A 144179-nucleotide genomic window follows, 5' to 3' on the forward strand; every position below is an offset into this window, starting at 1 on the left:
GCCATTTTTTTTGCATTATATATATATAATATTAAATAGTTGTTAGAATGTTCCCTTTGGCATTAGAAGCCCCCCTTCTCAGGCAAAACCAGGTGTGTGTTGAAACCCGATTTACAAGCAAAAGGATGTGTCTCGCCAGGAGATGGGCCTTATCTGAGGCAATATGAAGTCACCCAGGTGCTGATCATCGCGTGAACAACCCGAGATGGACATCAGGAACATCCCCCCCGGCCGATACATGTGAATACCGTGTTCCTGTAAATTTCATCAAGAGTTTCAATGACACAGGACTTCGAATTGTTCTGCCTTGTCGCCGAGAAGGAAATCTCATCAACTTATGGGACTTTGAATGAAACAAAGGACTGAATGCTGAAATCCTGGCTTCAGGCAAAATTTTCCCTATAAAAATCACTTGTACCAGGATGGTGGTGTGGGAGCATAGAGTGAAACCTCTGCTGAGGCTGACCTCTGTGTCTTGCACCCAGCGCCGATCCCGGGCTCGGCACTGTCCTTTTCCTTGTGGCTGGCTAAGTTAGATCTCTATTGCTAAAATAAATTCTTTTTATTTTTTTAATTTGGCTGGATCATTTTTCATTTATAACACTAGTTATATGAATACATTAATATTCCTGCTCTAAGACAATCATTGATCATCTCTGCTGAGCTCTATTGAATGGAATCCTTGACATTCAAAACAAGATGGGAAGTGTATGGGGTTTCCGAGCAGCGTAACTAGTGTGCATGATGGTCTCCATAGTTTCTTGAGCAAAACATAAGAAATCCAGTAACTTCTTGGTGAAGTTTCTATGGTTGCATATTTTAAACACAGCACTCCTAACATTGCTATACCTTATACTTTGCCATTTTCTGCTTGTATTCATAACTAACTCTTTTATATGATGAAATCAATTATATTATCAGAATATTTATAACAACAGTATATTTATAACAACTCCTTTTCTTTCCTGCAGCAGATGACCTGTGCATTTGTATGTTTGTGTGTACATATATCATTAACATACATAGATGAGCCTTTGTTTCAAGTGGATTGACATGCACAAAATCAGAAGGATGGTTTACACACCTTGCATAAAGGTGAATGACCTCACAAGGAAGTAATTCAATGAAGAAGTTCCTCACTAGTTATGGACAGCATGTATATGTAGACTGAAGCCATCAGAGGCTTTCAGTTAAAGGGTAACTACACCTGTCTGCAAATGTTGTATCTATTCATACTTGAAAAAGCTGAAATCTACTCTAAATGGAGTATTTTAGCTCTAGTTTTGGTTAATCTTAGCAGGTGGCCGTATGTGCGACACTAATTTAATCTCTTGGATGTCCGAGATACTTAATATTTGTAAATACCAGACAGCACAGAAAATACCTCAGGAAGGCAGGAAACCAGTACAGACCTCTGCTGGAAATTAATGGCAGCCTATGTTGGCTCTGCATGTTGGAATGCAAAAGCTAGGGAAGCATCTAAAGGATATCTGCCAGAAATTTACATTTTATGAATGTGCAGTAAGTCTTACACAGCTGACATTTCACACTCTTCAATAAAAAGGGAAAAGCTGCTGGGTTGATCTATTTGTTTTGCTCATCTGTTTTTCTGGCTGCTAAGACAACAGAAATGTTGGAAATAAGATGATGCAACTTCTCATTAAGTTGAATCTGTATAAACTCTGCTATGTACGATCCAACAGGCCAAAGTATTGGTAAGCACTGGCATTGTATCTCATTACAGCTGCATTATCTGCCACCACTGCCACTGTCTGGAAGGGCAGAAAATAACGAAGTGTCACCTCTGTGTCCTGAGGTAAAGGCAGCACATTGGTGTGCACTGGCAGCCAGGGACAAGTCATAAAAGCACACACAATGTCTGACTTTACACTGCTGCTGGCAAAAGATAACTGGAGATCTAGAACTGGCATCTATTTATTGTAGCTCTAAATACCAATGAGCTGCTTGTTAATTCCACTGTCAGGTATCCGTCCTGTGGTGCCGACCTTTGGGAGCGGTTTGCTGAATTTTATCAAATAAATAGTGGGCCAAGCTCATCTGCTGTTTATTGAAGAGGCTTACTGACAAGGACAGGCATGATGGCTGTTCTTCATTCAGCCAAAAAGAAAGGATAGCTCCAGCACAGGCTTGCTTAGGTCATGAAACTGCCATCCAAACCAGAAGCTATTTGTGAGGTTGAATGACACGAACAACTAGTTGCACTGCCAGCTGATTATCAGCACAGACAGGGGATTGCTCTGATTGCAGCTGGGCTTTGTTCAAAGAAGGAGCAGAAACACCAAGGAAAAACACACAGAAAGAGAAGGAAAACATAGATATCATCAGAGGTGTCTTTATAAATTTCTACTGAAGAAAAACTCAGAGAACTTTTTGGTAAAGTTATGGTAAAAAGGCATCTTGGTGTGAGATTCTCAGTGTATAACTTGTCCATTTGATCAGTCTTTTTTTATTTACAAATATATGCCTGTACCTATGACCTGTTTCTTCTCCTAAAATGTGCAATTTTATTCACATTGAGAAAAAAATAAAAACCAGAACAACAAACAACAAACAAAAAGCCAGATTAACAAAAAACCCTACAGTTGCTACCAGACAGTACATAAGTGTTTAGTGGATGATGAGTGCTACACAAGAAGAGAGAGATAGAAAAGACCCCATAGGAAAATTACCAAAAATCCCCACTCATGTTTACAGTAGTTGCTCTTACATTAATAAATCAGGAATACCCAATTGATAATTTCAGGTCCCTTGATCAAAGGTAGCTACAGCAACACACTGAGAAATCTTTGTTTAAGAAGGATGACTTAATTTTCATTACTCTATACCAAGACCACATGGAAGATATCTTTCAACCTTTTCCTTAATTAAGGTCCCACCAGAATTTGTTTTTCCACCGAGAACCATTTCCTTTTGTGCCTCTAAGGGTTTGCTAAAGCCTTTTTCCTATGTAATCCTTCAGCATCTTGGCTGCCTCATGAATACTGTTGGACAGGACCTGTGTAGTCAAAAGCTGTGGCTTAAACTGTGATTGTCTAAGGTATTTTTAAAAGCAAAAATACTTGATCATGGTATTCTAAGGAGTTTTCGATCTGGCAATTGAACAAGTAGATGAGTTTGCTATAACATAGGCTTTAAAATTTACAACTGCATCAGTATTTTACTTCTTCTAGTGTGTGCATGTGAGCTGAACCACTTGATATTTATGTGCTTTAAACTGCCAGTGCAGACAGTCTGGCTACTCCAGACTTACAGCTGGGAATAAAGTAGCTGCTATTGCTTAGTCTGATTTTCTGATAAGCTGCACAGAGTTATTAAGTGTGATTCTCAGCACTGTGGGCAACAGAATAAGCTGAATTTCATTCTGTGTTTAGAAACTTCATCCTTTTCCATTCTGTCCATTTTGTTGGTCTTTTCTTCAGCACTAGGACATTTTTGTCTTCATGACTTTGTGTTTTGCTGTCACTGAGCATAGCTGGCAAGGCCCTGCAACAAGCTGCAAAATCTTTCCTGAAATAGCAGAGGCCTCACAGCATTCTGGTGCAGAAAAAGTGATCCTATTTGATGCTACACTATGCCATGGCTCTGCTCTTATCACATCCCCCAGCATTATGGTATGTCATGCTCCTTATGTGACCTCAGGGGATCCTGACACATGACCTGACAGACTTCATGTCATGCACCAACCTCATGTAAGATGAGAAGTCTGATGTTGCTCCATCATAAAGAGATTATGTGCTTCTGCATTTATCTTAATCATGTTAGTGGGTTCAGCAGCTTGACTCCTTGCTTTTGAGAATGTGGTAGGAGATTGTTTACAAGGTGAAACAATAGTGGGAATAAAAGGTCAGACGTTGGAAAAGCTAGGAGGAGCAAACTGTCATGGTTCAAGGCACTGCTACTATGGACTGAAGTGTCTAACCTTTTCTTAAATTTTGGTCAGCGGTTGAACTTAGGTGAGATGGAAAACAAACATTTTGTCCCCCAATTTTAGGCTGCTTTAAGGCTAGCAGTGCTCTGGTACCATTTAAGGGATATTTTATTGCAATCCATAAAGTGATTGCAACTAGTGTGGCCATAGGTAAAGACCAACAATATTTTGAAGTATCAAAAGTGTCAAAATGGGGGCACCAATAAAATATTCAGTGTCTTATTTCTATGTCAAAGATATTGTGTGACTACAAATTAGATCTAAGATCACTAAATGTGGTAGAATCTGGTATAAAGTAGCAGATAGTTGGCATATCGCTACTTGAATGCAGAGCAGTGTGAGGGTCATCAACATTTTTTGGTTTTTATTCAAAAGCATATCTTTAATAACAAAAAATTCCTTTCACGTTACGGTAGTTCAATGTTAAATAGTATTAATTCAAGGATGGTAAATGCTTGCTTCTCCCCATTAGTCAGAAGGAGACCAGCAGCAAGTGGGGAGCTTTAGTTGTTAACCAATAACAGTAGCATGTTTGACTGCCCTCACCCTGAAATTGCTCTGTTTGTAATGGTTAACTGCTCTTTTGTAACTCACAGCAGGGGGGTAATTTTCCCATCAAAGGATGTAAGATAAAAGGAAAGAAAATTCCTTCCATCCCGCGTGTTGAAACCTATTTGAAAAGACAATCACTACTGTACGCTACATAAATTCAGGTAGGAAGGTCTAGTGCATTTTTAGACTTGAGGCTATCGGCGGGGAAAAAAGGTTGTTAAAGGAATTACATTTGAATTGAAGGCACTTTTATTTTACTTTCAGGTTTTACGGCTTCTTGTCCCCAGGGTGCGCCAGAATGCGGTGTGGGCGCTGCGCCGCCTCGGCGTTTCCCCGCTGCCACCGCCAGGGAAGCTCCGCCGCCGGCTCGTCCCTTGTGGGAACAGGCAGCGGTCGGGCAGGAGTAGGCAGCGCAGGGATTTCCCTGTCTCCCTCGTTCGGATCCCGTTCCCTCTACTCCCTCTGGGCACGCCGCCCCTCTCCCTCCTTCCCGCGGTGGCTCTGGGCCGGGCAAGCTCCTGGCAGGCTCCCGTCTGGCTGCACGGCGGGGAGGCCGAGTACACGCGGGGTAGTTCCCTGAGGAAAGCAGGGCGGTAGAGCTTCCCGTCAAGGCAGAGCCAGAGGGTAAACGCCCCCGAGGCTGCGGGTCCCCGGCAGTCCGTGTCCCTGCTGTGCCGGCCCGAGTGTCACGCCGCGTTTTTTCCGCCTGAGTTGGCGTTCCCCGCACCAAACTCGCCCGGTGCCGGAGCACCGCGCTGGTTGCCTGGGAGGAGCCGCTGTGTACAGGCTACTCAGGGCCGTGCCCACGCCCCAGCGAGCCGTGATCGCTCCCCGGGAGGTGTGCCCATGTGCCCAGCGTGGGCGGTGTCAGAGCCAGAGGGGTTCCCGGGCAGGAGGCTCTCCCGAGCAGCAGGTGCAGGCGGCGCGGCGGCTCGGGCTGCGCAGGGCACACGGAGCCACCAGCATGACCAGTCCTGGCACAAAGGCGTCGTGGCTCTCGCAGCCGAGCGTGAAGAGCGTGCTGGTGTATCGCAACGGGGACCCTTTCTTCCCGGGGCGCCGCATTGTCATCCACGAGAAGAAAGTGTCCAACTTTGATGTGTTCCTGAAAGAGGTGACGGGCGGGGTGCAGGCGCCCTTCGGAGCTGTGCGAAACATCTATACCCCCCGGGGTGGGCATCGTGTCCGACAGCTGGACGAGCTTCAGAGTGGGGAGCAGTACGTGGCTGGTGGCAGGGAGGCCTTCAAGAAACTCAAGTGAGTGGCTGAAATGTAAGATTTATACAGAAATTAATATCAGCGTTTGGGGTTTGGCACTGTGGCAGTGCTTCAGACGACCCCTCACCCTGTCCCTTTAATTAGTCATTGCGGAAAGAGAGCTTAGAAGCTGTGACCCAGGGCAAAAGGAAAAGAGCTTTAGAGGTGAGCCCCAGAAAGGGGATTATTCGTACCATGAGTCACACAGTGACAACTCCTTGACATGACAGTAGAAAAGGAGAAATAGCCCCTTAACCCGAAGGACGTGCGGGAATGGCATATTGTTGTGATGTCTGTGCTTAGCTGAAGGGCCAGTATTTGTGCTCAGGGGTAACACAATGAAAGCAGTAAAATGTGGAGTGTTGACAGTCCTGCCACGAAGTTGATGAACTTGGGAATTCAATTCCCAATGCTTCCTTTCTTGTTTATTTTTTAAAATTCTAAAGTATTCTACCCAGCTATCTGTTCTTCTATTCATCACTTCTATTCATTTTGGGTACATATATAGCCTTTTAATGTCCTTACTGTTATTTAAAAGATGACCATTTACATTCTTTTTCCTACCTCGTCACCAAGAATTAAGCTGCCAGTTTGTCTGTTTTCTAGTGAGTCACTGGGAGAATAGTGTTAAGAAGGTCTGGGCTTTTTAGGTGTTTTTCCAGAGTGGCTCTGCATGTGATCAGTAACTATTCTTAATTTTGTCAGTGAATTTCATGGTCTTATTTGACTATGTATTTTTTACTCTGTCTTTGTGGGCATTTTTCCTACAGTTGAATTTATGGAAATAAATCTCAAAATTAACAACCCCTTTCCAGAGATGTTTGAGAATTTCTATCATCAACTACCACCTTTACACTGTCTTTCTCATCTTGGTTCTGTAGAGTTGAGGACACTATATTTTCTAGGAGAGCTCATAAGTGTCTCATTATGTTTCAGGACAAAACTCTCTGTGTAATGAACAGGATCTCTATCATCACCCTTAGAATTTCTGTCACTAGCTGATTCTAAAGATTTATTGAAGCTTCTTGCACTTCAGTAGGAAAGCCAGAGAAAAAGATGTATGACAGGTTAAATATAAGCCTTTTTCCAACAGTACTTACTCTTCTATGTGTCAAATGTGGTGCTCAATTCTTAAGAGAGATCTACCATTTCTTTTTGATATTAAATCCTGTGATTCTGTGGATGGCTTAAAATTCTTAAGTTAACAGCACATCATGTTACACCTTCCTAGATGTGTTTTGTGTAGATAGGCTACAAGTAAGTGTTTGGCATTAGCATGCACTGTTTAGAGAATTGGGCACTCTGTATTTTTATTGTGTGGGGAAAAGCATTTCTTTTTGTCAGGTCACACTTTATGGTCAGAGTTTTATGGTGAGATTTTTTCAGACTTTTATGGTTGCAACATGCAACAAGGTACCTAGTTATTTAAGGCCAACAAAGATAATACTTAAAGAAAAGCTAACCTAAGGGACTGGGTAAAAACAGGCTGTTTTATATATCCCTTGATAATATGTCCTAGTCCTGTGCTGTAGAGTGGATAAATGGGATGACTTGAGATCCCTTCCATTTCTGTATTCAGAATTGGGGTTGTTCACTTACTAGTATTTGTTTACATAATGCTGGAAATGTTGGCAGTGCTTTTATGAGCATTAAAAAGAAGCTGAAGGATTTCATGTTGAAATGTTCTTAACTGGGTTGTAGACAGAATGGTAATTGGGGAGATATCTTAGAAAAGTCAGAGGAGAGGAAGGGTTAATTGGAAGGAACAGTTTTTTGGAAGGAAGTGAAGGGATGAAAGAAAAATGTATGTTTGTGTAATGTGTCACAGGTAAAGAGTTACAGTGTGACAGACCAAAGCATCTGCCTTAAGGGATCTGAATCTGGTCTGATGGCAGCAAGAAGTTTGATTTCTTTTTAAGGTTTTATTGATTTATTTTATTTTCCCCAGTGATTCTTATTGGACATATTAATTGCTCTGATAGACTGTGCAGGGCTGAACTTTGAAATGGAGGCTTCTGGCACTGATGTGTAGGAGCTATGGGAGTGTAATGGAGAAAGTATCCAAGGAGTAGCAGAAGTTGAAAGTGTCATTGTTCAGCTTCAAGCAGTGCATTTGTTTCTTCTCAGATGCCTTACACTGAGAAGTGAATCTCTTTCTTTCCTGTTCACGGTGAATTCAAAACTAAACTGCGCTCACCTTTAGCACATGAGCCAAACCCTGACTCTTAACATTTTGAGGTTGATAGTTCTGAGGGCATATATTCTAGATAAACTGCTGAATAATTAAATTTTTAAAAAATCAGCATTTAGAGATTCTGATTTTAGAAAAAAAAATAAAAATTTTCTTCAATGGAGGAATTTTTAGTCAATGTTGGCAGTTTTTTGTAACATATAACAAGTTTTCCAGCTTGTTTTGTCATTTAGAGGTGTCCTAAGTTAACACACCTTTTTTGGTGTAGATGTGGTAATGTCTGTTGGTATATTGGAGTTGTTGCAGTGGTGAGTGAGAATGCACGTGTAGGCTACACCCCAGTGGAATTCTTCCCCAGTGTGAAAAACAACTGTTCACTTTGAAATTTTAAAAGGTTTATTAAACCTTAACAAAAGGACTACATAAGGAGAAAACCACAGCACTGGGAACTGCCCTCATGGATACCACATGGCCAGTTCATCTTCAAGATGGATGCTCAGTCTTTTATACCCCTGGGGATTGCATCAGCCAACTCTGGCCCCTTCCAAAATCTGTCAGTCAGCTCTTCTTTGCCGTTTATTGGTGGAGATTGCTTTCTTGTAACTTGATTGGAGGTCAGGTGTTGCCATGCTGCACCCCCTTTGCAACAAGCTTTTCCATTCCCAGCTGCCCCATGGAAGTAGCACATGTACATGCCTTCTTTTTACCTGTCCTAGACAACTCAGGCTGTCTGATGGCAACAATACAGAGGGGGGGAAGGGAACTATGGGGAGAACAGAGGACATCTAAACTACAATAGCATAACTATACATCACTAAAGCTGTTCTTAATATTCCCACAATAGTCATCCCTTAATTGTGTTATAGGTAAAAATGATCAAGCCGAATTAATAATTAATAAAATAGATTTTTATTTTGCAACCGAGATTTGGTCTTAGCCACAATCGAAAGGACAGTGCCAAGTCCAGGATCGGCGCTGGGTGAACACTGATCTGACCTCTACAGCGGCTGTGTGTTACTTTTCCTGGCCCCGGTCGGCTCCCGAGCGCCTGGCTTGGGCACCTTGGCTTCTAGTTGGGGTTGGTGCTTGCTGCTACTTCCAGGCGCTTCTGCGGCTGTGCTCTGGGGTGGGCTGGCTGCGCATTGCCGTCGGCACAAGGGAAGAAACGAAAAGGCAGGGAATTTGTCCAAATCTGTCCGCGTGGCGGCTGGATGCTTTACTGGCTGCAAGAACCGCGATGGAGAAGCCACAGCCCGCTCCCAACCTCACTTGGACGAATCTGGCGCCGAGGCTGGGGGGGAGTGGGATGATATAGGGGTGGGTCAGGGAGAACAGGAACCATTCCCGCCCAATGAATACAGATGCTGTGGCGGTGATGTGTGCCACAGTGACCAATGGGAACACAATGGGGGCGGACATGGGGCGTTGGGGCCAGTGGGATCGTGGGAATAGGGTGATGAGCACGGAATTCTCAAGAGTTGGCAGGGAGTGATTACAAGAGTGACAGGGGGAAACTCCAATGGCAGGCAGCCTGGAGCTAGTTACTGCAGGGGGGGGAAAACCCAGGGGATGCATGAGGGTACACAGAACTGGCAAACTTAACAAAGATCAGAACCCCTAATCTGAACCCAAACACAGGATGCAACACTCTACTGCAATGGATCCCCTCTGTTCACGAATGCTGTCTCTGTCCAGTCAGTTTGTACAGTTTTTTCTGCCTGAGGCAGAGGTTCTCCTATTCTTCTCTTTGCTTCACATATTCATGGCGGTCTCCTTTTCTCTGTGCTGAGCTGGACAAAGCTGTTTCTGGGAAGCAATGAATGCTGATGTTGAGTTACGGGGAACCTGGTATTGGGATGCATGTTCCTGAGATGCTCCTGACAACTCTGCCTATCTTGATCGTAGATATCTCCTATGTATTCATCCCTGGGTGTCTCCTGGATGGTCCAGGAAGGGGCCCATTTTTCATTTGTAAATGAGGTCTTCCTGCTTGCTGCCATCTGTGGTTTCGTAACCTTTCCCCGGCTGGGGCTGATGGTTTAAAAGTTTAAGAATTTTTCGTACAAGCACCATTTATTACATATATATATTTTACATAAGCATGAATTATTCCATAACATGTGTTACAATTGTGAGAGCAAATCATCTCATTATCTATCTATAACACCAGCTCTCAGCTTCCTGAAAGAAGACTGTCTATGCTAAAGCTGGTTTCAATTTTTAGCTTTTTTCCAGCATGCTACTCCTTCATTCTCCTTCCTTTGCCCATTTACTTGTATTTGTGCTCATTCATCAGTGGTAGATTGTCCTCTTTCCAGCTGTGTCTTTCTAAACAATGCTGTAGTTTCATCACTGGCTTGGCTAGCCATGGGTTGGAAGCATTTCTGCTTTCTTAGTAAGTGAGAATAGTTTTGTAGAATTTTAGGTCGGATTTTTTTTGTTTTTTGAGTGTCGTCATCAAAAAAAAAAAGCTTTTGCTCTTATTTAGAACTTTTCAGATTTGCAGGTCCTTGAAATTTGATGACTGAATGCCCAGACTTCTGCACAGTGAGTTTAAGCCTTTGACTATGTATTTGTCACTTTTCTTAGTTCTTGGTGAAGTAATTCACAGGTGCTTGGAAAACAGGAACCACAGTCAGCAGATGTTGTTGGAACCATTTTGCCTGAGGTACTTATTTCTTTTCAGTCTTGCAGGCTGTAAGATTTCTTGTTTTTTATCTAAAGAGAACTTGTTCCTTTTTATACCAAGAGCTTGGAACAGTTGTTATTATTTGTTTTTAAACACAAGGCTTAAAAAAATATCCTGTGCTACACTTACCTTTTTCAAAGCATTGGCATGCACTTTCAAGCACGGCCTGGCAACTTTGCTATGTCTTACTTGAAATGAACAGGGCTAATGCCTTTTTTTAATGTTCAGCTCTTTATTAAAAAGATCAGCTGGGCAGGGGGCTCGACACAGAGCTCGCCCCCGTGGTTGTAGCTTTCCCAGGTGGCCGAAAGGAAGGAGGCATGCAGAGTCTGTCGCTGAAGTCCAGAGCAGCAGCTGTCCCTTCTTCTTTCCTTGCAACTGATGAGGAGGCGTGGTGTGCAGAATCTGTTGCTGAAGTCCAGAACAACAGCTGTCCCCGCTCCTCCGCGCTCTCTCTCTGCCTTTCTGTCTCCCTGCTTCTCACAGCCTAACCTAGTCTATTCTTTTTTAGGTGATGGTGATGGGTCAATCAAGGGATGTGTTTCCCTCTTCCTCAGCTAGGGCATTTGTCTAGACCCCTCTGCTGTGTTCAGTTTTTGATTTAGGGTTGTTTTTATCTCCTAAAAATACTCCAATGATCCTAAGGGTTTTTTATTTGCATGTTAGTCCCAGAATGGCAGCGTGGGGGGGTGGGAGGCCAGTTATCTCCAGGTAGTTTAGAGAAAACAAACAGAGCAATTAGCTAATTAACATTTCAATATCGGTACTTAGCTAGAGTTAGTAGGTTTTTTAGTGTTGCCATGGGAACTAAGAAGGCCCTGCCCACATCTCTGGGGAACACATCTCTGGGGAACACGTGGAAACTGTTCATTACATTACTATCCCCTCTCAAAGAAGCCTTGAAATCCCTGTGATCATTCTGTGGTACCTATAATTGCCATTCGTTCAAAGAAAGGATGATGCTTTTTCTTTCTTTTTTTTTTTTTTTTCCTCTTTACTGCTTTTGCACCTTCATTTAAGTCCCATGAATTCTTAACTTTGGCCAAGTAGGAAAGTTTTCTTCTGGCAAATGAATCTGATCCCAGTCATTAACTACAGAGCATGACATGACTGAAGGGCAGCAGATGTGTTGTGAGATCTGAGGTCTTTTGGTGAGCCTGTGCTGATGCTTGGCTTTAGGTATACCTGACTTCTCAAATAAGGTCTTCTAGTCTGAAACTCCTGGTAAAGCACCTTCCCACTGGAAGTGAGATCAGGGCACATCACAAGACTAACATTACCTTGTCCAAATAAATGTATTTTGTTTGCTTGTCCAGTTGAGGCATGTATTTTATCCATAAAATAATTATGAAGCTACTATTGGTTCATCAAGCCATGAGAAATGAGTGCTCAGATGTGTCCACATTCCATCGAAACCCAGGTGGTGTCGATCCTTTTAAACTTTAGCTAATGCCCTGAGTTAAACTCGGGTGTGCAGGCAAACCTTAAATTTACCAGAGACTTACTGGCAAGGTTATGACTTTGAAAACTCTGGTAAGGTGGTACTGTGCTGAGAATTATTGATCCACCTCATAGCTGTATATGAGGTTCTTTCTGATGAGGGGGTTATTGGTGGTCTGTTCTAATCAGCAGTGACTTGAAGGTAGATGGTTGGTTCTCCCCTGTCTTTTACATTAGCCCAGAGGGCTAGCCTGAAGATTTATATTAAGCATTAGTTAATATTAATAATTACTTACTTTTTCTGTTATTTTGAAGCATAAGAAGATTTAAATCTTCTTCATTTGTAAAGACAAAATTTAAATGTGTGAAAAAACATGTAGAATATTGGTATTGTGTAAGTCAGATGATCCTGTAAATAATCAAACCTGCTTTCTTTCCACAGCTATTTGGATATTGGAGAAACAAAGAAAAAACCTGCTGAAGTCAATAATGAGGTAGGATGGCTGAAATATTAAAGAAATTAACCTGCGGTTTATGTTAGTGACATGCCTACATTTAAGCCTGATTTTTTAATATACATTTATTTTATTTAATTTTATAATAATACAGTTATCTACCATTCTGTATATATTTCTTCAGTGATTATTACTCTGGTTGCTTTGAGCTGATATATTGACTGTCTTCTGCTCATCTTTCTAAATAGCCGTGTTATGTGTATCTTGGATAATTCGTTTGTATAAAAAGAAATATATATATATAATATGTTATGCTGGTGAGAAATACTCTTATAAAGATTTTAAGCATGCAAGCCAGAGTCGGGAGATTGCTTCACAGTGTGTCAAAACCATTGCAGACAAGAGGGAGGAGGACCTCATTTGCAAACGAATGAACGTAGCCGGCCGGAGATGGGTCGGTCCCCAAGGTGATCCGAAGAACTCCCAAGGGATGAATACGTGATAAATATCTAAGACTGAGATAGCCAGAGCCATCGGAGAGACACATCTCAATGCCATATGCCAGTAACTCAATCATGGACATACATCACTCCTGGACATGGTTTTGTTCAGCTCCTGGAGAAAAGAAACCACAGGAATATGTGGGACTCTGAAAGGAAGAAAAGGAACTCTGCCTCAGGCAGAATAAACTGTATAAAAACTGCTTGGATGGGACAGTCGGTTTGAACATAGGAGACCCTATGCTGTGTCTCACCCAGCGCCAATACCCAGGCTCGGCACTGACCTTTTGATTTGATTGTAGCTATCTCGGACCAAATGTCGGTCATGAAATAAAAATCTATTTTTTATTAATTATTAAATTCGGCTTGATTAATTTTTACCCATAAGAGCCACATCCAGTTAAAAACTCAGTTAGAAAAAAGATCTCCTGTTGTCTTCTTTGAATCTGGTAGTAAACCTAAGGGAGATTTTCAGAAAAAAATATTAGGAAAGAGACTTTTGGGAGTTTTGGACCAGCAAATTTTCTTCAAAACTTGGTATTTCCTCTGAAGAAGAGACATTTTTATTTGAAAAATGCCAGTGTAAACTTTTAACTAATTGTAGTCCTTAATTTGCCAAGCTCAGTTGTTTCTCTTCAACAGCACTTATGCTGTAGTTGGAGGAGATAACTACAAGCTTCAATAGGAGTTACAGCTTCTGCCTCACAAGAAGCATCAGCTCATTTGTTTGTCAATTTCTTTTGCCTTGTGCTCTCAGGCCATATTTTCATCAATTAAATGGTTTGTGTAGCAGATGTCTTCACACAGTAGGACACCTTGTACTAGAAGATCCTCAAAATTGCTCTAATGACCTTTTAGTGTGATATTCAGATACTTCTTATTCAGAAGCTATGTAATACAACAATTTTTTAACAGAGCATAACTTGTCATCTGTATCTTTTTGAATGAGCTCACTGAACAGGAAGATCAAATTCAAGTTGAAGATTTGATATGCTGCTGCTACAACTACTCTGTAAATTTACTCTTAGTTGGATACTTATCAGTACAACTACAGCCTTGCTTTTTAAAGGCTGGTCTTAAGGCTGATTATTTTGCTGCAAATCTTTAGAAGATTTTTGATATAACAGAAAGTCTGTGCAGTTGTAGAAGTAGTTATAGAAGTTGTGAGTTTTTTTACTTGGAGCTGCACGTTTGGTAAAAGAGGCTTTTATTGTTTTGTCTGGAATCAGTGCTCATTACATATTATTTTAACACTTTCAGCCATGTCTTGGGGCTTTGAAGTAATCCAGTATAAACCCTCCATTATTTCAGCTTTCTTCTTCATATTTGACTTACGTCTGCAATCTCCACTGTCTCCCTGTGGAGAGCCTAAATCCCTGTGCTGAATTTAACTTTAACATGGTTGATTTATTTGAGGAGAGGGGTCATAAAAGTTAGTTGAAACATATTGGTAATCTACAGATTTTTATCTGGGCTTATGAATAACACAATTGTCTTTATGCCCTAATAATTTAATCCTGGGAATGAACTTTCAGGAGACTAGTAACAGAATTTTAGTGCCTAAATTAGTTTTTGTTAAAATTATATGAAGCAGCAAGTCCCAAGTTACTTTTTTTTTTTTTTTTCAGCTGCTCAATGAGAAATCAAAACCCTAGATTTGTTGTAGGACCAAGAGAGGCAGCATTGTTCCTATAATGCTTAAGTACAAGGGTATCAATGCTGATTGTATCAAGCATGTGTAATTTGGCATTTTCTCCACTAAAACAATTACAAATATCTGATTCTGGTTAGTTTTCAGGGAGTCGAAACAAAAAAAAAAAACTTTATGCAGCAGCTGTACACTGTGTATTTGTATGCAGCTGTATGTTTTCTTTTGTGTTAGTTAAACTGCCAAATGCTTGACATCTGCTTTTGGGAGCACTTTAATGTTGTTCTTGCAAGGCAACATCTTAATTCCTTTAAATTTGCAAATAACTAGAAAATGTGTGTCAAACTAGAGTCAAGCAAGAAAATATATATGTTCAAGATATGGTGTAAATCCTCTGGCAGAGCTATCTTGCTGTAATAATACGTCTCAAAATTTTAACAGTTGTGTTACTCGTAGGCAAAATAGTAAAAATATTTCATCCTGACCCAAACTAAAGCTTTGTTACAAACTCTTTCTCAGGTTTGTTTCCATCCGTCACTTCTTTTGGCAACTGAACTTCTTGTTTTTCAAGAGAGATCCCTTTTGTACCAAAGCTGATGTGCAAGTCCAAATACATGTTAAATGATGTGCTTGAGGTAACAATTGATCTCTTGAGAAAATACAGACCAACAGAGTTACCAGTTGTTTATTATAAGCTTAATTGTTTTTAAAAGGTACTGAATGTTATTTTCCAATAATTTTCCAATTATAATGGGGGAAGTATGGACATTTATATTTCTCTAGGCACTGTTTGATCTAGATGGTCTCTCCCTCTGCACTCAAAAATATGAATTTTACTTGCCATTGGGGCTGGGCAAGCTGAAGAAGAATCAGCTGAGCTTTTGTATTTGCAAATTCTGTAGGCAGCTATTTATTTTAAATTCTCTTTGCTTCATAAAAATATGTTCAGCTGGAGCCTCCTTTCTTCTTGGACTTCTTATGACCAACTACTCTTTGAATACACTGTAGTAAATGAACTTTGCTGTGTGATATTGTAACAGCAAAGAATTACAGGTACGCAAGAAAAGCAGAAGTATTTTGATATTGAAGAATCAGTATCTCGCAAGTGAGAGAAAAAATGAAGGTTATACTGTATTGTCTGCATGAGACAGCATCTGTTATCAGAAGGCCATAGTAGGCCTGCAGTAGGCTACTCTACTGTTCATACATTTGCACTTGGTTGATCTTAGGTAGTAAGAACATTGCAATTTTTTGTCTGCACTTCGCTTTTTCTCCTGGACTTTTAGGACAAGGTGATTGTGTGGGCACCTCTCACACAGCCATGTCACATTTTCCCAGTGGTAAATCACTTTTTCACTGTTTTACATAAGTTTATTTTATTGTTCCAGAACTCCTCTTCGATTGCAGCTTCTTGTTTGATTATTTGGTTTAGGTATGGTCACATTTGTAGGAGTATTTGTTGAATGGAATACTCAATATTTTTGACTGATTCTTCGGAGGATTAGTAAAGATTCCTCAAAGCTATCCTACATGTATGACCTGCATATTTGTATCTGTATACACCTCCAGAACATCTCTCCCTAGTGGAAACACTTACTAATCACAAGGATTTGAGTCAATGTCTGAACATTTTTAAAATTTAAAACTTCTTTTTCTGATCCAGTGCCTATCAGTTCTCATGTTGGTCACATTCTGGATGACACAGACGTGGGATAGGACATGGAGTAAAGTGCTTTTGCATTCTAGGGAGCTTCACAGAACATGTTTGTGCCTGTGATGAAGTGTGACTGCAGAATGAAAATGTGACTGGCAGAATGTCCTACTGATGGTCTCCAGGTACAGCCCATCACTCTGCAGCTGCTGGGTTCTTGAGGACCAGACATAGTTGGTTGGCAAATCTCAGTGTAGGTCACTGTGCTCTTGGTGAGGTCCTGGGACAGGTCCTGGTCCCTGTTGTCCAGTGCTGACAGAAGAGTCAAGTACCATGACAGGGGAGTGTGAAGTAGAAAATACAATGTTTGAGACTTGGTAGATAAGAACTTAGCACTAAAATTTTCCCCAAAAGCATTTAAGATGATGCTATAAAATCATTTTGAAGACTTGCAAATCCTGCGTTTCTCTCTGTTCCTCCATATTTCAAAATTAAATTATTCTAGTATCATTTATGGCAATTGTTTTTCCTCATCATTTGTTGCTTGACAAAGTCACCACTCGTCTCTGAGCAGTAGTATGATTGCACTTATCTGTAAAAATTACATTTTGGAAGTCTGTGATGTTTTCTTGGTTTCACAAATTATTTTGGTATATTCATGCTGATACCTTGTATCTAACTTGATATGAGTCATTCTTTTTCAAGTACCTTCTCATGAAAATCACAGTAGTTATAATTATTTTTTAATTTCAAAACTGCTGTTTATCATGTTTGACAACATACATGTTTAATCATAAGGAAAATCTCGTAATTTTTCAATTATTGGGCTCTTGATTCACTTTAACATCTAACTGTCAGAAATGGTTCCCGGATATTTTCTCTGTACAGAAGATAGTTTTTTGTAAAAGAGACTGAATAGATATTAGAAATTATCCCAGGCTGTGCAAATTACAGCCTTTTGATGTCAAAACAATGTAACTACATAAGATATTCTTTCCAGCTTCTTTCCTAAGGATTAAAAAACTCAAACATTATTTGTGTTACCCAAAATTGCTAAACATAAAATACTGTATGGCCGGTAACAAGTCTTGTATAAAGGTCCACTCCATATTCCTTTGCCAGAATGCAAAACTAAACCCTCTTGCTACTCCATATCTGACCTGTTTGATTTCTTCTACTGCTGGTGTCACAGACTGGGTAAGAATTTTCTGATTTTCTCAGCTAAATTAATTAGTAATTCTGCTATAAGTGTATTTTAAGGAATAAGACTATTAAAATGTTTTAAAAATGTGATATATATCTTTAATCTCCTGAGCAACATCTTTAATAGTTAAATGTGATATGCCTTTGTTTGGTATTTAGTATCCTGGTAACATAATTAGCACAACAAGACATACAAAACAAATACTCTTCCTGAGTGTTCACAGCCTAATACCAGGAGGAATTAGAGAAGAACTGCCCAGACACCCAGTTAGAAAATAAGCTGTGCCCACTTTTTTCTTATTTGAACTATGGATGCATCAAACTTGTCTTTATATACTTCTGTATTACCTGAACTGTGCAGTTTCGAGTATCTTGACTAGCAGCTTGCTTACAAATGGATTTAGTGAATTTTTGAGCAGCAGAAAGACTTTGATTCATGCTACTGGAGAATTCCATGGTTTGTATTGAGTTTGATCTGAAACGTGAAAGCTCTTCTCTTCCTTGATTAACACCTGCCTTGTTCAGTTGAGTAGCTGGTCTTCCTGGCGTGTGAGGAGGTCAGGAGCGAGTGAAGAGGTGCCAATACGGAAGCTTTTAATGAGCTACTTGTTAGTCTCATTAATAATTTGTTGCTGTATATTAAACTGACTTACTTTAAACATTAACAACTCTTGCCTTCAATTAAAATGGTGAAGAAAATAAAATTATTTTTGGGGGATTGTTTTTTCTTCTTCAGCTGTTTGACTGTTCCTAGCTTCAGGTCCTTCTGATGAGCCATAAAGACCAGAGACTTCCTTGTGGTTTAGTTAGTCTCAGGAATTTGGGGTAAATACACAAAATGTGAGAGTCAAGATCAGTCAGAATCATCACTATCATGTCAGTGTCAGAAATTAATGTCAGAATCTATTTTGGTTGAATAAACTCTGTTACTGATTCCATCATTGTGTGTGTTGTAAGTAGTGTGGGTACAGCATCATGCAACTCAGAGAAGAAATGGGAGCTATTCTTGGGATCCAGAGCGAGCACAGATGTGATCTGTTTTAGAGCAATGTGTAGGCTGTGTGTCTGGGCAGATGAGGCCATTGTTTGACTTAGCTGAAGATTTGGCCACTAGTCCAATGTCCCAAACTCATGGCAGATCCAGACTGAAACATTTTTCTTTCCAGGGCTTAAATAGCTGAGGTGAGATGTACATAGAGCATAAAACTGTATTTCACTTACCGTGGCTGAAAAGGAGAGCAGTTTACCTTGGAGGTGAACAGGTTGGCTTTAAACACTCTGGGAATTTTGTAGGAGCTTTGCAGTCTAGAAGGCTCCCTTAGTCACTACATGACTGTCTGCTGTGGAATAGCTCATTTCCAGCTCATCCATGTTATATGTAGGCTAAGAAGTTTGTGTGCAGCTGTGGTCTTGTGGCCTATTGCTCAGTTAATAGCAGTTTGAGTGTTGCTTTATAGGAACAGAGTAAAAAGGCTTGTAGTCTCTGGCTCAAGGCTGATTTGTACTATCCAGAGCACCATCTGGCAGTGCAAAGTAGCCAGGGAAATGTGGATTATCCAGGTTAGTTACTGCATAGGATAACTGAAATGGTTTTGTACTAGGCAAACACCTCAGTGAGTGTGACTGAAGCTTTAGTCAATGTGTAAAAAATGTCCATTAAAAAAAAAAAAAGTCATGTTTCTATGAAATAGATAACATGTTTCCTGTGCTGTAATAGCTTTAGGAAACTTATTGTTCTAGTTTGGTTTTGATCACTGAACTTTGAACATTCCTTCCTTTCACATCACAGGGTGGTGATGGTGTGTATCAATGGGGTTTTGGTTCTTTTGACCCCAGTTCTACCCCAGGGAAATGTAAATATTTGTTCTTAATTTTCCTAGGCACATTGATTAAAAAACAGGCCATTGTAACAAACTGGCAAGGCCATGGCTCATTGCATGAGCTGATAAATTTGGAATGTGACATTGTGTTGAAATATTTCAAGCTTTGAAAGGTTAGTTATAAAGTGACGTAATGAGTGAGATGTTCATAGCACCCAGGACTACATTGGTAGCAATAAGAAAGGCCAGATTTTAAGCCTGTACAAATCAAAGCAGTACAGAGCATCTCGTTCAGACACATTACATTTTTTGACTTTTGCTTTGTTGCTGTCCAGTGTGGCTTTGTAAATACATGTTATCCTGCAAATCATGCAGCTGTTTAATTGCCTCCTTTGATGGGAGGACATTTCTGGTGAGGAAAGGAAATAAATCCATTGGTAATACCTTAGCTATGGGTAGCTGGTGTATGTATTCATGGCAGCACTGTAAAAGTGCTGCCAGACCTCTGTCTGGCATATTTAGCATATGTCTAATTATTTAATGAACAGTGAAAGGAAAAGAAAACCTAAGAATGGCACATTTCTATTTGAACCTATTCTCAAGTGCATAAAAATCACCTTTTTAGAAACTGAGTATGTAGACTGGCATGTTCAGAGGCCAGTGAAAATAGTGAATTTAGTTAAAATTAGTGAAATTAGTTAAAATACTAATTAATGAACTGTATGCTTTTCTTATATACAGGGATTTACTCTGTGAAGTGTCATATACTTCTTGCAAGTCCCAAGTAGACAAGAGGAGGTTGGGTAGTTTTCAGAGTCTGTCCCACTTTCCTGTCTATATTTTTCTAATAAGTGTTGAGAAATATAGTGCAGCATTCATAGAAGCAAAATGCGTGGGGATCAGCAAATATGTTCACACCAACCAAAACAAATAAACTTAATTTTTATACATCTCCATGTTAGAGATTATGTTTATTATCTTTTACTGGTTAGCATGTGTCTGAAGAAAGAAGTGAAAACTTAATTAATTTTTATCTGTATACTTCAAACCAATGTGTGCCTTGCTCAGAGTCCTTGCATGAATAGCCATTCTCAATGATGATTTCTGTTTAATGCCATCTGTGTGGCATTCTCTTCCCAAAGTAACATTTCTTGGAGTTAGAAAGATTGCATAAGCGAGCTCATTCATATTGTTCTAAAAAGGAGTGGCATGTTTTTAGTTATTTAATGAGTTTGACTCTGCATCTTTTGTCAATGTATATAAAAATGCCTATCAAAAAAGAAAAAGTCATATCTCTATGAAACAGATCTTTCCTGTGCTGTAACAGCTTTAGGAAACTTACTGTTGTAATGTATTTTCATGTAGTCAGCTGAATATAAATGTAACAGAATTTCTTTAATTATTGTATTAAAGTCTGTATATATTTATGCATACACACACATTGTATTCAACTATACATGTGGATATATGTATCAAAATGGAAATATGTATTCAAAATGGTTTTCTTACAAAAAATGATAGTATGCCTGAGGTAATGGTTTGGCTGCTGATCATTTAGCTTTGTTTTTGGGGTTTTTTTTCCACCAGTCAGCACTGGAAGATGTAAGTACCTAAAGTCGATTGAGCAATGTGTTGTATGTGTTTCTTAAGTATTATGTTTGTGGTTTTTAAATTTTGTAAATATTTAGAATATAGCTATGTTTAGCATGAAAGTGAAAAATATATAGGATGTTGTTTAAAACAAACAGCTGTGAGGACATGGATTTCATTACCTTGCTTCAGTTGGATGCTGATGTGCTGTGTGGTTGTATTTACAAAAGGCTGTTGGGGGACACTCAGAGCTAATCAACCCCAGTGTATTATGACCAAAGATGAAAGCTGGACTCCCAAGAGACTCTGTAAAAAGCGTTCTGAGATTCAAATGTTTACAGAGTTCTCGAACACTGCAGAGTGATTCCCATTCCCAGAACCTAACCTGTGCTGAGTTTAGCTGTTTTGTTTTTCCCAGACTTTGTAAGGTGCTTTGCAAAGTCATTTCATAGATGGTAACTCCTCTCTTATGTAAGGAAAATCCATACTGCTGTAAGACACTCCATGTGAAATACTTTTTATTTTATTTAAAGAATAGAAAAATAAAAATTATAGTGGTTTTGAGTGTTTGTGATCCCGTGGTGTATTTCCAACTGTGTAGCTCTTGTTGCCTTGCTAATTGTCATTGGATTGATTGCTTCCAGCTTACATAAAGTTTTCTCTGAGTTTCTCCTTCCTCCCCTGGACACTTTGTGCTGCTGCTGTGTGTTGTCGTGTAATACCTCAGATAAGCATCTCGTCACAAATTATAAATTGTTGGCAATGTTTGTCATTAGGAAATGGAAGCTGCCCTTAAATGGGTCTTTTCAAACAAACTGAAAATGTACAAAATTTAAAGATAAAATCATAATGGGGTCAGACCGCTGATTAATGTAAATCTGCTTGCAGTTGCTGATGTAAATGGAAAAGTGCTGATGTACATCATCAGAGAATGTGGCTAGTGAAATGAAAAGAAAATAAAGGGATTAGGGGGCTAGTGATGCTGGTCTCTTTATGTAAGCACAAAGTTTCACCCAAGACCACTTTGCTGTTAATATGTAACTCTGCAGTGCCAGAGGGGTCAGGCTATTCCAGACACTGCAACAATGTGGTGCCTCCTACAAACATAATAGGAGCAGAACTATGTATTCTTTAATTAACCCCTGGACCAGGTCTTCCACTGGGATGGTTTAGTGGAACTCCATATACCTCAAAAGGAAATAGACTGATTTACTGTAGATGAGCACTTGGTCTTTTATTAATGTGTACTTCTGAATTTTGGAGTTAGGTGCCTTGCTTTTCACAACCATAAATAGCTTAACATTGATCAGACAGAAGTTATTCTGAACTCTACAAACAGAACAGTCAGATTAATGAAAAGAAACATGTATAGTATGGAAGTGGTGGATTTTTTCTTACCTTTTTTTCCTTTTTTAATCACAGTGTAGTGTGATCTTTATAGAACATGCCTTCAGAGCATGCTTCCTTGCAATGATTTCTGTAGTTTAACTTTATCAAATCTATTATTGCACTAACATATTCTCTTCTTTTTTTTTTAATACAGAAGGTACATTGATTTAAACAGTATTAGATAAACAATGCAAGTTTATATTTTGTTCCAGTTTAGGCCATGCTTAGGTAGAACAGACAAATATTTAGTCTTGGCCCAAGCTGGCCCCAGGTTATAATCCCCTGCAGTTTGCTTGTTGAATAACAAACCTGAAATTGTAAGGTGCAGAAAGCTGCCAGAAATATTAGTGATCCTCAGAGAGCAACCCAAAAGACAAACTTCCAGGTTGATACTTCAGTATCTGTTAGGGTCAGTCTTTCAAATAATAAAGGGGTTCTTAACATCTATCAGGTTATTGTTTTCTCCAGGGTCTGGTGACTGGGCTACATGCAATCACTTGGTGGCCTTCTGAGGAGCCTACACCAAAATTAATGGTTTCATCAGCCTGCAGGAGCAACCAAGTAATAGGACACACCTAGGGCTATCCTAAAGGGGTCCTTTATGCTTAGTGAATGCTTTCTAGCTTTTCCAGTAAAGTGTGGTGCATTGGAACCTGAGTGTTACAGACTGCATCAGAGAACTTAATTTGATGGACTGTTTGGAGAGACTGTGGGAGAGCTTGAGCAGCATAAGTGAGCATCAGGAATGGATGTGGAATCAACTTTTAGAAAAAGTGATTTATAATTTTAGTCTTTATGTATTTGATACTTTATAGGGGACTATTCTGGCAACCTGCCAGCTTCAAAGAAAGGTGTAAGGGCATCCTAGGTTCAGTAACTCCCATTTTGTGTGCAACCTGTGTTTGGAGCCTAAACATTAGGACCTGATGCTATGGAAGTAAATCAGTATTGTATTAGCTTCCAGTAGCATAATCTTTAGAAAGTTATCTTTTTTTTTCCACCTGTATTTTGAAGCTCTTTATTTAGATTGCTTACATTGTGAAAATAACCCTTTAATGGCTGACAGCAGCAATAGTAATGTTGTCAGATGTTGCAGTTTAAGGTATATTTTCTTTTTTTCCCAGTAAATTTTCCTTTCAAATTTTGGGGACATAAATGACTAGTTATGCTCTGAAGAATATGCTTCAAATGTTTCTGCAAGAATGGCTGAGCTCCTAAGTTTTTTGGCAGTTCTCAAAAAATATCTTTGCCTTCCCTAATAAGCTGTATGATAACAACATTTTACTCTCTTTCCAAGCCTGTAGTAGTAGGTGTGAATCTTTCACCTGATTCAGATCACACTGGAATTGACAGCAAGACTGTGAACTGCAATTACCTTAGGCATTAGTGCATAGCTTATGTACAGTCTAGTACAAAATTTCTCTTTGTATGAGGCCAAAACAAACATGCATCTACAAAATAGATCTTAAGGAGTAAATGCAAATAGCTTGTGAATTGCTTGTGTAAAGGGAAGGTCCCCAGCCATGCCAGGAATCTGCTTCCTAGTCTGGTCTGCAAGCAATGCTGGCACAATGCAGTAGTAGCATCTTTCTTGCCGTCTCTCCTCTTGTATTTGTCTCTGGCCAAAATATCCCTTTGCACTGACCTTCAAATCACCATGCCCTTCTGGGGCTGATTGCTTCTGTTTAGTCTTTTTAGTCTATAGAGCTGTGCAAAGGTTGATTCTGCCTTTCTCCATCCATGACCACTGTGGGCTTTTATGTCCTCTGAGTCTCTCAAAAAACTAATGTTTGAGAGGGCTACACAGCTCACAAGGGCCTTTGAAAAACACAAAAAGTTGAAGTGAGTTGAATTCAGAATAAATGTACTTCTTTTTCAGCAGACATTCCAAACAGATTTTGTTCAACAGACTTACCTGTTATTGTATTTTACTTGAAATGATTATACATTAAGGAGTGCCATTATTGCTTTTGTTTTGTTGGTTCCTTTTCTCCTAAGTTTGTTATCTCGCCTCCAGAAATTATGTGCTTGGTGCAGAATTTGCTGTATGACATTCTTTGACCCATGTGAGAAGTCAGATTTGATTATTTTAATAATAATTTTTCATTCATTTGGAATATCTACTAGGTTGAGCACCTTTCTTTTCAGTGCATACACGAGAAAGTTCTAGAAAGCATTCTAGTCATTACTAAATGAGTTTGTGTGAAAATCCAAGCAAAGACTAAAAGCACTGGAATTCAGACTATTTCCCACAAATTAAACAAGAAGTACTGGTTAAGTTAGCACAGAGTGTGATAAAACTGCAAAATATCATGTCATTAGACTGCTTTACACAGTGACTGGAAAATTGTCAGTTTAAATAAACTTCGTACATCTATTTGAAAGCATGCCTCTCTGCACACCAGCTATTTAATCCTTTAAGCCTTTATAGTATTTTATTTTAGAAATGTAGCAAACTTGTTAATGCATGTACTATAACTTTTAAATGTTTGGGTTTAACACCTTATTTTGATTTGCTAATGATGAAGAATTAAAAAAAAATCTTTCTAATGATTTTGGAGTTTGGGTTTATCCCTTTTTTTTTAACTTTCTGTTCAGAACAACAACATTAATGTTGATCTCAGTACAGTGTCTATTCAAAAAAGAATAGGGAATAATTCTGGGATTTAAGTAGCCTGTGTATTATTCTGAAGGCTGAAAATCTGCAGTTCACCTCACTTTTGAGTAATTCCTCTAAAATGAGCAAAGTATTCAGGAACCTTTATAAATCACTGATGGATTTGGATTAAAGGCCTGTACAAGACCAAAAGTAGTTATTATAGCAGAGAGATCTAGCAATGTCATTTATTGTTAAAAAGGAAAGATAGTTAAATTGCCTGCACCATGCTTATAAGCAATAAAGACTAAGACAGCAAGAACAGCATTTGGGAGTATTTCTTTGGGTCTGTAGAACAACCAAAGATGTCCATACAATTCTGTCTCCTCAGTGCAAACCATGTATTGTGCTATGGTGCACTGTGGTGTGCTGTGCTGTGGTTGTTACTCAGCATACACATAAAACTACAGCAGTAATTATGTGGGCTATGTAGAAGGTGAAGCTGGAATGGAATAAAATGCATGCTTTACAGACATGCAGTCCCACTTGCTGATGGTGGTCAGGGTAAACTTTTTTTGACTATGAGGACTGTGTAACTTCTAATTCTTCTTTTGTTCTTGCAGGTCAAGCCAGTTACTCACAGCAGGATCACCGTTTCAGCACGGTTTCGAAAGCCTCTCCAGGAGCCCTACACTATTTTGTAAGCAGAATTTTCACTTAGTGGATTGCCCTTTCGGGGGGGTGGTGGTAGGGTGTTCACTTCAGGTGAGCTTTGTTTAAAATGCTCCTCCAAGTTATTTTACTTTGCTTTATTTCAGCCTGATTGCTAATGGAGACCTTATTAGCCCTGCAGTGCGCCTCCTCATTCCCAGGAAAACACTGAATCACTGGGATCATATTCTTGAAATGGTTACAGGAAAAGTTACCCTCAGAAGTGGAGCTGTTCACAGGTATAAAGAAGCCAAATATTTGCAAGATACATTTTATATGCCTAGATATGTTTCTAAAACTCCATAGATAGATATAATGGATCATTCCTATTTTATGGGAAGTTTCACTCTAAGAAAATTAAAATACATCAAAAGGCCATAAAGTGGAAATACGTTGACTCTAAGTAACCTTCATGTTTCATTTCTAACTGCTATTAACAAAAAAAAAAAAAAAAAAAAAACTGCCATTTGCTTAAACTGATATTTAAAAATTATTATTTATTAATTAATTATTTAATTAGAAGGCCTGTAATAATACAATAATAACACAATACATTTAGTACTAATAAATAAGTTACATGTCATAATGAAATAAATGAGCGTGGTAAAGTTGGTGAAGATGTTTGGAATTTGAGATACATGTGCTGTGTGTTACTCTTTAATTTTGATAGTTCTTCAAATTCATTGGGGCAAACAATTTCAAGGAGAATATTATGGGTTCTTTGGGGTTTGTATACCTGGGGCAAGACAAGGATGTGCTTCATATTCGGCCCTCAGCCTCTTAATAAAAGCCAAGTCCAAAGTTGTTATTGTTGTGGTTTGCCAGTTCCAGTATCTCAGCTAGTCTGAGTTGTTGAGGTATCCGAGGAATAGGAGGTCACCTCTTGAATGGGTCAGTTTCAGTCCCTTAAGGCTTCTACAATGTAAAATAAGTTACCTAAAATGGCATTTGTTAGTTACAAATTTTAGAGCAAAATGATAGATGTGATGTCCGTGAAAAACACTGCAGTGTAAGTGGGCTCTCAAGGTGTGCAAGCAAATTATTGACATTCCAGTGTTGCCCCATGCAGAGCACATTACAGAAATTTCTTCATCAGGTGGGAAAGGACCTTTTGTGGAAAATCATTCTTCACAGCCGATGCAATGTCTGAGGCTAAGCTTGCAAAATCTTTCTCAAAACAGAGAAGATAAGGTAGTCTTTTAGTTCTTCTGCTTGCTTTCCTGTTTGATAAGAGTGAGAGAAGATTAAGGTAATGCTGTTGAATATTAGCTCTCACCAAGTTTTTCCTCTCAGCCCTGCAGTTCTTTGCTCCTATTAGCTGGCTGCTTAGGCTTTCACTTGCAGTAAAGTAAACCTACATGTGTTGAAACTTTCTGGATCTGTTTCTCTGCTAGTGTAATTCAGAAGTGAACAAAACGAGGAAAGACTTTTACAACATACCAATTCTTTGTGCTCTCAGGTTGTTTAGCAATTTAAAAACCTTTCACATTTTATTCTCGTTAGTTGGTGTCACTCTGGTGAAACTGAATGTTGTACATGAAAGCATTCAATATATAACTAAGATTCCTTTGAGATGTTCCCTTCAGTGCTCATCTTTAATCCTTCAAAAATAAGATAATGTACATGACATTTTTAATTATTTAATATTTTCCCCTTGCTGGTTTTCTATTAACTCAGTTTTCATTTTCTTTTCTTTAAAATATTAGAAATACATATTAAATCCATTAGTAAAGTGATTGTAGTTCTCTAATAACTTACACATTACTTGCTGGGGTTTAATGAAACTATGTTAGCATTAGGGGAGATCTGGTAAGACCACTGATGCTGGGAAGATATAATTTCTCATTAAAGAAGGATAAGTGGACTTACAAGAACCTGCATTATGTACAGGGCAGCTTTTTCTTTTCCATGTTACTAAAAGACTTAAAAAGCTACCAAGTCTCACAGTTTCACATGGAGCTTTTTAAAAAAGAAATTATTCATCACCCTGATCAGAATAGAGATGCAAGCAGGAAATACGAGAGGGGAGATGATGGGAAAGCAGCTTTTCTGCTTGCCAGATTGTGGGAATCTAGGGACATTGTCCCAGAAGTTGTGTCTTTGCTGTCTCCCTTTTTCAGCGTGTATGCTTGCTTTCTTTTGGCTGTTACTTTTTAGCTCAGATTCAGGAGGGACAGTGGAAGTCCACTGACATCTCACAAAGCAAACTTAGGTCATCCTCAGAAGAAGTGACCACAAGAACATTTTTGTTACATAATACAAGCCAGAGAGAACTCACCTGGTCTGTGAATGGTTGTGGCAAAGTGGGTGGGTGAAAATTGTGGCTTCAAAATTCGGAAACTGTAAAAAAGTAGCTTCAGAAATTTGTGTCACAAAACTTGTGTGTGCTTAAGTCCATTTAGTTAGTTATTTGTTTGAAGATCCATTTTTAAAAAATGCATTTTTTATTTAATTTTCATCTTCAGAGACTGATTATGTTTGATTTCACTATTATGATTATTATTTTCAGGGTGAAAATTAAAATTAAAGATTGCCAGGTAATCTGTAACATTTTTTGAGTTATATCAAATAAACAACTTCTGCGCTTTAAATATAACACTAAAGCACAAGCAAAATGAAAGATCAGGAACAAAAGAAACTCCATTATTTTGTATGTACCCCTCTATATCTGCATCCCTTTAAAAATATATAAACAATTCTGAAGCTGTGGTATGCTGATTTGCTGTTTTTTCCCCCGAGTTCCCAAAGCAAAGTGCAATCTAGCAGAACACAGCAAGATTAATTCAGAAATAGGCTTCCTGCTGATATTCTGATAGCTTGTTTTATTTTCCTTGTTTGTGTGTAACTGATGTAGACTCTGTGGTAGTGAAACATAAATTGATCTTTGAATTGCTGGCATGCCTGTGGAATGTTTGCACTATGAAATAAATATAAGTAATACAAACGAGGAAGCAGCAATGTGATCTAGATTTAAAATAGCTGCAATTTCACCTTTCAAAATTTTCAGTCTTTGTACATCGAAGTGTGTTCCCACATGGCAGGAGACACACAGAAAATTGGGGGGCTTTCACGAGGGTAATACAAGAAAGACGTGGACATGCAGGAACAAGTGCAGCAAAGGGCCACAGAGAGGAAGGGCTTGAAGATACCTGCAGTGTGAGGAGAGCTGGGACTCCACAGCCTGAGGAGAAGGCTCAGAGGGATCTTTTAAATGTGTGTATATACCTGGTGGGTATGAGTGAAGAAGGCAGAGCCAAGCTCTTCTCAGTGGTGCACAGTGATAGGACAAGAAGCAATGGGCACAGAATGAAATACAGGAAACTTGACTTGAACAGAAGAAAAAAGAAATTTACAGTAATGGTCATCATATATTGGAACATGTTCCCTAGAGAGTCATTCAACATTCCTGCATTTAAGACTTTAATGAAAGTTGTTATTGTTGACTTTTAAATTAAATATAAATATTGTTGAGTTTTGAGCCATGCTTTGTAGGAAAGAGCTAAATTGTTATTGAATGTTCCTCCTTACTCACTGTTTTGGCTATGCTAAGATAAAATCACGAACTTGACAAGGAAGTAAATTCCCCCCCACCAGTCCCTGATGCATTTCTTTCTTCTCAAAAAGAGGTCATTATGGTTAAAATCCATCTGGTGTAATAGACACAGTGATTATTGGTATGTGCCCAAGATACATGGCTTCTTGTTTTAATGTAGTACTGTATTTCCTGTTAATCCCATCAGGTTCCAACATTCTGATCTACACAAAGTAACAATAAAAATGCAATATTGGCAAGGTCTGTGTTAGGTGGACAGGGCTTTCAAGCATGAATACCCTGTTCTTTCCAGGTTACTGCATAGTTCCCTGAGCACAGATAGAAGGTGGAACTTGGTAGGAGAGGGGGTCAGGAACTCATGGAATAGATTCCTTCCAAAGTAACACAGAAAAGGTATTGAAGACCTTAGAAATATAATTTATTTCTTTACAGAAATTATGGGAGTATTTAATCTATTATAGCACTTCATAATTAATTAGTTTTATATACACTTTGATTTTAGTTATTTTGCTGTTTTTCCTTGATGGTTTGTTTGTTCTGTTTTTTTTTTGTGTTTTGTTTTTTTTTTTCTTTAAAAATGTAGTTACTGATCATTGTATGGTTTCCGCTGTACTTTATTGGGTTTCATATCTGGAAATTCAACATATATTTAGTGAGTTTGGATTAACATAGCTTACAGTCCTCTTAATGCATTTTCATATTTTTCAGACTCTACACTGTAGATGGAAAGCTTGTTCAGAATGGGTCAGACTTGGAGAATGGGCAAATTTATGTTGCAGTGGGTAGAGAAAAGTTTAAGAAATTGCCATATGGTGATCTGCTGTCCAAATCTACAACAAGAAGGCCACAGGGGTAAGTTCTAAAGGTGTGTGATACCCTTCTGTGTGTTTGCGTGTGTCAATTTGTTTACAAAGTGCCACCAGTAAAGTACAAAATTATTATTCCAAGAATGATGCATGGGTTAGTATGGATGCAAAACTTCACTGTCAGCTTCTGAGAAAGCTGAGATAAAAATAACAAAAGCAGAAATGGAAATTCAGAAGACCAGTTCATCTCATAAGCATTCTTTTGATCATGTATCACAAAATTAGCATCTGAGAAAAATTAATCTAAGTCAAAGTAATCCTTATTATATATATATATATATATACACATATATATATATAGTAATATATTTTTTTCCTTGGGATACAAATGTGTACATCTGAATGAGATTGGGTGCAGCTACAGCAGTTTAGGTCTACTCTTGGTTAGTAATGTTTTATGAAAACATTACTTAAGATCCCTTAAGATCGCTTTATGTTTGGGTCTATTTTTTTGTAGGCTAGATCAATCACATAATAGAGTCCTAAACTTGGTGTCTGTAAGGAGAAATTTGTGCTTTTTGTACCTTTGGGAAACATGAAAATTTGTGACCATTTCATTGAAATAAAAGGAAAGAAACGGAAATTGTAAGGAACATTCACGTAGTAATTCACTGGATACTGCTCTAAAAGGTTTTGGTACATAAAGTATACATTGTGGGGTAATGCAGTTTTTGAATAAGTTAATGATTATGCATTTAAGCATAGTCTGGTAAACATAATGAGTGATGCTTAGTGAAAACATGTAGTGAAAAAAACAATTACCTCTGTTGCCACAGCCATCTTGGTGTTATCTGCCTTGATTATAGATACATAGTGTCTGTGCCTGTGACAGTGTACACAATTCTAATGTATGGCTTATTCCTGCAGTTCCAAAACCTCTGTACTACCTCCAATTGTGGGATCTCGAAAGTCTAAAGGCAACGTAAGTATCAAATTTCTAATTCAGCTAAATTCTGGCAGATGGAAAGTTTTAATTAAATCTGAAGAAAAAAAAAAATCCCACAGCCACGTGGTGACATGCTTATGAAAGCCTGATGAATCTGTAGCTATTTGCTATGTCAATTAGAAGAAATCTGAGAAAATGTTGTTGTGATAAGCTGCTTTGTTTTTGATAAAAGCTTCCATAGCAAAGATCAGCTGCTGGCTTGAGGTCTTTCCTAGAAACCTGATAATATATATATAATTTATTTATTCAAATTATATACCTAAAGGAAAAACACAGAACCTTTTACACAACATTTTGCAGAAAACTGTGTTTCTGAACACTGAGTCTGAAAAAGTCCCTAAACCAATTTGCAATCTGATATGTTTTATTCTAGGTAACCACTTCATACAGAGCTTGATCCTTCACTGCTTTGTGTCTTGTATAGCTATTTATATGTGTACAAAATGAGTCAGGGAACCATTAAGGTTGGAAAAGACCCCCCCAGGTCATTGAGTTCAATCTTTGACCTATCACCCTGTGTCAAGTAAACCATAGCACAAAGTGTCACATCCAGTTGTTTCTTAAACCCTTCCAGGAATGGTGACTCCACCGCTTCTCTGGGCAGCTTGTTCTGACGCTTAATCACTGTTTCAGTGAAGGAATTATTCCTCACGTCCAACGTGAACCACCCTGGTATAGCTTGAAGCCCTTTCTTCTTGTCCTGTTCCTTGTTGACTGGGAGAAGAGCCTAACCCCACCTTGCTACAAGAAGAGTCCTCTGTGGATTTAATTTTAGTACCAAAATAGAATATAAGTATCTGTTTTCACCGGTTCTCCATAAGTGCAGTTTACTGTACAAGTACAAGACAGCAGGGAATTAGGCTCACAGTCTGCCATTATAATTGTGATAGTTGATCATGTCCATTCACTGCTTACAAAACAAAACAAAAAAAGTCTCTGGAGCCACTAAAAAGAAGTAAGCAATAAAACATACAAGTTTCTGTTCACATTCCATTGAATATGTTACTGCCCTGTGAAGACTGTCATTCTCCTCCAGCTTCTCTTGACACTTAGAATAATGCCCAGGTCTCATTTACACAGACAGTGATTTATTAACAAGTCATGTTAATGTGTTATATCTTGTGGGTGTCCACACATATGGATGAGAGATAGCTGCATATAATATGCATGCATGCATGCATAGATTAATCTAGCCATTCTTTTCATTAAATGAAACTTTATTTTCTTATAATAAATATGTGATCTTTCTTCTGGAAGCTGTTGAGAATTTAATTAGTCAGGTCATACACTGGGATAGTGTACGTATATACCAGTCCTTAATGAAATTTTTAAAATAAACTTTTTAATTATCACTGATAATTACATCCTCTTCTTTTCAGGGAAATGATTGGCAATCTAAATCTACCAGTGACCGGGGAGAAAACAGTTCCTCACCTCAGCTGACCAAAAGGAAAGACAAAAAAAGCCAGAATCCAGAGAATTCTGTGTCCAGACGACACTTTTCAAACCACTCTACAAAAGTAAAACAGACAGTAAAAGCTTCCACAGGAGTCCTTCAGGATAATGGTCAGTACTGAGATAAACACTGTGGTAGCATAGTGGCTTTTGGTCTTCAGTTAGACCAGAGAAATAGTAGAATCACATGCTTGAATAATTATTGAACTGTCCATTTACTCTGGAAAACTGGAATTGCCAAAGTACTTTCTGCTTAGGAAATGCACCTGTGTGTAGCCACTACATTCCTGGCTTCATTTACAGAGCACAAGATGCAGTATATGATTTTTAGTATACCTTGGAAGTTAGCTTATATGGTTCTATCATTATGCTTTTGGTAAAGGAAAATGAAAAATACATTTTCACCATTTTCCTACTGTTCTGCCCAGCAATAAGGTGAAGAAAAGGAGCTGGTGTTGTCAAAGGACCCCTCTTTGTCCCTGAGAATCCCTGATTACCTGCCTGACTCTGTGTAACAAAACAGCTAGAGGCTGGGGGAGGAACACAGACAGAAGCTCCAGTTAGCTGGTAACTGCTGTGACTAATTCTACAGCAGAGCTGCTGGAGGCCCTTTCAGAATTTTATCTTCTCTGTGCTGTGACAGCAGTAGCAGCAGTTTGCAAATTTAGGCATAAACATCCTCTTTGAGAAACTGTTTTTCTTATCTTATAATGTGATATTCCCTTCTCCCCCCATTTCTTTAAAGATCTAGAATATATATATATATATATTTTAATATGTATGGCCATTTTTGATAGATAGAACATATATGGGGAAATACTTATGTCTCTGTATGTAATGCTGTTACTGCTCCACCACCTGCTGACAGAATTGGTTGGAAAGCCTCTAAGTTTATTGAAGAAGTGAAGAAGTTTATTGAAGTACATCTCACTTCAGCTTTTCCATGATTTGTGAGTCTTGTGTAACTAGGAGAAGATGTTCAAGGCAGCCGATTGTCTAATTTGAGCTCAAGTGTATTTTTGGAGAAGCTCTTGGTTATTTCTGTGATCCTCTATTTTACCTCCATATATAAAGACCTGTTAGTAAAAGTGGGAGTGGGCAGTTGTAGCCAGGTGTGGTTCAATCTCTTCTCCCAGGTAAGAAGTAATAGGACAAAAGAAAATGGCCTCAAGTTGCACCATGGGAGGCATAGATTGGATATTAGGAAAAATTTCTTCACAGAAAGGGTTATAAAACATTGAACCTGCTGTCTAGGGAGGTGCTGGAGTCACCATCTCTGGAAATATTAAAAAAAAGTATGGATATGTCCTTGAGGACAAGGTTTAATGGTGAACATGGTGGTGGTGGTGCTGGGTTGACGGTTAGACTTGATGATCATAACTAGTCTATTATTGTAACTCTTGAAAGTAAAGTCTTTTCACTCCTGACTCACTCACTCAGTGGAGTGTGGGAGCTCCACTGTAGTCAGAACTTCAGTAGCTTGTAATGAAGTAGTTAAAAGAAAAGGTACTATGATGACTCTGAAGGGTTACCTCCTGCAACACTGTTGTCTTCTGTGCATTCTGTTCCGGTCACACCTCAAGATGGAGTGACCTGAAGCACAGGCCAGGCAGGCTGTAGGAGCTGTGAGCCCTGCTGCCCTGTGAGTATCCTCTTGCCCAGCCAACCCTCATTGTCAAAGACTGCCCTTGACAGAAAGCCAGCATTGCAGAAGTACACATTATACCATGGTCCTTGTCATTTATCTATCTCATATAATACAGAGGATAACCTTTTATCCCATCTAGATGCATGAGGTGTAAAGTAGCTTTTCAGCAAACCATTAGCACATTCCACCATCCTGTTTGCTTGGGGATAATAAGATTAATAATTTCATAATAATATGAAAAATTCCTTTGATACTCTCCTTTCTGTCCCAGTGCTATACCGTCATGCTGGTCAAGAGTGATCCATTGTCACTTGGTTTGTAATCTGGAACAGGAAGACTGGAAAAGCAGTTATAGAGCCCTGAAATAGTAGCTTTGGCATTAGCATACGTGCTTTTAGTGACAGCTAACAGTCCAAATACCACTTTCATTTCTGTCAGTACATGCTTAAAACCATTACATGTTGAAGAAGTTTTCTCATTCTCTTCAGAAAACTTTTTGTGGGCCTGATATTCCCATCAGGCAATTGACAAAATTCTCCTTTAAAGATATTGTATCTTAAAGTATTTTCTTCATGCTCTGTGATTGCAAGGGTGTGTGAGGTCCATTGTCTTTCCCCAGGTAAACATAAACAGATTTTGGCAGTATAACATAAATTACTTTGTTCATTCGATTCTGGTGCATGGGCCCTATTTCTTTTAAAACTTATGTCTAATTTCTCAGCATCCTTTGGGGTGTTTAGTGAAATTTGAGCTCCTCTATCAATCACATATTTTAAAGGATGTTTTCTAGGTCCTACTGGTAAGTAATTATGGGGCTTGTCCTTATCAGTCCATTGGTAGGTCATAATGCACCAGGTTTCAAAGTTGTCCCAGCACTTAGTGAGGTTTTTTCTTTCATCTCTTTTCCTCTCCTCAAAGGGTTGCGGGTATGTTTTTTCTGTGAAAGCTTTTTTTTTCTTTCATGTTTCCCCTTTGCACTCTTTTCACGAAGTGTTCATTGGTTGTTGCCTGAGAGCTCCATGGGGAATATGTAAAGCTACCACCTTCCTCCACAGCTCATTTTACTTCAGGGGTGTTTTGATCCTTCTATCTCAGGCAGGGTATGGTTTAAAAATCCTCACCTGGCACTCAGGAAGTCTCTGCACTTCAGTTTTTGGGCCCCTCTCAAAGGCCCAAGTTTGTTCTTCAGGATGGGTTTCCCAGCCCATTTCCCTTGCATGGTTTATTGTGTCATGCAAGATTCTTGCCCAAGAGGATAGGTCATCTTGGGGATCTTGTAACACTTCATTATGCATTTACACCTCCTCTTTGTCTTGTCTTTGTCTTCTCTATTTTATCTTGTCACTTACTGAAAACATTTTCAATGTTATCAGGGCTTGTTTCAATAGAGGTCTTAACATATTAGGATCAACTTCTGCGGAGATTGGGATGTGTCTGTTTAAGTGTCCATACCGTGCCTTGTAACAGAGGTGAATATTTAATGAGATGACCACGTGGGTATGGAAGCTGGTCTTGCTCTTTCCATAACCTCTGTTCCTCCTGCCCAATGTGCAATCCTGCTGATTATTGAATGGGGTTGACTGATAGGCTCAGGTCCTATGTTTAATAAGACTTCTGGCTCCCAGTATCCGTCAGCTTCACTTCCATCCAGCAATATTCTACCTGCTCCTGAGAGACTTACTCTCAACAAATGCTCAGTCTCTGACTCCCCTGGTTTTCGTCCATATTTTTCCTGTATGTTTGCCACTTACAAGGGGTCCCAGGGAGTGGTTCTGACCATGTTTTTTTTCTGACCTCCTTCAGGTCCTTTGAACACTACAGTCTTAATTATGGGTACCATTTTTAATTCTAGAACTGCTTTTTTTTTTTTTAGAAGAGAACCTAGAAGTTCAATAATTTCATTGGAGTCCCATTCTCACTTATCAACATTTTCATCAGGGTTTTTCCAAATACCACCATTTCAATGCTCAGGTGATACTATTAATTTTTGAATTTTTCTAACAGGGATTGGTGAGTTTTAATGCCAGCTCTAATTTGTTTTTCCCCAAAGTTTTTTTATTTTCCTTTGGATTCTTTTAACTGTTGTTTTACCTTGTCATTTTGATATCAAAAAGACAATTTTTTCTTTCCTTTATTTACTATCTCAGATGCTTTGTTTATTTCACAATTTGTTCTCTTTATTGCCATGCAGCTTTTAAACATAATCTGCACAACTGTAGTGTGCTTAGTATTAAAATGATGGAAGTGTGCTGAGAACCTAACAGAGCAAAGAATATTGGGGTTTTTTTTTTACATTTTAAGCATTCATTACAAGTTAATGTGAATGCTATGCTACAACTGTAGGGTTTTTTTTTGTTTTATTTATAACAAAAAAAGTCCATTTAAAGATACTGGGCCTCTGGGTTTCAGAATACAAATAAGTGGGCATGGCTTCCTCTGGCAGTGAAACATGCTGTGTGCGTACTCATACTTATCCTGTGCTTGTATGGTTTGTTTACGTGTCTGCTGAGGACCTGTCATACTTCCCTTTGGGTTTGGAAGGAACTTATGCTGCTGGGACAGTATGTTGGGATCCAAAGGGTACATTCCCTTTCCTGGGGGCACTGCTTCACCTGTTGTTTTCAGTACTTCTTCATACACTGGAGACCTGCATTAACATACAATCCAGCTTGAAAGGGCAGAATACAGGCTGTTCAAGCTCTTCCCCTTCTCCTAATGGGTGTGCTTTTAGTGTTCTGAAAAGTCTCCCTGTCAGCAGAGAATCTCCTTTGCTCTGTCCTGGTTTCTCACCTTGTCTCTGGGTGAGACAGACCCTCACAGTGGTTGTGTGACTAGTGGGGCTGCTGATGAAAATACCTTAAAAGCAGGTAATCAGATTGGTTTATCCTCTCAGCTGACAGTGAAATTAGAAATCTAGTTTAGCCTGGGTGCTGAAGTATTGGATATATGAAGTAGGTATGTAATTGCTTCCTTGCTGCCTTGAATGATGACATTTTCAGGTTCATTTTAGAGTGAGGAGTCTTATTCTGAAATGGAGATTTACTCTTCATGGAAAACTAGAAGCCAGCTCCAGGAACACAGAGATAATGGTGACTCCCAAGTACTGTTTTGATCAGTACAGCTCCACTGTCTATTCTCAAGGCTCACTGCAGTTTCTAAATTGGCTTTGCAGTTTTATTCCAAAACAGTCCTTCAAATTCAAAGGCTTTGGATTGAGTAAGGGAAGCATTTATCATTATCTTAGGAATTTTATTTAATTTTAATTATAATTTTATTTTTTCCTGATGGACAGTGAAAAAGACTTTTGGCATTTTAGTTGGCTGCATTTGGCTGTTAACTGATTAATTAATTTTAATCTAAAACTAATAAACTGCAAAGTGAGTTTACACATGCATATTTTGGGGTGCATAGAAATAGATAAAAATAAAATGTTCATAGTAGCAAATGTACCATGTATTATCTGCTGTCCTTTCCCCTGTCAATTTAGCATTGTATGGAATCTTCTCTTGAGTGCTAGACTGTTTGAAAATGATTGTTTCCTGGGTCTTAACATCTGAAGAATTATGCACATAATGTATTTAAGTCTTAACCTAATCTTCCAACTGAGTTTAGTTGGGCTAATTGTGTATTTACTTTGAATTTATTTTTTTAATACACTGAGAATTTCACCAGCATGCCATTTATATTACAGCTGATTCATGTCATAATCCTCTTAAATCAAGGTGATTAAAGAATTTCCTAGGGTTGAAAGCTCTTTGTGCAAGATTTAAATTCACCACGTCTCAGGGCAAATCCAGAAGACTGTGAGCTGTTGCTTTGGTGTTTGTAACCTATAAGGCACACTATTAATGTTATGATCAGACTTCCACTGCACTCATAGAAACCTTAATAATATTGAATATATTGTATGCAACAGTAATTGCAATTGGAAATGGCAGGTTTAGAGCTTAGACTAGTGCATCTGGTTCAGCAGAATTTGGGTTTATGAAAGTGACACCAAAGGTACATTTAATTATCAGCAGCTTGGTTGAGGTTTAAAAAAGAAAAAAAGATGGCAAACCACCGTCAAGCAAAAAAAGCCCCAAGCTATTAATTTTTTGGTTTGTGCCACATCCTATAAAGAGTATGTGTAGGAAGTTGATCAGGAAAGTAGCAAATTCAGAAGTGTAGCAGAAAATGTTTGGAGGGGAGAACCCTCATCTAAAGCCTGTTCCATTCAAATACAGTAGTTTAATTGGGTCACATGGCTTGCAAAATAACTCCCTATATAAACTGTAAAAGAAGTTCTAGAATTAATAGACTGTGGAGTTTGAGTTCTTTCTGTGATTTGGAGAAGAAGTCATAGAGTGGAGATGGGTAGAGCCACTCCACAGTTTTTCAGATCTATTTTTAAGTATTATGAGGTCTTAGAAGTTAGCAGTCATCTCAATTTCCTAGATTTGTTATTGGCTAAAAAAAATGGAAGAAAAACGCCAACCCTTATTTATAAAGAAAGCTGCACAGAACCCCAGGTATTGCTGTCTTGGTCTGAATTGGTTTCAGTAAAATTATGAATTGCCAAAGAGTTGCCAACTAAACCTGGGCTGCTGAATATCCACTCTGCATTGTGAGCTAAAATTGTTGTCTATGTTTTTCTGCTGACAACTTTTAAGATTTTAAAATGTATCTGCCATTAAAACACAGACCATATCACTCTGGTATTGTCAAAGGAGGTGAAAAGACTTCTGAAGAAAGAGAGAGCTTCTCATTTGAAGAGATTTTACAAGACCTCCTGGCTTATTCCCTGCACAGTAGGAGAAATCCGTAGCAAGAAATGAGAACTCTTTTTGCTGTAGGTGTTGTTGTAGGTATTTTTACAGTGCTGGATCATGGTAGCCAGAGCGTTCTAATGCCAGTATGGAACTAAGATGATGATAAACTTTGCAGCCACTTTATTCAAACACATGAGTTTCTTTGGGTTTGCTTTTAGGGAAGTGAATACGTCACAAAATGTTAAATGGGAAAATACATCAGCAGGAAAGCATGCTGCATAATTCCTAGCAGGAGGGTGTACAAGTTTGGAATGATGGGACCAGGACAGACATTTCAGGGCTTTTTCACTTGTTTTGTGACAGTTTAACCCCTAGCACACAACTGTACTCAAGAGAAGGCCAAATTATGGAACAGGCATGGAATTTAAAAAGATGTGGCTGAAGGAGAACTGCTTTCTTAATTTAAAAATGCAAATGGCCTTAGTGATCTGTAATTTAAATCAATTAATAAATTAGATGCTTAGAACCACAGAGAGTGTGATGAAGGACCAAACCAGGGAGAGGGAAGAAAAACCGCCTTGTATTATGACACTCAGTCCTTTATTTTTGTAGCTGTTGATGTATAAAAATGACTGAGCTATTGCAGCTTTTCCTTTGCTCCTGCATTACTATATTTCCTATCAGTAAGGGAGAGTGCTGCATACAAGCACCTTTTGCAGTTTCTGTTGAGGTAATCAGATGTCAGCATTCTCTAATAGCATCAAATTATATTATGGATTTAAAATTTTTGAAAGGGAGGAAGCAATTGCTTAAAAGCTTGAAGCTGCAATGGTATCAAGGGAAGAAAAATATGTATTTTTTAGTATTTTCAACAGTTTCATATGTATATTGCTAGCAGGTTCCTTTCAATTCCATTGCATTTTGATGACAGGAGTCACAGGCATGAACACACATGCAAAACTATCAGTGTCTCTCTGTTGGAAATGGGCCTTGTTCAACAGTGATACTTTTAAATTAATTAAACCCCAAAACACACACAAAACAAGAAAATAAAATTATGACGTATGCAGGCATAAACAGATGTCCTCCTTTTTCTTCACAGCAAACTATTCAATTTTATGTGCCATTTTTTATTTTTTACATTTTGTTTTTAATTTTACTTACTGTTTTTATGATACAGCCTCTGTTGTAAGTCACATTAATTTTTTTTATAGTTATATTAACTTCCTTCCTTACTTATAGGGCTTGCAGATATGAAATGCCTCAGATTTCCACAAAATATTCAGGCCTGATTATTATTACAATGACTTTTAAAATTTCTATTACTAAACATTAATGAGTTTAAAATTTGAAATTCATTAATATCTCTATAATTTTGTAATTTTTGCTGCAATAAATGTTTCAGTTAATGATTTTTGGGAAAGGAGCTTATATAAAAGTTATTTGTTCCTGTGCTTAATTAGTACTTTAGTGCTTAAATTAGTACTATTAGTGCTTAAAAAGTACATATTTCTTATGAGATAATTAAATATATAACTTAATTGATATTTAATAAAGTCATATAACCTTGTTTATCAAAGTGTAGACAAAGAATTCCTGCTCAAATACTGAATGGCATCAAATAGAAAATGATCATTGCATTTTAGCCAGGACTTGCTTGGTTATACATGCACAAGTTTGTGGTTTCTGTCTCTACATACTGAACTGAATGCACAATACACTGAACCCTTCTGTGTTGAGACAACTACTAAAATGTGACCAGTGAAATGTTGTTAGTCAAAATCTTTTGGGCATTTATAAATTTGCTCTTGTGAGCAACTTATCTGTTCTGTACCTATCAGGAGATTAGGAAGTAAAAAAAAAAAAACCTAGAAAATAGCTAGAAATTTCTCCTGAATGGGCAGCAGAATCCCTTTCACACAAATGAATTCCCCAGGGCTGCAAAGCCAGCAAGAGCTGACATGGGTAAGGGCCAAGACAGAATAAGTAACTCTCAAAATGAAGCTCTTTGACTTTTAAGAGTCATTGTGCAAGTCATTAAGAAGTCCTAAAATTGTCTTAAATTGAATTAGTTTCATCTGTCCATTTGCAACAAAGTCACAGAGCTGAAAAGCTCTGCAGGAATACAGTACCACCTTCTATCTTTGGTGAAAGCAGCTGAATCCTGAGCTGCTTACTTTGAGATAGACCTAGGCCAAGTACAAAATCAGAAACCTCACCCCCTGTTTACCAGTCATTATCCTTTCCAAGATTCTCATCCAAACCTGACCACAGTGCCTTGCTCTCACCCATAGCCTAATTACCAAAAACTAAGTGTAGTTGTAACATCCTGCTCCTGTAATTTCACTGCCTTTTTCAGCTGAAAATTTCTTCTTACTATTTGTGTGCCTTCATTGCTCCTAACTGTAGAGGTTGGCCATAAAGTAGGTGCCAATGGTTCAACACCTGTATCATTTGGATTTACCTGGGGCAGGCTGAGTTGGTCCATGGCTTTTTTGAGGCAATAGTTACCTTTCCTTGGCAGGGCTGTTACCAGGCTCCAAATGTTCCCTTTCCTGGTAACCCTGACAAGACTTCAAGGAATTCAGAGCTTTAAGCCATCTAGATCCTCTTCTAGATCTCTAGGGATCTAGAGGATCTGAGGATCTTCTAGAGCCTCATCTCTCTTTGTGGGATTATGGAGCTGTAGAAGAGGCAGGAGAGAGCACAACTGTTGAAGAAACTCCATAGGAAAGCACTTACAGTTGCAGTTTTCATTCAACTCTTCAGCCTGAAACCAAAAAATCCTGTAAGAACTCTTTCCATTCACCAGAGTCTTGGTAAGTATTGTTTGTTGAAGAAATAAATATGAACAAAAAATCAGTAAAAATACTTGCCTGAAAACAAGGAGCATTTTTTTCATTGCTGTTTTCTTTTCTGCACTTCTGTGTGTGTGGTAACATGGGAATATAGACATTCAGTTGCTGGTAGGTAGTAGTCCAACAGCATTCCTCTTCACAGGCTTTTCTGAAGGAAGATTCTTCTGGGAAGCTTAAACAAGCTTGGGTGCCTGCTGACTTGTTTTTCCCCCCCGTCCTTCTTTCAAGCTTCTACTCTTCTACTCCCTAAAAGCCATTTTTCTGCCTTCCAGTCAATGCATTGGACCCCATTGCTTCCATTTTCTCACTAGTATTTCCTCATCTTTCTATTTGCTCTTATACAGTTCCTCATTCCACATATTTTTTCTAACATCACTGTGCCTTCATCATCTCCCTCAGTGTCTCTATTCTCCAGCCTCTGCATATTCTCTCTCTCTCCACCTGGCTGCTCCTTTTGAATGATCTGTTCTTTGCCCTTCTGCAGGTTCTTCTTCCCCCTTTTTACCTAAATTGCTGAACATGACCCTGCTTTAAGATAATCAGAAATAATGGGAGATGTTTCGGTTACCTAACTCTCTGTGTTTAGGGTATAAAAAATAGTCCTGATTTTTGTCTCAAGGTAGTCTATTGTCATGCAGTAAAAACTCCAGTATCTTATTTTTGTCTGGACACCATGAAAGAATATCCTCACAGAAGTTCACAAAACTTTCAATAATATTTTGCTTGGCCTCTTGACAGAAGCTGCACTTGCTGTGGCATGGAGAACTGAGAACCTAACTGAAATAAATCCTCTGTTTATACTTACCAGCAATGCTGTAGGGAGACCTACCTTGCTTTCTTATCCCCTTTCAGAACACTTCTGCCCCAGTGTTGCCATGGCCCTGTCTGTGGTCAGTTCTCAGGTAGTTTGAGGCAAAAGAAAATCAGAGCTGACTGATAAAAGAGGAGCGTGTTTAATCTACAATTTTGTATGAACTGTTTGGAGTAGTCATAAATGTTCCATTTAATGGAAGTGCTGGAATTTTTCTTTTCGGCAAGGTACACCACATATTTCTGCTTCAGCAGAGATTGCAATAGAAGCCAATAACAATGCAGGATGAAGACTTGCAAAAATGTTTTTCCATGTAATTTATGACATTTTCTAAAATGATTTCTTCATTTTTCTCCCTTTGAGACATGTGAAGAAACTGACTAATGATTCAGTCACGGAGATGTGAAATATTGCCTCAATAAGATTTTTTTCATATTTTTAATTCCTAAACCAAAAAAGCATTATCTATAAAATATGAGGCAAAGTTACCCAACTGAAAACATTTCCTTCGAAGTAATTCAGAGCACTGATAATTGTGATTAATGTGGCCTGCAAACTCCTATTGACAAGATCTTGACACAGAATCAAACAAGCAAGAAATGTGTTGGCTTTTCACTCAGCTTCCATCCTCCAGATATTTGTAACTTCACATGCAGAAAATTTAAATACTTCTGGCTGTAGAGTAGCAATGCTAATAATGTTAACATTTTAAGATATTTTCATAATGCTCTATTTATTCAAATTAATTTAATGTAAATTATTTTGCAATTTCTGTATTTCTTTTCATTTTTGTAACAAAAGACAGCAGTGTGTGTCCTAATGTAAGGCTAATTGCATTCCTTTCCATTTCCTTTGGAACTTTTTGTTCAAGTATTACAACTTCCCCATTTTTCAGTTAGTGTCATTTTTTCCTTCATCTCTTTTGGCACATTTCAGACCTAAGTGTTTTAGTTCATTCCCCATCTGTATATGTATTTTGGACATCTGTCTTCCATTCTCTTATGTTTGTGCAGAGGCAAATAATTAATTTCCTTTTTTTTTTTTGTAAATGTTCTATTTTCCTTAAATAATATTTTCAGTCTGTGGAAGAACAGGAGTGCTGTTTCTCTTGAGAATGCTTTATGTGCAAGACAATGAACAGTGGTATCCCGGAGAGATGCTGCAGTGTTGTGCAGAGTTCTTTTCAACTAATATCTTTTCATTTATGACCAGCTTTCTGAGCAAACACCTGCTAGAAAGTGCTTGGAGGAAATTCCATGGAGAGTTCAGATTTTGCTTATTGAAATCCTGCTGTTACTACCTTTTTGGGCACTCTCTTTTAAATGAGAAATATGATTCCTTACTGAAACTTACAGTCTTCTTTCCTCTCTCCTGCTCCCTTCTGGTTCCACGAATAAGTTTTTTTCAAAATACTGTATGTCTCTCACCTTGGGTTCTTCAGCATAGCCCTGAGCCTGATCTGCTCTTCTAAGAAGAGGTGCTTTAAAATAAAGAATCCTCAGCTCTTGAGTGGATTTGGCCTCTAGGGCTAACATGTGTTCATCTCCCTTGTACTCCTCCTTTTGCCCTGGAGTAAAAACCTGATGAAAATTGCCTCTGCACCAAAATCCTTTTTACCTCTAGAGGCCAGAGAGTCCCCATTTTGGTTGAAAGACTTGGGGACCTTGAAGGCAAAGGTGTTATTACAGAGTCTAAATGGAAGGATGGTGATATTAAATGCAGTTCTTTCAGACACTGAGTTGACTTTTTGTAGTTCAGTGAGCCAAGGAATCTAGGGCAAGGTTATTTTCTTACATATTTAAGGGAAGGCCTTAAAATAGGAGAGTCTTCATGGTGGCTTTTAGGGAACACACTATGTTTTCCTCTCAGAATATGGTGGAAATCTATAACTCAAGTGCCTGTGATGAGAGGCAACAATGATAATACCAGGTAAAAGAAACAGAACATTCTGTCTCTTACAGAGCTCAGAAAAATGGGAAATGTGAAGTGCATTGATTATTTGAAAAAGTACAAGTAGCATCTGTTCAGATGCATTTTTTTGTTATTCTCAGCCACTCCATGTTTTTATTGCAGATTTTGTCAAAAAACCCAAAAAAGTCTTGTGTCAAAGAGGATTTGTAAGATATATAGAGGTAGATTGTCCGCGATTTATCCTACTGCCATCAAGTATTGAATGTCTTCAGTTGGTTTCAATGGAACATCCATGCACATACATTGTATTTAATAAACCCCAAGAAAAAGGAAATGAAAGAAGAAAATTATTATTGTCATGTGAAGTACGAAAAGGAGGTCTTGAAAAATGTGTGAGTTATTTAGGATAAGAGTCCAAGCAATGATGCTAAGAGCCCTCTGGTGTTTCCAACAGGGATACTTTCAGAGGACGAGTAGTATGGATCTTTTGGTAGGGTGGGGAGGTTCCAGCAGGACTGATGCCTGGGTAATCAAGCTGCTCTGTCCATCAGGAAATCTCTCTCCGGGATACGGCACGCAGCAGTACCACTTTGTAATTTCATTGTGATGTGCCATAGAAACTCCCATTTCTGCCGCTTCATTTCAGACTGTGAGAATGGCCTTCATTTCTGGTCCTCTGGGCAGTGACTGTCAGGCCACTGTCCAAGGCCATCTGGCACCTCCCCTCCAGTCAGCCATTTGCAGTGGTATGGTGCCTCAGAAACTCTTCCCTTTGCTCTCATCGTGATGAGAAAGTAACTGGAAAACTACCAGAGTAGTCAGTGCTGACTTTTTACATGGATGGACTCTGGATTTCTCTAGGTCTTGGGGTTTTATTAATTATTTTTCCACCAAAGTGGTTCTGTACTACACTAAAGATGTTAATTTAGCAGCATGCAGCAATGTAGATCAATTTGCATGGTCAGTTGATATTACCAAGTTCAGATCCTTTTATGAAGAACTAGGAGGCAGTCAGAAACAGTGGAAATACTTTTTTGTCTTTCTTACTTTAGTTACATATTATGTTTGATACGGACACATCTTCATCATTCCTAGATCAATGGAGAGAGATGATTTGGAGTAACTTTTGCCTTTAGTTTCTGGGTTGTTTTCAGTTTAGGGGAAAATACAGAGGATTGTGAATCACTTGGAAATTGTTTTCTGTAGGTACCTATAGTCACTTTCCTGATTAGCTGATACCGTAAGACTTGTGCTGGAAACTTCAAAGACCTCTAGTTACTTCTTATACTCAGGAAAAAGAAATTACTTAAACTAAATGGTGTAAAATCTTTGCAAAATGCAACTGTTAATCCTTGTTTTCCAGGAGTATGTGGTTTTTAATGCGGATGTGGAGTTTCAACCATAGATCTACATGCATGTGCCCAGAGTTGAGGAGTAGAACTAATGGAACTGTTTCTCTTAATCTTTTAACCCTAACCTGATTCAGGATGTTTGGTTTTGATTCAGAGACTGACATTTTTGATAGATGTATGTTATAATGCTCATTACTAAAGGATACTATAATTGACTGTAGAAACAGAAGTATTATGTTGTTGTTGTAATGTATCTAGTTCGGATTCACTCTGGACCTTTGCCCAAAGTGAAGGAACTTCAGATCCAGGACTTTGTTCAGTTCCCTTTGCCTTTGTCTTTTCTCCCCCCTTCCCCAGGTGGTATAGTATGTAAGTATTTTTTGTTAAAAGGAAAGAAAAACAGATTGACAGTAATGGGAGACTGAAGATTTCCTTGAAAGAACTGTATGGGGAATGATGGGTCAGCTCAGAAAGCTGTTCTCAGAAGCAAAATTGAATGTGCAGTTCAGTAGTTGAGCCACACTGTGTCACCATTGGACTTCACTTCCTTCCACTCTATCTTTCCCATTAAAGGTGAAGATATTTACAAAGACAGAGAAGAGGGATCTGAAATGTGGGGGGCAGTTGAAGTGCAAGAAGATGAAGATACTCTTGTGGAAGTTCCACTGGACCAGGTAGTGATCAAGCTTTAGATAAATGTCTTTGCTTTTTTTTTTTTTTTTTTTTTTTTTTTTAAGGATTACAGATTATGTGTTGTTTCTCTTTCCTCAATTTCTTTCAAGTGTACAGCATAATTCTGTGGAGATGACTATAAGCTCAACAATACTGCTTCTTTTTTGGCAGCTTTATCAAATCTCCCTTTCTGTGTTAATATGTCAAATGTCAGTTACCTTTTCATCAGCTTCAGAACTTCTCTGAGAGCTCTTACAGAGCCTTAGAGAATGAGGACTCCCTACTGTTACATCCTACCAAGTAGGTTCACCTGAATTGCAGTCTCTTTATAAAGATAGAGCAGTATTCCTCCAGTCCTGGACCACAATAGGTGCTGATTTATCCAATTTTTGTTAAAGCTGACAGCACTTTGTTCTGTTGGAGCAACATGGTGCTTTGTTGGCCAATTTTTTAGTCCTAAGATTTATGTTCAATAAAAGGTCTTGGTAAGTAAATGTAAGATTGTATCTCCCTTTTTGTACTTTGATTTGCATTCCTATGGACTGAAATAATACAAGGAATAGGTAAATTGAACTTAACAGTAACAGCAGTTACTGTCCTTTATCTTGCTTTCAGTATAGACTTCTGTATTTGTAGGAGAAATTGGAAGAAGTGTGGTAAGTATGGGGAGGAAAATATCCTTAATGAGGGTAGGGAGTGGATTTGTGGGCTAAAAGGTAGGTGAAAAACTGGCTGGTTTGGTGAGATTTCAAAAGTCAGCTGGTTGAGATTTAACTGGCACCTATTTACATATGGTGGTCCTCAGGTTTTGATACTGGATCTGAGACATTATAGTATGTTCATGAGTAACACAGATGATGGTGTGGGACACAGCCTTATTCAGGCCCAGCTTCATTATCAAGTGAATGCAGGGCTGTCTTTCAGAGCAATCTCAACAGCTTGAAGGAATAATATGACTTGAGCCTCATGAAGTTCCACAAGAAAGAGAAGTACAAAGTTGGGCGCCTGTAGTGCAGTTAACTCTCAGTTCAGTCTTGACACAGATGGGCTAGAAAGGAGCTGCAGAAAGGGCCATGAAGCTCCTATGGTTGGCAAGTTGAGTCGGCATTGCTCCCTGTGGGGATGAGGTGGAATATGCAGGCTGGGCTAGTAAAAGCACAGCCAGCACATCAAAATCACTGATTATCTCTCTTGATCTCTGAGGCTGCACCTAGAGTATTTGTCCAGCTTTGAGTCCTTCTCAGCAGAAGAGAGATATTTAGAAACAGGAGAAAGTTCAGCACAGCAACAAACTAAAAAGTTTACAGGCTAGAACTTATGACACAATTTAATTGTTTACTTAATAATGCTTACTCTTTAGTTGGCTGATTTTTAAAAATTTATTTGTATTGTGTAAAAGAATACTAGACATATATACCTTTAGCTTGTGTTCTGCTTTTAAAAACAACACCCAAGGGGAAATAGATATTGTATGAACTTATTTGCCACTTTGAAGACTGACACCATATCATCTAAAAAAAAATACAGATTTTATCTTAGGCTCCTGTTGCTAAGAAGGATCATTCTCATTATTTTTTCACTTCAATGGGAAGGAATGTTGCTCAGCTATTTTATAGGCATTGTTCTTGAAGACACATGAATCAGGTGATAGAGGCAACAAGAACATGACTGTCTTGGTCCCTGATAGAAGGAATGCTACAGCTGTGTCTTCTCACAGCACATATCTGCCCCAGCCTCAGAGTCTTATTATGATGAACACCATTGGGCTCATCAGCCCTGTTAATTGTGGTTGTCCTGGTGAGGTGTCATCATAATTAGGATGTGTTGTGTTATATTGATAGCACTGACATTGGGCAAGAACATGCCGGCTGTTGTCTTAATCTTTGTTTCTTATGACATCCTGAAGCACATCCTACTCTGGTCTTGACAGTGTAATAATCAAATTCAGAAATTATTAGCCTGTTTATTGGCCTCTGGAGGTGTGTAAAGAATTCCTCTGGGTAGTGTAGAACATTTGCCTGTGTAAATTGGGTTGTCAGGCCTTAGTTTTTAGGCTGACTGCAATTCATATGAAATCCAACCCTGGAGACAGTTGCTTTACTTCTCCACAGAGGTCCTACAGCACAGGCAGTAGCTCTGTGTGTCTCACCAGTTTGCCTCTGCCCATGAATGGTGACTATCCCTAGGAAGGGGAATATCTCTCTACTACCACTTCTCTGTTTGGCAGTGGAAATGTTCACACAGTTGCCAGTGAGCATCAGATGTGCTGGCAAGCTTGCAGTGCAAGGAACTTGCTGAATACCTCTAAGCTCATGTACCAAGGTCCATTCATCATGTTCAGATGGAAATATTTTTCACTTGCTACCAACAGATTTTGCTATCTGGACAAGGAACTGCAAGCAGGTGTATTTGATGGGGAAAAATATTTTAAAAATCAGTCATGCACAATGAATGATCTGATTGCCACATTTCCATAACAGCCAAACAAAGCACGAAAATTTATTGCAAAAAAAGCCATGGTTTATATATAATGTTAAAACTTCATGTATAGTTTCCTTGGTAATCTCACAAGAAGCCATGTCCTTCTGAGTATCACGGAGTGCTTTTTATTCCCAGATAACTAAGGTCACTCTAACCTTAGAAGAATTCAGCATTTTGCATCTTCAGGTTCATATTAATGACTATTTTAAATTGTTTTAAATTACATGATGTAAAGCTTTTTAGCTTTTTCTTATCTGCACTGCAGTGTCTGTTATTGCTAGAAATATGGGAAAGGACACCCGGCTAGGGCTTGACTATCTTGCATAATGCATAAATATTTACATGCCAGCTTTCACTAGAATGCTGACACTTCTAATAGGTTATCATTTCCATCAGCCACATAAATGAGGTGGTGAAGATAGAGCTTCATATTTTTTTCTTTTTATGCACATTCTCTGTCTCGCTGTTTTAAATACACAGTTGAACAAATACCAGATTAGCCATTAACTAAACCTAGCGTTATACTGGCTAGACTATTGCTTATGTCCTGTCCTGTAAAATGCTGCCAGCTGAAAACACATTAAAAGAATAGGGTTTGCTTTACTCCAGACTAGCTGACAGTTGTAATTGAACATCAAGGAAGAAAAAAAATGAATATTTTGCCTTAAACCAAACCAGATCTTTCTGTTCTATATTCTTTACCAAGACTTCAGCTCCCAAATACAAAATTATTAGTTTCTTCTTTTGACATGCAGGCTAACTCCAAGTTAGTTGTTTGCATCACCGTGTCAACATTCATGGGGACTGATGACAGACTATGAAATCATTTGTGCAAATAGAAAGGGAATAAGGTGGTTCTTGACAGGGAGACAGCAAAACAATAGTAGTTTCTTATTGGAGATAGTAATTAAGTGTGTTACTTTGAATTTGCTGGTAATAATGCAAATATATTCAAAGTAACTTTGAGAGAAAAATTTCTAGCTTTTAAAGCTTTCAGGAAAACCTACTCTTTTTCTTTCATTCTGTATAAGTTCTGAAATACAAAACCAGCAATTTCTAGTGATAATACTGAAATAACACTGCAAGGTTGCACTCGTTTATCCATTTCCATAAGTATGGTTATTCTTCTCCCATGCCAAGTCCTTGGGAGATGGAGTAAGCAGGAGAGTTATGAGACCTGAAGTTATCCAGTGCATGACCCCATAAGGAATTCAGGCATGTTGTTCTGCCAGCCTGCTTCGCCATGGGGTATATGATTACTGGCTATTAAGATGTGATGTAGAAAGAGACTCCATTTGGGTTTTGGTTTGTTCTTTGGGTTATTTTCCCCCTCTAGATTCCTTATCCCCATCTGATTCTCTCCTTCTATGTTTATTTGTAAAAAATAGTTGGTGATAAATTTATCTAACAGGCACTGGTTTGGACTTTTTCTGTAGACGTTCACATTCTTGGTTCTTTCATTATCCATTTACTTTCCACTTTTACAGACATGTCCACTGATTAATGCAGTCCTCCATTCATTATTTCCAATTTCCTGGGCTGTGTTGTGATGTGAGATTGTGTATCTCCCCTAGGTGAGCTGGAGCTGGAGTATATCATCAGTAGCAGAAAAATTGCACCTTTCATTTGCAGTTTTCATTATGGAGTACACATTTTGCTTTAGAGATCCAAGATTCACCTCAGTGAGCAGAATAAAATGTTTATCTTGCTCATTGCCAAAGGCAAAATGTTAAAGTTTATGTTGATTCAACATTACAAGTGGCTGACTGCTTGAAGTGACGTTCTTTGATTAAAAAGGCTACAACTTTTCATGAAGAAACATTTTGCACTTCATCAGTAAGGATTTCAAAATGGCATTTGGAAAGATTGCATGCAGAACTTCTTATGCTCAAATTTCACTACAAATGATGCAGCTGTAATTTAAGCCTTATGAATTTTGAGTGCTGACAAGCCAGCAGATAATATTTTCCACTGCATGTTCTTCTTTCAGCTCCACTGATTTACACTTAATGTTGTTATTGTTTATCTGTGTGAGATAGGGAAACTTACTCTGATTGGTTCCTTGCAGTTCAGAATGAGAAGGGAGATCTTTCCTTGGTTTCTGTGGTGCCTTGAGAAGGCTGACCTAGAACAGAGGCTAGACAGACTTAAAGAATAAAGTAGGTGTTTATTAAAAGGCCTTAATGGATACACCTTGGGGTGTACAAGAGCACTTTCTCAAGGTATCATTGGGTGACTGTGATTTATGAAGCTGTAGTAGCAATGCCTGACTTTGTCTTTAAAGGCCTGTGTGGACAACAGTTGAAGAGCCTTCACTTTTTCTGAGTGAAGTGCAAATCTCTTGTAAAACTAGTTTTGATACCACTTTGAAAAAAGTTTCCTCTGTGTAACCCTGTTTTCAAAGATTTCAGCAATCCTAGAGCAGGCAGTTTCTCAAATTGCGTAACTTACTTGCTTTAACTTGCATTTTCGCAGTCTCAGTAGGACACTTTTAAAAATGCTTAACAATGTTCTCATTATCTACAGGTATGCTCAGCAGATCATACTATATTATAGGAAATGAAGTTTTGGCAAATTTTATTGAAAAATTTGCATGCAAAATATTGTGGGGGAAAAATAAATGTAAGCGTCACTGAAGTAGATGGGAAAAAGTATTTTTGACTTAGTAACATATTAGAAAATATTTTTCTAATTTTATGATAAGATGGTAAAATCTTTGAATGGTTTGGGTTGAAAAGGACCTTAAAAATCATTTCATTTCAACCCCTCTACTACAGGCAGGCACACCTTTCACTAGACCAGGTTGCTCAGAGCCTCATTATCCTGGTCTGGAACACTTCCAAGGATGGGGCATCTGCAGCTTCTCTGGGCAAGCTGTTCCAGTTTGTCACCACTTTCGCAGTAAAGAATTTCTTCCTTATAGCCAGTACAGCCCTGCCCTCTGCCAGTTTGAAGTCATTCCCCTTGGTCCTGTCACCACATGCCTTGGTAAAAAGATCCTCTCCAGATTTCACTAAGGCCCCTTTCAGGCTCTGGAAGGTGCTGTGAGGTCTCTCTGCAGCCTTCTCTTCTCCAGACTGGACACCCCCAACTCTCTGAGCCTGTCTTCGTAGGAGAGGTCTATATCCCTCTTATTCTGAGAGCCCCAGAGGGCAGTGCTCAAAGATGCTGGCTTCTCTATCATGGCTGCATTATGATTAAAGAATGAAGTATGCTTCCAGTTACTAGACAATGAAACCAATGAACTAAGTTTGAAAAGCTGTTTTTCTATACTTCAAGTTCTTACTTTCCATTCATTCTAGTTGGACTTCTGGGTGCTGTGACATTGTGAAAAATTAGACTCTGTGGATTCAGGTGCTGTATGTGCTGTAAAAAAAAAATGGCACCCATCTCATAAAAAAAGTTGGAGTTTAAATGTCGTGGGGATAAAGACTTTTTGCCTTCAGGAGCAACAGTGCATTTTGTGCAAATAAGGGAACTACGTGGGAAGTGTAGGACAGTTGAACCTTAACTATCCTTTTGCTTGTTTTTAAGAGCCTGGGTTTTGTAAATGATGTGGAAGAGAAGAAGGCTGCTGTCACTTAGCAACACTTTCTGGTTCAGGAACAAAATGTTTCGCTGTTGGAATCTGTGCAGTGCCCTTAAAAAACATTCCTGAGTAGGAGCAGGGGAGCTCTGTTCTGGAGAGCTTTGGTGCAATAGAAGTCAAGTGTTTCTGTTGCTGCATTTGTAAGATGTATTCATGCTGCTCTTCACGACCATTAAGATTTTTGTTGTCTACCTTATTGTTTGTCTGCTGTGACCATTAGCCAAGTAAACATTTCCAAACTACTTCAATAAAGAAAAGTTATGTTTTATATTAATGGTATAAAATAATTTCTGCCTTAAATGATCTGTGATACTGCATTTTTCAGTATCAGTATCAGTCATGTACAAACCTTCTGAGAGGTTTGCATTAGCATCCCTAGAGGAAAAGAAGTCAAATGCATCAATGTCTGAAGATTTCCTGACTTACCGCTTTTGAGCTCTTAATGAATGATAGCATGATGAGTGTAATTAGAATGCGTCTTTCTGTTTTAAACACTCTGTTTTTGCTGAGATTAAAAATACTGTCAAGCAATCATACTTCTTGAATGCAAAATGAAACTGGGTCTGTTTCTCATCAACCTGTTAGTTAAGTCAGGAGGTTTCCAGAAGGCGAGCTGGGTCCATATTTCCAGCAAGAAGCTGAGAACTGCTTCAGTTTTTCTGCATGCCTTTGGTTGAATGTGCTTTTCAATGTACATATACAAGTCTTTTGTCAGTGAGTCTTTTTATTGCTAGTCCATGACAAGCAAAGAACTTCTCACAATTCAGACAGATATGGTTTGAAAACTAGTTATTTTAAGTAATGTGCTTTCAAGCATGAAACTGCAAAAGCATCACCTTTGCTTAAAAGATGAAGCCAGCACTGCAAAAAGGAAGGTTACTTCCTATTTTCTTCCAACCATTCAAAAGGCAAAATTACAAACCTTATTATGATTAATTCTAGCTATAGGAGGAATGGGGATAATCTAGCACAGTGACTGGAAAAGCTCCCTGCTCTAGAACTCACTTGATTGTGAAAATTACATTAAGGAATAGGAATGCTTCTCCAGTCCATGTTCAAGTTGTGCTGTTGTTTTTTGAGATGTGTAGACAGGACTAAACTAATGCAGGAACATTTATTCTGTAATTCATTACAGTATCCATGTTCAGTTACACTGGGCTACAACTGGCTGGTTGTTATCAACAGGAATTTTTGATGTGCCTTTTGTTCTCTGTTACGATCCTTGATATCCTTATGATAACTGTGTTACATAGAGGTGATAGAGGCACTCAGCCTGGAGATATATCCAGAGCTGTTTCTCTGGATTTGAGATGCCCTGAACTTTTATAAGAACCACAGACATGAGGGACAACTTCCTGTGAGCCAACACAATGGCCAAAGGCCGAACTCTTGACTTCTGAGCAACAAGAAGAGCAGTCCCACATCTGTCTTGGCTATCCATCCAGTTCATTCCATTCAGGAAGTTCTGGCTGAGAATATTTTGATTATTTAAAAGGTGACTGATGTAAAGCTAAAAACTAAGATGGGAAATGTCACTGCTTCCACATCAGTAGGTTGTTGCTGACTTGAATCTGATAATTTCTGCAAGGATAGGTAGGTCTCAGTCAGCATACCTGTTTTGCTTTCAGTGTGCCCATCTTGGTTTTTTCTGACTAAGGGAGCACAGTTTGTGGTAATTTTGGTGCATATATAAAAGGCAATTTGTGCAGTTGTAGGTGGATGTATGGCTGGACTGCATCAAATTCAATGAAAAGGTTCCAAATGACTCCAGGGGACTTTAAATTACATCCTGACCCACCAAGTACTTCAATGTAGGCTTTAGTTCACTAGTTCAGGATCACTGCTATCACTGAAACTGTTCAAGAAGGTAAAGTTAAGCATGTACATAATTTACAGGCTTTGCACTATTAAGACCTCTGTTTTTCTCCCTTTTTCTGTTTTCTTCTGTGCATGTATATATGCAGATAAACATTCCCTAAATATGAAAAATCCAAAATTTTCTACGTATATCCCTTTCTCAGTGAAGAAAGCGTCCTTAAAATAGAGAATGCTAATTTATGCATACCGAGTAGGTCAATAAGATCTCAGTAGAAAGCACCACACTTTTTAATGTAAAGAGCAATGTACTATTTGGTGGGTGATTCTGGCCTTCAGTTTCCTCCCTACATTCCTGTCTTAGGTCTGCTGTGCAGTCTGAAATGCCCAGTCAGTGGTCATATCCACATTTGAAAGGCTACCTTTGACTCTGCATGCAGAGAGAACCATACTACATTTCAGATTACCTTGTGAAAAGTTTTTTACTCTGAATCAGTGTTGATTTTTAACTTGTTTGAAATGTCCGTTCTTATGCAGTGTAGCTTGAAAGGAATTAAATGAAGAATGTGTTTTGCTTTCCATTTATTAGTTGAAAACATGGCTTTTTATTTTTGTCTGTAATAATAATGACATTGTAGTAATATGCTCAGCTATCTTGAAATTTTCAGTTACTATAAAACCATTATACTTGCACTGATGGGAGTTTTTCTACTCATCTCATTATTAGTATTTTTCTTGCAATTTAGCTTGATTGGTCAAGTTAAATTAGTTGAAATTTGAAAGTTATTTCATGCCAGTACTATGCTCTGTGAGCTTTCAGTGAGTTTCTGGGTACAGTTCAATAATGCTGTGTTTATATTCTATGTTGCTCAGATTTAACTTCAAAAATTTGCATCCATACCTATTTTAGACAGATACAGTCAAATGAGTCTAGCTAGTATAGCACTTAGAAAGTCACTGTCCCTCAAATGTCCATTGTGCTTCCATGCCAAAGACTGCTTCCACAGCAGTGAAACCAGTTAAAGCATTGGGATACATATGTTTACACCATGTTGTAAAGCCTACACACTTCTGCAGTCCAGAATGAGCCACCATACTAAAGTCATGTAGGCAAGAGCATATATTCACTTCTGCTTGTACCCACTACCAAAAAGCTGGAAATTGTAATGTCTTGGATGACTCCAATAGTTAACTGAGAAAGTATGTGTTGACTTTTCTTATCCTCTCTTCATTTAGTGTATGTAATGTCATAGCAAGCAGGTGTCATTAGGTAAAACCAAACACACGTTTAGCTAGTGGTGTTTGGTGCATGTAATTTGTCTCACCCTCCCCTGTTTGTGGTCAGAAGCCAGAGCTGCTAATTTCCTTAGCAGACTGAAAGAAAATTAGTAGATAATATGTCCAAGAGTAGCAGGTAACCTCTGAGAATTTATGGATCTACAGATTATTTTCTATCTTTATGTGCTGCAGGGTACAAAGTTTGGATCAAGTTTGCTTTGGATGGTGCCTTCTTTGAAGGTTTCTGTAAAGACTTGGCTTGTTAAAGTTTTATTTTAGTGGTAATAAGGCCAGTTTGATGTTACTAGATGAAAGTGAATCAGAAAGGCTTGAGTAAAAAACACAAAGAAATGACCATACTTCAAAAGTCACTTATGGAGCCATTTTTTACCTGGTTGTGTACCCATGTAGTATTCCTGGTAATTCCATATTCTGTGAATTATTGCAACACAATAACTTGTCCTTTTTGCAGCTGTGCCAATATGGCATTGTGCACTGGCATAATAAAGTTGTCTTGTGTTGCTCCTTAGATATCAAAGGAAAATCAAGATGTTTCATCAAGAGGCTTCAATAAATTCTTGATCTTACTGAACTGGCTCTTATTAATACATTGAAGGTGATGAGAGAATTCTTTTGAAATGTTATGATTAGTGAGGAAAAGAAAATTTTAGAAGACAACTTACTTCTCTTGTCACAGATAGCTGCTTGCATAAAGGAGATACTGAGGACAGTAAAACTCCAAACAGTTTTTATTAAGGATAATCTATTGCTCTCAGCTTGTCTGCTTTAGATTTAGAGTCTGATGAGGCTGGGTGGGAGGCAGATACCTTGTCACTCCTGTGGGATTTTTTCACTTTATTTTCATTCATACCTCAGCACAAGTAAGTAAGTAATCTTGGCAGGTGGGAACACTGGTGGACTGAATAACTCAGGTAACTCTTCAAAGCTGAAACTGGAAGGCAAATAACAAAGACCAGACAATTTGTGCATCCATCTCCCAGGCTGTCATGAGATGATGCTGCCAGCAGCTTTATCCGTAATGAGTTTCTGATAACTCTTCTACAAGGTGACACAAGATCTTGTTCCTTCTGGCTGCTGGTCCAATTTTGTATAGGAAAAAATTGCTGCCAAATGTCCAGCAAAACCTAACCAATCCACCCTACACAGGGATCTTTGGGAAGGAGAATGATGTCTTGGAAGTGACCAGTGATAGGTCTACCTCATCTCTCAAACTACTTTTCTGGGTATTCAAAGAAGACAAGACCGATGGTCATGGCATGGCCTGGTCCATAGGTAAAATGCTTCTTGGGGAACAGTTTGTGGGCTAGTAATACATGGTATTTTCTTGTTACAGGACTTTATAAACAAGTATGTACTAAATGCTAGAAAGTCAGAGAACCTGGAATAGATGGAACAGAGTAAGCTGTTGCTGTGTCTATTAAATTTAGCTCATTCCAGTTGTTTTGAGTGTGGTCAAATGGATTAAACTCCATGTAATAAATTTAAATCTCACCAACACATTTTGGAAATGAAGAATAAAAGGGCATTATGTGGTGTAAGTACAGGAGCATAATTTTCTGTCCACGTAGACAAACCTCAAACTGGCATACTTATTACTCAGTAATGATGTATTTGGGAATTTGATGTCTGTCATGTTTCAGAATTGCATGGAGCATTCTGATTTAAAATGCCTCATAATGCTGCTGTTTTTCCTTTCACCAGAGACCAGCAGAAACTGTAGATGAAGAAGAAAATGTAGAAGAGGAAAATGACAGGGGAGAGGAGGCATATGGAAGAGAAAATCCAGAAGTGGCTGGAGAGGAAAGTGGGGAAACTGTTAAAGAAAGAATTGAAGTGGAAAAAAACAAAAAGAAATTAAATGAAAATTATGAAGATGAAGCAGGAGAAACACAGAATGTTGACCAAGCAGAGGAAAAGGAACTTATCCATTTAAATGGCAAAAACAATGAAGGAAATGGTGAGGGAATGGAGCATTTGAACTACCAAGGTGCTCTTCAGCCTGAAGAAGAAATAAAAGAGGATTCTGGCAGTCAGAACCAGGTGAGTGTTTATTCTTTCAAACTGTTTTTCTTATGTTATTGTTCCTCATTCATCTCAGCCTTATGCTTCTCATCTGGTCTCTAACTAGTGAATTTCTGATAAAGTACTGAGACCATTTATGAGAACTTCAGTTTGTGGAAAAGTTGTTTTTCAGCTGTATAGATCACTTACATCAGTAATTACATTATATGCCCTCCAACTGAGAGAGCAGATGTTTCTCACTATTTGATGAATCGGCATCTCCAACTTTCCTTAGTATGCTGAATTTTGGAAAAAATAATGAAAAAAATTATTGCAGTTTCCAGAAAAGCAGAATCATTATATATTTCTACACTACTTTATCTTTTAGGACAGAGCAGAAGGGTGTGTTCATGATACCAGTGCCTCATTATTTTGATGAATTGACTTTCACAAAACTTGCATTTCATAAAGAGCTTTTGCCATTGTTTTGTGGAAGTTTCATCTCTTCTTAGAAATTGAAAAATACAGTGGGTATGAACAAGATCCTTCAAAGCAAGGGGCTTTAGTCAGTTTAAAAGCAAATATCCTGTTAATTTAGGATACATGGTAACATGCTGTTGACTTAGATGGAGGGATGCAACCCACATAAATAAGGAGAACTCCCCTGACTGTCAGATGAACTGACCAGCTCACAGAGAGTGGGAAACAAAATGTTTTGTTTGATGGGGAGAATCCAGGTCTGGGAAGAGTGGGATTCATGAGTGTCAGAAGCAGAGCAAATTGCTGCACATTCCATTCCTAGAGGCTGCTGAAAAACAGTCTCTTCCTCTGCTTCCTGTGACACTGGAAATGGTTTCTTGCACTTTGCAACTGGGCTTTCTTCTGTTCCTGTATGACACACAAGAATATTTTTTCAATTGAAAGAGCTGAGTAACATGACATTTCTTGGTCTCTGAATTTATTCTGTGCTTCATATATTTGATTTTTTTTGTTTGTTTTAGGTAAGTTGAAGTTATTTATAGAAATGGAGAAAGTGAGTGGGCATTCACTTTAAATGCATATGTGGGTAACTGGATGCTTGATGAAAGAACTGTAGGGGGGAACCTCTAATGTGAGTGCTTTCTCCTTTGGAAGATATATAAGTGTAAAATAAATGAAAATTTTAACATGATCACTCTTGGAAAACATTTTTTTTCATATTAAGAATACCTTGTGGAAATTTTAATATGAGGTGCTTAATGCTGTATTGAAATGAAGTGAAATCTTTGGTACCTGTTGACATTAATAGTGCCTGTCCTTTTTCCTGAGGTTGATCCTGGTCTTGAAAAAACATCCACAAGTCCAAGGATGACAATCACCAGCCCACAAGAAAGTGAAAAGAATGACCAGAGCAATGACTATGCAGCAGTTGCATAAAGAAGAAAAATATAATGAGCAAAAAATTAAAAAAAAAGATAAGACTTCAAATAAAGGGTTATTTTTTGTGATTGGTAAGGAAGGTTGAGTACCCATGTAATGGGTCATGAGATGATGATGCTCTATGGACTGATGAAAAACAAGCGTTTATATCTACTAGAAGAATATAGAATTAGTTTTACAGGGTGAGATTTTATGATAGGATTTGAGGGGGGAAATACAAGAGTACTTTATAGTAGTATTAGAAATAAATGAACTATTCTGTGGTGTCAGATGGTTAGCAGCAATAGAACAACCACAAAAATTACACTGTTCCAGGGAAAGGAAAAGAGACCCACCCAGATTCAATGTCAAAATTTCTTTGTCCATTTGTTCATGAAAAAAACCTAATTTTTACCTTTTAACTAGGACATGTGTAGTTTTTCCCCTAAAATTCCACACGATAGGTATAATTTCCAGGTATAACATTAAGACACATCTAGAATATGCTCCTCAGCTAATGGATTTATGCTCACAGAAAATGGTTTACTATAATTAGGGACCAGTTCAATGTTACTAAATAGTCTATTTTCAGTATATTAATGAGAATTATTAGGTTTTGCATGCATATATAGCACTTATTTAGCACTATGAATACATGTGGACAGCTTGTTTCCATTTAAAACTGAATTTTTTTTTGATTGTCCTGCACTGATTCACTAAAAAGTGGATTATTGTCATCATGAATAAAAAACAAAGGAAGAGTACACAGTAAATTAGTTTAAAAATTTGAATTTGAATGGATTTGTAATTCAGTCTAAGAGAAGCTTAATTTATTAATGAAACAAAAAAACCCACATGCCTGGATTCAGACTGAAATTTCCATAAAACCGTTGCTGTTGATGGAGACATTTTAATATGTGAGACACCAGGATGAGCCCACCAAGCTTTCTGTAAACGTCAGGAACAATTATTGCATTTATGAACCCATTGCATAGCCTTAATGGTTGGAAGTGTGTCATCATCCTATTGAGCAAGCCGTCTCCTGATAGGCTGTGGCTTAATATGCATTAGTAAATAAGGCATTGATCCACAGTATTAGTTCTCTTAATGACACTGATTCCATTGCTCTTACCATTTCTCTGTTAGTAATGGGAATAATTTGTAGTTCATAGAAACACAGCCCTGAGCATAATTTTATTAATTATACAAAAGAAATAGTGGGTTTCCTTATTGTTAATGCTAGTAAATTATTACTACAAGAAACTTAATGTCATTTTTGTTAATTTCAAGCCATTAAGACAAGAATTACATTTATGAACAAATTGAACTTGAAGCACTGTTCAAGGAATGTGGATAACCACTTGTCATAATTGAAACTCAAACAAACATCTTCCCTTCTTCTACTAGTTATTAAGTATATTTTTCCAATGTAATAGAAATTTGTAGAGATCCTTCAGCATATTTCTGTGCTTTGGCAATGTAAGTATAAAAGACATGTTAAAATACGTATGAACACAGTCAGAACAGTTTGCCCTGTGGCATCTCTGATTTCTGATCTGTGAAACCTTCTCAAAACCTTCTGTCTGTGAAACCTTTAGTTTCTGTTGAGCTGTCTCACAAAGATTGAAGGGAATATTGCATTTGTGATGAGTTCAAAATAAGCTCCTAATTTAGCCAAGCTCTTCAGCAAAGTATGCATGCTTCCTTTTTTTGTGATAGCAATTAAGCCTATGCTCAAATATATTTGATTTCTCTGGGATTTAAAAAGACATTAAGCAGAAGTAAAAACCGACCAACTCTTCCCCCCCAACAACAATAACAACAAAAGCCTGAAACAGAATGGATAAAATAACTGTGGGTGATAGTGAGGTAAAATGACACAGGTGCCTTTATTGTTAGTTTCTATTTATAGCTTCTGAGTGCCAGCAGTTTCTATAATTTCTTTCCTTTCCCCAAAAGTTCGGTATTTTCAATGCTGAAATGGAAGTCTTTCAACTTACAGATATCAATAGGAATATTTTAAAGGATTAAACTAAACCCTAGGGAAAAGTAATGTTATCATTTTCCTTCATAGGAACATGAAATTCTTGTGAGTGTTACTCAACTTTGAAAATGTTTCCTCCTCTGTTCTCTTGTAATAAAGACAGGATATATTTCTTCAGAAAAGCAAATCAGACTGTTTGGAAATAGAGATATAAACATTTTATCATTCACCTTGCAACACTGACAACATGAATTTTGTATCAGGTTCTTATATTTAGGGAAACTAATTTATGCCTAACAAATAATTCTAGTAGAAATTAAACAGGAATGATACAGGTGTTCTTGCTAATAGTTTCTCTGTCATGATCTGCTGTGTGTGATGGCTTAACTCAGTTTTACCAGAGAAATACATTATTTTGTAAAGTTTATGTAATGTTATTTTATTAAGCTTATGTACAACACTTCTGAGGGTTTTTTTAAGAATTCTTTTATTGTTTTGCTTTTATTTTTAAAAACAATTTGCTATTAAAGAGAACTTGTACCGATATTCCTGTGTTTTCTCTCATATCAAGGCCTGTTTGATGTTAAATCTGTCTTTGGGTTACTGACTTTATAAATTTGGTGATTTTGCAGCTGATAGGATTCTCCCATAACGAAAACTTTAAAAAATATTCCCAACAAAACAACAACAAAAAACTGATTTGGTAGTTTTCCTATTGCAACTGTGAAAGAAAATATGTTGACAATTTTGCTGATACATAGCTATAAATGGCGCAGTTAAACTTGCTCAGGGAGTTTTTTAATGTCACAATTCAGGTTAGGCCTGGGTTATTGGTATGTGGGCACTGTTCAGGCAATACTCAGCAAATTACAAGAGTTTTATCTGTTCACTGGCAATTCCTGGGAAAATTACCAAACTTCTACATGTCTCCCTGCAGAGATTCCTAATTTCAGCAAAGCATTAAAGCATAGGCTTAAATCCCATAGGACTGCAATTTTCATTGAATTTTAACTAATGCTTTGGTGCCTTGACATGTTGGAGCCAAAATGAAGTTAGTCTGTGGGAAAAAATGGGTGAAAATAAGGAAAATATAATCCCTTCTCAGTCTCATATAAAGTACAGTGAAACAAACCTGTGTGAAGAATAGAACAGTATGAGTATTCTGATTATTTGAAAATACAGGGAGAGGATTGTTGCTTGGCTATTTTGATTGATTACCCCAAATGTACATTAAAATAACCATTAGATATTAAATATAAATACCAAATGAAGTATCTCCAGGAAGGGTGTGTTTATTAAGTAGTTACAATCAGAATGATTGAATGGGATGCACTCAAGGATGTTTTGTTCTGGGTGTCTGACAGCCTTCAATCTAAGTTTTAATCAAAAGAAGTGCCGTGGACATGGCAATAGACAGTGGAGCCATCTGCTCTCTGTAGATTATTCTGTGTGTGCATGTTTGTATCCATCAACTTATAGATGTGTGTGAGTGCTGAAACTGAAGGCATTTGCTGTGTGCTCACACACACTGCACACATAACTCATGTGCATATTAATAGTTTCATTTTCTTACAGTGTTAGCAATGGGAAAATATTATTGGTTGTAGCTGAAATTTGCTATAATTATACAAGATGATATAATCTTACATACATCAAAACCTAGTAATAACCTCATAAAAAGGGTGACATATTTTCTTATGCTGTGTGTACACTTCAGTGCTTTGCTGAACCAAGCTCAGAATTCTTGAAACACTGAAGTAAAAAGGAAATATTGGCCTGGGAGCTACTGGAAGCTATGGGGGCCATAAGGAAGTGGACAGGATTTGGAAAATTCAAGAAAGAAAATACAAGTCTAGAGTGCAACACATGACACCAAAATACTGAAAGGCTTTAATATTAACCTGGTGAGCAGAAAAGTCCCCCAGCATTGTCAGATGAGGCTGTCAGAGGACATTGCTTGGGACTGTCCTGCAAGAACCAGACTGTGCTTAGAAAGCCACAGATGAACCTCCTCCACCCAGCATCTACAGCCTGAGTGTGGCAGAGTTGGGTCTCTCTGCCCTCCTGAGCTCTCTGCCCTGCAAGGCAGGTTTTTCTCCCCAGCACTGCCAGCATGGATATGGTGGTGTTCCAGGTGGCTCCCAACCCTCTCCACTCCTTCAGAAACACTGCAGGACCTTTCCTCCCTCCCTCACCCCTCCTACACCAGCTCACCCCACTGGCTGCACATTCTGGGGGCACAGCCCCAGGAGGGTGAAAGGCAGCCCTTTGCACCTCTGCCAGGCCCTCCACCAGCCTAGACCAAGGGATCTAGGACATGGAGGTGCCCCCATCCCTCCCTGCTGGCAGGCTGGCTGCTCCCTGGCCAGGCTCTGCATATGGAAATCATGGAGTGCATGCCTCCTGCCAGCACTGCTTCATGCCTCCTGCTGTATCTGGTGGCTGTTGGCTCCGACTGACCCACCTTCCAACGGGCACTGGCATGGAGCTGAGGAAGGCACTGGCACATTGACTTCTCTCCAGTATGGCCAGTGTCTGTCTTGTGCGAGTTGGACACAGATGAGGGGAAAGGTCACCTCCCACCACATGCTGCTAGAACTTTGCCTACTGCAGCCCAGGGTTCTGTCAGCCGCCTTTGCCCCAAGGGCACTTTGACACCTTCAAATTGGGGCTCATCCTCTGGTGCTCCATGACCCAAGTGTTTGCACAGTTGCTTCAGAGCTGGCTGTGCCCCAGCATCTGTTGCTGCAAGGGTTTGTCCCTCCCTGGTGTTGGAGACTGAAATATTATAATTTGTGGTTTAAACATCTTCATGAATTACTTTTGCCTATTGTAGCAAAACTGTATAAAAGCAGCAGAGAAGACCACCATTCCCTGACTAAGGCCCTGCACTGCTTGTTGATGGAAATAAGATAAAGTGACTCAGGTCTAGGTTGGGGGAAGAAGAATACATTCACAGAGGGATCAAGCTTGGCACCCTTGAGGTGGAGACCACAGCCCCAGGGATATCAGCTGCCAGACTCAAACAAACCCCTACACCAAAGGAGGGTGCGAGGAAAGGTTTTGTGTGGTAAAAAAGCCTCTAGCCAGAGGCAGTGAACACCCATCCTCTGCTGTGCAGAGGAGCTCAGCTCTGGGGCCCCTTCACCCCAGGAAAAGCCACATCCACATGAAGGACAGCAGAGGGGGTGTCATGGCCCATCAAAGGTCCCTCTGCAAAGGAGTCTCCAGATCCTGCACCAGAGCACCGAAACATGACACAACAGATTCACAGTGTTGCAAGGGACAATGTCAAACTGGCTCCCTGCATGGGAGGTACGTGGGCATTCCCACCTGGCTCAAATATATATTAATCCATTGAATTCTATACTTTTCAGCAGCAGGAGGTGGGGAACCCTCACTACCAGATGGAGAGGAGCAACGAGACGTTGCTGGGACCCTTGGGAGGGTGATATGTTCCTACCTAATCCAAGTCACTCTCCCCCTGTGTCACCCCCACCCTCTCCCTCATTTTCCATTCCTTTCTTTATTTTTCTTTCTCTTTGCCTCTTTTACTATTAAATTAAATATATCAACTTTTTTTGGCACAACGTCTAACTTCATTTGGTTTTAATCAAGCTTTGGGGTATATTTTGAGCCTTTCGGGGTTTGATCCATTTTATTCACAGAGACATTTCTTTCTTGGCTCCTCTGTGTTTAAACTGGTTTGTAACACCTGGGTGCAGTACTTGGCTCTTGCCCTGGTTGAGCTGCAGGCAGTTCTTGCCAGCCCCTTTCTTCAGACCATCAAGGCCTCTCTGCTTGGCAGCAAAGAGCAGTTTGTACTCACCATTTGGAATAACGTGACTTCTTCCCCATAGTGGAGTATAGTGTTGAGACATTAAACAAAAGGTTTTATAAGGATCTAAGGGAAAGTACATTTCTTAAAACTCACTGCATTGCTTTCATATCTTAGTTTAGGGCTATTCTTGTTTTCTTCTTTCTCATCCTATCTCTATCAGAAACTAAAAAAATCCTGTTCAGATTTTAAGATTTTAAATATGAAACCATTTATGTTTCCTTCTTCTCCAAGGCCATTCAACATGGTAGAATGAAAAAGCATTTCTAGAAATGCATATTCCAATTTAAATGCTACATGTGGAAAGACAATTCCTGTCAAATGCTAAAACCACCACCACCTCCCCATATTGCACTCTTTATTTTTAAGCAATTTTTAAAAATGAGATTATTTTTAAAGATACTTGTCATTAAGAAATTAACTCCCAATTTCCCTTTACTCTCTAGCTGAGCAAGACTTTCCCACAATGTGAGTATCCCAGTGGCTGGAAACTGTGTCTGCTTGGGAAGAAGTAAAGTGGTGTGAGTCTTTGGGACTCCTGCTGGAGAAGATGGGAACAGCCAGCCCCAGGAGGGGAGAAATAAGCAGTCCAGCCTTCAACTGAAGCAGTTTTGTGGATGAATCAATTGAATGTTGTAGAACCAAAGAACTCAACAAAGTCAATGCTTGAGATAGGAGGAAATTCTTGTTTTATTACCAAGTACTTAGGGGGTGGGTGGTACTTCAGATGAGTGAATTCTCCCACTCTTGAGAGAAGAAAACATGTTCAGACTTCAGTAATACATAGACTTTTCTCCTTGTATTAATTGGGAAGGACCTCTGATTTAACTAGAGATTTGAGTGATTTAAACTCCCCTGTCTCAGTGATGAAGTGGTGGTATCAGAGATAACCAGTCACACTGCCACTGCACTTTGGGTACTTAGCTTGGTATCCTCACAAAGACGTTGCCCTTGCTTCCTCTGCTGCCATGGGTTGTGGTTTCATCACTGCATACAATCTCCTCATCCTTCGGCTTCTCTGCTGCATTTGTTTCTTCCAGTTTGGTTGGAAGAAAAGATACTACTAAAAATAATGCATGTACCACATTCTCCCTTATAAATTGTTGATTCAAGGCTGGCATCCTTAGAGTAACCTGAGATTTACACCTTCCTGTCATTCTCTTATTGTTCCCACTGAACCCCACAGAGTTAGCAAAAAACAGAAATTACCTTGGTGAGACAAGGGCTAGGATTTGTGTTCACTATTTAAAAGTAGTCTCCTTCTGCAGTGAAAGAGGCACTGGTAAAGACTATTTCTCCTTTTCATGCAGCACAAGGCCTAGTGCAAGATGAGCAAAGAGCTCATAGTTCAAAGTACCCTGACCCTGTGACTGTAGGTGGCTTATCCCTGCACAAGGAAGGTAGGGTAGCTAAGCCTCTTGGGTGCCTCTGGCTGGGGGCCTCACCCTCAGGCACATCTGATGCTTGCAGATGGTCCTGAGTGTGTGCGAAGGGAGGCAGATATCTGTTGTAGTAGCATTGTGCTTGCTCATGGGGATTAGAGCCTTTCCCTGGAAGAAACATCCCAAGTATAATTTTCTGTAGAGAAACTGAAGCAGAGGTGTTTTTGCATAAAGGAGTGGTTTGTTTGTATGTTTGTTTGTTTGTTTTGGTGGGGGGGGGGGTGGGTAGATAAAGCCCTTAATATTGGTATTAAGACTTTTTTCACTCACTAGCACCTCTCTACACTTGAATGTTCTGCTCCTGTCCCATGGCAGGGAGAGCCCCTGAGCATGGCTGCTGGGGCTGGGCAGGTGCCGGGCAGTGGCTTGGATGGTGCGTGTGGGAAGCAGATCATGGTTTGCTGACTGACCTAGTGGTATTTGCCACTGCTCTCAGACAAATGCCTACTCCTCTGGAAGCTTCCAGCAGGTGAAAAAACTACACGCAACACTGCCTTATGAGGGTTCCTGTACCAAAAGAAGTGACACATGTGTCAATGGCATATGTGTCCGTGGGTATTGGCCTCCATGTGATGCTCCCAGCAGCTTTGCTTTTTTAACTGCTCAGCCCTGCATAGAGCAGGGGGCCAGTGAGCCAGTGCTAGATTAGTTCCCTTCCACATGGGATGCAGAATGCAGTCCTTGACACCTCTGTTCTCTGCACTTCGCTGTGAGTGTGCCTCAGTACAGGCCTGATGTGCACAGGAAACGTGGCCAGCAGCCTCCTTACAGAGCAGATCTGGAGATACTTTAGTGTACACTTTGAGTTTCTTCTAAACCAACATCTGTGTGATCCACAGCTGGGTGTTTTAAAGATTAGGACTTGATGGGCTGGTCTGCACTCTTCCTGGAGAGAGGTTTGGGACCTGCCTTATATATGCCTGCTTGTTGGCTTGCTTGCAGACAGCCTGCATGAGGAGACTTGGCAACACACCAGACAACTAGAGACCGGAGCCTTCTCAACATGGATGTCATGAATGTATCTGCAGAGACAAAACAATCTAGCTATCAGGTCTGGAGCTGCTTTTGAGCTGGGGCCTTCAAGGTTTATGCCAGTGGTTCAGGCAGGTGAACTTCTGTGTGGTTTGGAGAATGTTTTCCTGTCATACTTTTGGCTAAACACATATGGTGCCTGAAGAGCAGTGAGTTTAGTTCAGAGAGCCATGCTGAGGCACTCCTCAGAGGGCAGTCACTGCTGCTGGAGGGGCAGAGGAAAGTCAGAGGACTCAGACAATGCTCCATGTCAGGGCAAAGATCTGTCTACATCTCATGTAAGACCTACGGTCAAACACAAGACATGTTTAAACCAACACACTCAATTATCACTTTCCAGTTACATGATCACCTGGAGGTCAGAGCAAACTCTTTGCCATCTATTCTCTTTTGAGGTTAAGCTAAAGACAGGCTGGCTGCATGTGCTGTAATCATCTGTCTTTAATTGGTTTTCACTGCAAGGGACCAAGCTCTTACTGCTCCTCCCCTGGCATAAGATGGTGAAGTCTCCTGTGGAATCCTCTGACTCCTCCCCTCAGGGAAATCCCCAAAGTCTTGCTATGAAGACTATATCATAGAGTTTTCCCCACCTAAGCTGATAGAGAGGACTTAACCCATGATGCTCTGCAGCACTACTGCCAATCTCCATTAGATTGCCTCCCTCATTGGCCAGTTGACACTGCCATCCCTCATCCCCCCCTACAGGGCCCTTTGCCCTGCCCTTTGCCCATCCCTGTGCTCTCAGGTCATTGGTCACTGACCCCACACTTAAGTTGGGCAGACGACGTAGTCTGGTCTTTTGTCTCTGCTCCCTTTGGCGTGGTGGATGCAATAAAACCTCACTGGAATACATCATACAAAGACTCTTCCTGTCTTTTCTTCACTGAGCTATCTGTGGCATGTGTGTGTGCATGGACTTGAAATGGCTGTTCTTGTGGCCTTACTCTGAGCAACTTCTGAAGGAGATGCCTCAAAGAAGGTTGAAGCATTTCTACCACCCTGCCATGCTGCAACAGTCTCCCTCTGGGGAAATCTTAGACCTTGGCTCTCAGGGCACAAGGGAGTTCACATGGCTGCTATGGTGATTTTTGGAAGAGTGCTGGAGCTGCCTCTGCCCTTAAAGCTCAGCTACAGGTCAGAGCTAAAAGCTGTCACTGGCTTCTGTGGCTGTCCTGGGTCTCAGTGAATGCCTCTGCTCTGATTTGCAGTGATGTGTGCCTTGCTCAGGGCTTTCTCAGTCACTTCTGATATGCAAGGGGATGTGCAGATGAACCCACTCATTTGTGACCTTACAAAGCAGGGAGCCAGATGAACCCACTCATTTGTGACCTTACAAAGCAGGGAGCCAGAAACCCAGTCAGCCTGTATGTGAGGGATACTGGGGCACCCTCTGAATTGTGCCCCTTTGAGATAGTAGCTCTGTTCAGCAGTCTTTGAAGTGATGATTTTTGTCTTACTCCAGTTTCAGAAGTGCCTTTGCAAGGGGTTATTCAAGAGCTGAACCCGTTCTGAGCAAAAGCTACCTGAAGACATTTTTCTTACCATAGTATCCTAAAGGGAAAAATGTGTCCTCGCATTATAGATGATGCACTTGTCCAACAATAAGGTCCTTATGCTTGTCTAGCACTGGGGGCCCTCATGCTTGTCTAGCCCTGGGGGACAGAATATTGCTGTCAAAAGTTGATTTTTTTTTTTTTAATGTTTTAACCATAGTACTTACGTTTTTCTGGTCACAGGTTTTAGACCTGCAGCAAGTTTTTCTATGCTTTGAATATTCACTGACTGTCTCTTCTGATATTCATTGACAGATGACCACAACAACACCAAAATATCCTTTTGGCCTCAGGCTGAAGGGTGCCTTTAGCTAGGAAATGGCCTAAAGTGATGAGTGCCATAAGTTTTGAGGCTGAAATTGCTGAAGCAGCATAACATACATTGTTAAATTGACTAGCTTATTAGCATTGTTTAAAACTGATGTCCCATCTATATTTGCAAAAGTCCATGAATGGAAAATTATAGAAAACAAAAAGAGTGCCTTCAAAAATCAGCTATAAATACTTAAGAAAAAAACAATAAAAGAGGTCATTTGATGCTGGCTCTTTTCTCTGAAGGGCTGTTAGAAGTACTCACCTCACCTACTGTCAATATGCAGAGATTATTTTCATCCCAATACCTCTGTAAATTATCTGACAGCAAAACTGAGCTTTGGCCTGCTTAATGTGCATCAAGTGAACTGATGCAGGAAATACACACTGTATGGTCTGCCACGTGTCCAGATAAGAATTGAAGAAAAATGAGGAGGTGGATGGATTGTTTGCCCAGACACCAGAAGGCTCCAGAAGAATCACACATGGTCTCTAAATATTGGAAATAGGAGGAAACTTGGTGGATCTTCCCATTTTGAAGATTGAACAATGATTTTCCTCTGGGACAAACTGTCCCAGGGGGATGAATTGGCAAAACACAAGCATTGTTTCTCTAAGAAGTGCATGGGCATTAACCCCAAATTGACTGGTGCAGGATATGTTGCTTCCTTCAGCTGTGTAAGGTGTAAAGGGTAGGACATGGAAGGGGTGAGGCTGTGCCTCTACAGCCTGCTCATGCATTGTCTCTCTGCCCCTGACATGCCATGAGCTGAGGGCATCCTGCTGTGTAATGGCAGGATGACCAGTCACTGGTGAATAATCCCAAATGCTAATTCCTTTATTTTATCAAAATTGTTCCATTCTTAGCCCTTTTAGAAAGCTTCTGGGAAAGTGCATCCAGCTAAGGTACTTGTAGTCTTTTGCTGTCTCCTTTGCATTTCATGTCCTCAAGGGCAGAGAGGCCTCCCTGGTGTGCAGGTTGTGCTGCTGCTCCACCCCTGCCAAACCTCTCTCTCTGCAGCCTCCCCATTCTTCTGCTTCTGCTTTCATGAAGAGCTGTTTGCTTGTACTTGTGCATGATTAAAAGTCTCATACTTGGAAATGGTAGGCTGAGGCTGTAGCTGAAACTGGGAATTAAATCTGCTTACAGGCAGCTCAAGAGGAGGAATATTTCCATCTCTGCCTTTTGCAAGTGATTCACCATGCACTAGGAAGAAATGGAAAATAAAGGAGTCGAGACAGCCTGGAGAGTGGAGGACAGAACAGATGCTAACAGAAGCCTTTTCTGCACAGTGTGCTGGGGAAGCAGAGCTAACCTTCAGAACATCTATTAACCAAAATGAAGCTAGTAATTACCACTCAGATGAAAATTGTGATTTCTTTCACTACAATTGCAGAGAAAATGGTGTTGGGCTAGGAGGGATTGTACTGTAATTTCAAGCCAAATGTGGCTAGAAGAGGGGCGAGAAATAAGGTGAGCATGAAGAAACAGAAAGTAGCCTCTGGAGCAGGGACGTCAGAGAGTTGAAGAAAGAAGAGCTTGGCTGCTTAAGCCATTTCATTTGCATTGGGGTCTCCATTAACGTATCCTTTAGAAAGCTGATGGCAGTCAGTGCTTGGAGGGGAAGTCCCAGGCAGTCCCATAGTCAAGTGTGTGCTGCAATTTAATGGGGATGGGAAAAGTGAAAAAGTTACATAGTGGGGAAATTGATATGTGCAGGGACAGATTACCCTCAACCTCACTAGAAATTTCCCAGGGAGCCTGACTGCCTCTTGCTGGTCCCCATCTGGAAGCCATATCACATGCGTTTTCCATAAGAACAGCACACAGTACATTTCCACTGCCTTTTTCTAAAGCTTCAGTTCCTCCTCCAAATGGTGAAGTTGGTAAAATATTACAAGAAAATGGATCTTAAAAATGTTCCTGAGGTGTCCTAATTTTTCCAGTATGTGATTTCTTAACAAAGCAATTTAGTAACAAAGCAATTTTCTGCTCAATATTTCTACAAAAGCTGTGTGTGTCACTGATTCTCTGCTGTGAAGGATTGCAGCCTCTGGTGGTCTCAGTTCCAGAAAAGCTCCAAGCAACCAAAACAAGGGTTTAATGAGATGAAATGTGTGTGGCAATGTTAGCCATGACAGCTTTGCTGCTGCTGTTAAATCCCAAGTGCATTTCCTATCCCAGCAAGCTTCAGTAAAATCCTCAAGGGCATTTCTTTTCTTCTTAACACCTGGGTAATGCCATGCCATGACTCATCTGCTTTTGTACTGTCAAAGCATGTTCAGTTCTGTGCAATGTGACTGAGCACCTGATATTTGGATCCGCTCTATCCTGTTGGGTCAGTTGTCCTCTGGATGAAAATTTTGTGACACTTGCATGTGTGATGGAGTGTGTTTTAAAGAAAACTATGCACCCATATAGCTAGTTTGGGTGAACAACCCCAACCTCTGCTTTCTTTTCCAGATGGATTTTCAGTCAAACTTCCAGTACAGTGTTAACAAAATGCAAGTGAAGAGAAGGGACTTGGCTACAGGAGGCCTCGCTCTCATCTCCTTCTGTGAATTTCACTGTAAAACTTAAAATGTCACATTTCCTCCATGCACAATTAAAATGTCTCAGTTGAAAAGGCCAGAACAGCTTGACTCTGCTGCCCACACACCGATAGCCTGACAGCAGTGAAAGTCAATGGCAGTAAACAACAGTCCTTGCAACCTGGACAGGAAACGCTGAGGACCCTTTATACCTGGAATAACTAATAGCAGCAGTGACAGCCTCTCCATGTGTCTTGTGAGTAATCAGTACCCCTCATCTCTGTGCTTGATTGTGGCAGCACATTTCTCTTTGATGGCTTTCTTTATAGATACACAGCTCACCTTGCCAGTCTTCTGATCTTTTCCTCTTTAGCATTGCTTCATCTACTTCTCCTCTGGGATTACAGTCTTATTTTGAAGTACTGGGTGCAATGTGCCTTTGCATTTCTAATATATGGGTGCCAGTGAATTGCCAGATGCCTTTACACCTCCTTTCTTCCATTCTCTGTGACCTTGTGTGCATGTGAAGAGCTCTAGACTGTCCATCTTTTCAGTGCTAATGCTTGGACTCTGCAATTGTGTTGCCAAGATGGGAACTTTCTTTGCAGAAGAAAATTTTACTTCCCATGGTACTGTCGGCCATGATAATTATTGCAGATTCAGCTGAAATTTCCAAACACATACAATCTGGCTTACTGATGTTGTAAATCTGAACTGAGTGTCACAGGCCACAAAATGTTTTATGAGCAAGTGAAAGAGCACACCTCTTACCACATACCTGCCATTATTGTCGCAGAATCTCTTTGATTCAGCACCAAAGTGGCTTCCTTGCCACTGTAAGATGAAAACAGACTGCATTAAGAGACCAGTGAGTTTCAACTGCTGATTTCTCCTTTAAGCAGTGCTCTTAAATTTTTTTGACTAGAAAGAAACTTTTCACAAAATTCATGGGTGGCTCACGCCTAGAATTTTATTCAATCCATTCAAAAAATAGACAGAACTATAAGGTGGCACATATTGTCAGAGAGTACAAATGTCACATCTTTCTTTATACAGTTTAATTTAAATCCATAGAATAAGACAGTAAAATAATTGCCCTGGGTGAGAAAATAATTAGAGGTCTTCCATGAAAGGACAAGTCTTTAGATAAGCATTTACACAGATGTACTTGGTTAAGCATAACTTTTTCTATTCTCTATAAAAATATAAACAGCATTTCAAAATGTTTTTAGATACGTATATTGACATCATCTAACATGGCACTGATGTACTGACAGAATACAGGGCTTGAGCATGTCAAACCACATTTATTCATTCTCACCCAGAAAAAACAAAAACATTTTGTATTAGCCTCAACATAATAATCTAATGAAATAAACAATATCAAAGCAAAGACACACAGGTATGATGTTCCTCCTCCCACAGGAATTCCTTATCTTTATTTTGTTTGTAGTTTTTGCTAACACGGCAATGACTAAGACAGAAGTGGCACTTTAACATAGGTTAGAGTTGTTAACTCAGGATCAAGTATAACTTGCCTTTCCCAGGAAGTTACATTGCTGGGAAGTGCCAGGATCAAATTAAGGGCTCTCCCTGACATATATGTTTTACCTGTGCAGTATTACTTTGATACAGACTGTAGCACGTGACAGGAGGACAAGTGCAAACTACAAGGGCAGAATCTTGGCTTCCCAGACAGCAGAACAAGATGGGAAATGTAAGACTGAACAGTATTTTAACGGCAAAAACTCATAAAATTTAAATTAATGAAATTGAGAAAATAGCAAATTCATCTAAACTTTAAATAGTGGGATGTAGAGTGCTCCAGGTACAGCTTTAATAAGTGCACCTTAGGTTTCCCAGGGATGCAATTTGATAAACTAAACACCTAATAAGTGTTGCAAGAACTTACTGTACCTACACAGATTAAAAGGTTCAAATGCACTGAATATATTAGTCACAGGTCTAATCACAAAATTTCCTTTTTCCCAATCCTAAGTTTTTACCAGAGCAGCTCCCCCATTAGCTGCATGTTTATATAGCAGAGCACTCAATGTTTTACTTGACTAGCACAGATGCCAACAAGGGCTGGTATTTTCCACTTAAAGTGATCTACAAGAGAAACAAAACACAAGGGAAGGGTCAGGTTTCAGATAAAGGCTGGACATTTTGAACTCTGGACAAAGTGACAGGTATCTTTGATTCTCCTGGTGCTGGCGCTTTTGTGACTGGGCTTGCATGGGCTTTTATATCAGCTATTCTCTCTTTAAATCTTTGCTGGAGGTACTTCTCTTCTTTGGAGTAACTTTTAGCAAAAGCAGACATCAGCAGACATGCTGCCACAGTGGACCCTCCAACACAGAACAAGATTGCTCCTGCCAGCTTGCATATATCAAGGGACCCGTTGAACTGAACAGCACGGGTATCCACAACAACAAAATCATCCTTCCCAAGGGCTTCGATTTTCGGTGGCACAAGAAAACCCACTACAAGAACAGCTACACCTATCAGCATAAAAGCCATCCCAGAGATGAGTCCGACCTGGAAAACAAACAAAGAAACAAACAAATCCCCAATTAATTTCCAGTTTTTCCATTTCCCTTCCCAGTTTTCAGTTGGGAAGTGGTCCTAGGAGGCACTTATCTTTCACTGTGTCTTGCAGATGCAGTTCTCTCTCTTAGGAGAAAGGGGGTATTTTTCTTTTAGGATATATGAGGACCTAGTAGAACTAGAACATATGGAAAAATGTTCTTTTTACAACTCATATTTATGTAATTGAGTACTGACATTTCTGGAAACAATGGAATATGCATTCCTATCTCTAAACAGCATTACATGCTGAAAGGCCCCATCAGAGAGAGGATCAGAGTTTAATCTCAGCACTGTGTAAGTGATTATTTCTTTAGCTTTAGCTGGTGGTTAGCACCAACAGTTCAGTCCCTGCTAGTAGTCTGTCATATCTACCACTTGCTTTTACTTTATGAAATGTCATTCCTTTGCAGGCACTAGAAGGAAGTTGCTATTGCCATATGAACAGGTTACAGAGTGTTTATAGCACATTTCAAGTGTAAGTACAAAATTTGGTTCACCCAGAATGTTTCTGGGGGTAGGGATCATCATGGGGTAGGGACTGCATGGCCTCACAGGTCCCACCCAACCTCTGCTCTTCTCCAATTCTGTCAAATTCCCTGGCCTTAATGGAGATCTTTTGATTTTCTTGATCCCTATGTCACACTCTGCTCTTAACCTACCAGTCCTGTTCCCAACAATCTGGAAGGACTTCTGTAGGTGCAAAACAGAGGTAAACCATACTTTCAAGATGTACATGGGGTTCCCAGACAAGACTTTGGTTTTTCAGTGACATTGGGACAGAGCAACTAGATGATCCAAAGGCCCCAGGGAGCTGACATATTTGGTAAGAGTGCTCTGCTTTCAGACATAGTTATTTGGCCACCTCAGGCAAAACTGAGCAACAAAAGGCCTTTCTGGATGAATACTTAATACAAGTAGTTACACAAGGAAAGTCTTGAAATGGGAGTGTCTCTCTCCAATAAAAAGCAACAGGAAGTACCTTCCAGAATACAGAGCTCCACCTGCTCGGCGATCTCTGGATCTGAAAATCATCCTCATACTCCCAAATTGAAGCTGTGCAGTCCTCATAAAACTGATGCAGGTAGGACCGAACTCCGTAGCGCAGGTACCCTCCCTCAGTGCTGCCCTGCGCGTGCTTGGACCCGCAGATGTCAGCATAGGAGCTCATCCTTCCTACCTGCAACGAGAAGTTTCACACAAAGCAGATCATTATCGGTGTGGTGGACAGACCAAAGATGGCTGCAAACTCTCCAGATGTGATGAAAACAAAAACGGCCCAGGAGAGACCTTTCCTTCATTTTTTTCCAAACTGAGAAATGAGCTGGGTACAGTTGCATGCAGTGACTCAGCTCAAGCGAACCCAAGGAACTCAGTGACTTGGCACAGCACAAAGGTGCTGCAGGGAACATTCACTCCCATACACAGGGTGCTCACTCCCCATCTTTCACACTAATTTGCTACTGTGTTTCCATGGAGACTGAAAAAAGCAGGATATGCCAGGTAACAAAATCCAGCATCCCTCAAGGGCTCATGTTGCCTCTCTTCCAGACTGTCTCTGTCAGTCTCTGGAGTTTGCCACCCTATGAACTTTCCAAACTGCTGCATAAGAGGAGGTTTTTAAAATGTTTTTTTTTTCTGAGCTTTTGAAGTGCAGGACTAAGCATTGATATACCATTCACAGCCATGGCAAACAGAGGCAAAATAAGTCCTAGACAGATTAAGAGTATATAACTTGTATTTAAATAGGAATAGTTATTAAAAAATTAAAAATGGAATGCATTAAAAGCATCAATCTGCTCAGTGAGACCGAAACAGAAATACTAAGCTTACAGCCAAATAGTGCTCTCTTGAAGAAGTTGATGCCCAAGTTCCTGCTACCTTTAATAAAATCAGAATATTGCCTGCTATGAAAACTACCAACAAAGTTTCTTACTCTTTCCATTTCATGTAAGTTCTCCTAACACACAAAATCCATATTTAACTATGCAAGTCCAAGACCTGAACTTGCTTGCGTGAGTGTGATGCTATGAATTCACTGAACTAATACTAGCCCCTAAAAACAACTTGAGCAATAGCTCAACATCACTTAGGCTCATTGGCTTCTCTTTAAAAAAGTTTGAAAAGCTTTAGTCCAAAGGGAACTGTTAATCAGAACTAATACCTGAAAGTCATGGCTCAATTTATATCAGCTTCAAGCAGTATGTCAGATTTCTGCAGCAATTTCACTTAGAGGGAGGGAGGTTTGATGTGCTCATGGGACCTCGCAATTTTGCAGCCCTACAGACCTTTGCTTTTGGGAATGAGTGATCCTTCTAAGTATTAAATACCTGAGTATGCAAACATTCAAATTAAGGAGAATGCAGAAAATGTTGATGAGGAATAACAACAGTCTGACTGAATCTTTTGGCTGGCTCTACTAGAAATCAGTGCTGGTGTAAACACTGAACTTCCAGCCTCTGGGAATCTGTTTGTGTTCTTGGCTCACGAATAGAGTGGGATTTGCTTTTTCTTCTTTACAGAAATCCTTTATCTTGGGGTTTTATTTATTTTGTATATCTAATACGCATTTAGTTTGGCATTTCATGATCTCAAGATCTTAAGAGTTGCAAACATCTCTCATACAACCCAGTGATAAGGTTTCAAGGCTCTCACAGAAGTCATGACTTAGTGGAGGAGGCAGCCCACATGTTGCTGGGAGACCTGCCACAGACAAGAGGGAACTTTGATAGTTGCAGGGCAACAGGGCAACAGGCAGCACCAAGCACAGCTGCTGTCAGGAGCCCCTTTTTTGAACTCCTAACTGCCTCTGTACTCCCTGCAAGTTTCCCTTTTCCACCTGAGCCGCTGTAAAGCTTCAGGAAATTAAAGAAGTGCTCTCCAAGTCTGTGGATGAGCTTGCCCTCTGCTGATAGTACAGCACCAGTGTCTGTCAGAGTGTGCTCAAGGTGCTGGGAATGGTGGAAAAACAGGCATGGTGGAGAGAGACCTCCAGACAGCAGGAAACTCCTGGGCAGCACAATCTGCTCACCAGGTGAACTGGGAGAGCTTGGCTCTGGGGCCACCCTGTGTCAAGTTGTACATAGGTAACACTGATGTTTCCAACTACAGTCAATATACTAAAAAACATTTGTTTGTTTCATGGTTTACACCTAGCTGGCAGCTAAGCACCTTACATTTTAATACTAAATAAAAAAAAAGAGAGATAAAACCCAAGAAAAAGAAGTGATGCACAATACAGTTGCTCAACACCTCAACCAATGCCAAACCTTGTCCCCAGACTGCCATAATCTCCTTCCTGGTAACTCCCACTGTTTCTCTACTGGGCATGATGGTCTATGATGTGGATTATCCCTTTGGCTAGCTCACATCAGCTGTCTTCCTCCCATCTTTTTGTGCAGCTCCTCACTGGCAGAGCATGAGAAACTGAGAATGTCCTTCATTTAGGGCAAGCATGAAGCAACAACCAAAACACCAGCATGTTATCAACAGTTCTCATACTGAATCCCAAACACAGCACTGTAATGGCTACTGAGAAAAAAGTGAACTCTATCCCAATTGAAACCAGGACAGTTTGTTGTGCTTTTTTTATCATGCTATGAAGTTTTGAACACTATCATTTTCTGAGGTACAAAATATATATATAAAATTGTGATATGTATGTAAGTATATAATCTGGACTATTGTGGGGAAAAGCTGCAAGTTATTTTACTTCTGGAGGCTCTTTTTGTTTCCCTTAGGAAAACTCTTTATTCCCTACCCAAAAAGAGAGAACAAGAAGTCCTCTTTATTCACTGCCACCATTTATTTGACAGCTAGCTGTCATCTTTAACAGCACAAGCACTAAGGAGTTCTCATAAAAGCAGAGTTCTGCCTACCTCATAAACATACCTCAAGGGGAGAGGAGAAGAGGAAAAAATTGTGCAGTTTACCATAGCTGCTCCAGCTCTCTCATGTAGGGTCACACTGCCTATACCTCAATGATAAGAACACTTTGAATCCAACCCCCTCAATCCATCTTTTGGTTAAGCAAAGATTACATCTCACGTATCAGAAATAGAGGTCAACTAAAGTTCTGCAGAGACTCATTCTCTTGGGTCCTTACTTAGATCTTTATTCTCACATCAACCCTACCTTCTTAATAAATTATGCTTAACTTCTGGCTAACTTAAATCATTCAGGTAAGCAAATTTAGCATCATATAATGAGCAGAATGGGAGGTATTTTCTTCAGGTGTAAGCAAGTCCATAAAGTCAACTCAGGAAAGAACCAGAATTAACATGACTGGATAATGTGGCTTGCCAAAGCTTGCTTGTATTACTCCAGCTGCCAGCACCAGCATTCATAAAGTAGGTGAAGCACTTTGCTGAGTCTGAACCAGCAACTTCAGTTATTGTGATAAACTTAAGAAAACCTAATGTGACATGACAGAGACCTGTATAAACATTATCTTGCATTCATTGCACTGTCTATAGGTTTAGTCAAGAGAGAAAAAGGAGGATGCAATGTTTCTAACAGCTTGTAAGGACCACACAGCTTACATGACACTTAGATTCTTTTTCTTTAGCAATGTAAAAGGCTAATAGGTGGTTTTGGTCAGGTATATGAGGAAAATTATAAATAACATCTGGGAGGTGAAACAGAAAACAAAAGAATGATCTTATGCTTGAAACAGTTGTGATACCATCAACTAGCATGACCTTTTAAAATGGAAGGAAAAAAAAAAGAAAAAGGACTGTAGGAATCATTAATTCTTTTCAAGCACTCCATAATTTTAATTCTACTGAGCATTTCCTTCATGGTTAGAAATAATCTATCTTTTGAAAAGTATCTTGCCCTTAAGAGAGAAGGCAGCTCCCCAGCCCTATATGAAGCAGCCTGGTAATCTGGGCTAAGATGGAATCTTTTCTCAGCTGCAATGTAGATGTAATGTTATTGCTACCTACAGATAGGGCACAGGAACTGAACAGTCAGAGAGAAAACAGTTCTCCACAAGTAAGAAGGAAACGTGTGTCACAGCACCAATTTACATTGGATGAATAAATACTGCAGTAGCTATGATCTCTTGAGTGTTGATGTGTATTTGCATGTCTTGCCTTCAGGGCTGAGAAACTAAACACTGAAATGTTGAGAAACTTTTGCTAAAAAAGAGAGTCGCTGTTATCCAAATCTGTGTTACCCACAATCTGAAAACATACATCCATGCTGAAAGAAGCAGCTTAATCATTAAGTTTTTTCAGTGCCTAAACCCAAGGTGCTCAGGAAAATGTGGGATGTAGGATCACAGCTTCAGAGAACACCACTGCAGAGTAGCAATCCATCCCCTAGCAACTTTTGTTTCCATGGCAAAAGCTGTCCTGTTTACTTTGAGCTTTACTATCCTCTGCTGATCTGGGAAGATGTGATTGGATTGGTGATCAGACAGATTAAATGATGAGCAAGCTCCACGAAAAATTACCCAAAAAATTTTCCAAATACTTTGTTTTATTGTGCCAGGATTGAACACATTTTAAAAAATTAAAATGTAAAGAATTGTCATTTAAAAAGCAGCACAAAAGGAAATAAAGATGTGTCATTGCTCTGTGACACCACACTGCCACCGAATGTAAACCAGGAATGATGATGGTTGGAACAAGTGAAGTCGCCCTCCCCCTTCTTCAGATTTACATACTTTGACCCTTCTGTTCAAAAGAGCCATGTTTCCAGTCCGTACCTACAGAGAGCGTTCCTTGTGAAGGGGGAACGCTGACATATACAGCCTGCCTCTGACAGCAGCCTCCAAGGTGGCTTTTCTGATATCTCCTGAGCTCCCGGCGCTTCCCGGGCCGGCGGCGGGGCCGAGCCGCGCTCCGTCCGTCCCGACGCCCTGCCCTCACTCGGGGCTGAGGCGCTGCCAGGGGCACCTGCTGCCGCTTCCCTGAGGATAGCCGGGATGCCCGGCTTGTTCCGACAGCCAGTTCTGCTCCCATGCCCTGCACGCGGGGTGCGAGCAGCATCTTCTCCTGCGTTCTGGGGGTGGGGGGGGGCGGCGGCCCCACCCGCTTCGCCGCCGCCAGGGGCCGGGGCGGGATACTCTCCATCTCCCGCTTCCCGGTCGAAGCGGAAGAACTCCGCAGCGCCCGGACGCTGGCGAGATGTCGGCCCCCGCGACCCTCCCGGCCCGCGGTGCCCCGGTGGCAGCGGAAACCCGGGTCCGGCCACCCCCTCCCCGACCCCGGCGGCAGTAGGGCAGCGCGGCACCAGCCTGCTCGGGGAGACCCGCGTCCCCCCCGAGCCGGGAGGCGAAGCCCAGGGCGGCCGGTGCCTTCCGCGGGACGCTCCGCGCCGTCCCCGCGCCGTGAGTCCGCCGGCGGCTACAGAAGCCCCGCCGAAGTGCCGAGCCCCAGTCTGCCGAGGGGCCGGAGCGGTGGCCCCGCGGTTACCTGTCCCTCCCGGCGCTGCCCTCGGCCGGCGAGCCCCCGCGCTGGCGGCGCTAGCTGCGGCTGTCCCGGCCCGGCCCCATCTCCGCTCTGCGCCGCGCCAGCCCCAGACACCACGTATTATGTACGGCCCGGAGCGCCGCTCACTCCCGCGCCGTGCCTGCGCACTGAGCCACCGCCGCCGCCGAGCGCGGAGCGGCGCCGGGACAAGCTCGCCAAGCCCCCCCCGCGCTCGCCACGCCGCCCCCGCCCAAGGGCGGCCACCCGGGGGGGAGCCCGGCGCTCCCCAGCTGCCGACGCTCGGGGTCCCGCCGGCCGCGCCGGGCAGGCCCGCAGGTGCACGCCAAGGTCACGGCGATGCCCGCCCTGGGTGTAGGCGCAGAGGCCTCTGATCGCGCCCCGCACACCTCCTCCCCCTTGCAGTCAGCATGGAAAACCGCAGGAACCCGGTGCTGTGCTATCTGTCCAGCCGAGTGGACAGACGTGACAGAAAGTGTCCTGCGAAGGATAAGGCAATGAAATCTGGGGGTTGGGGAAATGGATCACTCGGCATGAGACCGAGGGGGACTCCTCAGGGAGACAAGAGTGAGACTGAGGGTCAAGCTTTGTTGTCTGGGTGCTGCCCTGATAGCAACAGGTTGGTTGTTCAGTGGGAAAAGATGGCAAGAATACAAGTTTGAGGGCTAAGGAAGCTACTGAGGAAAGAGCTGGAGATGCTAAAGTGAATCTCACAAAGATGCAGTATGTAATTCCTCTGAAAAAATAAAGAGACTGCAAAGGGCACGAGTTCTAAACACTCATATCCATATGGTGCACTAAAATAAACACAGAAAACAGAGTGTTGTTTCATGCAGAAAAAGTGGAAGTGCATTAAAGCAAAATGAAGTCATATTAGCCAAAGGAAAAACAAGGTGCCTTAATCACTATAGTATATAAAGAAGGTGCCTTAATCACTATAGTATATAAAGAAGAAGGCGAGAGTGATGGTTTCATTAATAGCCCAAGCTTCTTCGGAAAAAGCCCTGCATTTCATGACGACAGTGAGTTTGGATAGTTGCAAACTAGGAATCATAAAAAGAGCAAGTAAGGGGTTAGATTTGGAGGAAGAAATGTTGGTTTCAGTGTATTTCATCTTGTCCTTCCAAAACTGTTATGCCTCTCTTGTTTCAGGCAATGAGTAATGCCAAAAGTGTTCCCCTGACCTAGCAGAACTACTTCACAGCAGTATACAGTGAGTGTAATAAGCATACCCCAGCCCACAGCAGCTAGCACGTAATAAACTGACAACTATTTGTGAATAAAACAAGAAAATACAGTGAGCTGATAAGTGAGAAGCCAGACGGGCTATCAGCCTTAAAAGAGATTCTGTGATGAATTGTCCTGTTAAACTAACACCAGATTTACATGTAGTATCGCAGTTACAACTGAGTGCTGCTTTATTTCAGATCAGGAAAATGTCTTCTATAGAAAAAGCAATTAATCTACATTATGAGTCCTCCCTCTGTTTACAAAGCTTCTTTTGCTTACTTACCTGTTAACAAAAGCAATAAATAAAAAGAACATGAAATACCTGTGTTGGCCCAGTTTTGTTTTCTGACACAGAAGTTACATGCTCAGCTAACCAAGACAAATTAATGTTTTAGTAATGGGAACATTTGCAGTAATGTTGATCTGTGAACTCCAAATTAGTAAAAAGGGGTTACCAAGGGATCACCATTGATGGTATCATAGGTTGATTTTAGTGCACTTTTAGCACATTAGGAAAACTTTAAACTCAGCCTGAAACCAGAGGTGTTGAAGTGTAGCTGAACTTGATTATAAGAAACATTGAACAGAAGCATGTAAATGCCCTGTTTAGCCTTGAAATAGGTAACATCAATGCAAAGATGTTTTAAAATAGCAGGACCTATAGGTCATTGTGGGACTCAGGGTTTGAGTTGCTGGTATATGAAGGAATTTCCAAATGTAGGTCTTTCCTCAGTTACCAGCTTTCAAAAAATTTAGACTATTTATCCTGAGGGCTTCAGCTGGTAGGGGCATGGAGAGGAAGTGCAATATTCTACCTCATGCTGGTTTGGAGTTTTTTTCCCATTGTGGAAAGGAAACCCAAGTCTAGTGCTTTCTTTATCTTCCATCTGCTGTTCTAAAGGTTTAAAAAGGACAGTAGTGAGCATGCTGAGGAAAAAATCCTGTCAAGATCTTCTGTAGGTGGTGGTGTTGGTTGCCATAGAGTTTACAGGCTTCTCTCTTACTGAGAGTTAAAGTGATTTTATCAGCTGGTTTGATGAACTCAGTTTAGGTAGCTTCTGAGAGCCTGTGCTGAATTGGAGAAATTACAGCTCCTTTAAAACATGTTTCTCCTGTAGCAAAATGCAGTAATTCATATGAGACTCAAGTTCACTGAGTTGCAGATGTCTGTTCCTATTTTGCTTAATGGTGATTGCAAGATTCCAGAGGCTGTTCTATTTCATGTGTTGTGGTCTGAATAGCTCTACTGTAATGACATTATTGACACAGTTGCCTGTCCTTACCTTCCTAATGACTGGCTCACCTTCATCTGGAGAGCAAGGCCCATAAAGCTTCCACTTCTGGAAGATCTGCAGTTGACACAGATCCACAAGGAGCAGGACTAATGACTAATAGCTGTCTGCCTTTCTTCTGGCTTGGAGTCTCCTCAAGGACCTGTCCTGCCATTAAGGGGGTGACCTTGAGTAGCCAGAAATACTGGGGAGGAATGGGGCAAAAAGATGAAGGTCAGTTCAAGTCTGTAGTGCTGTTCTAGAGCTGGGAGGATGTATTATAAAGACTATTTTATTTTTCAAAGCTTCTGATGCAGAACATGGTTTATGAATCAAAGTAGTGTCTTTTTCAGACTCAAGAAATGCTGCCAGCTGCTGCTTCTCGTTTTATATGAGGTGGTTTGTCTGTCGCTATTGTCCAGAAATCCATGCCTGGCTACTTGTTTGTCAGACATTGCTTTCTCAGTGCTTTCTTCAAAGTGTTCTAGCTAGCAAAAATGATTAATTGTCATATTCTGCCATCACCATCTTTGGATATAGATTTGTTCTTGTCCCCTGAGCCAGAAATACAGAAGATGCTTTCTTGACAATCAAAAACATAAATCTGGGTGGTTTTTTCCTATCTTACGCTGAAAATATATGGGCTAAGAATCGTTTGTTCTCCTTTTCATTCCTATTATTGTTGGTGAATTTGAATATCATAATCCCTTGAAATATTTAGGAGCTGTGTAATCCAAAATGCACATACACAAGTGATTGAAGGTGTGACAGGGACCTCACATGAGTCGGTGAACATTTGCCTCTGAGGGGATGCTAAGTGAAGAGGAATAGGCAGAAGGAATTAGAAGTATTTCAGTAACCCATCTTCACTCAGAGACTATTTCCATTCATCATGTTTGTGTTTCCAGTTTTCAGTAAGAAAGTTTCTTGCTCTTAGGCCTAGCCGTTTCCAAATAAGCTTTGCAAGTGCAGTGTGTCTACATGGTTTAGAGGCAAAAAGCTTTAATTTAGACCCAAATGAAACAGCAAAATATCAAACTCACCATTTTCTGGAAGTGTCAAGTGTTGGACAGCAAATGTGTGCAGCAGAGAGTATTTTCTTTGCAGCTGCAGCAGCTACTACTACCGCTAGACGGCCGTGTTGTTTTAAAATATACTGCCTATGAAGATCAGTGCCTGGGAGCTTGGGTTAATTTTTTGAATTTGGTTTCTTAAGGGAAGAGGAATTCAAAGCCATGGGCAGGGGAGGGGAAACTGTTCAGTTGTTGTAAGAAATTCAGTTTCTTTGTGAGGTGTGGTGTAACGTTCAAGCACAGAGCACCCCTGCCAAGGGAAGACTTTACAGAGTGCTCTGCTCCCAGTGGCACAGCCAGTCAGGGGCTCAGTTTCTGGGCAGGTTGAGCTGTGGCTGCTGCCTGTGTGAGTTATTGTGTTTGCATGGGTTAGGACACATCAGATGAGTTTGTCTCTCTTCTGTATTCCTGTGCGCCTGTGAGGAAAAATGTTTGAACCAAAGAGTCTTTTGGTAACTCTCGCATGCCCGTGCATTCTGTTCTCAAAGGTGAGGTTGCTAAAGTTGCTTCATTTGCAATGTACTGAGTTCTTCTGTGTTTTGGTGTCCACATGGAAATGGGAGCAAATGAAAACTTGACCTCTGTGAATGCTGAGGGTCATGAGGATGACATTAAAAACTGCTGTCAAAATCCCCTGGAGTCTTAATATTTTACCTGTCTGATTTCTATTCCAGAAGCTATTGTATTTCTTCCTATGATCTTTGGATAAACTGGTTGGCTTTTATAAAGCAGCCATTGTAAGTTTATAATGCAACTACTCTGTGGTTGGTCTCTTCTATACCATTATTTGCAATACAAATCTTAATAACAGGGCAGAGTAAAGATAGTACACAAATACAGCATGATCAACATAAACACAGTTTTAAAAGGCATATTTTGATTGTAAGAGCAAAAATGGAAAGGACAACACTGTCCTGGTGCTGTTGCCCATGTGTATTGGCAGTGTCTGAGAGGGGCTGCTCTCAGGCAGGAACCACGTTGTCTGGAGGATGCTGTGAAGACCTCTGTGCAAAGGCATCTTCTAGTTCACGGAGTTCTTTGTTTTTGTTCACTGAAACAGTGCAGCCACAGTGTTTTTGTATGCAATTAGCCATTATACTAAACATCAATTGCCAGGCTGTCACTGACTGTCTCTTAGTCCATATTTCTTCTTCAGCAAACACTGCTAGATTTAAGCAATAAAAGTCTCTCCAAACAATTACTTCCCAGAGAGCAGTGAGAAGGATAAGTGTTATCTCAGTTTTTGCAACTGTGTATTTATGGAGGAGAGCATGCACTGATTGTTCCTATGATTTATAGATGTTCTGAGAAAATAAGCATCTCAGATTTATCCAAGGTGTTTGAATAGAGACACAAGGAAATGTTGTCTTCTTTGTAGCCAGTCCAACAGAAATTTAATTCCACCTTCGATCCTAATGCACTTTTAGAGGGCATGGGACTGGTGGGATTGCAGGCTGGTACCCTCAAGAGACCATTCAAGAGAATACTATTATTTCTTAACTAAAAAACAGTCAAAGTTCTGTAGTGACACTGTCCACCTTAATTTACTCATGATGCTCAATAGTAAACAGACAACAATCATAGGCAGACAAGTTCCACTCTCCTGCACACCTGAAAGTGAGAAGTGTAATCTCTTTGATGTCAGCAAGGTTCCAGTGTCAATACCATCCTTTTGACATCATCCTCAGACTTCCCTGTGGAACATTTAAAACATTGTTGCATTTGTGAATATGTATCAAGGACAGATTGGTGAATACAGATCTTCTGCTTGTGCCTACAGAGTTTTAAAACCCTTTTGATTTCTATGACCATGTTTTATTGTGGGCATAGTGCTCTGCAGTTGGTAGAGTTAATTCAGTAGAGCTTCTTTTCTGTCCAGGATCTTTGACCTCATAACAGTTGTGTGCAGACTTCTTGAGGAAATAGCACACAACACCTGTCACCCTGTTCTTTTAAAAGTTTTAAAGTTCTTTTAAAAGTTTTCTGTACCTTCTAATATTTACATATTTCTATTAGAGTTCTCACACACTATTCATATAAATAATAATTGCTTTACATTATTTTGTTGGAAGAAAGAATTAATAAACTGTTAGTTTAACAAGTGTGGTTGGAGAAGTAACAATTTCATCCTCCAGTCCTCACTTTTAAAATTCTATGTATTACAAAGTCAAAAATAAAACTTCCTCTTTTTCTTCTTTTAAATCTAAGAGTGAGTGCATGAGTTACTTCATGTCGTAGTACAACAAACACCCTAACAAACTATGTTTTACTGTTTCTTTTTCTTCTGTTTACTTGCTTGGAGTTATATGATACTATGTTCTCTGAAGAATGTATTTTTAACTGCGAATTAAGCCACTTTTTCATTCTAGTCCCTTGTTTAATAGCTCAGGACATCTGATCGTTCTGGGTGTTTTGTGCTGAAAATATTGAAGACTAAGGGACAAATCTTCAAAACTGCATTGGGACCTAATTATTCAGGCAGTGATAGCTGATTTAAGGGGATAAGCCCTAAGCCCTTTCAAATCAATAAGATGTAGTTATCTAAATAATATATTTGAATGCCTTTTTTTAAAATCTGTGTTTGTTTGTTTATTTGGGGTTGTTTATTTGGAGTTGTTTATTTCTGTTTGTTTATTTTTTTTATCAATTCATACTTTACAGTGATTTATCCCCAGTGATTTTTTACTTGATGGTAAGATGATCATGATGTCACGGACATGGTTTGGTTGGTACTGACATAGGCTGGAGGTTTTACTGGGTCACCAACTATGGATTTTTATTAGGGATTTTGAGTGCAATTTGCATGCTCTACAGCTAGAAGTGGGAAAAGTAGGATCTTCCATTCATGATTAATATACCCAGCATTCAAAGAAAGTTGTCTAATTCTTTTTGCCTAAGTTATCAATTTCAAGGGTGAAAGATACCATTATACTTGGCTATTCAACATCTCTCATAACCAAGGGCAGTAATTCTGTTCTCCAACTTTTGGAATGACTTTTACCTATTCTATAAATGATGATGTAATTTTTTTTTGACAGATTGTAAATTCACTGAAAAAAATATTTCTGGAGGGTTGGAGAAAAGAAATATTTTTTTTGTTTGGTTCAGTGGAGAAAGCAAAACATGGAAGGAGAGCAGAAAGATTTTGAAAAAAGCATTTTGTTAAAGCACTTCTCAAAATCAAAGATTTCAAATAACAATTGAAATATCAAAATATTTATAGTTTAAAACTTAATCGTTTGATTCTCCCATTAAAAAGAGTTTGGTTTGGTTTTGTTTAATAAATGGACCAAGACAGAGAGAGAAAAGGTAATACAAAGAAATTTGTTAGTCACAAATGAAACAAAACCTCTAATTTTGTGTCAGTCCAAAATAAGTGTTTGTGATTTGTAATAAAGCCCAAAACCCCTTTTTTTTTCTCCAACTATAGTGGAGTTAATGACTTTCTTGGTTACTCATTCCAGTGGTTAAATGGTTTTGCTATTGTTAGGGTGCATCTTGATCATAACCTGTTTAATTGCATTGAATAGACTATGGCTTTTATAGGGGAGACTTTTTAGCTGATTTATAGCACTTTCATTGCTGTAATCAACACTATAGCTGTTGTACTAGAAGCAATTTCTGGTAGTTAATAACTGTAATTTTAGAGAAAATAATGTATTGTGATAAAGATGCTCAAAATTAATGCAGTGCTAATGCAGGCTAGAAATAAGGAACATGGTTCTAACTGTAACTAATTGTTTTTAGCAATTTGCCTAGGAGTCTACTAGATTCTTCTCTGTCCAGTTTCATAATCAAGATTGGCAGTCTTTTTGGAAGATGTCTGAGTCCACAAGAAATAACAGGCTTCATTCAGAAGCTGTCTGAAATTGCATTATTATTGTATTTTCTAAATTATGCAGAAGACAAGAAGACACTTTTATGCTTTTTATCTTAAGAGACAGTAACACCTCTTATTACCTCTTGGGCAACAGTATAGTTCCATTGGAGTCAATGGCAAAATTCCCCAAAATGTCAATAGAGTTCACATTTCACCACTGACTCAACCTAAAGTGCTTCCTTAGCTTAGGTGGCTGTGTGGAATAAAACCTTGCTTTGAACCTTAATTGTGTAGGTGCAGATGATAAAAGTGTTTTGCCAAGAAATTGGACTTCCTGAATGTTGTAGTAATAGCATCTAAATGCAATTCCAATTCAATTATAAGGAAGAATAACATTGCAATGCTCCTCAATCTCAGATTGCTTCAAACCTTAGGCCAGGGACACTTTCAAATGCTTCTAGTACCTGTTGTACTGAGGGAGCTTACTATAATGCATTTAGAATTGCTACACAGAGATTAAGTGGAGTGAGGAGGCATTCCAGACTTCCCTTGGCAGAGATGTTAGATAGTATCTTCAGATCCTTCCTTTAACCACAGCAGGGTTTTGGTGGTTGTGGAGGTAGTTTTGATTCATTTTAGGGTTTTTGTTGGGATTTTTGTTTGTTTGTTTAAATAATCTTAGGCTACATAATGAAGCAGCATTTCAAAATAAGACTAGTTTGTTTCTTCATAAATCACAAAAGAGGAATTGTCTCAACAGAAAACCCAATTAAAACGTACTGGCACCACAGCTCAAGGGGCTTCTGAATGCATGATGAATACTCTTGTGCCCTTTGACTTCTAGTTAATAGGTATTTAATCTATTACTCTATTTAAACTCAGCTTCAGGAGTGTTCTATGATGACGATCACTCACATGTGTTGCCTGGCCTATGAAGGGAAGAGAAACTCAACTTCTTTTGTGGTAAAGTCAAAGGGAGGGCTGTAGACTTGCAAACTAGTGAGTGTGAGATGGTAGCAGCTCTTTCTGTTCTTTGGTGTGTATTAACTTCTCAAGCCTTGGCTTAAATTGCATGTTGCCAAACAAAAGTAAAGTTACTTAAAAGCACAAGCTTTGTCCCTAAGGGTGCTGGAAGGAAGGAAGCTCATCTGCTGGTTGTGTGAGTTGGCTATAAAGTACTGCTGCACTGTGTTTGTTCACTTGACAGTGGTCCCCCCTCAAGAGAATTTTCTTTCATTGTAAGTTGACCATTATGTTCATATGCTCAACTCTGAATAAATATTTTTTTCAAAAATGCCAGAGGAGAGAACTGGGCCTTGCCAGCATCTTTAATGTTTACTGCCTCCTCCATCTGCTGCTGCTATGATTTCCTCTCTTGAGATCCTGTTTGTTTTGACTCGATTCCCCTTGTATGTTAATTATATTTATGCTGTGCTCTTATTGATGAGGAAGAAGTTGATATATAAAGGTCAGCAAAGAACTTGCTCTTTTTCACTTGTATATGCTTTCGTAAGTGGAGGCATTCTTCTGTTATAATTTTCGCATGTTTCTGTGTGATCCTGATCTTGGTAACTACGAGGTTAATTAGGAAACACCTTTACTGAATTCTATTACTGCTAAGCCAAGTTGGATTTTGCTATCAGTTTTTGTTTAATTGGACCAGATATTTATATGCTTGTGGTGTCTTCTGTCCCCAGAACATGTTATCTGTTAGATGTATGCTTACTTAACAAGCCTTAAAGGTGTTTTGCAAGAGATACTGGGTGCTGTGCTCTAAAGCTGTGGGAGGAAAAAAGAATGACATTGATGACATCGATGCCTGACTGTTTTGATTGCTTTGTTTATTAGAGGCACATCTTTGAGGGAAGGGGTTCTCATACCACTGTTCTTGCATTGGAGAAGATCCTGAACTGTGGGTGGCACTGAGGGAATGAATGTACTTCTCAAGAAGGAAGATTTATTCCTAACTAAGTGTTACACAGGCTTAATGAATTCTGTTCCTAAAATCTGATTCTAGTCTGCTTAACACTGACACTGAATGTTACAGTAAGTTTTGGTAATCCATACTTTCATTCAAACCTATTGCTGCATTCTAGTGAGACACAGCAGTCTTCAAAGCATTTGGAGTATATTTGTTTCACTTTTATGTTCAAAAAACAGTTCTGCAAGACACATTTTAGGGTCTGGTGATCACATTTTTATATTCATAAGAACATTCTTTTTCCTGTGTATGTAGACACTTCACAAAAAAGGAAACTGCCTACATTCTATAACTCATTACACAAAAATTGCTCTCAAATGGTAGTGAAGGTATTTTCAGCTTGGTGCTTTTAAGGAGAAATGTGTAAGAATACCCAACAAGTTGCCCATACAATGATGTCCTAAAACTAGAATCTTTGTAGCTAACTCTTAAAATATTTTTTTTCTTGTCTATTTCATCAGGAAGGAGTCCAGAAGTTCTCACTTGTATCATATCCCTGTTTGGAGTAAATTGATATAGCTCTGCTTGAAGTTAGTAAAACTGTCATGAATCTCATCTTCTGGGACCTGTGGTCTTAAAGCCAGAAAATCTCTGAAATTTGAATTGCATAGCAATACCCTTCATCTTGCAGAAAAGCTTATGATTCAAGGTGACTGGACTTTGAGTATTGTTTCAGAAAAATGTGGCCAGCCAGGGATTATCTTGAACTACTATGGGATTGTTACATCTAACAGAACTAAAATACAGCCAAAATTTTCAGAACATGGTGTTGGGTCTTGTATGTAGCATTAAGTATTCTGTCTGTAATGCCTGCTCAGGAAGCCTTTGCTAGGGAAAGCTTGAAATGATTGAGAGAATATGCTCTTAGTAAGAGACTTCCCTAAAAACGGTTAGAGTGTGACAGTACAGACAGCTACTTATTTGGTCACTTTGTTCTTGTTCCAGCTGTGTACCCCAAGCAGTCTGAACCACATAAAAAAGTTTGTGGAAGTCATCTCATCTCAAACCAAATAAAATACTGCTTCCCTTGCTGTTGGAACACTCCAGAGACCTTATAAGGAAGGGCTGCTGGTGGGCCGTGCTGTTTGACTGATGTAGCTCATCACAAGCAATGTCATCTCTGTGAAGGAGGAAGACTTGATCAAATTTTCTTCTTGCTGTGTCCTCTGGTGCAAGGCACTATATTTGGGAATTGCCTTTCCTATCTGCTGACTCATCCATGTCAAAAAATAAAAGGACGTTAGGCTTTTTTTAGACCAAGGAGACGATTATAATTTTTATAGAACTTGTCATCTCTTAGTAACAGAAGTAATTGTCTCTGCAGTTCCTAGTACTTCTATAAGGTAGTATAATGTCCCTTCCAACCCAGATCATTCACAGGTACATGTTTATCAGTAAATAAAATGGTCCAGGTCCTTTACTGTATGGTCTTGAGGGAAACTTGGCCTGACCTGTAGTGCCACATGCATGTCTGTCCCCATTTTTCCCCACTGTTCATGCTGCATGTGAGAAGAATGCTCTGTGGCTATGTCCTTATGTTGTCTGGGTGGCATGATGCAAAATGGGGTCAGCATGACAACAAGCAATGCCGTGAGAAGGTGTTCATATCTGTGCCCTTGCTGGATCACTATTATAGACATACCTCTGGGGGGATAGCAATGAAGTTCCAGGTTCACGCTCCAGAGCCCTTTGTTCAGTGACATTCCCCTTCTGCTGTTTTCCATGTTCACGTCCACATCTTCTGTCTGAATCAGAAGGAACTTGACTTTCTCTGAGCCCTGAGCTTAGAGGAACTTATCCATCAGCTGTGGCTGGAGAAGATAGTCCTTGTGGTCGGAGTGTATTGAAAGGAGTCTTGAAGGGCTCCAACACTGTTTTGTTTGATGAAGTGCTGGCTGTATGAAGCAGGAGGATTGTTTTCTCTTTGCATATTTAATTTCTTTACCATTTAAACAGAGGAGGTGACTTTTCCCTCCTTAAGATGCTTGCAAATGAATCCTGGTCTGACTTAATAGACCTGAACACAACTTACTATGTTATGTATTCCTTAATTGTCTCACTTTTTAGAAACCCGCACTTCCGTATTTTCTTCTGTCTCGTGTGCTTGTTAAACTCATGGCTAATTGAGAAATAAATTGCCTAATTACACCAAGATTCTACCTGAGTCGGGCAAGTATTGAAGTTGTAAATTATCTGGTCCAGGCCACTGTGAAGTTGTAATTGCATTTTAAGAGCTCAGTAGTTTACCACAGAGATGTCTTTTGTTAGGCATTAACACCGTTGTCAGGTGATGAGGTCACAACAGGGCATTTCTCATTGCTTTCCTCTGTCTTTGCTGTCTGCTCTTAGATTCTGTGCACTTGAATTTTTGATGTGGGCTAATACATGTACAGGCATACCCATTTATTAATCTTAAATAATATGCCAGAAATGTAGTTTTCTTTTGAAAATACCTATACTGTGTTGTGTTTTTCTCCCCTAGATGCGAGAGAAGAATATATAAGAAGAATATTCACCCTGTGACTTAGTCAGTTGTTGTTGTTCAGTCATGACTAGAGATCTCACCTGGGCTAATGTGGAAGTTCCCATTTCCAGTGGTTCAGGAGATATGTGGGAAAATATGGGAGCTAAATATTGTGGTGTTTGTACATCAGGAAGAGTGTGTAGCCATGGTCGCTTAGGACCTCATTTCCAAACCATGAAGCCTGTGCCAGTGAGCCTTGATAAGAACATGGTGACTTGTCAAGAACAGGGAAACTGAGATGGATAACCAGGGTTATGTCTGGCTTGAGTCCACTTGTATGACTGCAGTCACACTTTGGGATTACAATGGAGCATCTACCATGGAATAACTCTGTTCTAAGCAGTGTTTTTTCAAGGATAGGTGCTTTTCAAAAGGCCAAATCAAGTTCCTTCAAGATGGAATATTTTCATACTGAAGTGGGCAAAGAGTGAGTCAAAGCAGGTTTGGAACCATTAGCAGCTACCTCATAAAGATTATAAGTGGATGGGTGTCATCTCAGAAAACAGGTAAAGTGTATGTTTGAGGCCTGATTTTTAAAATGGTTGAATAAAACTGAAAAGAAATGGAAATAGAGGATCTGGAAAAGAGCTAACATGGACAAAGCCATAACTCATCAGTATGATGCTCTTTCACAGGGAAGATGCCATTCCAAAGCATCTGCACAGTGCAGTCATGCACAAGATAATATTCCTCTTGGCAATATTGGGGCACTGCTGAATTCTTATGAGTAGCCTGGAAATATCCAGAGTTAGCGTGCTGGAAATTCAGAAGTAGTAAAACCAAAGCCTAAATATGCCCTTCAAGGGAAGTGTGGAGGCATTGTTCTCTGTTTAAAGCAGTGACTGAAGTTGGGACATAAGATTTCAAGACTGCCACAAAAATGGGGAAAATCAGCTGCCTGCTAAGACTGCAGAGAACAGGACATAACTGCCTAGCAAGAGTTTGTCTTGAGTAACAGGGACTATTTTTAAACTGAATTTTAGATAGACCACCTTTGTCAGGTTTTATTCTATAATTAGTCCTGTCCTACATTTTTTTTTTCATGACTAACTGACACAGGAGCTATTAGGAGGAAGGCAAGCTTGAAAATCCCCTGAATTACATGCTGAGCTGCTGATCTGTGAAAGCTCATACATGATAATGGGATTTAAATGCTTAAGATACCCCTGAGAAATCTGAGTATGAGGCCTTCTAAGGTTTTAGAACAATGACTGAAGAGCCCTGAATTTGAGCATAAATTGATCCTTTGTTTTCTGAAAATGGCATTCATAAAATGCTAAATATCTCAACAGGCTATTCTAGCCCCTTGAGATCCACCTCTGTCTCCTCAGACATTGTCCTTCCTCTACTGTGGCACAGGTGCCTAAATGTCTGATTCAAGGTTCTCAGTCCCATGTACTAGAATAAATTGATTTATGAACAATGGAATGTATAAAAGTTAATATATGTTGATTCTGATGCCTCATAGGTGCCTTCTGAAAATATTTTCTTACAGTGGATTTCAGCAAAATGGTCAAGGACTCTCCAGTTCCTGCTCCAATTGGACTAGTTTTGAAAATACTGGTTTGCTATAAGATTATTATCCTGCTCTTTTGGTTAGTCAGCTTTTACAAATATGTGTCCTACAGTAAGAGCTTCTCTGCTCACAGCAAAGATTTTCTTGAGTTGATATTCAAGCATGTTAGTATTTAAAGCTTGTAGCTTTTGGTTCCTTTATTTTTTTTCCTTATTCTCAATAAGGGCTATTATGAACATCACCAATGCCCTTTTAATACCACAGACCCACTGCATTTCAGTACCTGCACACAACTTGCTCAGCCCTTCTATGTAAAATTTCCCAATCCTCCCAGCTGCAATACATCAGAAAATTAATTATTTCCAACACAGAGAGAATGGCTTTGTGATACAGGAATGAGACCTACAAATCCGTAGGCTTTTGATTTTGAGCTCAGAAACCTCTAGTGTAAGAAATTAAGTTGCACACAGTTTTACTGTGATGCTTTTTAGTGCTCACTGGACCTGGAGAAGGATGGATGATCTTCTGCCAGCACTCCTTGACCTCTTGCACACTGAGCCCCTGTGGAATAGAGAGTTGTACCTGTCTGTTTTCTGTGAGACACTTGAAACAATGTAAGTGGAATATGGAAGCAGGCCTTGAACAAATCCGTTGCCAGAAGGCTATATGCATATGAGGATATGTGGTACCAGTCCCCTCAAAAGCCATGCTTCCTTTCCTGCTTTATATGCTTTAAGCAAGTGGCTTCCCACTTCTCAGGTGATAGAAAAAAGATGTGAATTTTAGTAAGTGCAAGTGAATACAGAACTATGGCCTTCTGAAAATTTAAGCACTGGAATCTGGCAGTGCATGACCTTGATCACTGTGAAGAGAATTTTGATACAAGCTTTAAAAGTGAAATGAGAATGTTTTCCTTGTGGGCATGCAGGTGTTTACAGCTAGCATGCCTTTGGGATAAAAGATGCCAGAAATTAAGTGATGGATGTTGCAGTGAAGGTAGCCACAGCTTCATCTTGAACTGCTTGAGGCTGGATTTAAGATTTCTCATATAGCAATACTCTCTCTTTCTCTAGCATAAACCATGCTGTCTCCATCCCAGTAGTTTGCAGCACACTTCAACTTCACGGTAAGGAGTGTGCACAGTAAGGAGTGTGCACATCTTCCATCAAAGTCATTTGGCTGGTAGTCTTTATGTTCTTGGTGTTTAATCAGTCTTATGTGTACCAGAGCCAGCCTCAATCTCTGACACTTTCTACCAAAGAGGCTTTTAATGGAAAAATGTTAACAGGAAAGGGCAGAAACAGGAAAGGTGTTAACTTGCAATTTTGTGTTTTGAAAGTCAAAGGGACACATGCTTCTGCTGTATTTGCAGGAAAAACAATTAAGAAAGTAACCAAAATCAATTATCCCCATGATAGCTGCTCCTTAAGTTCAAGGTTAAGTGGACCAGTTTTTAAATTTAAAACAAATGCATGCAGCCTAACCCTGATGAAAGGGTGGGTTGCAGGCTGCACAGTATATCAAGAACTTGTAGGTTTACATAAAGTAATACTTAAAATCTAAGTCCAGCTGGTTAAAAGTGCTAGTCAGTTTGTGTTTGCTTTCATATAGATATCCACATTATGTATAAATATATATAAATTATTTTAGGAATTATACTGAATTCCCAACTGCTTTTGAGAAAGAATACCCAGGAAGAATTTTCCATAAGTACTGCATCTTATTCCAAGGATGTTGGTTTTACAGAAATCAGAGAGAACAGTGCTACTTCTATATCTTTTTGAAATATTTAATTGACTAGGATAGTTTTCAGTTTCATTGCTAGCTTTGAAAAATGTAATCATAAGGCCTTCTCCTTCAAGCCCTGTAGTGAAACTCTATTGCCCTTTATTTCTGCTTTCTCTTTTTGGAACTTGTAGAGTACAAAATTAATTTTTTTTATGATACTCTGGTTCTGTTACTTAGTGAAAATCTCTCTTGCCTGACTGCTACATTTTGTTCTGTAAAATCATAAGAGTCTAGATTCTTGAAAAAGCATGAAATCGATATTTTAATGGTATCCTTTAAATTGTACTTGGGTATTAACCCCTCCTCCCCCACCTCCAAAACTGCTAAAGAGATTTCATGTTCTTTGAGTCTTTATTCACTTCAAGGAAAATGCTGCAGTGACATTAAGCTGTGTAAAAAGGTTCAGCTTCATTACCTAGACAGTAATTAGTGAAGTGCTAGTTACTGTAGACATACCACTTTTTGCAGTTCACTTGACACTACAGATTTTACAACTGTTTCTAAGATGGTGGTGTCCATCCCACTGAGCATTTGGAGGAAACCAGTATGGTTTATGTGAAGCTTGTAAGTTGAAGCAGTGCTGTGGTTAGGACCCCTGTGCTCTGCCTCTACTTGCTTTCCTTTCACAGCTTTAGTAGCAGTGAATGAAGCAGAAGTTATATTTAGTTGTCCTTGGTGAGTCAGAGGCTGTTAAGAATGACTTGAAGGAAAATAGCTGAGAATATTAAATTGCTGACCAAGCACAAACTGGTAATAGTCCTGTGACTTTACAGTGCTATAAAGAATGACTGACTGTCACAGAACTGACAACACAAGTGAAACCACTGCTCTACTACTGAAGCCCTCTCTGTCATTTCACTTTCAGGATAAACTCTCCTTGTATATTGGCTTGGAAGGGAACAGACCATTTTTCTGTGGTGCTGTGTTGGAGCTTTTTACATCCTAGTCAGAAGCTATACGTCCTGCAAAACACTCAGTGAGATAGTAAGTTTTTCTCTTTCGAAGTGTGACTAGATGCTGTGGATTGGATAAATGGCAGCACCTTACATTTTGTGATGGAAAATCTCCTAATTTCCACTGAGCAATGACTTGATGCTTCTCACAAGGAGGGACTGGTGGGGAATGTGAAACTCAAGTGGAGCCTTGTCTGTAGCGACCATGAAATAGTGGAGTTTGAGATCCTTAGGGCAGCAAAGAGGGCACATAGCAAGCTCACTACCCTGGAATTCAGGAGAGCAGACTTTGGCCTCCTGAGGGATCCGTTTGGTGGAGTACCATGGAATAAAGCCCTGGAGGGAAGAGAGGACCAAGAAAGCTTGTTAGTATTCAAGGATCACCTCATCCAAGCTCAGAAGTGATGCATCCCAATGAAGAGGAAGTCAGACAAAAATGCCAGAAGACCCGCAGGTATGATCAAGGAGCTCCTGGACAAACACAAACACATAAGGGCAGCCTACAGAGAGTGGAAGCAAGGACAGATAACCTGGGAGGAATCCAAAGAAATTGTCCAAGCAGCCATGGATCAGGTTAAGAAAGCTAAAACCCCAGGAGGATTGAGTCTGGCCAGGGATGTCAAAGGTGACAAGAAAAACTTCTATAGGTATGTCAGTGATAGAAGGAGGACTAGGAAAAATGTGGGTCCTCTCTGGAAGGAAAGGGAAGACCAGGTTACCCTGAACATGGAGAAGGCTGAGACACTCAATGACTTTTTTGCCTGGATCTTCACCAGCAAGTTCTCCAGCCATAACTTCCAAGTCACAAAAGGCAAAGGCAGGAGCTGGGAGAATATCAGATTGGAGAACAACTAAGGAATCTGAAGGTGCATAAGTCCATGGCACCTGATGAGCTGTGTCTATGGGTCCTGGGGGCAGGCGAAGCAGCTAAGGCATTATCAATCGTATATGAGAAGTCGTGGCAGTCTGGTCAAGTTTGCACTGACTGGAAAAGGGAGAAATATAACTTCTATTTTTAAAAAGGGAAGAAAGGAAGACCCAGGGAACTACAGGCCAGTCAGTCTCGCCTTGGTGCTTGGCAAGGCCAAGAATCAGAGCCTCCTGGAAACTCTGCTAAGACACCTGGAAACCAAGGAGGTGGTTGGTGTCACAAATGAGTGTTTGATATCGCTTAAAAAATCATTGGCAAGGGTATGAGCAAAAGTCAGCTTTAATATTGAGCAATATGCCATGACAAGTTAATGGGCAAGATTCACTCTACTACTGCAGGACAGCTAAGGAACAACAAGGAAAAGGAACCAACAGTGAAAAAAACAATCAAAGTAGAAATTAACTGAGAACTATTTAGGGGGATGTGTATGTGTGCATGACTGTGACTGGTACCAATGACAGAGGCATTGGTAAGGGCAGGGATAAAAAGGAACACAGCTTGAAAGTTTAACAACACTCAAACTTAACAGTACTTTAACCTAGATTATACCTTAAGCCTAGTAATTTAGCATAGGGAAAACACTTTACTTATATCCAACTGAAGTTACAACTTAATTTATAACTTAAGGTTAACAATCTAAGAGAGGAATAACACTTAACAGCATTTAACCTAACTTATAACTTCAAAGTTATGCTTAGCAACTTATGAGGAACCTTAGCTCATAACTTACATCTAACAACTTAGCGAAAGAACAACACTTAGCAGCATTTAAGTAAGCTTATAATTGTAACTTAACCTTACTTACAGGCCTGGATACATAGATATCTGACGTACTTAATGCAGCAGCTTGGAAAAAAAGAAACACGGAGACCACTGCTTCTTCTAGCACAATCCATCTCTATTGCACACACTTCAGTATTTATATGTTTCTACTATGGGAAAGTTTAGGGAAAGTTATGAGAAGGTGCAGAAGGAAAGACAAAACAGCCACACCACCGAGCACCCGGAGCAGACGTTTCTGCCCTTATCAGTCATTCACTCAAACATGCCACCTCCCAGCATTTTAGGTGGTAAAGGAAAACATTCACACGTGGTGTTTATGGCTGGAGTCAATCCTTTGGTGTGCACCTTTTCTAAGAGAACAGAGAACCTTTGTCAAAGTCGAGATAAACATGACAGGCTACTGCTTCTAGACAGAGCTCTCATCAAGGTCGGGACAGCTGCAGCAGGCTGCTGCTTCTACACTTAAACATCTAAAAAAACAGTATTTCTCTCAGATGTGCTATAGCATATGTGCAGGGGCATGCATGCAGACAGAAACAGTTAGTGCAAGCAAGATACCTGTGAAAAATTCCTCTCAGAGTGAAATATGCACTTCAGATGCTTTTACATCTCCCAACAGGTGAAGCATCGGGCCTTGAGGAGTGAGGTGTTGGCCCAGGATACTTTGTCTTTCAGCAATCCTCCAGGTATAGCAAACCTGAGAGTTTGCTGGCTCTGAGAGGTGTCCTCCTCAGAAGGAGGTTGCTGGATGCAGCCAGCTGCTGTTTATAAGGTAACAAGAGAGTGAGCTTTGGTCATAATAATGTTTCACCCTGGCCACAGTTTGGGTCAGCACTTTGAAGGTATGAGAACAGAAACGTTATGCTATTCAGGCAAGTGGAATATTTTCTGAGGCTTGTCATAGGAAAACAGCAGCTTCTTAGCAATTCCTGGAAGCAGACAGTGTTTCTGATAAGCTTGGAAGGAGCTGAGTCTGGGTGCTGTTTTCAAGGCCAAGGCCTAACAAGCATTTCTCAGATCACATTGCAGCTTGGAAAGGAACAGGGGGAGCGTACCACTGTAATGGGTGACAGCCAACACTAAGGACAAGTTATGACTGACAAATTTAGTGGCCTTCATTGATGAGGTGACAGCCTTAGTGTATAAGGTAAGAAAAACTGACATCACCTACCTGGGCTTGTACAAAGCATTTGACACTAAGCCTCATGTCATTGTCTGTAAAATGGAGGAGCATGGATTTGATGGTGTTATAGTTTGACACTGGCCAAATGCCAGGCACCCACAACAGTCACTCACCCTCCTATGCTACAGCTGGGCAGAGGAGAGAAAAGAAAAATTAATGAAGGTTCATGAGTTGAGATAAGGACTAGGAGAAAACACTCCAAGGGCAAAACAGACTCAACTTAGAGGTACAAAGTGAGTTTATTACTAACAAAATCAGAGCAGGATAATGAGAAGTAAAATAAGCCTTTTCTTCCCCCCAACCCCACTCCTTTTCCCACAAACAGCGCAGGGAGACAGGGCATGGGGGTTTTGGTCAGTTCGTCATCTGAGGTTTTCTTCCACTGCTCAGGGAGAGGAGTCCTTCCCCTGTGAGACCATGGGATCCCTCCCACAGGAGACAGTTCTCCACAAACCTCTCCAATGTGGTTCCAATCTCAAGAGCAGCAATCCTCCCAAAACTACTGCAATGTGAATTTCTCCCAAGGGCAAACAGTCCTCCCAAAACTGCTGTGGCGTGGATTACTCTTCCAGGGGTGCAGTCCTCGAAGGAAAGGTTGCTCCAGCCTGGAAGCAGGGCCCCCTCTCTCCAGCAGGGCTCCCACTGGATCACAGCCTCCTCCAGGCATCCACCTGCTCTGGGCACCTCCCCCATGGGCTGTAGGTGGATTTTTGCATCCCCTGTGGATCCCCATGGGCTGCAGGGGCGCAGCTGCTTTACCATGGTCATCACCAAGGCCTGCAGAGGAGTCTCAGCTTTTGCACATCTCCTCCCCCTCCTTCTTCACTGACCTTGGTGTCTCCCTGTTGTTTCCCTCACATGTTCTCACCTCCTCCTCTTCTGTAGCTGGAATTAAAACTGCAGCCCCCTTTATTTTGATTTTCTTCTTGATTATCACAGAGGTGTTTACCATCACCTCTAATTGGCCCAGTTTTGGCCAGCAGCATGTCCATATTCAGAGCTATCAGGGATTGGCTCTGCCAGACATGGTGGAAGCTTCTAGCAGCTTCTCACAGAAGCCACCTCTGTGGCCCCCTCCTACCAAAAACCAGGCTGTGCAAAACCAACACAGATGGATGGACCACTCAGTGTACCAGGAATTGGCTGGATGGCTGTGCTTAAAGGGTTGTGGTAAATGGCTCCAGGCTGGTGCTGAGTGGCATTCCTCAGGGGTTTGTGTGGAGACCAGTAACATCTTTGTCGGCAGTATGGACAGTAGGAGTGAATTCACCTGGCAGCAAGTTTGTTGATGACACCAAGCTGTGTGGTGCAGGTGACATGCTGGAGGGAAGGGATGCAATCCAGAGGGACCCTGACAGGCCTGAAAGGTGGGCCCATGCAAACCTCATGAAGTTCCAACAAGACCAAGTGCAAGGTTGTCCACTTAGGTTGGGGCAATCTCATGCACAAATACAGGTTGGGCCAAGAATGGATTGAGAGCAGCCCTGAGGAACAGGACTTGGGTGTGTTGGGAGATACAAAGCTCAACATGAGACAGCAATATGTACTCTCAGCCCAGAAAACTAGCTGAGACCCCCAAAACTCCACTTTTATGGATGCTGCCTGGAGTATTGCATTCAGATCTCAGGTCCCCAACATAAGCATATGGTCCTGTGGAGCAAGTCCAGAGGAGGGCCATGAAAATGATCAGAGGGCTGAAGCACCTTTCCTATGAAGACCAGGCTGAAAGATTTGGGGTTACTCAGCTATGAGGAGATCTTATTGCAGCCTTCCAGTACCTAAGAGGGACTACAAGAGAGCTGGAGAGGAACTTTTTACAAGGATGTGAGATGATAGGATATGGACGGGGGAAATGGGTTCAAACTGAAAGAGGGTGGATTTAGATTAGATTTTGGGAAGAAATCATTTTCTGTGAACCAGATTGCCCTTAGAAGTTATGGATGCCCCATCCCTAGAATTGTTCAAAGCCATATTGGATGGGGTATTGAGCAGCCTGGTCTAGTGAAAGGTATCCCTAACTATGGCAGGGAGGTTGGAAATAGATGAATGTTAAGGTCCTTTGGTCCTTTCCAACCAAAAATATTCTACTATATGAGTAATTACATAGATGTAGATAGATTAGATAGCTCTACCTAACCCTATGTGAAAAATTGATAGGAAAATGTTGTCATAGGTATGTGTGCAAGTTTTACTCTGCTGTGGTATACCAGTTTAAATTCATACCTGGGATTATACAAACCACATTTATCTTGCACATTTTGGGGAGCTGAAAATAAAGCTTTCTAATTATCACTGATACTGTCAGCTGTGGTAATCTTCTTGTTCTGGTGAGCAGTCTTGAATGCAGTAATGTTAAAACACAGCCATTATCAAGTCTCTGTGATAAAAGCTTTTGTACAAAGCTTGATGCATCCATAGGCTAATAACCTGTAAATTGGCAGGGATTTAGAAAGGAGAAGTAGTTTTACAGGTGACCAAGCATTCCAGGTAATAGTAGAAAGCATTCAGATGAAAATAAGTAGCATAAAGGCAAAGGCTGTTCAGTGGTGGCTGAGGTTAAGTTAGGGATGTGAATCTCTGTGTTCTGGGGAAAAACTGATTGAAGGAGAGGAGAAACTATGTAGTTGAGCATCCTGTAGCAGCCAGGCATGGACTTTATTGAGCATTTCTCTAAAGTGCATATATATCTGGACTTGATTCCCATGCAGATCAAGGCAGGCTACTTCTTTGCTGCATGCTGAATGTTTCTCTGTCCCTGTGTGGAACCTCCTAACAGCATGCATATCTGTGTTTTATTGCATTCAGTGTTTTCTAGCCCAATTATAGTTTCATTGCTTCCCAAATAAGTCTGGCTCTGCTACTCATTCTGATTCACCACTGTAAACTTAATTATTTGATGTTCTCAGTAAACAGACACTCCAGGAGACAATTGGTGATTGTTTTAAAAGAAATCACTGCAGGATTTCAAGCTATCAACATTATTTTAATGGAATATGATTGTATCATCCTTCACCCCAATTTCATACCTAAAGTTACTTAAAAAATGTCAATCAATCCTCTATACCCAAAATTCATAGTCATAACTGCTGCAAGTTTTAAATATCCTGCATACATCTTCAAAATTATCTAGTGCAAAACAATTTGTGTGTATTCTTCATCACGAGGCAGACTGTTTGCTGTACATATTTATCACAATAGCATCTTTTACAGCAATGTGACCCATGTATTATTTGATGGCTAATGTAAAGGTAACTATTTTGTTTAATTTATAGTCTTAGAATCTTTGAGCATGCCATTATGGTGCATCCATATGCTTATAAATGTAAAAAGGCAAGACAGGCAGTTTGCCATGTTTACAAATTGCTCTGGCTACTGCAATGTGCCAAGGATCTGCAAAAGAGTTAAAGAAGCACTGTTGTGCTTTTTACTTCTGTGGAACATCTTATATTTGTGATAAATGTTGGCAGGTTTCCATGGTTAGGGAGCTGTTCATGGCCACTCTCTAGCCCGGAGCTAATTCTGTGGATGTTACCATGGGCACTGATGGAAGAAAATTCATATTGAATGAAAGAGAATCATGGAAAAAAGGCAGGAGGCAGAAAAGGAATGACAGGTATAATTGTATTAGAGGTCAGGAAGGTCTTGTAACTGTGGAAGAGCTGTGAAGCTGTGTTGGCATCATATAGTACAGAAATATTCAATGTATGTATACTGTGGCTATGGAATGTGTGAGGAAATAATGCTTCCAGCCCAAGAGCAAGACTATGGATGTTGTCCTAATCACCTAGGAGCTGTGACTCTTAAGCTCACAGTGCTAAAATTAAAAAAAACTCCTTTTGTTCTCTGTAGGCAGTACAGAGTGAGTGTGTGTCCCTAATTCTCTCCTTTAGGAATATGCTGCCCATATATATTATTGCATTTAAGTGAGGCATGGAGCATGTAATCTTGGAAGCATTACAACACCCAGGCAGCTTTATTGATGTGAGTAGCTGTCTTGACTGAGATATGGACAGCACATTTCAGAAATAAGATTAAAAAAAACCAAAACTAAACAAACAAACCACTCCCTCCCCCTGCAGCCCTCTCCCCCCCAAACCAAACCAACCCAGCAAAACCCAATCCCACACACACACACACACACAAATCCATATTATTGCACATTCCTTTGATCTTGATATTGCTGTGCATTTTTGATTTCACAATATAACTTAAATCACACAGAGTTCTCCTAGTATTTGGGGTATAAGGCATGGGATCCTTATGGCATTGGACTTTGGCAATTCCCTTGGGCACCAGCACTTCTCCTGGGATTGGGTGTTATTGAGAGAATTTAGGCCACTGAATAGGATTTCTGATGTGCTCATTTTCAAGGGTAAAAATTCACATCAGCAAGTTTTAGTTCCAAACTGTCCCTGTCTTTCATAGCCAGCGTCTTTTGTGCCTTCAGCTTTTCCACTGCTCTCATCCTTATTTCCTGATTCAAAATCAGTTTGCTGTTTCTTGAGGTGTCAGGAATGAGAGCTACTGTTAAGTCTTCCTTCTTGAGCACCTGTGAGTTGAGTTGCTGTGAAGAACATGTGCTATCCAGTGAAGAATACTGGAAGCACCTGCCAATGTGGGTGGTGTACATGAGGAAAATATGGGATGAAATCCAGAGACTATATGTTGAGAGGAGTTTGAAAAATATGTTCTGTGGAGGAGAGATGGCAGATGGCCATCTTTCACCTTCATGCATTTTCAGTCTTCAACCACTTTCCTATTATTCACAATGAAGAGACTGGAGTGGTGACCTGACTCCTATTTTCCTTCTGAACCTTATAAACATCGTTGTGTGAACAAAGTGGGCCTTGTTTGTTGTGTGTTGTCTCTTGCCTTTTCACGAGTAGCAGTTGACCTACAAAGGCCTGATGAAAGACTGGGGGGGAAAATTATTTAAGTGATTTGCAATGGTCTGAAAAGTAACATTGTGGGACTCAAAGTTGAAGTTTTCCAAGATCTTTCTGGATATGACAAAATTATTTTCCCAGCTTCTTAGCACGTCTTCCCTACAGAAGAAATCATGTCTGCTTTAATAAATATTGCTTTAATTTGAAAGTTTAAGGTTTTAATATGACATCTCAACAACTTTTGCACCCTTCAGTGTAGCATCTTTTTGTTTATTTCTTTTTTCTCTTGATAAGAAGTATTTTTGACATGCTGCACTTCTTGTTGAAGTTTCCAATAGTAGGAACTAGTCAGTATGGACAAGTCCAATGTTTTCCTGATGAAATCAAGTCACAGCTTTTTCTCTAATTTATTTTGAGAAAAAGAAAGGGGAGAAAAGATTGTTCTTCTAGTTGGAAACTTTATAGTGGCATCTTAACGGGCCAAAGGAAATCAAAATAACATTTGTGTTTACTTTTCTTGTCTGAGTTGTCTCAAGAAATTATATGATTTAGGGCTCTTTTCTGTTCAACAAGTATCATTCTGTCTGCACATTTGGGCAACGTATGCATTTTCTGTAACATTTCAGTCCAAGGGAAACTGGGGAAAGTGAACAATTTTGCCTTGAGAGGTATGAAGTGCCACTGTAGCAAGTCTCAGAACTGTAAGATGGGGTAGTTATTCTTAAGGTTGTTTTCAGGAGAACTACAGACATCTCATGTTAAGTGTTTTTCTTTGGTTTGTTGATTTTACTTCATTTTTTCTTGCTTTATTACCTCTTGTTTTTCCTGTCATATATGCTCATTGTCCCCTGTATAAAAATGAGTCTTGAGATCAAGCTGCGGTTCTCAAGTCACAAAAATATGTGGAAGGAGAAAAGAGCCCAGATGTGTGTCTGAGTGCATGTGCAATAAGTGAGAAAGTGACATTCTTATGATTTTTCAGACCAAGACACTTATATCTGCAGATCACTAAGAACTGGGGCACTAGATATTTCCCTCCATGTTGGAAAAACAGTCAATGAAGTGTAATGCTCTGCATAGGCAAATACACCAGTTATTGGTTATCTGTGATGTGGGGAGCAATTACAACCTCTTGGATCCTAGGCCATGGAAGATTGGGAACCCTCTCTGATGCTTCTGTTCTGCCCCATCACTTTTAGCACTTCATCCCATCTCCACATTAAGGTTGGAGATTAAACCTGGTGATTTGCAATTTACAGTGGGAAGCAATAACTGCAAACCTGTAATATGCTATGAATATTATATGTGTTCAAAAGAAATAGGCTGCTAGGGTGGGGGCTGCTCTGTCTTTCCTCCAGCTCCCACAAGGGAACTTCTTGCTCTGCTTAGGTGAGACTCTGCAACTCACAATGGGTGGAAGAACTTGCTAGGAAGACTTCGGGGGTGGGAAAAATTTTATTACAAGTAAAATGCTTCATATGCAGCTTATAGAAACATCTTTTAGTAAGTAAGAAAGGCCTCTGACAAAAGGGAAACACAGGAATTCTCTTAAAGGCTATGGTTTAAGCTAATTTATCTGCCAGTTGGTTTGACCATTGACAAGGAGGCGTACCATGCCCCTGGTGTCTCTTTCCCCTTAGGCAGATCCACATCATTTCCACAATGTATTGTGGCTACTTCTTTGTCAGGTAGGGGAATAATAGGAACCTATGTTGGAGCCTGGATGCTGGGCAATGTCCCACAAAAAAAACTGTCCTGAGACTGTAATGACTTTCTGATTCATAACTTCCCTGTCCAGGCAAGATTCATTATTTACCTATCCATGATTTCCGTATTTTGAAAACTGCACTCCCAAAACTTTATACAGACCATGTCTGCATTGATTTTTTTTTTTTCTCATTTATTCACTTATTTAATGGGGCTTAAACTTTAACAAGATCTAGGACTCACTAAGCAGTTTCCAGACCTTTGTTGCTAGAAATGTTAAATCTCATGTTATTTTTCTTGCTTTGTTGTGTGCTGAAATATGACTTAATATTTCCATTGTTTTTGGTTAATAAAAGAATTCTTGGTATTGTAATCATGGTAGGGATTAGCTAGATATCTTTATTCTAAATTATTCTTTTTTTCTATTTGGATTTATAAGGACCATAATTATTTTAATGAGTCATGCATGAGGTCTGCCTCTAGGTCTGAGATGTCATTGTGTTCAACATCAGAGTGAATGGTACCTAGAAAACGTGCCTCTGGAAAAGGTGGTAAACACTTGGAAAATATATAGGGATGGTCTCTTAGTATTGGAAATACAAGTAAATATGTTTTCTTTTTTCCCCTTGATTCTGTAAGAGTAGAGCCATATGTTATCCATTTTCTGCCTCCTACAAATTAATTAGAACATGACTGTTTCCTAATGGGGCAAACACCCTCATTTATGTTCTTATGTGGAAAGGTTTCTATCACTGTACAGATTTTTACATGGCAGCAATAGCAGTTGCTGCAGTGTGATTAATAGAAGAAGATGCACTAAGATCAGCAAGTAATTCTCAGTGCTAATCAGACCTAATTAAGCATTAGAGGTTTTGTAAACACAAACTCATTTACCTGGTGCTGCACTTCTGTTGTTACTAGAATGTACTGTGGTGTTGGATTTTGGGTTTTGTTGTTTGTTTATTTTGTTTGTGTTTTTTTTTGGGGGGGGTTGTTTTTTTTTGTTGTTGTTGTTTTTTTTTTTTTTGTTTTGTTTTGTTTTGTTTTGTTTTTTTTTTGCTTGTTTTGCTTGTTTGTTTTGAATGAGGAATCTTAATATGTTTGTCTCTTTTACTTTCTGTCCAGGATCTACTAAATATAGATTGCTCTGAGGGGCAGCCCTGATATACAGGCAGTCTTAAAACTTGTAGATTCAGGATGCAGGTTAAAAGGACTGCACAATATCCCTTTCCTTTACTACCTGCCTTTTTTGAAGTCCCAAGCTTCTTGGGAAAGGAGGCTTTTGTCTTACTTTCATAAATGGAGATCAGCTGCAGTGGCCCTAGATCTGGCAGCACAGGGATGTTCTCAGTTGTGGTAGACTAATATTGTTTGGTTTGCAAAGGCCACGCTGCAGAAACTGCTTTATGCTATCCTTATGGAAGGTAGTGACACATGGTGCATTTTCAGAGGCCATGTGATGTATTTTGTTGTTTTTTTTTTTTTTTTCTTTCCACAACATTACCCAGTAGTTCAGCCTGGGACAATAGCCTTAGGAAAACAACTTTGTTTTCCTCGTACAGTAGCAAAATTTTCTTTTAAAATATCTCTGTAAAATATTTTGTTTGTGCTTTTATGGTTGTATTTGTGGGACAGTGCACTGTTGCTCTCTGTGTTGTGAGCCAGCATAGGTGCTAACAGCTTCTAGTTCCAAAGCACACTGTCCCATGGAAATGGCCTCAAGTTGCACTACATCGTACACCTCTGAATTATGGCGGGTCCAAGAGAGTTGGTTAATACTTGAGCATCACTTCCTCCAAGGTCAAGACTGCTTGATTCCTTACTCATAGGGATGCACAAAGAGAGTAGATGCACAAAGAGAGCAGAAAACTCGTGTGGCTTAGCAACGAGATCATGGCAAAGGAAGTTTACAAAATGTGGAAAAAGAGGCAAACCACTTAGAAGAAATACAGGAACACTGTCAGGGTGCAGGGATGTGACAAGAACAACAAGAGTAGCAAAACGAAGAGTAGGTAAAATGAGAACCTCCTGCTGAATGAGGTGAGTGCCCTGACGACATAAGATATAGGGAAGACAGAGTTACTGAATGCCTTCTTTGTCTCAGTCTTTACTGCTGAGGCAAGCCCTTGTGAATCCCAGACCCTGGAGGGAAGGGAGAAAGTCTGAAGAAAGGAAGACCTTCCCTTGATTGAGGAGAATCGGGTTAGAGGTCATTTAGGCAGATCTGACAACCATGAATCTATGGGCCCAAATGGGGCACACCCACAAATCCACAGGCCCCAAAGGGATACACCCATGAGTACTGAGCAGATGTTATTGTTAAGCTATTCTTTATCATCTTTGAAACGTCATGGAGAACTGAAGAGGTATCTGAGGACCGGAGAAAAGCCAGTGTCACTCCAGTCTTCAAAAAGCAAGAAGGAGGACTCAAAAACTACAAGTCAGTCAGCCTCACCTTCATTATGGCCAGGAAAGGTGATGGAGCTACTAATTATGGATGTCATCTCTAAACATGTAGAGGAAAAGATTATCAAGAGCAGTGAGCATGGATTCACAAGGGGAAGCCATGTTGATTGCTCTGAAAGCCTTCTAGGATGAAATGACTGGCTGGGTAGATGGGGGAGAGCAGTGGGTGTTGTCTACCTTGACTTCAGCAAGGCTTTCCACACTGTTTCCTGTAACATCCTCACAGGTAAGCTCAGATAGTGTGAGATGAGTTTGTGGACAGTGAGGTGGATTGAGAATTGGCTGAATGGCAGAGCTCAGACGAGTGTGAGCAGAGCTGCTGAGGATGCAAAACTGGGAGGAATGTCTGACATACTGGAGTGCTGTGCTCTCAGTCAGCGAGACCTGGACAGGCTGAAGAGTTGGGTGGAGAGAAACCAAATGAAGTTCAACAAACGCAAGTGCAGGGTCCTGCATCTGAGGGAGGAACAACCCCAGGTGCCATGACAGGCTGGGGACTGATCTGCTGGAAAACAGCTCTGTGGAGAAGGACCTTAGAGTCCCAGTGAACAGCAAGCTGTCCATGCACCAATAGTGCCCTGGTGGCCAAGAAGTCCAATGGGATCCTGGAGTACATTAGGAAGAGCATTGCCAGCAGGATGAGGGAGGTGATCCTGAGCCTCTACTTAGCCCTAGAGAGGCCACATCTGAGTTCTGTGTCCAGTTCTGGGCTTCCCAGTTCAGGGAAGAGAAGAAACTACTGAAGCAGGTCCAGCAAAGGGCTGTAAAGATGGATGGAGGAGCATATCTCTTACAAAGAAAGGCTGAAGGAACTGGACCAATTTGCCTGGAGAAGAGATGACCAAAAGGGGATCTTATCAGTGCTTATAAAGGGAGGTTTTCAAGAAGAGGTGATCAGGCTCTTTTCAGTGGTGCCTAGTGACAGGACAAGGGGCAATGGGCACAAACTGAAACCCACTTTCCTGTGAGAGTGACAGAATCTGGAACAGGCTGTTCAGAGAGATGGTAGTCTCCTCTGAAGATACTAAAAATTCACCTGAATGTCAAACTGCTTTAACAGGGGGTTTGGACTAGATGATCTCCCGAGGTCCCTTCCAACCTCAACCATTCCATGTTTCCATGATCACACTTGGTTAGCCAACATGATCTTTCAGCTGGCTCTGTTTTCACAGTGTGTCTGGCAACACCCCAACTTGCCTCATCCAATTTAGGATGATAGCTTTTGACATTTGTCTTTCAAAAAACACAGTGATCTCTTCAACTACTGTTCTTTTTTTTTTTTTTTCCCATGTGCTTGGCTTATGTTTCTCCCTATTTGTGACTTTCACAGATGTCTCTTTCATATCTTCCTAGCAGTTCTTTTCAGCTACTCTCTTAATATATTAAAAGAGAGCAAACCCATAACAGAGAGGAAAGCTACATTTAGTGCTCCTGACAGGTGTACTTGCTTTTTCCTCCAGCCTACCTCACCTGACACCCTCAATCACCACTGTGTGACACTGCTTCCTAGGAGAAACCCTGACTGTGTTCCCTGAAAGCTTTGATTAGTAAAAGAATAATCTGTGGAGAAGTGTGCAAAGTGCTCCTGTGTGAGAATCCTTTGTTGCTGTGTTTCTAGTGGTGCTGCCACAGAGCTTCCTTGTGGAGAGTAAGAAATGTGTCACAGAGGCTTTTGGCAGACTGGAAACCTTTTCACCTGATGGCAGTGAAGAGTACTGGCCTTTGATGTGCCATTTGGCTCAGATCTGTCAAATAAAAGTACAGTCAGAGAGTGGCTGTTTCCCTTTCCAGTACATCAAGTGGAAAGCAACTTCCACAGAGGTCTCATCCTTTTCTGTGCTCTCTGGGAGATTAGGATTGTCAAATTGAACAGAAAAGTGGTAAACTAGTAGAGAATACAGTTAATTGGGAAGATTTATAGGCTTGTTAGCTGGAACGTTTCTTAATTTAAAATGTCATGTATTCCCTGAAGGGAGACATTACTTCTAGTTGAAGCCTTAATTGGAATGGGCTAATTTTCAGTGCTGGGACTACTACTACTACTGAAAAAAATCCTTTAATCTTGAACAGAGAGAGAGCTATTTAAATTTCACAAGCTGTAAAAGTGTCAGGAACACCAGTTTTAGCTTTCTCTCCTGAGGCCACAGAGGAGACTAAAAGGTGAACAGCAGCACTGGGCAGTTGTGAGAAGGTGTTTTCTTCAAAAGGTTTTGCCTAGAGCTGACTTGGAAATGTCACAACTGTTTTTTTCCCCCTTTCACTTACACAGTGATGCTCATGGTCTCATACTGAAATTGCTTCAAATAAGTGTATCTTGGTAGGTTGCACTTCTAATGCTTACAGGCTGGGTAAAAATGAGATATCTTTCTGAAAATGGAATTATCTATTTGTATGAAGAATAATAACTAGTATTATTTTTTTAATATTTTCAGATATCATCTAGGGTCAATGTCTGCAACCAGGTCATGCCAAGGGAAGTACTCTATATGACTTTAATGCCCTGTATTTGTTGGGACAGTATAATGTACTCTTGTCTCATACTTCTTCCAATAAATTTTCAGATTCTTATGTTCTCTAGCTTATTTTAGGCACTTGTTCCTATCTGCTCTATTAGGAAAGAGCAGTATTTTTTCATGTGTAAATATATGATCGTGGAGAGTCTAAAGTAGAAGCATAGGTGCAACAGAGAAAAAAAAGAGGAATAATTGTTGTCCATTATGCAGAGATTTTCATCTACAGAGATTTTGCAAAAAGCATCCAAAGCCGCATGGTTTAGTTTTAGGTAGTCCTGCAAAGAGCAGGGACTTTGACTCTGATCTCTATGGATCCCTTCAAACTCAAGAGATTCTGTGATTGTGTGCTCAGGTGGAGTGTATGCTTCCCTGTGCCTCACAACATTTTTGGAGGGTTGGTGTTTTAGGAGTCTTTTGGGGATTTTATGTTGCTTTGTTCTGGATGCACCTTATGAGCTGTCATTGAATTGTCTCAGTGATTTGCTCTTCCATGAGAATGAGTAGTCATCAGATATTATTTCTCTTTCCTTTCTCCAGGAACAAATTACTGTTAATTGGTGAATTATTGTTAATTCCTACTCTCTCACCAGCACAGGAAGACACTAGTTTCTCAGTTTCCTTCTTTGTTATTAAGCAATGAGACCCAACTTTGGAGGTCTGAGTGCATGAGAATGTAAAGTGGCCAGAAGATGTTCAGTCAAGTATCATAATCCTAAAAAATAACTTTTTTTGACCTTCCTATGACTTGGAAGTGCCATACAGGGTTAAATGTACTCCAGTCCTGCTAGCAGCTGCTGCCTGCCCAAAATGAGGGACCGAGGGAAGCTGTGACAAGCAGGGATCACCAGGGATGCAAAAAAGGATCTTGGAAGGGAGCAAGGCAGAGAATGGTGTTGTGAGATTTCCATGGCAACAAGAGGTCTGACTATGGGTCATCTGAGACTCCAGTGCAGAAATAACTCCTTGAGATTTCTGTAAATAAATAAGTGCCTGGAGCTTGATCCTTCACTGGTATAAGTTCAGACTTGTGTGGTTGCTTTTGATAGATGACTCATGCTGTGAACATATAGCTTGTGGAAAGAGAAAAAATAGCTTACAGTTCCCTGGTGCTTTTTTAATGCTTTTAGAAAGTCTGTCTCTTTTTAATGGAGAATATTTTTTTTTAATATAAACATAGGTTCCTGAAAATATAATAATTTGAACATAGCAGTTTGGTTTATGAGATCTGCTGCATCTGTTATGAAAATCTTCCATAACTTACAGTTCATAAGAGCAAAGGTAGAAGCATTTAAAATCCAATGTTTTTGATTCAAAAATTCTGTCCTCTGGAGAACATTCCCAAAGTCAAATCCTATTTTGTATCATGTGTGATGCTTTAAAAAAGTCCTGGACTCCACTGCTTAGAATTAGAATGAATGTGTTTGAGCTAACTCCTGTGTTTTGAAATAAACCTAGAAAAATGACCATAAAGTGGTGCTGACAGTCAAACCAAGCATAAAGCTATAAGTATCTGATAAAAAATAAAATGTCAGAGGGAAAACAGAAAGGGAAAAATCCTATCTAGTTCTCTTTTCTGTGCTAAGACTCAATGTAGATTTTAAGTAACTTGTGACACCATCTTTTCATGGCAAATGTTTCCTAAGGTTCCCACTGTCATAAATATTATCCATTAGCATCATCCCTTTGGTTTCCTTAGCAACCGAGACAATCAAATCAATGATAGTTTTATCGGCACAGAAATGCACCAGCTACCAGAGTTATGGACAGAAGTACAAAAAGCAGGTCTGCTGAACTCTATTTGTCTACAGACAAGCTTTATTTCTTTCTCTGCTTCTTTCTGTTTTGTGAGTTGCAAGCCTTTAATCACAAATTATGCGCAAATCTCTTCAAACTGTGCTGTGCTTGTACATCAGGGATGGTTGATGCTGACTCAAAGGAATTTTCAAATCCATTCAGCCCAGCTGCAAGAAACTTGATATTTTTTAACTTCACAGCCTGAAAACCTTCTTCATTGTCATATTTTGGATTGGGCGTGAATATATCACTTTTTTTTTTAGTATTAATTAGAAACTTGCAACATTAAGGCCATGCTGAGACTTGTTTCAGTGGGTAGAGGAAAGGGGCCTGGTTGCTGCTGCTGCTTTCTTCAGTCCTTTCCAGTACAAAGGGGTCACATGCAGTTTGTGTTTTCTGTCACTCAGATCCACTCTGAAGAAGAAATTCAGAAAGCAGATAGGAATTGCAAAAGGCTACTGTTCATAAATTGTTCTGCAGACTCCACCCATGAAGGATGATATGGCTGGGAGATGTACTCCTTTAAAAATATATATTATATATACATATATATATACATATATATATATGTACTCCTTTAAAAATATATATTATATATATTTTTTATTTTCTAGAGTAGCTTCTTTAATATGCTGCTGAAGCTTCAGTCCAATTCTGTCTGATTCTGTCTGAAAGAAAGGCTTTCTTCTCTGAAAGAAAGGCTTTCTTCTCTTAATTTGCTTTCTTCTCTGAAAGAAAGGCTTTCTTCTCTTAATTTGCACTGCATTGTCAGTACCAAATATCAGTAAGGAGGGAAATAGTGCTATGGTAGTGATTTATTGGAAAAGCTCTATACTATTTACAGGGAAAGTAATTTTTTTCTCTTTATTTAATTTTCCTTCATTTCTTCAGAGTCTGACATGTATTCTGGAGAATACAGAACTGGATGTATTCTGAAGAAATACAGCATGTAAGATGACAACATGACTCTGTCAACTACAACTCCTGAAACACAGACAAAAGTGCTGTTTTGTTACTTTTGTTCATTTAGATACTTAATTATTAAAAACAAAGTTAATATCAATACCTCTTGAAGAAGGTGCAGAAGGTCCCTTAGGTTCCTGTGGGGACTTCCCAAGCTAACCATGGAACATAAAAATGTATTAAACAATAAATTCACTGCATGCTTTACTTACTTCTGATGATGGCTGCTCCTAAACGCCAACAGTATCTGTATCAGTTCTATCAATCCCTAAGCCCACTGTCATGAGTAAGATTTCATGCAGGTTTCCAAGTTTAGTGTTGGAAAAAATCAGGTGGACGAGTCAGGCTTGCTCACTGTCATGAGTACTGGGAATAGTGCTCACCTCCTGAAGTAATGGGGCACAGTAGGATGACTCACTGGCTTTTTTGTGATTCTGCTTTCCCCCAGACACTTTGTGATTCAGTTCCTATAGTTGCCATGAAGGAGCTGTGACATGTTCAGACTGATGGCCACAGAGAACTATATTCCAACTTAACTGAGGCCATGAACTTTTTTAGAATGTAAGAATATCTTCATAGTTTCACTAATGTAGGGGTTGGAAGCTGTTCAACAGTCTTCTAGCGCCATTACCTGAGTTCTAGTTGAACTTCAGTGTGGCGCTTGCCTGTTGGGATTCCAGTGAGGATGTAAGCTTATTTAATCTGAGGTGGAGGAGGAAAAAGGCATGGCCTCTTGGGCCATTTAGAGTTGTTGCTCAATATCTCATGTGAGTGCTGCCATTTGTCATCTGTTTTGGTTTGGCCATGGTGTAAGGTAGAAGTATTCAGTGTGTATGCAGATTTTTTGTTTCCTTCCAGAGTGTAACAGACCAACTGATTTGCATCTAGCTGGATGCGTATACATCACCTGTCATGACCACATGTCCCTTTTGTGACTGTGTAAGCATTTTTCCCACACACACCTTCTTTATTTCTTCCTCCTCCACTTTTTTTTTTTTTTTAGCTGCCTTGATGCTGTTGGCAGAACTCAGCACAACAGATCTGAGTTCACTCCTTCCTATTGGTCAGCACTGGAATGAGCAGCAGTTGCTCAGGGGATTGCATGTTATGGATTTGATGTTTGTATGTTCAATGAACATGTTAAAGTGCAAACAGGTTAATAGTGTGAATGCTTGGCTGACAAATACAGGTATCCCCCTACTAATTACCATTCCCAGAATTAGATTTTTGGCTTTTGCAATATCCCAGGATGCATTTGCAGATCTGATACTTAAAACTGTTATTCTTTACTTGATTCACAGCGTTTGGTGGGGGGTGTGGAGGGAATGCAATTTTGACACTAACTGGGCTATGAACACTGCATATTAGATATGTGGGAACATTTGAAAATTCGTTAATGGACAAACTGCCAAGTACTTGAAAGACCCCAAATAATATTTGGCTGAGCCACTTTGTGAGCAATCTTTCAAAATTCAGGGAAACTGCCAAAATTGCCAAAACCTAATAATTATTTTGAGATGAGATGTACTTATCTCCATGAGCTTTAACCAAAGGATGATAGCCACCACTGACACTTTGGGTTTCTGCACTGTCCCTCTTCCATGGTGACAGGAAAGTGCAGTTTATAGACAGTTGATGAAGCAAGGTAATATTGATGAAAGCAGTCAATATATGTTTTCACTAGACATACAAATACCATAATGATGGTACAATTCAATGTACCATAATTACAATGTGATCCTACAATGTGTAGGATCATTATCAATGCTCCTAACAAATTGTATGAGTTAAAACAGGTCTTGCCCTTCAGTGCAAACCATATGCTCAGTTAATACTTTTTAATTGCTAATGCAAGTAGAGGGTGAAAGTGTGAGCAGCATAGCAGCAAGCAAGTCATTCTCTATTGACCAAGTGACATGGGACTGTGTGTGTATATCTTTGTGAAAATAAAGGCTACAGAAAGAGCTTAAAACCAAATTAATTGATTTTTTTTCATTCTTTTAAAGAAGTGGTTCATGAATCAACTGTTGCAATACCCAGGACTTCTGATAATTAGGACAAACACATATTATGGGAGTTCTGCTTTGTTTATATACCCAGTGGCTTGGAAAATAATTCAAAGGATCCAAGCAGAAATGAAGTTTAAAGGACCTTCAGGGCAGCAGAAAGAGGAGATTTTCCAGAAATCCTTGTGAATACAGCCAGGACAATTTCCAATGTGATGGACCTAAATCAGAAGCACTTTTGGAAAACAGAAGGAAAAATTTCTTTTGGAGAATTGTTTGAACTCTTTGATTTTGATCATTAATACTTGAAAATATCTTCTCTGTAGAAGCTTTGTATAATATTTTATTGCCCTACATTATAAATGTTTATTATATAAACAATTACATATCACATAAAATCAGGACATATGCAATAAACCAATCATAAGAAGGTATTTATTTTCCCCTTTTCAGGTGGTTTTCCCTCAAAGAAAAAAGTGCAATAATATTATACCACATAAATGTTACTAAGAATATATTAGGTGTGCAAAGGCTTCAAGAATTGAAAGTATACTTTCAAAGTGAAATCTTTACCTAGCAAATTAATCTGCAAGCATAGTTACATTTGTTGTAACTAAAAGGCTGTGTGAAAGCATCATATTTAAAAATACTCACAGCATCAAGAGATTTCATTGGCATTTCAGAAACAGAGGAATGTTGTTATTAGGTTTCATGTCTTCTTCCACTCCACTAGCCTTTGTAAGCTACTTTGTGTAGCACTACTCATGTCAAACACCTCAATATAGATTTGGTATTAAAGCAACATCAGCCTAAGTGCTTTCAGCAGTCATCCTTATCATGAGAGAATCTGTTAACTATCCCGTGAAATGGACTTGTTGGAAGCAAACAGCCTGGAATAGGGAATGAATTACTTGCCTGCCATCAGCCCTCCTTTGACAGTGTACTCAGATTGAATTCTAATCTGGCAAAGTGAGATAGAAATACACAGCTTGCTCATGTAAAAGTGTTCACAGCTACTCTTTTCTGCAAACAGCTTGGGTGGGGAAGAGCAGAGCAATGGTCCTGCAAACAGCTCATTTGTTGTAACGCATCTCCCATGTTCAACTATGAAACATTTTTACTTAAAAAAGTTTAAATAGTGGAGTGCATTTAAAAATAACAAGAAACAACGTCCCCTTTTTCTTCCTTACTAGGAAGCCATTACTTGGCAAAAATGGGAGGCATTGCATCCCTATTGCTAAGAGCCTGAACAATATTCTACTGCCAGGTGGATGAGCTGTGCCAGCAGACATATCTTCTTGGTCCTGTGCTCTCCAGGAGTGGCTGTCTTGCAGTAAGACAGTAATTTGCTTGATGTGTCTGCTTTTAACTTTCATGGCTTCCATTCTATTCATCCTGAGTCTGGATAAAGATTTCCATATACCACCCTGATGTCCTTGGGGAAAGATCAACTTCTCTGCTGCCTCCCTTCTCCCTGTGGCACATGGTATGTGACTCTTTTACAAGCACAGAGAAAACAGAGCCAGGACAGTCCCTTATTTCAACTTGTCTTGCTGTCAAAATGGGTTTTAAAGTACCCTGTCAATTAATCTCACTGAAATGACTATCCTTGCAGCTCTGTGGTTAATTCATTTCTGATATGGAGATAGGTTAGTAGAAGTGGCAGTGGCAGATTGCCCTCCTATCACTGCAACAGAAAAGTTAAAATTGGGTGATGCCCCATATACTGCAAGCTAGGTAGCCTTCTGCTAAAGAGAAAATAGGATACTTTAAATTATTGTTTTGTCCCTTGAAATATGCAAGCCATATTAATAGGGTGATTTCATTGCTACCTATATACCACCAGCCTAGTCTGGAGTTAATTCCTCATTTGGCTGGCTATTTGACTGGCAGGAACTGAGCAGGGAGACTTTCCTTATATAATATTGGTAAAAAAGATTAAATTGGTGAAGCATTCAGGCTGCTAATCCAATACTTAGTCATTGCAAGAATCATCTGTTTTTGTTTCAGATGCCCTGGTTTCCTATGATACTGCTGAATTTAGCATTCAGCTTAATTCAGTTTTCATTCACCTTCAGCCCCCAGTGAAAAATCATTGCCCACCTACAGGTTCATTTGACAGCAAAATGATCCCTTTTTAGAATAAGTATTTTAATTTGAGATTGCTAATAACCATAGCACAGTCATGATGTGGTGATGTGGAAGTGCCTGTGGTCTCAGCAAGCTGCAGAAGCCATCAGTGTTATATGAGTTTATCAGAGTGCTAACCTTTCCATAGGAATTTCCTGCTCCCTTCTTAGAATGGGATTTCAAAGATAGGTACTTATATTCAGAAACAGCCTGAGAATGAAATGTTCTTTCTTGGGCTATATCAGGGTTCATTCAGACTTGTGAACGTCATGGACTTGGTTTGCAGAGTAACTTGAATGAAATGAGGCATTTTCCAAGAGAGGTTCCTAACAGTCCTTTCTGAAATAAATCAAGTGGCTGATGGCTCTCAGAGCTGCATATGGTGAGATACAGTGTGTTTTAGCTAATGCAATTATGAGGTTTGCCTTTTTTTTTTCTACCACAAATTATTATCACACTGAAGTATTTTGTCAGGAAATACTTAACAAGTATCACAAACACTGTTCAATCTCCCCACCTTTCTAAAGAAGCTTGTATTTATTGTGGGTGTAAAGAGTGGCAATTGAACTGACTGATGTGCATAGATGTTTTTGGCTAACAGAAGAAACTTTTTTTTATTGACCATTCTTCATTAGCTTTCTCCACAACAGAACCTAAGATGTGCCTACATGGAAACTTTCTCTGAGGGTAATATGCACTTTTAGAAGAAAGAACTAGCCACCTCTCAGCAATTGCCTTTTTTAGTGTTTAATTAATTATCTAACCTCAAGTCAATATCAGAGCATTTTTCAAGAGTATTAAACCTTATGTTGCAAGCAGTTGCAAAAGTGCACAAGTGCACCCTTTGAATAACAACATCTGTTGCCCTTTGTTTTGTTGCCTGTACATCTGGGGCACCCAAGAGGCAAAGGTGTCTCCTGAGGGCTATCTGGCAATGCACTGTCATGGGCATGCACAAACATGACACCCTCACTGTGCATTTCCTCATGGTGTTAGACACAACACCAGTGCCTGAAGAATGAAGACACTTCTAATAAGATAAAGTCAGATTTTCTATTTTTTTGGTGAGAGATGTGGGAGATGATGTGTACTCTTCTGTTAACTTCCAGTATTTTCTTGATATATATAGCTTTATATTATTTACGTAAAACCTAGAAAACTCAGTTTCTAAAGGCTCTGATTCCACTGCACCACGAATTTGAGTTATAGTTGGCTTCTGTATAGTTCCTGCATGTATTACCTCTATTTGTACATTTGACATCAAGTTTGTAGCCAGGAAATCAAAACACGAAAAAATACAATGTGGTAGGTTGTAGAGGAAGTGCCTTAGTGTATGGGAGGGCCAAACCATATCCTGCTGGAAAATACCGTATTTCAGTGTGGATCTCTTTCCCCACCTGAAAGTTGAGGTTAAGAGGACTGATCTCTTTTGTGAAGTACTAATTAATATCTACTAATGAAAAAAATAGGATAGCACATAGGCTGCTATAAAACTTAGGAGTGAAATTCTGCCTCACATTAGAAATGTTTCTATTGCCTTACTTGCCTAAGTATATCAGTTCTGCTGAGGCATAAGCATCTTTAAAGGAATAGATATGATAGATCATTAATTGCAAAATTGAATGTCACTGTTCCAAACTTTATTTTCCATTAGCCAAGCACCTAGTAAATAACCAAAATGTGTTCTTGAACAAATGAGTTCTTGGAAATTTTCATGTTGCAGTCAATGGGTTTGTACTTTATTTCAGAAAGGAACAGCAAATTGCATCTCCTGAGGCTAAAAAAAAAAAAAAAAAAAAAAAAAAGCAGAAAAAACCCTCTTTAATTGTTTGTTTGGGGTTCAGCTTCAGTCTTTTTTCATGGTGTAAAAAATGCCCCTAAATATTCTTTAGGAAAATTTTTACTTTGTGTCAGAATAAACAGAATTTTGATCTCCTATATATTTGTGGGGGCTTTGTTTTTATTTATTTGTGGGTTTCCTGTCTGTGGCTGGGGGCTTTTTGGTTTGTTTGTTTTATTTTTTTAAGCATAACAAGAATTGGAGTAAATGATATTTCAATGCACAGAAATTGAAATTTTAAATACTAGGTAGTCATAAACAAATAATATGAAAGGGGAGTCCTCCTGTTTCCATCAGAAATTATGACTGACCTAAGCCCTTATTTCTTTAGAGATGTTGGAAATTAAGTTCACTCATAACGTTATGCCTGTGAATTGTATCTGAGGAAATAATTTACAGATGAAGAGTCTTTTAGCAAAAATAGCTACAGAGAAATGTAGTTAGAGTAGCTGAGAGTTATGAATTTTTTATACTAGAACTGTTAGGGACAAAAAGAAATCAGATTAAACATATTTATAATAAGACTTTCATCAGTGCTTTTATGAAGCCACAGCAAACAATGCAAGTGTGACAAAAAATCACAGCCATTTCAGGTTGTTTATGCAGGAGCTCTGAGCAAATGCAAACCTGAAATGTGCATGGATGTTTAAGAAGCCAACAAATTGGCCTGAAAGTGTTGCTTCTATATACCATTTAAATACATTAGACTTAAATTAATTGTCTTGCAAATGAAAACATTAAAGTAGATTTTTTAATTGCTCAGATAGGGCCTGTGGTATGAAGATCCTATTCAAAAGAGTCTTATTCAAAGGAAGACCAGAACTTGGGAGAAGAGGGTGACCCTGCTTATGGGAAAGGAAGCAAAATGGAAATCTACCATGGATATGTATCAGGGCTAATTAGAGGGTAATTAATGTTAAAGTAGATGGATTACTTGTTTTTCTTTTGTAGGTTAAAGATGCACAAATACTGACTTACGTCTTATTGCAGCATGAGGGTTTTGTGTAGTGTTGCTGATCTGTTTTTCCGTATCCAGTTAAGTATTATGTGAAGAATTAGTCTTCACCAATTTCCAAGGAAAGATTTGATTTACAAGTGATATTTGGAGGATATGTAAATATCCTCCTAAATTGCCCTTAATGAGAATTGTTTAGCTCTGTTCAGTCTTTCTGCATTTCACCAGCCTCTGTTTCAATGCAATATTTTAATATATAGTGGGTAACCTCCCCTACCTCTGATAAATTGTGTCCAGAAAATTGCCTCATCTAACCAGAGTCTGAACTGAACTTTAATCACTCAATGCCTGATAAAACTTGACAGTATGTTGGAAAGTTTTTCCTCGAGTTTTCATGTTATTACTTAGTAAAGTGTTCAATTCTCTTTGCTGCTAAGCACTGGTAATCACAGAAGACTTGAAGTTAAGAAATTACCCCAATTATTTTTGGAGCATTCTGGGTCCATTATAAATAGAGGATATAAGATTGTTAGATTCATAATAGCATAATATCTTTTCCCATCAGAAGCCCTGGAAAATAGGATAGTTCTGGCAGTGCACATCTTGCACTGAAAAACTGTCAGGATATAGAAAAGGATTGTTTAGAAAATGGTACCTAATTTTAAAAAATGTAATATTTTTCCCCTAGGCACTTGTAATAGTATCTCCAGGAACCAGATTTATTTCCTTAACCATTTTATTTCCCTGTGCTTTCTCTACTTGGATGTTTTTTGCAAGTGTTGCTTTAGACAGAATTTTCAGTCAGAAACAAGTCACTGTTTTAATTTTTTTTTTTTTTTTTTTTTTTTTTTTTTTTTTTTTTTTTTTTTTTGCTATTTAGGTTTCCAAAAGTGATTCATTTTTTGTCAAGTCCCCAACTATTCTCCCTGTCTCAGAGCACTTACATGCTAGATTTTTTCTCTGGTTTGTTTTTTTTATTTTTTTTTTCCCTTGGTTTTGGGGGGTTTTTTGATTTTTTTGAGAGGCTGAAGAAGAGGCAGGAATTTCATTAGGCCCTCTCTTCAGATGAAGCAGGGAAAAAGAGAGAATCTTATAATGTTTATTCCAATAAAATGGAATCTGGATGTTCTAACTAATTTTGAACCATTAATTAGCAGTAATTTGATGAGGATTAGTTGCCATAAACAGACTTTAGGATTTTCTTATTTATCTTTTCTTTGGGTGGTATCTTTTCAAACATATTAGCCAGAACTGACTTCTAATAAATGTACCCAGTTGTCTCAAACATTTGGCCCCATCCTAATCTGTGGCCATCGTTACACTAACAAAAGCGTAATCAATTTTGGTTACCATCTCTTTGGGATAACTGATAAAATATTCTCATGGCCATTTAGTAAATGGAAGCACAAAGATAGTAGCATAAATGAAGTAGAAGCATAAATATAGTGATAACTGTAATGTGTGGGAGACCCTGAAGGGGTAGAGGATACCACTGAAGAGGTATATCTTGGCTTAAATCAGGTCTCTATATGTTTACAATGACCAGACACTTGGTTTACTTCCTGGATTTTGGATGTCTTATTAGGTAGAATTTCTATTCAAGTGTGAAACATTTGTGGTTTTATTTTTGGTGTGTGTTGTTTTTTGGATTTTGTTGATGTTTTTTGTTTGTTTTGTTTTGTTGGGTTTTTCTGGGATTTTTTTGATGTGTGGTTGTTTTGCCTTTTTTTTTTTCCTTAGGACAATTTTTTTCCTTGGGACATAATTTTCCAAAGATTCTGCCCTTTCCAGCTAGGAGGGTAAAAATGTTATGGGCTGGGGTGCTACTCTTAATAGTTATTTTTAGGCTTCTGGCATGGAAACAGTTAATTATTCAAAACCAGAATTTCACTGAAGAAATTCAGATAGAATATTTTATTTACTAACTCAGATTTTCATGGCTCTAACTTTTTGGAGTTAAAGTAAGAAACTAGGGAAAAACAAGAAGCCAGGGTTTGAGATCATTGCAAAGCAATGATAGTGCAAGAACATCCTTCGTACCTTATTTTTATTATGCTGGGAACAATCTGTTCAGTTATCAGTATCAGGGTGGCTGTGATCTGTCACGAAAGTAAAAGTGGTACTGCTGATAGGACACCTCTGTGCTTCATAGTTAGAGACATGCATGGCTTAGGGCTGACCATCTACTGGTCTGCTTTTGTGACCTGATCTATGAATTATGCCCCTTGCTCTGCTGGGTCCTATAGAACAACTTGCTCCCAGAGTATCCCCAAAGACAGGCCTTTTTGGTGCAGTAAAATTAATCCAGCATCTAAATACAATTTTCAAAAAAATCCCAAAACCGGTTTCTTGTGATTTTTTTAATACCAAACAGGCTGCAGTAACCCTGCTAAACCAGAGAAAACTTGGATTTGTATGCATGAGCAGTATCTGCCATTTAGCTTCCAGCTTGTAGAAAGGAGAGAATGAGAATCTGTGGCCAGGGGGAGGATGGGAGAGCAAGGCCCCTTTTCATGGCTTACTGCTACTAGACTGTCAGGTAGAGATAAAATTGCAGTTTGGCTTCTTGTCTTGGTGCCTTCTCCATCCTCTGTCTCTTAGCAGCTCTGACACATAGTGCTCTGAGAAGGTCACAAATTGAAGAACTGGTCTTGGAGCAGGGCTTTGTTGTTTGGGTTTTTTATTATTACTTTTATTATTTTGGCAATGCCAATTTTATCCTCATACGATTCTTGCATGATTTAAGGGTGTGTGTATCAGAACAGTATGATAAAATACAGGTTGTGGGACTATATGATGGTTGTCTTCCTGGTAGCAAACTTTGTCAGAGAGAGTTACAATATACATGTGGATATGTTGTGGTTTAGGAATGGTATTGCCTAATTTAGTGTTCCCACTGAAACCATTCCAAATTACACACCAGTCACTTATGCCCCATTTCCTCTCTCTCCTCTGTCTGGAGAGGAGGATTGAAGGCACAAAAGGTAAAAATCTCAAGTTGCTGTAAGAACAATTTACTGGAAGCAGTAATGAGATAAGAAAACGAACAGGAACAGCAACAATATTAATGACCAAAGTGTACAAAATTCAAATGCTCACTACAATGCTATTCAGAGCCTGACAACTCCTGACTGCTTCCATGTCAGTCCTGTGTTCCCAGAAAATGGTGTGAGGTGGTGTTGAAAACCACTGGTTCTTAGCCATGCACCCTTCTGGCTACTGCAAAAACTAATCGTCCTGTCTGGAACCAGGACAGGGTATTTTTCTGCAAATAGGTACATAAACTTGCCTGATCTACTAGGTTGTCTGAAACTGTCATATCTAGTGTCATGAGGGTTACACTAGAAAAGGTTGGCTGGTAGACTTCTGTTCACAGAATCACAGAATATTCTGAGTTGGAAGGGACCCGTAAGGATCATCAAGTCCAATTCTTACATGAATGTCCCATATGAAGATCAAACCTGTGATCTTGGTGCTATTAGCACTATGCTCTGACCATCTGAGCTAATCTCAGGGTCAGCTTTCTCCTTTCCAGCCCAAACCATTATGTGATTCTGTAACACAGAGTCAGGAAAATCTCAGCTTCTTTCTGCTCTTAACCAGAGCCTTAATGGCTCAAAAATATCTGATTTCTACTATTCCCTCATGGTGATAGCTCAGAAAGCTTTCTCAGAAATGCTCTGCAGTGGGGTTGCTGAGCAGTGATTCTCACAGCTCAGCAATGACCACCACTCACTTTGGGGAGATGGAAAAGCTGGTTTAGTTTCTTTTATGGGTCAACCAGTAAAAACTTTTTGGTATGTGCAGTATGGGGGTAAAGTCCCCCCACAAATGTGAATACAGACCTATGGAATTTATGCTCACAATCAGGGAAGGGAACTCTGTTTGCTACAATGCCAAGATCTGTAATTGTTCTGTATCCCTGAGTGTATCCCAGAAGCAATGCTTTATGGTCCTGGTCTGGGAGCTGGCCTTCATTTTTGGAACAGCTGTTTGTTTCCCTCACCTACATGAGAGCTGTAGGCATGCAGAGAAAGTTGTGACTACAACTGTGCAAACTAGAGAAGGAAAAGGGGCAGATGCCTAAAGAGGGGGGTGAAAAGCTCAACACCCAATGCCAACTTCTCCTCAGATTTTAGTTGAATTGTTTGTTTTTCTCATTGTCTTCAGTCAGAATGGAAAAAAAGGCTCCAGTTGCAGGAAGAACTGGGGATTTCTAGGCATTTTATACAAGCTGAGCTCATGATGCTGTTTTAATAGCCTGTTGGAGATGACTCAGCCAGCTCAGACTGTGTAAAATCATCAATTATTTACTTCTAATTTTCGTGCATTGCTGGTCTGTGGAGATCATTAATGTCTGGATAAAAAATTACTGGAGAGAAGTGGTGCCTTGCTGTCTTGCAACATCACTAAAATTCTCAAGTAAAGGCTGTAAACAAGGATGCTCCTCTAGTGCAATTGCAATCTGAGCATTTAAGGGACTATTCCTAATTTAGAATTCTGTGTTCTTTCTCTCTGCTTACCTGGCCAAACAGCAATGCTTGCTGTCGCAGTTGAAAAGACCTAAATTCATCCACATGTAAATTTTTGCATTGTGTATTACGGTGGCTTGGTTTCCTTAATAATTCTTCCCTTCTGTTGCACAAAATCATGTTACTCAGCTATGACTCACTGGATATCTGTTCACGTGTCATTCTACTATTAAAACTTAATTGGAATAAAATGGGGCATTCTCTCTTCTATCCTCTGGTCTAGGCACTGTTGTGATTTGCAGTTTTTAAAAGATGATTTTTATTTTCTATTTTGGTAGAGATTTCTCAGTTGCACCTGTGATGTATTTGAGTAGAGGTTTGTTACACTTTTATTGAGGTAACTGATGCAGTTGCAGAAACCAGTACTCTGTTTTCTGGGTGTAGTGAGTCCTTCTACAGCAATCACAAAAGCCACAATATAGATGTTAGTAGATGAAGAGTCTACTTTTGCTGAGAAAATTCATTCAAGCCTAGATCCTCTAAAGTGAAATCCATATATGCAGGAAGTATATGTTACACCTGTCCTTGTCTTCTTATCTACAGCTCTTTTTCTGTGTACTTTTGCTTTTAACAGAGCATCTCGTGTGTAAATACAGGTATAAATTTGATTTTACTGTAATTAAATGGGGAGCAATCTACTTAGTGTTGCCCAGTCTGTGCCAGATCTTGACACTACAGTTAGGTCTTCAGAAACATCATCTGCAGTCCTTCACAGAACTGTTTTAACATTAGTTCTTGCACTCCTACCAAAGATTTTAGTTCATCCATAAAATTTATATTGTAGCAGGCAAAAATACAACAGTACCCAAACATTATGCTCATGGTTTCAGGATGGTACAGAATCTAAAACTATGCTTCAATAATATCACCATGTGGATCAAAAGGCAAATTAATAATAATAAAAAAAACCCCAACAAACAAAACAAACACTTAAATCAGGGATCTGGCTTATTTTCGACTATATCCAAGATGAGTAGTAGATAACTCAGTCATCAGGATGTATTTTATCAATCTTGACACTGTATTTGGGACCAAATTCAGTTCCCATTATATAGCATTAAAATGATACTTTGCATATGCTGCTTGTGGGTGTTTGTAAAAAGAAGCTGTCTAGCAGATTTTTTAGTACCTTGAGACTGAGAGATACCTAAATAGGGGTACGTGACTGATAGATTTGAAATATGAAGATATCTGAGCTGTAAACTGGTAATGCTAATGCCTGGACTGATTTCTTATATACTCTTACTGCGCTACTAAAGGTGGAAGGCTCAGTGTTCTTCAGCAGCTTTATAGTTTCAGTCAGGCTTTGCCAGGGATGCATCTTGGTGTTGTGGGAGGTTGGTGAATGTTATAAGGGATTTCAAACTTACCTTTGAATTTTGACATTGGGAGTTTGACTTCCCAAATTTTATCTTGGATAAACTGTGAGGCTTTTTCACAGAGAATAAATCTCACTGTTCACCACCCCCTTTTCCCTCCCTCCTGAACTTACACTACTGATCCTAAAACCAATTCATATTTGGCAGAAGCTGAAAGACAGTAATAAAAAACTGATGATCCTAAAATGAATGGAGTGACTTCTGAAAGTTAGAAAAACAATGTCAGAGAGGAGGTATTCCTGTGTGTGTGCTTTTTACCCAAGTCTTCACAGTGAAAAAAGCTCATCAAAATGAACATAATCAAGCACTTGCAATGAATCATCAAATGCCATGAAATGCCATAGTAAAAAATTATTCTTGGGCCACTTGATGAGAACACTAGGCCTATTGATTTCCATGGGTAGGCATGTGGCAGGACAGAAACATGATGTGGAACTGCAGAAAACGGAATCCTGTCTTGCGTGACTTCTGCTTCCCCTCACTTACATCTTCCATGGCATTACTGTCTACCATGAAGAAGGTGGTATTGTCATAACTTGCTCTTTCACTCTGCATCACTGACCATCCAGGAAGGTAGAGAAAGATCCCAGAACTGGGATCCTCTTGATTTGTAGGGAGAAGTTGAGTATTAATACTTTTACACTGATGTATGATTGATGTTTCATATTATGGCCCAGATGCATAGGTTGTTGCTGATAATTCACAAAAGGATTATTAGAAAAGCAAAACATTTCTTCAGTGACTTACAAAAAGCTCTATGTCATTACTTGCCATAATGCTCCCAATGTCATATTTAAAATCAAAGTAATTTCAGCAGAATGTACCATGTATATGATTACAAGGTCTCTCCATTTAAGTCACATTTTGCTTGATTATAAGTAAGACTTACCCTATTACACAATTCATCATTTGCTTTTCTCTTATTAGAAAAACAAAACCTCAACCCTAAATGTAACCTAGCCAGAAGATCAAGGATCAGGAACATCAAGGAAGAATATAGAGGGGACAAACTGTGATGATGGTTTATTGGTCCAGCAAGTGCAAAATTGATTTTCATGTGGTTTTGCTGCTGGAATTCCTTGTCTTGTTCTCTTTGTCCTTTTGTGCTTAAACTGGTCCTCAGAGACCTGTGTACTTGTACAGTGGCATGTGTACCATGATCTCCAATGTTGTCAAGCTTTTTACAGTGCTATGTATTTAAGGAATGCAGTTTTCTGTAAGTGATGTAGTATGGCAAAGAAACAGGGCTGTGAAGGGAGAGTGGAAACCAGGAGAGTGGAAAGCAGCAGAGTGACATTTTTCATTTTCATCATCTTTGACAGCTTCTTCATACTGAGAGCAAATAAGAGTACCAATGACGGTATTCCTAACTAATCCAAGTGTGGCAGCTGCTTTGGGGGAAATTCTGCATCACAGTTGCTCTTCTGCAAGTTTTCTCACCTCAGACAATCAGTAAACAAGTGATACAGAGGGAGGTACCTTGTACCTTTCTGAATCTGACACCCCTGCAAATGTAAAGCAACACCTGTGTGTTCAAAGAAGCCATACACAACCGCCAAATCTTTCTGAAATCCAGGCTGTGTATAAAAATGCCCAAGTAAAATGGCTTTTCCTTCAGTGTCCAAACCTCCCTGTACCTGTGCCCTCTCTGATCATCAGTGCCTGACCCTGCTGCCTGAGGCAGATGATGGCAGAGGAGCTGACTTGGCAGCCTGGAGCCTGGTGGAGAGCAGCTGCATTTTATCTTCTCTGCATTGCCTCTTGCTTCAGCTGCTGCAGCATTTCAAAAGGCCAGGCTTAATGAGTGGTAAGCGGGAGGGTGATATTCAGACAAATCTTGATAATATGCTTTGATTAGTTCAAAAAAGCTGAAGGTAGCTGAAAAACCTTTTTATTTTTTTTTTTAATCGAGGGTATTACTTTATTGTCTTACATTGCCTTCAATAGCACTGTGTATGGAAGCACCTCTCATTAATGCACAAAAGAAAAATTATTAACAAGGATTACATCTTTTCACTTGAAAAATGTATTAGGCTTTCATGTAAAATCTGTTTTTCCTTCCCTCAGAGTGGGTATAAAAACAAACAAGCAAAACCCCCGGCATAAACCAGTCAATTTCCCATTATAATCAGTTTGGGAATTGGGTGCTTTCCTGAGGTTTACAAGCTCAAAGGGAATTCAATTGTGCCAAGTATTTTTTTCCATATAATATTAAAAAGTACATTATCCACCCTCCCCAGTTCCAGTAGGAAATGAACTGTTACCTTTCATTTTCTCTTTCCTATTCCATTCTCCATTATTATTTCTTGCTTATTTCTTTGAAGTGGTAAGGTACACTTTTCCCTCCTCTCAGTAGGCCAAATCCATAGAGGAATGGGAAAAAAATGAACCCACCTTTATCTGTGAAATTATATTCTTTTTTTTTTACCTTGGGATGACTTATTTTCAAACTTGGTCAGACAGAGAAGTGCTCTTACTCCTCTTGTACTGTGTGAGTAGACTCAAATATTCTGGACCTATGTGTCCAAGCCTTGTTTATGGGCCAATGTTTTTAGTGACTTTTTGTTTAGGGATGGCTGGGTGTCTGTTTCTCTTGGGTGTTGGACAGTACCCTTCTACTTCCAGTAAAGCAGAAAATGCCTCCTGCAATCTAAATGTCAACACAGTGGCCTTCATTTGTTTTCCTCTTGCTCAGTTTTTTCCCCTTCATTTCTGTTGGGTTTTTTTTTGGCTTAACCTAGTGGTCTTTTTGGTGCTGCTTCAGTCAGCAGCTTTTTATAATCTGAGTGAGCCTTCAACTTTTGTTCTTTGAAATACTTAATATTATGTAGATTAAAAAGAAAGCAAAGATCTATCTTAAGGTACTTATAAGCTGTGGAGCCATATGATGTCAGCTTGCACATGCTGGCCAATTGGCAAGCTGCTGATTTTTATCTCTGAGCAGTCGTTGCCTTGCAAGCGATTATTGCCAATATAAATGCTGACCCTTGCTGCTCTCATTCTGCATGACCATGTATAATTCTTGTTTTGTTTTGAGAGCTCTGCTAGAGAGAGGCAGGGATATGTGACCATAGAAATTGCGTTAAAGGCTCAGATTATGTTATTTCTGAAAAAAACTCGATACTTTAGTGGAATTTAATGTAGCCAATTATGAGACAGAGTGATCTGAATTTTTTCTGGATTTTTTTCAGAGATTCACTCATACTCTGAATAATATGAGCATTTCTACACTTTTCCCCTGCTATTGAATGCAGTTTTATGTATTCTTATTAGGATTAAATAGTTATGAAATTTATCTGAAATCTTTTAACTATTGACTTCATTGATATATTTTGATATATCACCATTTTTATAGACAAATTGCACAACTTTCTGCCTTGAAAAAATCAGAGATACACAATTGTTATTTCAGCAAGCTTATTCTTCAGTATTTCTTTGAATACTGTAATGCCATTTTTTTTGGTACTGTATCATGTCTGTTTTCTATCAATATTTAGAAAGCCATATTTTTTTTCCTTTATGTGTTTGTGGAGCGTGTGTTTTTTAGGGTTGAACTCTATACTGTGATGAGAATTTGTGTAGAAAATGTGTTTCTAGCCAATTGCAAGGCTAGGCACAAGATGTTGCATTTGCCTTCAGTCAGTAGCTTAATGCGTGTCCTGGCAATGTCTCAATCTGTCTATACCTAAATAACACAAGCATCTTTAATGTGTATTTATATTCAGTCCTGTAGGAGGAGAGCTTTAAAACAGGTATTTTGGTTAACAAAAAAGTCTATGTGTTAAATGGGTCCTGTGGAAGGATGATTTGACTTTTGAACTCGAGGGTAAAATTAGTAGACGAGAAAAAGTGGGTCCAAAATCAACACCCCTGAGATTGGGATTGAATCCAAACAAATGATGCTGAATTAATGTATTTGAGTCTGCAAACTGACTCGGGCAGTCCACTCTCCAGCTAGTGGCAATGCTATATGGAAAAATGTAAGTCTTCCTTCAAAATGCTGTAAAAACCTGAGGATGAAGGTACCGTGAGAGTTTAGTTGAGCTACATTGACTGTTTGCAGAGCTCATAATATCTCAAGGGTAAAATTGTTGAACAGAGTATCCATGACAGAAATTGTGTCAATATGCAGCTGAAAAAAACAGGAGGTGGGGAGAGGGAGGGATGCCTCCCTTAGTTCTAATTTTCTCCTTAGATTTGCAGTTACCTTTACTGTAAGGATGTCCCTTGCTTCATAATAAAGTAGCATGCCAGAATTAAATGCAATGTGGATTTTTTTAAATTGACTGTAACAGTTCATAGCTACTGTCTTTGGGTGGAATGCTTTCAGGTACAGTGAGAGACTGTATACCCTGTTTTGCATAGTTTAAAGAAAAAAGCAAATTTCATGGTGGGTGCCTGTCAAGTTTCTCATTCATATTTATTAAAATATCATAAACCATTACAACTTCCTCTAACAAGTATTTCAGAGCATTAATTAACTCGGGTTTTCAAATAAATATTTAAAGATAAATAGTGGTATGGTTTTATTTTATGCCACTGAAGGTTGATGTGGTTGTCTGGTTTCTGTACTAGTGCCATCTGGTGACTAAAGGTTACTATGGAGCCTTCCCTCCTGCAGCTGCAAGGGTACAGGATGGGTTTGGTGGAGGACTGAATTCTAGAATCAGGAGAAACTCCTCAAGAAAATGCCTTGGATCTTTGCATGGGGGTTATTGTCCACTTCTGGTAAAAGCAGTGCTGAGACTGACACTTTAGAGAGGCTGTGACTTAATGCTTGAATGATTATCTGAACTACTGAACTACTGCAGCTCATAATTTGTCAGAACAGAATAAGCTGGCTTCAAGGTAATTTGGGCTGAGGCAGCAATACAGTGTTGGAATCTGGTCATCACCTTGAATTTCAGCTTTTTGCTGTCAGGCACCAGGTTCAAATAATAGACTCCTTGCTACACATTTGCAGTATGTTTTTGCTGGAGGAGACAACTCTCCAAGCCCTTTCAGACTCCTTCCTTCACTCATCAGTTATTAATGTAGTCAATAGCACATAGATATGTTTTCCTCACTAGCTCTTTTCTGAAGTCATTTTAGGGTTTCTAAGAAAAAACAGATTTTGAAGAAGAGTTCTTTCCAGAACATGGTCCAGAACATTCAGGAATGGTTTGAAATCCTTTTAAAACAGAAGGCAACCAAAATCTCTAATTTCCCATCCTCTATATTAAAATATTGTCTTATATATTTTTTCCCCCTTAAGTACTTGTTGCAGAAAAGTGTTCTGTCATCACATTGCAGTGATGGCTTGGCTTATGGCACTTCAGCATGCCCAGTAATTGAACCTGTGATTCCCCAGTGTTGTTCTTCCTGCATTTTCCTGCATAAAGGCAAGGGGAGAAGAGAACAAGGTACCTGGTGAAGTAACAGTCTAGCAGGAAATGAATAACATTATACAGTGAGAGGGGAAACAGTAACTTCCTTCATTTCTGGAGGTGGAGTTTCATTCCAAACCCTTTGTCACAATGCTCAACAAACAGCTCTTGTGGTCAGTTCCCACACTCTTGAAACCCAACATTTCCCTTTCAAAAGTCCACAGAGAAGTCATCCTTGGGCTAATTTTACCTGTTTTGGGTCTGAGGTTGAAACTGTGCGCATAAAAACCAAACCAGCCTGTTCTCACAGCATAACTGAAACCTTGCAGGCTTTTCCAGACAAATGAGAGACTGGAGTTTATTCCAACTGCTTTGTTAATCCCTTCTTATTGTCTTCAGGGAAAATAATTGATTTTGACAGCTCCAGGAAAATAAAATATATATGGGGAAGATATACATACATACATATATATATATACATAGATATGAGTGTATGTGATAAAATGCTGATAACAAGTACTTGCTATATTACTGTGAAACTTAATATATCACAAGAAGTGACATCTCTCTCCATTAAAATTTTGAGAATATCAATTTCTTCCTGAAAAAATACTAGTGACTTTATAGGTGTGTGTTGTGCAAGTCCACACACGACTATGTGTGTGTATGGACACACACAGACTCCTAAAGAAGGCGCAGAGTTTCTCAGAAGAAAGCCTGGCCTCAGCTGTCAAGTGCGGATGCTCAGTGCTTTTTGTAAACTGCTTCTTCAAGTCACTCAAGCTGAAGAGTCTTGATCTGCAAGCACTCAAAATCCCTGTGCATCTGTGGAAATTCATGGCCATGTATCTGTAGGGTCTGTGCCAGAAGAGAAATTTTGAAAACCATATATGGTTTGAGTATGAGTAGTTATGTGTTGCTTCAGTAATATGGAACCAAAGTGGAGTCTGGAAAAGGTGTTAACTGAAGAGGATTCTCCCTTGGGTGCTGAGTACAAAATCAGAAATGTTCATTTCCAAATCTAGTTTTACTATAGCCTGGGATAATGCTATGACTGACTTTTAAAATAATTTTATGTTAAAATTCAAAAGAGGTTTCTATTTGTTTTGTATGGTGTTTTTAATAAATCTTAACAAATGAATAAGAATACCACTTATCCAAGAGTAATAGACTAAGTTTCTTAGTTACAAAAATTCTCTTCAGAAGTATGTCATCTTCCATAAACAGGGCTGACTGGATTTAATGAAAAAGCATGACTTAAAAAACGCATTCAAGTGTGCTGTTTAAGGCATTACAGTGGGACTTTTTATTGCACACTCTATATCTCAGCTTAGTCTGATCATAATTTGTTTGTCCTTCTGGCTTATTAGGATTGAAGAGAGATAGAGTCATCAGAGGTTCAATTTTTGGGAGTTATTAACTGTTGTGTTAGCTATACATGACATTTGTTTTTGAAATGTAGCTCAGCCTATCTTCACAGAGGCCAAGAAGATGTAAAAGTGTAGGGGAGAAAGGCTGTTGTTCCTACAGAGGCAGTCACCCCTGAAGCACCATTAATCATATCCACTATCTCCCAGTGGTGGCAAAAGCCATGGCTCCAGCTCTCCATGCCAGTCCTGATGGGCAAAAACAGTTCCACGGCTTGTTCTTTTACATCCTTCTACTTCTTCCCTCAGACAATGGCCCAGGGAGAAGAGTAAGCTGCTTCCAGGGTAGAGGAATTATTGTGGAGGCAAGCCTGTGCAGGAGCATGGTCCTTAAGATCAAGTCAGCTACAGCTAAATAAGGTTAACAAAAGGAAGAAAAATACATGTATAGCCTTACTGTTATGCCTGCGACCTCCCTCATACTCTCACACCCTGAGCATTTAAACCGTGGAGACTCCAAATTTACAAAATTATTTAAATGCAAATCATTAGGCAGAGACTGGGCTGTCTGAATTTGGGCTTTTGTGCATCTGCATTTCTTCCCTTCAAAAAATATAGGAATTTCTTGCCTGATGGCCAGAGTTGAAGGCAAAGGATAGCACCAAGTACCTGTGACATTTCTGATTCAGCTGTGAGATTCACTTGCCAGCCTTTGGACAGGGATCAGTGGAAATGCTACTGAAGTCCACAGCTGCTCCCTTTCTTAGCCTTTACATCTGGACCATGGTGTTCTTGAGGGTAAGTAACTACCTGTTTATACAAATAACAAATCTCCAAGATAGTGTGTAAAAATGTTCATGAGTGACACTTCCTTGTGTCTTTTGGAAGAGGAGTGGGCAAAGTCTTCAACTTGCTTTTATCCAGACTATTTGAACCCTACTAGTGGAGAACAAACAAGCAAACAAATTTTTAAAAAGGCAGCTTCCTCAGCATGGTTAACTTTTAAAAATGTCTTTGTCAGGCTGACAAATACCTGTGACTACCATAAGTATGAGTGCAAAGGAGTGACTCATTAAACCCCAACATCTTGTGGGTCAGACTAGATGAGTTGTATTTTCAAAGCATTTTCTTAGAGCTGCCTTTTTTTTTTTTTTATACAGGCCTAAGACTTGAAAACTCAGACATCAGAGGATGGTTTGGGTTGGAAGAGACCTTAAAGATCATCTAGAAAGTTTTGTGCATTTGTTTATTTCTAGTTTAATGCTTGATGACATCTTCATTCAGACAGGCTTGAACTTGTGTGTTGTACGTGTGAATGGAGTTGCTGAAAATGACAGGAGTTAAGAGAGTGTGCTGCAACTATGAACTTTTTTTAGTTGGCAGATCTAATAAGGGGGGAAATTCTTTACTCAGAGTTTGCCCAACAGTTTGTAACTTATTTTCCATGGCCCTTATATGAAGTAGGGACTTATGATGTTGAAAGCCTTGTGCATATATTTCACTTGAATGGGCTATATCCCTCATGCTTCCAAAGGTTCTTTGGGAGGAGAGGAAGGTGCTTGGCTATGCAATGATACAGTTGTAGACTCAAAATCCGTATTTTAACACAGCAAACTGGGAGGTAGGATGTAATTTCAAACCATATGTGGATAGGATGTTGCATACTGGAATGATCATTCTTCTCACAGTCATCTTACATATAAAAGACAATTTTCCTCTTGCACAAATGTCTTTTACACAGGGCTTCCTTTTGCTGTGGATCACCTTGTTCCCATCTGCAGCTGCCTAAAAATAGATAAAGCACAGAACTCTACATCAAAAATGAGTTCCTTGTGAAAGGAAATGGGCTGAGGATATGCAGAAAGCTGTACTTGATTACTGGTAGAGGCTAATTATGTATAAGGTATTTTCTTTTTTCCTTCCCCCCCCCTCCAATCCCTTCCCACTGCAGGATTTACAGTCATTCTAATATGTGTCTTCTTACTCATGGTGGATGAATGCAGAGGATGCCCTTTCCCTTGTGCATCTCTCAGTCACTACATTCTGCTTTTATTAGGCTGTGTTTGCTGTGGCAATGTGGGATGCAGCCTGTGTCTGTCAGATGAATTTCCTTCATGGTTCCCTGAGGAATCATCAGGTCACAGTGAGCATCTGTAACACTGCCATCCCTGCTGTGCTGGCTCACCCCCACTGCTTATCAATGGAGAGTTTCAATGACAGTCAAAGGGGCATGGGGAGCTTTTGCTATTTTAAATATTTGCAGTATAAGTGAAATGTATGAATAAATCAATATTTATACAAAGAAAGAATGAGAGCAAGAATTTTAACCCCCCAGTATTGTATGTATGTCCCATTCTGGATTTATTCTTCCTTTTATCTGTGCATAGCCAAATAATAACAAGAGGAGAAGCTCCAACAGACAAGAATGAAAGACAGACACTTTGTGCCTGCCTCTGGACAGATCTGAAGAACAGTTTTCTGTGGTGGAAATGCTGAAGTCTAATCCTGTTGGCTTTATCTTGGGGGCCAAGGGGTTTGAATTTCCCAATGCTTATTGGTGTTTCTTGTTTATGTTACTAGTTGTAGGACTACCTCTCATACATGATATGATATTTTGACCCAAATCTCCTTTAAATCCAGAACACAGGAGACTTTTTGTTTTGGCTGAAGCCTTCAGTGAGTTTCAGCAAAATGTATAGCTGGATAAAATCCTCCAGCCTTTCTGGATGGATAACTAGATCTGCCAGTCTACAGAAAAATTCTGCCTTCTCATAAAAGAAAAAGTTTCAGCTTAAATTCAGAAATATGTTGTTTGAAAGGACTGTTTTTTAATCTGTCTAAAAAGTATGGTTTTATGATGATTAACTCTTAGATCTACTTCAGAGCAATTTCAAAAGAGGCAGAATGTGGGCAGGTACCAATTACCTGTCACAATTAGTGTGCATCTTATTGTATATATTTAAGAAATTAATGACAGTAGGTGGTTAGAACTGTCTCATTGCTACCAATTAATATGATAAGTCTTCAGTAGGCCATTGACAAAATAAGAATACTAATTAAATGCGATGCCAATAATTATTAATTATAGAACAGATACACTTGAAGTCCAGTAACAAGAGTGAGAAGCTGTGCTTTCTTTCAGAGACATTTCAATTCATCTACTACTTGAAAAGCAGTGTATATTTTATATGAAATAATTTTTTAATGGAAATCATGCCTAAGAAGTGCATTTAGTTGTCATTGAATACTAGAAATTGAAATTTTGTGTCTGCTCGGTAACTTTCTCATCATCCTTCTTGTATTTGCATTCATTGAGTGTTGTTACCAATAGGATGGAATAGCACATATAGAGACTTTATCTGCCAAAGTGTCTAGTTGATATAGACTCAAGATAATGTTTCTCAGCATATCTTCAGTTATGATCTCATCTTCTTAGTATTTATCCTCTTTTCCCTAGAGTAACAGCTATTCAGGATGGAAGGAACAGACAGTTCCTCGTTTGGACTTCTGGTAGAGTATACCTACAGATTATATAAGTTGACCAAATATGACAAAATTACTAGAGAAATATTTAAAAAAAGAGTAAGAACAAGGATGCTAGAAAAAAAAATCTGCCTGGTCTGCCTGATATTTACTGTTGGTTCCAGTTTGCACTTGCTTAACCAAACCTGGTGGTTTGACTTTGCTTGACATGATGCAACTTAGCATGGTGGCAAGCACTCCTACAAAGCAGGAGTATCACCGGGTAAAGTCTCCGGTGTTTGCTGGAGCACTGCCCCCCAGGTGGGGCTTGAAGCCTGAGGGAGATCCAAAGGAAGGACATGGCCCTACAGGGCTGGAGATAGAGAGCTGCCCAGGGACTCTAGCTGAAGTTAGAGCAGAGGGAGATGCTGTCCCTGCCTGCACAAGGTGTGCACTGATAGAAGACTTGTGTCACTACACTGAAGTCAGTCTGCAGGAGGTCAGCTAATGTGCACCATCGGGGAAGAAGTAAAAAGCAATTGAGGGGATCTTCAGAGACCCTTTGGAGAGGAGAGCCTGAACTCCCAACTACACAGGGGAGAGGCAGCCAGAAACCATTTGGTTTGATGGAGAAGATGGGAAGCTTAGTCCTTTTTTCTTGCAGCAAGAGAATGGCTGATTCTCCAACTACAGGTCTGAAAGTGCAGGTTAGTTCCCATGTCCTACTAGCTAATGGAGGGCAGAAAGTCACATCTCAGTCAGTACCGAAGACACCTGAGACTGAGCCAGGCAGAGAGGCAAGCAATGTCAGCAGATTGAGGGAAGTGATTACCCCTCTCTATCAGCATTTATTAGGCAAAACCTAGAGTCCTATTTTCCTTCATCACTTCAAATACAAGAAAGATATTGATGAACTGGAGCAAGTTTAGCAGGTGGCCCTTAAGATGCTGGAGCACTTGTCCTATGTAGCCTGTTAAAGAAAGTATTTCACAAGGACCTCATAGCAGCCTGTCAATACATCTGAGGGGCTTATCAAGAGGATGAACATGGGATCTTCTGTAGTGAGTCATAGAAGCACAATAAAAAAGGATGTAAACTGACTGGAGAACTCCTGATGTCTCTTCTGATCTTAATTTCCACATGATTAATTTTCTGTAATCATAATAAACTTCCCCTCACCACAATGACCCATCCTTGATGTACTGTGAGATTTTAACTGAGCCTTGTGCTGATGTACAGTGAGCAATAGTGGCTTTGACAGTGTATAAGTAACTGCTGGTTTAGGACAGAGGAGGAGAAATGTCGAGGCAGGAACAGAAGGGTGAAATATGATGTTACAGGGAAAGAACTTTCAAAGTGTTCAGGATTCTGGAGTTAGGAATGGAGTAGTTGAAAGCCATCCAACAAGGGAAGTGTTCACAAAATTCTCTGGGTCGGAAGGGATTCACAAGGATCATCAAATGCAACTCTGAAGTGAATGGCCCATACAGGGATTGAGCCCACACCCTTGGCTTTATTAGCACCATGCTTTAACCAACTGAGCTAATCCAAATGTTTCCTTTTGAGGAGTAAATACTGCCAAGAAATCCTTTGGTCTCTGTGAGGGTCATAATAATGTCAATTTTAATATGTGAGACTGCATTATTCGTATTTTGCTGGATGCAAGTGATTGAACATGAGAGAAATAACTGCAAATAATGTTTCCTGATGGAGGAGGAGAGGCTGCTCATAAAGCTGGATTCTGGATGTCCTTTCAGATATTATGTCATTTCACATAATGGAGAGATTTTGGGATTTTGTCAGCTTACTTTGTAATTCTGTTTTCATGCAAGAACTTTCCCTTTAGCTTGGTAGCAGACTAACCACCTCTCCACTTGGGTTTCTTACTGCATGTGGTCTCGAATGCTGCTCTTGTATAGAAGAATTTTCTGCTGTGAGGGCAATCAAGGTGCTTTTTAGCATTTTATTAGTTGTCAGTCAGGGCAAAAGCCAGACTTTTTCCAAGGGGGTCAATGTATCATTCCTTTTCTGTTTTAAATTACAGCAAAGCCACTGTTATTGAAAGAGGATCAGCCTTCTCCTCCCAGCATCTTGAAAAATTTTCTTTACTTCTCTGACCTCAACTACCACCCTCCATTTGACAGATTTTAAATGATCAAGTGTTACACCACTTTGACTTCTGCTGTGTTGTCTTCTATCTGATGGCTGCAAACATTCCCAAACCCTTGTAAGACAGCTGAGTAGTTCTATGCAAGTGGTTTCAAGTGAAAGAAGCAGTGAAAACAAGACATGATTTATTTAGAGTACAAATTAGAGAAAAAGACTTTTTTTTTCCTGTGGCTTCCCTTCTGTCTGTCTGAACCTTTTAATGTAGTTCAAATAAAGGTATCAAAGGTGGAAAAATACAGCATAGCAACTGTAGCTTTTGGGATGACTGTGGAACTTGTTTTGTAATACAAGTAGTGGGGTAGTATCAGGAACAAGGCTGGATGCACAGAATTTCAAGCAGAAAGTCAAACTCAGCTGAAATTATATCTTAATGAAGACAGAAGCCAGTGGACAGCAGGACATGAAGCCAACAATGGACAGCAGGAGATGAACAGACTGAGATAGTATCCCAAAAATATTCTGTTATTGCTGATCTCTGTATCAGCTAGAAATCAAGCAATAGTTGCTGAAGTATTTTGACTTTTTTCCTTACTTCCTCTCTTCTCTTCCACATGCCTTCTTCCTCCTTTAACTAATCTGGTATTTTGAATTTCATATCCAAACAACACTTGGGTACAATTTTGCATGATTTAAGACATCACTTTTGGGATAATGTATTACCAAATGTTCTTTTTTCATTAGAACATTATTTTCTTGTCAGCTCAACCTCAAATCCTTAGACTGAGCTTTATACTGGGATTGATCGAGAAAGATGATAGCAATAAAAATTTTGGGTAAGACCTTGGGCATGGTGAGTTGTTTTATTCTCTTGGGCTTCTTTGTTTTAGTGATTTTCTTTGGTTGGTTTGGTTTAGGTAGTTTGGGTTTTTTTGCAATCAAACTAGAGATTTGTGTTTGAAAATTTAGTCTTAAAATTATATATATATGACATTTTATTTTTATTTAAATAGTCTCAAATAGTTTTGTCAGAGATTATATATCTCTGAACTATGTTTCTCTGCAACTCTTGTCTTATGAGTCAGCAATGATAACTCTTCATAGTGTTCTTCAATTCACCCTTCTTCCTCCACTTCCTTTCAGGTCAATGCATTTTCCAATCATACTAGTCACTTAGGTAGACAGCAAAGTATTTGGGAAAGGGCATTTTTGTGTCAAGATTGTGTCAGACACATTCTTTTTGCATATAAGATGTTTCTGTGCAGTAATTTGGATGGGCAGCATAATTATTTTAATTTTTTAATACACAGAAAATACCCAATAATATAAAGTCAGGGACAGTGGTACAAGTGAAATGCAAAAGAGATCTTGGTTATCTCTTGGAATTTTTTTCCAACTTTCTGGACAGTAGTGTTTGGACTTGATGTCTCTTTTTAAAAAACTTCCATTACGGAATTTAGCACCAAATGCAGTTACACAGACCCAGCAATTATCTGGGCTCACATTAATTCACTACCAATGGGAGAAGAAGAGTTGGTAACTTCCAGACTCTTTAAATATCAGAACAACTGAAGAAAGTGGAATTGTGACTGTGACAACTGAGTCAGAAGAGGAACAGCTCACCTGGGTTTGAAGGGAGACAAAACCTACAGATGTTACCAGTCAACAAGTATCAAGCACATCTGCCAGAGTGGCAATCAGGTTTTTATGTCCCTTTCCCTGGCCAGGGAAAGATGAGAAAAGCTTGTACTGAAGCCAAAGAAGAGGAAGGATTGGAGAGTGACATGGGAACTTGTATTACTAGAGATATGGAGACACCACTGTATTATCACTCTGTAGAGCTGGCTGAAATAAACAGGATTTATTTTCTGGAGGGGAAAGGGGGAGAATGTTCTCAGGAAATGATTTCTTGTCTGGGAAGGTAAATGTGTGATAAGCATGTCTAGGTAAATTCATGGCCATACCTGGAGAAGTGAGAGACATGCTTAGTGATGGGACAGGCTAGGGGAATATCTTTTCTGCTTCAGGAGAGAGAAGGAGATCAGCTTCTCCTAGCAGCTAGCAAGCTTGAGATCTTGAAAAATGATGGGGAGTATGGTATAGACACAGGTGCTCCTGAAAAACGAGAAAACTGTTTGCATATTGATGCCACTCACAACTCAATCACAATTCACTGCAGATGGTTCTGATTTGAAACTTGGTTTTATGCTTTCCTTCTTCTCTATAGTTTAACAGATACTCAGGATGAGCTTGTCGGATAGTTACTTTAAGTAGAACTGTTCCTTCCCTGTTTTCAGCTCAGAGTGGGAGGTCTGCCAGTATGTTGCACGAATGCAACTGCAGCTTCTAAAGAGTGTTTGTCATGCTGTATGAGAAATACAGAATAACCTTAGTACCACGAGGCTTCTCTGGGCACCTCTGCTCTGTGCTATTCTTGTCACTCTGCTCCATTTGGCCCTCTGCTCCATAATCACACGTTGGCTTCGTCTCCCTGCATTTTTCCTACCTTTTGATTTTCACTGTACCTTCTTGAGCTACAAAGACTGCAGACATAGCAATGCTACAGGCTACTTAGTACTTCCTGTTGCCTGGAGCACCAGAATTTTCCCTCAGTTTTAAAAAAATAATCTGTGTGTGTGTGTTCGCAACCCACACATGTAATGTCTATTGCTGGCAGAACCTTGACCCTCTGTCAGGACATGTGCGCACACAATCTCTGGGTCAATTGTGAGCCTCTCCTAGAGAGATCCTTCTAAGAGGACTTCATTATATTTAATGCAACTTTTTCTAGCACTGCACAGTATTTTCCCTTATTCATTAATTAAATACTTGCTACCATCTACCTTTCATCACCAGGTTTCTTAATTTCCTAGTATTTGCTTATATAAATCAGTCTGTATTCTGTTCTGTTGCGTGAATTATCTTCAAATTATTGTAAAGCCTTTCCTACATTTTTTGCTGTTTTCTCAGAAAGTTATTCTGTTTATAAGCTGAGTTCTTAGAAGTTACTAATGCTCAGTCTGACCTGAGCTTTCAGTATTTTAATTCTTAATAAAGTCAAGCCTATGCTAAATGTCTAGCTAACTTGTCCAGTGATGCATTATGGTTTCCATTTTACAATGTAATCCAGAAGCCTTTAATCTATTTAGCTATTTGTACTGATAGCCAGTAAAAGATATCCTTGGTTTGCCTTTTTCTCAATCTTTGCCTCCCTACACAGTCTCATTACTCTCACTGAATTGCAGTGCTGAGACTCTGAATGCTCTTGATCCTTGCATCCTATTATTTTGTGCTTGGGTGAAGCTATTTATGTGTAATATAGAAGCATCTATTATGTAGAAGTGGAAAAACAAATCTCAGACATCTTGTAAACTACACATTTGTTATATAAATTAAGTGATTTAGAGGTTGTCTCCCAGGTCATCTAGGGAAGGTTTTTTTTCTCTAGGTCTGTATCACATCTGTCCAAATCATGCCTGATGATTCTGCCCATGTAGAGCCTCACTGGCACAGAGTGACACAAATCTTTGGCAGGTAAGTCTGATAAGGTTTCTTGGCTTGCTTGGTATTTGCTCCCCTGTCCAAATTAGGATGGTGGCAAGGCAGCCCAGCTAAGGGTAAGCTATTTGAGACTGTAATCACCTCTTTGCAGGGAGACCATGAGAATTTTTTCTTCTTGCCATGCACTCCTGACCCTTTCAGTTTCACAGTGTTTCCTACTCTAAAACGAAAGACTCTTTTGAGTTTTCTTTTTCTTCCCATCATCAATCAAAAAAAAAAAAAATTCCCATATGTTCCCAATTCTCCATAATGTTCTGTCTTTGATATGTGTGGGGCTTTTTAATGGAGATACATTCTTTTGCTGCAGACATTTTTCTCTGGGTGATTAAATAGAATATTAGGCTAGCATTAAAATGGGATAATTATGTTAATGTTAGCAATGAGAAATCAGTTTTTAAACAGCTTTAGAATACCTAGTGAGTTTGACTGCAGGGAAGCTGGTGATGTTATTGGCTAAAACTTGGAAACTTCAAATGCCTTACCTTTGGCCTGCACATCTAGTGCTAGCCTGAAATTCCTGAATACCTGAAAGGACATAAGAAACTGAATCCACTATAGTCCCTTTTCAACAGCACCGTACCCCCAAGTGTTGGAATTAAATTGAAGATTAATCTCAAAAACATTGGTATTCTGCATGCTATTAGCTAGATAGTGTTGTTATCAGATCCATCTGTATATTTTGTTTGTTCTTTTGACATTGTATTCTGTTCAGAAGCTCTTTTAACTTCTCCCAACTCAAAATGTTCTGTGAAGGGCAAAAGTTCTCATATTCTGGGCTCAACACTCCCCTCAGCAATTATTCACTAAGTAACTCTTGTGATGGGGCTCGGGGTTAAAACAGCACTTAAGCATTATTCATATGCTTGACTGCTTTCCAAAACAAAAATGCTCATCATGAGCATCTGAACTGAGAAGAAAATCTTTGGTTTGCTGTCGAGCTGTCAGCGCTCCATCAGCGCCCCGGGTGTGAGGGGTGTAGCTGGATGCACAGGGTACGTGCTGCTGGCTGGGGAAGGTGCAGCCTGGCAGCTGCCTCCTTTCACTCGCTAAGCTCACAAATATTCGCTGGTGTTAACTTGAATGATGGCAGACATGGCAGACGTGGCAGAGAGCTTGGCCTTCTGCTTGCTGTTGGGAATTCATCAAGGCAAATCTGAGCTCAGTGGTGACTGATTTGCCCAACTGATCCTGCTGAATTGGAGGGGAGAGGCAGGGGTGTTATCTCCATGCTGACAACACTGAAGCAAGAACCAAGTATGTATAGCTGTTTATTGGATTCATATGGGTGCTGAATAGAATGCTTGACAAGATTAAAGTGCTCTGTTCC

At 39.6% G+C, this 144179-nt stretch overlaps 2 protein-coding genes across 2 annotated transcripts; one reads left to right on the forward strand and one right to left on the reverse strand.

Annotated features, from left to right (window-relative positions):
- The first annotated feature begins 5465 nt into the window (after positions 1–5465).
- DCDC2 (doublecortin domain containing 2) lies at positions 5466–59065 on the forward strand. The gene is made up of 12 exons (XM_053984636.1): positions 5466–5758; positions 12521–12572; positions 18770–18776; positions 20947–20957; positions 25554–25630; positions 25749–25880; positions 29903–30046; positions 30928–30982; positions 32386–32572; positions 46366–46466; positions 57350–57688; positions 58958–59065. The coding sequence occupies exons 1-12, from the start codon at positions 5466–5468 to the stop codon at positions 59063–59065; spliced, it is 1506 nt and encodes a 501-aa protein (XP_053840611.1).
- Positions 59066–72686: 13621 nt separating this feature from the next.
- Positions 72687–80927, reverse strand: NRSN1 (neurensin 1). Its single transcript, XM_053980108.1, has 3 exons — positions 80752–80927; positions 75312–75509; positions 72687–74281 (listed from the first exon to the last, which is right to left on the reverse strand). The coding sequence occupies exons 2-3, from the start codon at positions 75498–75500 to the stop codon at positions 73883–73885; spliced, it is 588 nt and encodes a 195-aa protein (XP_053836083.1). The 5' UTR covers positions 75501–75509; positions 80752–80927; the 3' UTR covers positions 72687–73882.
- Positions 80928–144179: the final 63252 nt, after the last annotated feature.

Source organism: Vidua macroura, chromosome 1, assembly GCF_024509145.1.
Source record: "Vidua macroura isolate BioBank_ID:100142 chromosome 1, ASM2450914v1, whole genome shotgun sequence".
Lineage (NCBI taxonomy): Eukaryota > Metazoa > Chordata > Aves > Passeriformes > Viduidae > Vidua > Vidua macroura.

What these genes read in the sequence shown, in the direction of transcription:
- DCDC2 (XM_053984636.1), top strand. Translation starts at nt 5,466, where the DNA reads ATGACCAGTCCTGGCACAAAGGCGTCGTGGCTCTCGCAGCCGAGCGTG. An exon ending in CAGGAGCCCTACACTATTTT is followed by an intron (nt 25,631 to 25,748) that starts GTAAGCAGAATT and finishes GCTTTATTTCAG; the next exon opens with CCTGATTGCTAATGGAGACC. An exon ending in CTCGAAAGTCTAAAGGCAAC is followed by an intron (nt 30,983 to 32,385) that starts GTAAGTATCAAA and finishes TCTTCTTTTCAG; the next exon opens with GGAAATGATTGGCAATCTAA.
- NRSN1 (XM_053980108.1), bottom strand. Translation starts at nt 75,500, where the DNA reads ATGAGCTCCTATGCTGACATCTGCGGGTCCAAGCACGCGCAGGGCAGC. An exon ending in GGAGCTCTGTATTCTGGAAG is followed by an intron (nt 74,282 to 75,311) that starts GTACTTCCTGTT and finishes TTTGTTTTCCAG; the next exon opens with GTCGGACTCATCTCTGGGAT.